Here is a 113,098-nt window from a genome sequence, read left to right as displayed (position 1 = left end):
CTCCAGCCTGGCCACAGCACATGGACCCCTGATGCCGGAAACGCCCTTGTCTCCCGGGATCAGACAGAGGTTGGCTTTCCTGCCCCCAGAGCCCTGGCTCCCCTCTCACCCCACAGCTGCTCCATCCCTGGGGTGCCCCCTTGGGATCTTGTGAGAGAGAAAAGAAGGGCGGCCCCACTGCCGTGAGGACTTTCTCCGGGTTGGCCATCAGTCCTCGCAGGTGTGTGGCTCCAGGAAGCGGCCCTAAAACACTGGAAAGAGAGGAGGCGGCACTGACCCTCCGAAGGTGCCCAGAGCCCTGATGGGCTCCTCAGCTGTCGGGGACAGAGGGGCCCAGAGACCCACACCTGGCATCTCCAATTCCATGAAACACAGTGTTGGGGCCAGCAGGGGTGACGTGTGACCGTGTTCTGTATGTCAGTGTCATGCATCCTGAAAACGGGTGGGTCTGAAAAACTGCTCTGAATCTGTGCCCTGAGGTTACATTGCACTACGTGGACTTGCCTTCTTGGACGGCAACAACAGCCCCAAACTGGCAATTCCATGCGGTTCCCACAGAAAGCAAAACACTCCAAGTATTTTATCCCTCCCCCCCCCCCGCCCAGTTTTTACCGAGAGTAGAGTTTGTTTGTGTGTTTGATCCCCGAGCCCAAGAAGCACCCAGGCTTCACAGCTGGCCGGGCGAAGTGGGAACCCAGTGGGGCTGCATAGACGCTCCCGTCCAGACGGGGTCTCCCTCCGCCCGCTGTCTGCTCGCCCGCTCACAGCACCGTCACCGCTGCAGGGAAGGAGCCCACAGGCCAAGGCTCAGAAGGGCCTTCCAGGCACAGGGCTGGCCCCCTGCTGCCTGGCGTCGGTGCAGAGCTGCTCTCTCTTGGCCTCTCTGTGTGGCTTGAATTTGCTGGAATTGCGGCATAAACAGCCCGGCTGGACTGGGAGCTAATGGCAGAGATTCAGGCTCCGCGGGAAGGGGAGGAGCCTCACAGGACCAGACACAGGCGAGGCGGCCTTCCAGCCTTCCGCCTGGGGCTGTGGCTGCCCGGCCCTGGAGGACCTGGCTTCCTCCAAGGGGGGCTGGCAGAGAACCCGCGTGTCCGGGGACCCCCACGTCGGGAGCTGGGGGTGGGGGTGGAGGAGGGGTCCTGGACTAAGAGCATCATCATCACCCACCTTAGAAATGCAGAGCCCCGGGCCCCGCCCAGTCCCGCCCAGGCAGCCTCAGAGCCAGGTGTCCCTGTGCGTGGAAGGTGGCACAGCCGCGGGTTTGCAAAATGCACTTGCCCTTTGACCGGCTGGTCTTTCCTTTGGAATTTATCCAGAGGAGGTGATGAGAGATGCACACGGGGCAACGTTTGACCTTGGAACACAGCCCTCACCATGGTGCCCTGGGCCAGGCGTGCGGGGCATCCCGTTCATTCCATGTCTTTGAATGCACCCCTGGGAGGGGGCTGGCTGGTGAAGAGGGCGCAGAGATTCACAGACTTTAAGGAGTCCGGGGCCACCCCGCCAGGGCGAGGTCGAGTTAGGGGCTGAGTTCAGGCTGCCCCCCAGCAGCCCCCCAGCCCACCTGAGTGTGTGGCCATCGCGGAGCTGCTTACACGTGAGGGGCGGGTGAGGGCGTCTCCAGCACCGGGGACTGGCCTGGTGGGATGCGGTGAGTCTGTCACTGGGCATCCTGCTCTCTGGTGTGGGGGCAGGGACTCCGCCCTGGTAGGACCCTCGCGTGCACTTGAACCTCAACCCCCAACCAGGCTGAAGCACATGCTTCCCTGCCTCCTTCCTGCCCCTGAGCAAAGTCCCGGAGCCCCAGGGACTGCTCCCCCAGCCGAGGCCCGAGGTCCCGCTCTTGCTGCCGTGGCTGCCCTTGGCGGGTGACGTCTGGTCTGCGAGACTCAGGCTAGCATCGCCTCGGGCAGCCTGGGGCAGCCCTTGTTCTAGAACATGGGGGTGGGGAATTGGGGGCAGAAGAGGACCCCTGCCTGGTGTCCCTGCAGCTCTGGTAGGTCCACAGTAGGTGGGTTCCCAGAAATTCTCTGAGGTGCTGGCAAGTGCCCATGTCCACACAGACGGGCATGATGACTTCTGAACCGTCTGGGGACAGAGTGACGGTGGCACAGAGAGCACTGCTCCATGTACCCCAGACACCTCTCAGTCTGTCTTCAGAGCTCCAAAGAGAAGGAAGCTTGCCCCTCTCCCCTCATTCCCCTGCACTGTCCCCGTCCCCTTTCTGCCCACATTGAGGGCTCTTCAATGCAGTGTGGACTCTGGAGCCAGACTGCCTTGGTTTGATTCCTGCCCCTGCCCCTTTGCAGCTGTGTGACCTTGGGCAAATAGCTTCACCTCTCTGTGCCTCAGCTTCCACCTCTGCACAATGGGTTCATAACGGTGTACTTCGTTCATGCAGCCGTTGTGAATGGTAAATGAGTTAATATATGGAAAGCAGTGAGAGCAGGAGCAGGATGTGTCGCAAAGCTCCAAAGGGAAATAAACCTCAGGCACATAAAACATTCACTCTTATTGACAGCTGTGGACAAACACTAGAAACCATTAAGTTGGGCTGTAGAAGACAGTTTAATGAAATGCAAAAATGTTCATGACATGTGCTAAGTGGGGAGAAAAGTACAAAACAGCCTCTTGAGTCCAATCTTCATCTGTAGAATACGTCTGTGTTAGCTGCACCCGGGAGAAGCCTGGATGCAACCAAATCACCCCCCCCCGCCCCCGTCCTCAGGGCATCTGTCTCTGGGAGGCAAGGCTCCCACACTCTGAGGGCATCAGCAGGGGCAGGTCAAGGAAGCCAGTGTGTTGGCAGAGATCTTAGCAATGACACCAAAAGCATGAGCGACACAGAGAAAGCAGATGCAAAGGACATCACCAAAACGAAAACCTTTCGTGCTGCAAATGATAGAACCACGAGGAAAGTGAGAAGACAGCCCACAGAGTGGAAGAAAGGGTTTGCAGATCCGCTGTCTGATAAGGGATTTGTATCTAGAATACGCCAAGCCCTCCTACAACTCAGTAATAAGAGCACAAATTCGGAAAAAGGCAAAGGGTTTGAATACATATGTCTCCAGAAGCGGGCATACAAACGGCTAAGAAGCACATGAAAAGATTCTCAGCACCCCAGTCACCAGGAAAATGGCGCGGCTGCTCTGACCACCGCCTGGCAGCTCCTCCAGAGGTGAAATTGAGTCACCGTCAGACCTAGCAATTCCACTCCTATGCTTATGCCCAAGAGAAATGAGAACATACTTGCACACAAACACTGAAGACAGATGTTCACAGCTGCCAAAAACGGAAGCAGCCCAAGGGTCCATCAGATCAAATGGGGTCCAAGCCGATAATGGAATATTACTTGGCCATTAAGAAGCCTGAGTACTGACACTACAACCTGGATGAGCCTTGAGGACGTGACGGCGAGAAAAGAAGCCGGTCACCAAAGGGGTCTGTTGCATGGTCGCATTCATACGGGAATATCCAGGACAGGCAAACCCTCGCAGACAGGAAGGAGGTGACTGCTCGCCAGGGCCGGGGGAGGGGAGGCAAAGGAGTGACTGTTAGTGGGAACAGGGCTTCTTCTGGGGACGATGAAAAGGTAAAATTACATGTAGCGACAGTTTGCAATTTTATGATTATACCAAACCCTAAATTCCATACTTTACTTTTTACTTTGCTTTTATTTTATATTGGAATATACCTGACTTACATTGTTGTTAGTTTCAGGTGTACAGCGAAGAGAATCAGTTATGCACACACACATTTCCTAGCCATTCTTTCTTTTTTCTTTTTTGTCTTTTTAGGGCCATACTGGTGGCATATGGAGGTTCCCAGGCCAGGGGTCGAATCAGAGCTGTAGCTGGCGACCTACACCCCAGCCATAGCAACACAGGATCTGAACCACATCTGCGACCTACACAGCTGCTCACAGCAACGCCGGATGCTTAACCCACTGAGCAAGGTCAGGGATCAAACCCATATCCTCATGGTTCCTAGTCGGATTTGTTCACCACTGAGCCACAATGGGAACTCCACACATATCCATTCTTTTCCCACATGGGTTATTACAGAGTAATAGGGTATTTATTTTTATTGATTGATTGATTCTATTATAGTTGATTTACAACGTTCTGTCAATCTCTGCTGTCGAGCAAAGGGACCCAGTCGCACATACAGGGATACCTTCTTGTTCTCCCATTCTCTCCATCCTGCACCGTCACAAGAGGCCAGATCTGTTTCCTTGGGCCACATCCTCCTTATCCACTCCCCCGTTGCTGGATGCCTAGGTGGCTTCCGTGTCGTGGCTATTGTGAATAGTGCTGCTATGAACACTGCAGCGCATGTGTCTTTTCGAATTATATTCTGTTCAGATAAATGCCCAGGAGTGGGATTCCTGGAACACATGGTAGCATTTTCACTCTTTTAAAGAATCTCCATATTGTTCTCCATAATGGTTGTACCAATTTACATTCCCACCCTCGGTGGAGGTTTCTTGAATTATACACTTTTAGGGTGTATGTTACATGGTATGTGAATTACATCGCAATAAAGATGTTTTGTAAACATCCTTTTGCAAATGTCAGAAAACCCTGATGAGCGCTATGTCCACCACAAGGAAATTTCTCCCCTTGTGCCCTTGAGTGAGTGGGCAAGTTCAGGTGCACGTCCGTCTTCGGGTACTGCCTGATTCGGGGGCCAGGTCAGGCGCTCAGCCCCGGGTGAAGGTGTCTAACACGTGGACGGAGAGTCGGGGACGCCCGAGCAGAGCGGAACGGCTGCTGAGCGAGCCCGTGTCCACAGCAGGCTTGAGCTGGTGCAGGACGCAGCCGTGAGAGGAGGGGGAGGCTGCAAGGTTGGGGCAGAGCTGGAGGAGGGAAGGTGTAGTCCCCGGGCCGGGGGGCTCTGAGCTCCCATGTGACCCTGGGCCAGTGCCTGACCACACTCTTCATTCCACACCCCAAACATGCTGAGGGAGCCCCTACTGTGGACGGACGCTGCGCTGCGCTGCAGTAGAACCTGGACACAGCATCCACAGCCCCCGGCCTTAACCATCTGGGGAAGCTGACAGGGAAACAAACCTGGGCCACAGGGTATGCCCAGTGCCACGGTTGGGAGGGTCTGAGGGGCTATGGCAGCACAGACAAGGCCACCCATCTGGCCTGGGGAGGGGTGGGGGCAGGCAGACTTCCTGGGAAAAGGAGTTATTGAGCAGACGTGTGGCGATGCAGCGGGCAGGGGGAACAGAGGATGCAGAACCAGCCCAGGCCTGGAGCCGTGGGAGCAGGAAGTGGAGCGGGGAGGGAGGAGGTGGGAGGGACAGGCTGGCTGTGGTCAGGAAGCCTCATAAGCCATGTTAAGCAGGCTGCGTGTGAGCCCAAGGCCGGTGGGCTCTGACAAAACCCATCACCCGTAGGACAGCTGCTAGCCTGGCCCGCACACCTCATGAAGCTGATCTCACTGGCCTGGGCTCCAACCCACCATTGTGACCTCTGGATTCGTGTCCCCAGCCTGAGCCTTTCTGCCCTGGCTTTGATCCCTCATACACCCACTAACCCAGGGCAGCCCAGGCCCTGCCCCCAGCCCTTCCCCCACCCATTCCAACTTTCCCCTTCCTCTTTGATGAGCCAGCAGATGCTCAAGCCTCTTCGAGCCCTCCCCCCCCTTCACCCCCCCCCCCCGCCCCGGCTCACTAATCACCCACGGGGCTGGACACATCGATACACAGCAGATAAGGGAAAGGCAGGAGGAAACCACTAGCTGCCTCCTTCTAATGAGGTCTAATCACACTCATTAGCCCTGGGAGGCAGAGGAGGAGGAGGGAAGAGAGAAAGCTATCCGGCCAGGAAGCGTTTTTTCTGGACGACTCTCTGCCTCTGACATAACACCTGCTGAGCAGGAAGTGGAATGAGACCTCTGGAATCTGGTGTTCTCAGTGCCACCGCCGCCCGTGACATCAGGCTGAGTCAAACAAGGCCAGATGCAGATCGAAAGCAGCCCCAGCTAACAGCACCCCGGGCTCCGCCATTCACTTATGTGACCAGCTTCGGTTCCACAAATGTTTAGGGAATGCCGACTGTTGGTTCATTTGTTTTTTTTCATTCATCGCTTACTCATAATGCAATGGTTGCATTCCTGGCGTGTGCCAGGCACTGTGCTGGGTGCAGACGGGGGGTGGGGGGAGAAACTGACAGGGTCCCAGCTCACCGCGGGAGTGCAGGAGACCTTGAATCCACAGATAACTCAGTGGCAGTGTGACATGTGCTAACCCAGAGGACACAGGTGCTGACAGAGCTGGGAGAAGAGGCACCTTCCTGGCCGGGGGTCCTGGAGAGGGCTGTGTATGGGGGCCAGGACTGAGTAATTGCTCCTGGTAAGGCAGGTGTGTGCTTGTTCCAGAACACAGAGACCAGAGAGGGAGCGTCATTGTCTTCATTATTTTTTCTTTTTCTTTTTTGCGTTTTAGGGCCACACCTGTGGCGTGTGGCAGTTCCCAGGCTAGGGGTCGAATTGGAGCTACAGCTGCCGGCCTAGATCATAGCCACAGCAACGCCGGATCTGAGCCGCATCTGCAACCTACACCACAGCTCGCGACAACGCCTTATCCTTAACCCACTGAGCAAGGCCAGGGATGGAATCCGCACCCTCATGGATCCTAGTCGATTCATTTCCGTTGCACAACAGGAAATCCCACAGCCATTGTTTTTAATACAACTGGGAACAACGGGCCTGAATGTCTAGTTATAGAAGAACAGTTGAGGAACATTTGAGCTATTCAGACAATGGAATATTATACAGTTAAGAGAATGAATGAGCCCCAGAGATAAAACCATATGAATAAACTTTAGAGTAATGTTGGGAAAAAAGAAAAAAAAAAAACGCATGTGGGAGTTCCCTGGTGGCTCAGCAGGTTAAAGGTTGGGCATTGCCACCACTGTGGCTCAGGATGCTGCTGTGGCATGGGTGCGTTCCCTCGCCTGGGAAGTTCCACATGCCAAGAATGTAGCCAAAAAAAAAAAAAAAGAATGCATATGGTATAATTCTAGTCACATGAAGTTCAGCCACAGGCAAAACTAACCCACAGTGCCCGGGGTATGTGTATGCAGATGGTCAAACTATAAAGAAGGGAAGGTGAGGATCAGTTCAGGTTAGTTGTTCTGTTTGGGAGAAGAGCGGTCATGGCTGGGGAGAGGCACATGGTGGGTTTTGGGTGCAGATCCTATTCGACTCCTTCGCCTGGGTGGCTGTCCATGCCATGTGCTATATACCTGTTCATTAAAACATGTGACTATGTGGCTTGAACACAAACGACTTGGCTTTCCCAGTGAGGAGGCTTAACACACCTGAGACAGAAGCGTGGTCGTTCTAAGCCCGTGCTCTGCCGTTGGCTCCTTGGGCTCCTTTGCGCTCTGGGCAAAAAAGCTGACCTGCGCAAGCCTCAGGTTTCCTCATCTGTAAAATGGGGATAAGAACAGTGCCGGCCTCATAAAGTCTCAGGATTCGGTGTGATAGCAGAGGTCACATCTCCGTCACCACCCTCATCATAATTGTCACCACCCACCACCAGCATCATCACCACCGCCATCGCCATCCCTGCCATCACCGCCATCCCTGTCACCATCACCACCGCCACCACCAGCATCATCACCACCACCATCGCCATCCCTGCCATCGCCGCCATCCCTGTCGTCACCATCCCTGTCGTATCACCATCACTATCATCACCACCATCTCCGTCACCACCCTCATCATAATTGTCGCCACCCACCACCATCAGCATCACCACCGTCACTGTCATCATCGTCACCATCACCACCGCCATCGCTGTCACCACCGCCACCGCCATCCCTGTCACCATGACCACCACCATCACCACCGCCACCACCAGCATCATCACCATCCCTGCCATCATCACCATCACTGTCGCCGTCATCATTATCATCACCGCGGCCCCCACCATCGGCGTCAGCAGCACAGTCACGACAGCCTCCCTCTCTCCTTCTGGCTGACCCATCCAGGTCGCTCCGTCATGATCCTTCTCCTCCTCCTTCGTTCCTCCACTGCTCTCTTCTTCATAACTGTCTTCATCTAGAAACGGAAGGACCCAGGGACCGTGCTCCCCGGGGTTGTAGATCGTCCTGGATCTTGGTAAAATTAAGGAAGGAAAATTACGCCTGCTGGAGCTCCTGACCTGGCTCAGCGGTGATGAATCCGACCAGCACCCACGAGGACGTGGGTGTCATCTCTGGCCTCGCTCAGTGGGTTAAGGATCCGACGCTGCTGTGGCTGTGCTGTAGGCTGGCAGCTGCAGCTCTGATTGGACCCCTAGCCTGGGAACTTGCATATGCCACAGGCACAGCCCTAAAAAGGCCCCCCCCCAAAAATGATGCCTGCTATTTTTCAAAGCTCTTTCATTATCAGTTTCAAATCATCTGTCCCACTGATAGAACACATGTCCCACTTCTTGTCTCAGAACATGCTTCCTCTAACTTGCTCTGGAGACGTCAATCGTGTCTCCTCCCTGCTGTCAAGGCAGGAACCCCACTCCCCGACCAGAGCTGGCTGGTCAGGAGAGGACGCCTGACTCCCGCTGACCCAAGCCACATCTCTCCCAGGAATCGGGCTCCATCGAGTCCAGATTCTTGGCTGCCAGGATGCTGGGCTGAGAGCTGATGGGAAGGGAGACTGCAGAGGCGAAGAGACAGCAAGAGAGACAGTGAGGCCCAGGAGGAGAGGGACTTGGGTTCAGAGGCTCCAGCTCTTGGTTTCTGGGCAGACCCCCATCCGCAGGGTCAGATGGCGCATGCTCTGTTCCCCGAAAGCGCCATGTTCTCATCCCTGCTGGCCGATTATTTCCATAATATCTCCCCCTAAAGGGATCTTTCCCTGTGCGCCCCCTTTTTAAAACCTGGATAGATTTATTTTCAAAGAAAACGTTACACTAGTCATCTAAATAGAAAATCGGTAGCATTTGATATTCTCAGAAGGAAACTGTAAAAATAGACACAGCAGATAGTAGTAAACATCAAAAATAAAAGCTAAATAGAGAAATACAAGGGAAAAAATAACCCCTCTTCATCTACAAATCTGAGAAAGGTGAATTAAAATCACAGTGAGGGACCGCTTACAGAGTCAGGAGCACGGCTCCGATGGAAGAGACGGACATGGCCAAGTGCTGATGAGGGGTGCGTGCAGCTGCTGGGACCCTCACCCTCTGTGGGGGAGGGCGTGCAAATCGATTCAACCATCTGGGGGAATTCTGAAAGTGAATACAGGCGTTCCTGTTGTGACTCAGTGGAAATGGATCCGACTAGGATCCATGAGGGCACAGGTTCCATCCCTGGCCTCGCTCCGTGGGTTGAGGATCTTGCGTTGCCATGAGCTGTGGTGTAGGTTGCAGACCCAGCTCGGATCCTGCGTGGCTGTGGCTGTGGCGTCGGCCGGCAGCTGCGGCTCTGATTCACCTCCTAGCCTGGGAACCTCCATATGCCATGGGTATGGCCCTAAAAAAGCCAGAGTAAAATTTAATACATTTGAGCCTTGAACAATACAGGTTTGAACTGTGTGGGTCCACTTTGAAATATCTGGATTTTTTTTCAGGAGTAAACACCGCAGGTCCACACGGTCTGCCGTTGGTTGCATCTGTGGATGCCTAAACCACAGAGGAGCCAGGGGTACGGAGGGCCAGTTATAAGCTGTACGTGAATTTCTGACTGTACAAAAGGTTGGCGCCCCTAATCCCCTTGTTGTTCAAGGGTCAACTGTTTATTTCTAATCTAGGTCCAGTAAATTCATTCCTGGATGTACCCCCGAAAGAAATGAGTATCCCAGAAGCACCTCTGAGCGATGCTATCAGCTTTCTTCACAATAACCGCCAGTACGAAGCAACACAGCTTCGTATGACCAGGAGCGCAGAGCAGGGGGCGTAAGTTCCTGCAATTAAATAATAATAGCAGGAAAAAGAGCAACCCGCCCTTGGACGTCACAAAACAGGTGAATCTGAGACACGACATGGATGGAAACGGCCGTGCACAGACGCGACTCCATTCGCACGAAGTTCAAGGGCCAGGCAAACTAATTTCTGGCGATGCAGGTCAGAATAGCTGTTCCCTACCGTGATGGGGGGACACGGGGTGGGAGGGGCTCGGGGAAGCGTTCTGCCTCTTGAACCAGGGGGTGCAGTGATGGCTGCTGCTCTTGCTCCCACGAGGCTGGGTACCATGCAGAGCAGAGTGGCTGCCCGGCATCGGGATGCTCTTACTGCTGCTATTGCTGCTGGCTCCCAAGGGCGTCGCCCCGGAGGCTGAATGGGAGAAGGTCCTTTAGGGACGAGGACAGGACGGGTGTGGCAGGAGCGGTAGGGATGACGGGGTGCCCACACATCTACTCTGAATCTAGACTCTGCTGCTGCCCGTGCCTGAGCCTCTCTTCATCTGTGAAGTAGCACCCATCCTAGGGGCTGACGTGGCTTGCGGGAAATGGGGGACTGAGCCTAGCTTGCAGCTAGCACCCACTGGCTGTCCTAACGAGGGATGGTTGAGGATGGGGCTTCCTGGCACTCCTGGTGAAGGGGATAGTTGGAATGAGTCTGAAAACACTTGAACTGGGAGTGTCGAGCTTGGAGAACCGTTTCCTTCAGAATTTACACGCCCGTCCTAGGCACGTCACTTTCTGCTCTGCCTCAGGGCCTCATCGGTAACGTGGGGACACCCACACCCTTAGGACCTATTTATGGAAGTTGTTACGATGAGGTTCTGTCTGCATGAAGCATGCAGTCCATTCTCGTTGCTACTGCTGTGTAACGAATATCCCCCAAATTCAGTGGCATAAAATACGGTGTTATGGACTGAATATGTGTGTCCTCCCACCTTCATATGTTGAAGCTCTCACCTCCAGTGTGGCTGTACTTGGAATAAGGAAGTAATTAAGGTTAACTGAGGCCAGACGGGTGGGGCCTGATCCCTTAGGATTAGCGTCCTTATGAGGAAAGACACAGGAGGGGTTCGGGTTGTGGCTTAGCAGATTAAGAGCCTGACATAGTGTCCACAAGGATGTGGGTTTGATCCCTGGCCTCACTTAGTGGGTGATCTGGCGTTGCCACAAGCTGCGGCATAGGTCGAGGATGAGGCTTGGATCCAGCATTCCTGTGGGCAGCTACAGCTCCAATTCGACCCCTCACTTGGGAAATTCCATGTGCCACAGATGCAGCCATAAGAAAAAAAAGACACAGGAGACTGTCCCCTCTCCTTCCCCCCACCCCAGGGGGAATGTGAGGACATTTAAAGGTGGCTGTCTACCAGCCAGGAGGAGGGCGCTCAGCAGAGCCCCACCATACGCTGGCTCCTGGGTCTAGCACTGCCAGCCTCCAGAAAACAAATTTCCATTGTCTAAGCCACTCAGTCCATGGCATTCTGTTATGGCAGAATGAGCAGACTAATACACAGGGCATGCCGAACCTTCTGTTAGGAAAGAGATGGTAAATATTTTGGGCTTTATGGGCCATGTGGTTTCTGTGGAACCTATTCAACTCTGCCACTGGGTGCGAAAGCAGCTTCAGCCATATGTATGTAAACAGGCAGGGCTGTATTCCAATCCAGCTTTGTTTATAGAACAAGCGGTGGGCCAGATTTGGCCCCTGAGCTGCCACAGACGTGGCCTCTGCCTGGCTTAGTGTAGTGACAATCATTGAGACTTTGTTCTGAAATCGAAATTATCATGGGAACAACCTAAGTGTCCACTGATGGATGAATAGATAAAGAGAATGCGAGAGATACACAGTGGAATATTATTCAGCCCTCAAAAGGAATGAAATCTTGCCATCTGCAGCAACATGGTTGGAACTTAAGGGCATTATGCCTGGTGAAATAAGTCAGACAAAACAAATGTCATTTCATCTTATTTATATGTGGAATCTAAAACAAACAAACAAACAACAATAATAGCAAAAGCCCGTAGATACAGAGAACAGAATGGACTGGTGATTGCTGGGGTCGGGGGAGCAGGTGCAATGAGGAAAGAGGGTCAAAAGGAACAAAGGTGCACTTGTAAAATAAATAAGCCATTGGATATAATGTCCCGTGTGGTGACTTGCGTTAATAATGCTGTCTTGCATATCTGAAAGTTACTAAGAGAAAAAAGTCTTAAATCATAAGGAAAGTAACTCTGAAACTCTCTTGGTGACGGACACCAACTAGCCTTTTTGGGGTGACCATTCTTCAATGTATATAAAGATCAAATCATTATGTGCTACACCTGAAACTAGTATAATGTATGTCAATCACACCTCAAAAAGAGAAAAGAAAAAGAAATGAATTATGACGTGGCATGGTGGGGAAAGCCCCGTGAGTGGGGCCTCTGCTCCACGTGGCATTTCTGGACAGGAGCTGGAGGACCTCCTTGCAATGGTGTGTGTATACAGCCGTCAGCTGGTGCCGGCTGTTGGCTGGGAGTCAGCTGGGCGAGGGCTGGAGGGCTGGTTCTCTGGTGGTACTTCCATCACGCCCTCCAAGGGCTGCTTGGGCTTCCTGACAGCATGGTGAGTCAGTTCCAAGCTCCAGCATCTCGAGAGCATGAGGCAGAAGCCGTGTCACATTTACGCCCTAACCTTCAAAGTCACATTGTGTCACTTCTGCCATACTCACCAGCCAGCGAGGAGGAACGGAAACCTGGACGCAGACGCCTCCCGGTGTAGGGTAAACACGGGCACATTCGAGAAGACAAAAGCGGAAACTGTACATGGCAGCGCGATTCTCTGGAGGAAACACATGAGCTTCCGTGCAGGCAAAAACAGGGCATCCTTTACAGAGAGAAACCAGGAAGCCTTTCTGGAGGCGAAACCGGAAAAGCTCCCATCGCAGGAAGAGGGAGCAGGCAAGGAAAAAGGCAGTGCACAGGCTGGAAGACCAGACAGCTTGAGCTGGAATCCTGCTCAGTCATTATTTTCCCTCTGGCCAGGCACCCACGGAGCGGGCTCCAAGCCAGGGCCTTTATGGAAGAGGAGCTTGTTAGCCCCGGTCACCCGAGGCGTGTCCGTGCGGTCCCTGATGCTTGGTGCACAGGGACGTGAGATGGGCAAGGTGGCCTGGTGTTGTCTCCCTGGTGTGAGTTTTGAAATTGCTGGGTGCTACTATGTTTATAGGCTTGGAGAGTTTCCTCCAAAATGAGATCAACACCCCCAGCCCCGCTTTATGGGAGAATGATTTCCAAATTGCACAAAATGAATGCCTCCAATATCTGCATTTCAGGGAAGAGAGGCTGTCGCTGCAGGAGCTAATCTGACTGAGCTGGGAGAGGAGCGTGGGGGGCAGGGGGATAGGTTGGATGCGCCTGGGGAAAGGGTATGCATTAGCCCAAGTAGCAGGTGCTGACCAGGAATCGCTTGGAACCAATCACTATTTCCCAGTGAGATCTCAGTTGCAATCCATTGCCTGTGTGAGGAAGGCTGCCCAATCAGCCAAAGACGGGTTGGAAATAAAACGGAAGGAAGAAGGCGCAGAGTGTCCAAGAGAAATGGCAATTCCACTTCAGCACTGGGAGGAGCGACAGACCGAAGGGGGTGCTCCAGGTAGGAACCAGTGACCTTCACTGGGGGCTGGCCTGCGAACAGCAGCACCTGCCACTTCTTACGTGCTTACCAGGTATTGGGCTCTCGGCTCCGCTGATGTCTCATGGCAACCTGATGGGAACTGTTACTATGCCCATTTTACAGATGAGAAAACTGAGCCCAGGCACTTCAAGGGACTGCCCTGGAGGCAGGATTTGGATCTGAATCTTTTTTCAGGGCCGCACCTGTGGCATCTGGAAGTTCCCAGGCTAGGGGTCCAACTGGAGCTGCAGCTGCCAGCCAACGCCAGAGCCACAGCAACTCGAGATCCAAGTCGTGTCTGTGACCTTCACCACAGCGCTCGGCAACACCGGATACCTAACGCACGGAGCGAGGCCGCAGATTGAACCTGCGGCCTCATGGATACTCGTTGGGTTCCTAACCTGCCAAGCCACAAGAGGAACTCCTGGATCTGTATCTTGAGGAAAGTCTGCAGCTTTTTCATAGTCATGATTATCTAATCCCCCCCCCCCCGCCTTTTTTTTGTCTGTGCCTATGGGATGTGGAAGTTCCCCTGGCCAGGGATTGAACCTGTGCCACAGCAGTTACAAAGCCGGATTTTTAACCTGCTGAGCCACACTGGAACTTCTCTAATTTCTCATTTACACAAGAGTTCTGAGATAGTATTTCGTATCCATGTGGAGAAACAAAACGAAATAAATGCAGACCTAAAGAGGAAGTCTGGTAACACCATCAGCCAGGAAGTGGCGCGCTGGAAGTGCCCTGCGCTGCAGGGTGAGAAGGAAATTGCTCCAGGTGTTCCGCACAGCCATTGAGCCCAAGGAGCTGGACCCAAGAACTCCAACCCTAGGCACTTAGAAAAACCTTCCAGGGAGCCGCCCCCTAGAAGATGCATTGAGTCACTGTAACTGCAGATCACAAAGCAAAGCTGACACCTCCCTAATTGTCCCTCCACAAGGGCGTGGTAAGTGAGGGGAGGGCAGCCCTGCAGGCTGGTGGCCCTTTTAGGGAGGTTTGGTGGTCTGGCTTTGGTGTTCAGGGCCAGACAAGAAGTTGAGCTTGAACTCTGGGAAACTGAGGTGGGGGGGCAGTTTTCCAGTGAGAGCCTGTTTTGCAAAGGTGGCACAATGCTGGCAGGAGGTGTGAGCAGGGCCCCTGGCTAATCCCAGGCTTCCAAGCGCAGCTCTTGGTGGGGGGGGGGGGGGGTGGAGGGGCTCCTAAATCTCGCTCTGAGGCCAGGCTTGCCATTCCTGGCTCTGCTCTGCCAGTCACCTTCCACACTCCGAGGAGCCCCGACCCTGACACACACACAAACACCCCCGCCCCCAGCACTGGCTGCTGCCTTTTGCCTAACACGTTCCGGGAGAGCTGGGAACTCGGGCTTCTGCCTGCGGATTTATCGTCCAGGAAATGCATTTCAAATGGGTCCCAGGATACTTGGATCCAGGAATCAGGCACCATCTCTGGGGGCGGGGGGGGGGGGGGGGGGAGCGGCGGCGGCGGCGGCGGCTGCGGGTAGGAGTATGTGAGGGGAGAGACCGCTCAGCGCCTGAGTGGCGTGGCGATCCCACTTTGCTCCCCTAAAGCACAACCGATGGGGGTGGGCTACCTGTTGGTCTGGGCGGAACTGGGGCGTCCTTACTCTAAGGCATGTGCCCGTGGCCATACATTCTCTTAATTTCTGGGGCGGGCCAATCGCCAGATACCTGTCTTTTGAGGCCATCATCCGCCTCCCCTGCACGTAGACCCACACTGCCCGCGAGGAAAAGGGATGGATTCTTTGTCGTAGGAGAACCACCTGTGGGCCGCCAAGAGCCTCTTCAGCCAAGTCTGGGCCCGGCCTGGCAGACCGGAGCCAGGCGCGAGGGGCGAGGCGCCGGGTGGGGGAGCCCAGACGCGCGGGGCGCCCTCGGCCCGCCCCGGGCCTGCCATGCAGGGCCTCCCCTCGCGGCTCCCGGGAGGGGGCCGAGAGCGCCCTGGGTGCTGGGCGCCTTCCCGTTACGCAGTTCCTGTCCCTTTAAATCCAAGTCCCGGGAACGGGGGGGGGGGCGGCTGGGGCGCCCCGGTTGGACCCCTAGTTCCCGGCCTGCGGGAGCAAGAGGGGCCGCGGGCCGGGCGGGCGGGCGCGGCGCGGGCGGCGGGGCGGAACAGCGCCCCCTCCCCCCCGGGCCGAAAAAAAAAAAAAAAGGAAAAGGGCTGCGCGCCGGGGGCGGGGGGCAACGGGAGGGCGGTGGGCACGGGACGGGGGGGCGGGGGTCGCGGGCGCGTAGCGGAAGGTCGCGGGGCGGCGGAGTGGACGGGTGGCACGCGCGACTGGTGAGCAGGTAGGGCGGCGGGCTGCGGGCTCGCGCGCGCGCCGCCCACGAGCTGCAGCGAGCCGTGCAGGCCTAGCTGCCGCCGTCCCCCGGGCGCCGCGCGCCGTCCGCGCCGCAGTGCGCTCGGCCGCACGCCCGCCCGAATCTCCCGACGCGCCGCGCGCACGTTTATCGTCGGTTGGGCTGGCGCTGGCGCAGCGGCTCCGAGAACCGCTTGTCTCTCTCCTCCGTTCTGACCCTATTCTGCTTGATCTCCCCTACCTGTCTCCTCTTGCGTATCTGCGTTACCTCTTCTTCTGTCCTTTCCTTTTCTCTTGTTTTCTTTCTTCCTCTCTCCTCCTCCCTCCTCCCTTCCTCTCTCTCCTCTTGCCCCTCTTTCCCCTTGCTTGTTCTCATTCCTCCTCCTTCTCTTCAATTGATCTTTTCCATAGTGTATCCTCCTTTCTACTTGATTCTCTGGTATTTCGTTGGTAAGGGTTAGGCCTATACCTCCTGCGCCTTCTTCGCGGTCCTCTCTCCTCCTCCTTCTCTGTCCTTTCCTCTTCTCGTCTCTCTCCTTCCTCTTTTTTTCTTCCTTTCTCACTGTACTCCTTCCTTCCTCTCCTTCCCCTTTCCTCTCCCTTCCTCTCTCTCTCTCCCTCCCTTCTTTCCTCTCTCCTTCACAACCTTATCCCCAATCCGGTCGGGGCACGTTGCCCCGCTGAGGCTGGACGCCGTCCTTGCAAACCGAGACGTCCTGCTCCTGCCCCCTCCCTCCCCCTCCCCTCCCCTCCCCCGCCCTCCTCCCCTCCGGTCCTGTCTCCAGCGGGAGCGCGAGACGCTGGTCAGGCTCCGCGGCGCAGCTCGAAAATGAATAATCGCCCCCAATTGACTTAAATTCCACCGAAGCCGGCGCCGCGGCTGCCCGCTGCCTGGGATCTGCTTGCGTTCTCCATTCTTCCTTTAAAAAAAAAAAAAAAAAAAAAAAGAGCAAAACAAAACCAGCCAGCCAGCCAACCAAGACTCCGGTTTGTTGATCGCCTTTTTTTTTTTTTTTTTTTCACCGTTTGCGGGATTTGCAAACCGAGTTACATGCATGTCCAGTGGGGGTAGGTTTAATTTTGACGATGGAGGGTCCTACTGTGGAGGCTGGGAGGACGGCAAGGCGCACGGCCATGGCGTCTGCACCGGCCCCAAGGGCCAAGGCGAATACACCGGCTCGTGGAGCCACGGCTTCGAGGTACTGGGCGTCTACACCTGGCCCAGCGGCAACACGTACCAGGGCACTTGGGCGCAGGGCAAGCGCCACGGCATCGGCCTGGAGAGCAAGGGGAAGTGGGTGTACAAGGGCGAGTGGACGCACGGATTTAAGGGGCGCTACGGGGTGCGGGAGTGCACGGGCAACGGGGCCAAGTACGAAGGGACCTGGAGCAACGGGCTGCAGGACGGCTACGGCACGGAGACCTACTCGGATGGAGGTAGGTGCGCCCCGCGCGCTGGCGGTGGGGGTGGGGGGGGCTGGCGGGGGAGGGACCTTCTCCTGCCTCTTCTGTTTATCTGTGGGCAAGTGGAGCTTCTCTCTCCAGAGGGCCCTGGGCACCTGGGGCATTTCCTGGGGCTCCCTGGAGGCCACAGCGGCCTTGGCTACAGGTTGCCCCACTGCCTGGTGGGGGACAGCGACCCTGTGCCAGCTGAAGGGTGTCGGGGGCTTTCCAGGAGCAGTGCCAGGCCCAGGAGCCAGGTAGCTGATCAGAGTGTCAGTGCATCACCCAAGAGCAGGCCAGAGACCTGCCGGAAAGGCCACACTGGGCCCGCGGCCTCCTCTGGGACCCAGCAAGGGCGCAGAGCTGGGAGAGGGCCCCCTCCCCTTGTTGGCAAAGCTCCCTGGGTGTCGGCCGCCTCCGGGAGTCAAGCCCCAGCTCTGCTGCCTGTTTTCCTGCGGTGCGGCCGGGCCTCCCTGAGTCCTGATCAACCCAAGCCAATGGAAAGAGAGTGGCTGGGAGAGCTAGAGGCGGGGGACGCCAACCCAAACCACCACAACAAGGCAATAAACTTCTAGGTGGTTGGACGCGGGCTAGCGCTGTCGGAGCAGGCTGCTGGAGGGAGGGAGGGAGGGAGGCCCATCTGTTTAGCGAGAGCCCAGGAATCTCGCCTTTCAGGGGCTGAATCATTTTCCACATTAGTTTAGGGATGCTCTGTGCCATCGTTCTAAGATGCCACCACATTCCCGGCTGAGCTGGTGCCGGAAGCCAGCGTGCTGCCCGGCCGCGGCTGTTAGATAGGTTCTGTGCAGGGAGGCTTGGCTGGCTTTGCGGCTGTCACTGGTCCCAGGCACTCCAGGGGCCACTCCTCGGTGCACCCGAGGGGCGCGGAGCCCTTTCTGTTCCTGGAAGCCAGACCCCAGACAAGCCTGCTCTCCTGATGCCCCCTCCCCCATCTAGGAGCCCATCCTCAGAAGTGGCTCCGTGCCTTGGGCTTGGCGGCTCGGTCATTTTGGGGACCTGGATGCCTGGTACAGGAGCAGGGCACCACAGGGACCTGAGTGCTTCTGCCGGCATAGAAAGAAATCACGAGCATGCGTGTGGTCTTTGCCTGCCTGCCTGCCGCCTCCAAGTCTCCCGAAGCGAGTGCTAAGCACCTGCTCCCCGGCCACATGCAGGAGTGATGGAGGGCTGGAGAGTAATTATTATTTTGGCTTATGCAACTGAGAAGCAGGGTTCGTTATTCCTCCAAGGGGAGGAGGCGTGGGGGCAGTTAATTATATAACGCTTCTGCCTGTCAAAGCCGTGGCGCCCCGTCCCAGGCGGCCTCTTCTCTGCCGTTGTTGTTTTCCTGGAGTGGGTTGGAGAGCTTCCCTGACCCTGGGGCCAGGCCGAGCAGACGGCCCTCCCTGGGTTCTAGGCCGTGGGCGTGTGTGTGCGTGCGCGCGTCGGCCCAGCAAGGGCCAGCGGCAGATGTGGGTGGCTGAGGTGGGCGGCCGAACAGCCTGGCGCTCCCAGCTGGGCTCTTTGGGAGCCCAGGGGCCGTTGTCACCCGGGGGGGACTCTGGTCAGGCTGCGCTGCAGATCCATCCCCCAGAGGTGCTCCCACCTGTGCCTGAGCCTGGAGAGTGGCTTCTGGGTCCCTGGTGGCCAGTCTCACTAGGGAGCCTGGCAGGTGAGGAGCCAAACCCTGTCTGTGGCACTCGGCTGGGTACCTGAGAGTCAGGTCTGGCACCTAAGCTGGCGCACCTTCCCCAGAAATCTTTGGTGGACCTGGAATCCGGTCCTTTGTCCAGCAAATATCTACTGAGCGCTACTGCGAGCAGGTGCTTGGGGCTCTGGGAAAACAGCAGACAGAGGTCCTGGCCTCACAGAGCTTCCATTTCAGAGGAGGGGAGATGCTTGTGGTTGCTCTGGGGTGAGGGCGTCTGACTCTGGCTGAGGCTGCCGTGAGTGTAGGGTGACTGAGTCTCATGCGTCGGGGCAGGGGCGGGGGGATCATGTCTGTGACCGATGGAGCCCGGGGCGGCCCGGAGCCCCGGTGACAGGCCAGAGCCCCCACCCTTGGGTGGCAGAGTCCAGGGAGCGACTCCCCTGTCTGTTCAGGGTGGAACCCGCCTTTCCTGACATCCGACCACCTGTATGCCGACCAAGGCAGGCACCCTGATGCAGGGCGCCAGGCTGGCTGCAGCCTTTGGGTTGGGGATAGGGCACAATGGGAAGTCGAATTGACCTTTCTAGCCTGGAGTAATCAGGCCCAGACATCTGGGGCCACTGTTCTGGAACCACGGTGCCCGCCTCTCACTGGGAAGGAGGTGGCTGCTGAGAATGTTTGGCCTCGAGCTGTCCGTGGGCCCCGCGGGGCCACCGAGGGTGTCGGGTCTGCCAGGACAGAACAGTGGGTCTCCGTGGCCTCTCCCCTGTCGGCGGGCGGGCGGGCGGGCGGCAAGGGATCCTGCTGGGAGGGGAGCAGAGCCTCCGTGCGGTCATGGTCCAGACTCCAGTTCTGCTCCTTGCTTGTGCGAGGGACGGGGATGTCCGACAGGCGCGAGCACATCTCCCCAACTTCAGCCCCGCTCCCGTGCTGACTCGGGGAAACGGTGATTTTCATGAATAATGCACAGATGGCAGATCTGTTCTGCATTTAGCTGGCATTGGTATGGAATCCATTTCAACTGGGGACACTTCTGCCAGCACCTCCTCCTCCAGCTTCATCCTCCCTCGGGCACAGGGCAGGCGTGGCTCATTCAAGTGCGCCGAGCCGCTTCCAGCCTGTCGGGTGACCCCGCAGAGACGGTGCGCCCTGGAGACATAGGGTGGCAGGAGCCCGTGCTGCGGGGTTGCCAGCCACTAGGCGTGAATCCCAGTTGTGCCTTTGCTCTGTGACCTTGGCAAGTTGCTTAGCTTCTCTGAGCTTCTGTTTCCGAAGCTGTCCACAGGGCTGATGATCCCAACTGCAAAGGAGGTGGGGATTAATTGAGGTGGTGTGCATGGCGGTGCCAGGAACAGAGGAAGCGTTCCTTATTACTTATCACTATTTTATTATTACGGGTCACACGCAACGAATGTCACTTGTAATGATCGTTATTAGACCCCGTAGCCAGGTGTGATAATGATGGTGGTGAGAAGGCTAAGGGCTGGCAGGGCGAAACACTTACTGTGCGCCAGGCATGTGGCGAGCGTCTGCAGCGTCACGGCACGTCATCCCCGTACCTCTCAGGCTCGGTTTTGCCCTTCCTCCCATTGCCCACCCTGGGAAGCATAGGCACAGAGAAGCCAGATGCCGGCCTGATGAGCACTGGGCGGCACCAGGATTCCTGCGCAGGGCAGCTGTCCCAGAGCCCGTGCTTTCGCGTGAAACACGTCCCTCTGAACTCCTTGGTGCAGCAGCACCTCCTCGTTCCATCTCTTCCTCCACGCCCCCTCCTCCCTCCATGGGTGCAGCAGCCTGGAGTGTGGGCATATGCGCCTGGGCACCTCACACCCAGGCCCTCCTCCGGTCCCTGCCAGGCACTGCCTCTTCTCTGCTCTCCGGACTCTGCTCGGCTGCACAGGTAGATGTTTCCCGCTGGGGGCCGTGTACACAAGATCTCTTGGACCGAAAGTTACCCCCGCCCCCCGCAAATAAAACCCTCCCACAGCCCAAAAGATGTGAGTCATCGCACACACCCGGCCGCTCCCCCTCAGATCCAGATTCCGTTCACCAGCCCAGATCCCTCGGCCCACACGAATCACACACGCCCACAGTCAGAATTCAGATCCCCCGGCGCCTGCGTGCACGCAGTACACCTGTCACCCAGAGACCGTTTCCACCCTGTCCCCCAAAACCCAGCCACGCACACCCTCCCGGCTCTGGTGGCTGGCCGGGTGCTCCAGATTCCTCCAGACGCCTGCGCTCCCTGGACCGGAGGGAGCCAGCCACAGAGCGGGGCTCAGATGCAGATGGGGCTGCTGCTTTGTTTCCACTTTAGACACTTGTTCAGGCGGCTCATGCCCCCTTGGAGGGGTAAAAGAGTCAATGACCCTTGGGCATATTTTTGGTGCTTGGCCATGAACCTGTGAAACGTAAACTCCCCTTTTGTAATCCAGATGCTCAGTTTCGGAGGAAGCGGCCCTATATGCCCCAGCAGAAACTCATTTCAGAAACAAAAGGCAGTTGGAGAGAGCAGCGTCTCCTTAGAGAGTCTTTCAACCCCTTTGGGGAGGGAGGAGGCTCCATGAGGTGGAAGGAGAGGAGAAAGCAAATAGCTAGTTCTTTGTTGCCAATAATAGCAGGGAAAGAAGTGTTCTGAGAACTCCCCTCACCCAGCACAGCCCTGGAGCGACTTGACGAGCTTTGTATTAGGAAGCCTGGCCGGGCTGGCGCAGCAGCGAGGACCAGCGCTCTCCGAAAATAGCCTTCCCCCGCGTCGGTGGTGAGTGGTCCTCGCTGCTGCTGCTGCCGGTTAACGCAGCCAACCTGAGGAAAGGGGCCGGGGCCCATCTTTTCTGAGGACGCCTGTGCAGCGAGGAAGACCCGGGGGAGATGGTGGTGGTGACCGTGGGGGAGAGCCAGGGGCCTCTGCCGTTTTTTTTCTTTTTCAAGACTTTTTCTTCCTCATCTTCCGTCAGGCCTCCCCAACTCTGCAGACAGCTAGCTCTCAGCCAAGAGCTGATGATTCTGTACAAAACACCCCTTCTGTCCTTAAATGCTAGCGAGGTATTCTGTGTGTGAGTGCTGGGAGAGAGGGAGGGTGATGCTCGGATTTTCTGCAGAGGTCCGGCCCCTCTTGAATCAGCTGCTCCCCCATCTGTAGTCTCCTGGCTTTGGGAAAGGCCATGTGGTTGATGAAGGGGCCTGCGTGGGGTCCTGGCTTGGCTAAGCAAGCTCTGTGGGCTAGAGCAAGGGGCCGGCTCCCTTGGGTCCCTGGTCACTGGGAGAGGAGCGGTGTCTTCAGCACCTTGGAGAGCGCCCCGCCCGCGCGGCCAGGCCTGCCTGAGCCGCCTAGCTCTAATGTCCCGGTCCCTCTTCCAGCCAGATGGCGGCGGGGTCTCCGGGCCGGGGACCGCCCCGTCCTGACCCTTGCACGTGGCCACCAGAAGTTTGCCTGCGCCCGCTCTGTCAGTGTGTGGGTTCCATACCCCAAGAGCCACCGGTACCGGAGCGTCCGCCTGTTTTCCACGCCGGTCCTGGCGGTCTTTTCGAAAAGCCTTGAGTGCCTTCTCGGTGTCTCCTGTTGAACCAAGTCAGCATTTCCCAGGGAGGTGGGTTCTTTAGTAGGACTCGTGGCAGTAAAACCTGAGGTTTATTTCTGCCGTGGGTCCCCACGGTGTGTTCGGGGGCTCTGTGTGCACCCAGCACAGGTGGCAGCCGAGCTTGGTCTGCAGCCCATCAGAGACTGTTCGGTCTTCGTTTTCTTTACATCGGCATCCGTGGATTCGTCATGGAGACCAACCCTGCCCCATCCACTTGTGGCTATTTAAATTTAAATGAATGACAGCGAAATGCAATTTAGACACTCAGGGCCTCCGTCACGCGTGCCACAGTCCACGTGCTCAGGTGCCGCCTGTGACTCATGGCCACCAGGTTGGCCAGCGCAGGGGCTGATCACCTCCGTCATCAGACGAAGTCCTCCTGGACGGTGCTGGTGTGGACTGTGCGAGTCGTGCAGAAAGGGACGTGTGTCCCGTCGCTACAGTAGGGCCGGCACGCGGGGGTCACTCAGTGAATATTTGTGGCATGGACTGGCGTGCAGATGCGGAGGCGCCTGGGAACTTCATCCACTGTCACCATTGTGCACATTGTCTTGTTGCCCGGGCTTAGGGCTGGACATAGGCAGTGAAAAGGAATTTTGTTCTTTCATTTCTGGCTTCTCTGCCGCCCATGGCGTTCCCAAGCCAGGGATCAGATCTGAGCCGCCGCTGTGACCTATGCCACCACTGCGGCAACACCAGATCCTTGAATCCACTGCGCCAGGCTGGGGATGGAACCCACCGCACCAGGCTGCAGAGATGCCGCCAGTCCTGTTGCATCACAGCGGGAATTCTGAAAGCGGAATCGTCAATCTCTCTAAAGCATCACTTGTGATCCCCCTGCCCGGTTTTGTTTTGTTACTGGCTGTCGTTGCTCAGGAGGGACCCTGTCGTCTTGTTATCAGCTTTCACCTGAGTGAGATGGGTGGTGCTGAACACAGTGGATAACGGAGCGAGATCGTGGTCTAATCTCGAGGCCGCCGCGACCAGGAGATGTTTTGGGAGCGCTGGCTAACGGGCGGTGTTGGTTGTCACGAGCTAGGAAAGAGAAGCAGGGAAGTAAGGACTCTTTTCTCTGCCCACTTTTGAACACTCCCTGTTCCTTGATCCATGCAGTCCTTAAGGAGCATGCTGGAGAAACATGGGAGTTCCTACCTTCGAGTTCCTACTATGCCAGGAAGACGGCAAAGCCCAGGTCCGCTTTCAGTGAATCGACCTGGAAGTGTTCGCTGAGCCGGACTCTGTCTGGGTCCATCCGGCTGCTGTGACAGAGCACCAGAGACGGGGCAGAGCAGGTGGGGAGCCTGCAGACAGCAGCATTCGTTTCTCACAGGTCTGGTGGCTGAGGAGTCCCAGATGAAGGCGCTGGGAGGCGTGGGGTTAGGTGAGGACCTCTGGGTGGCAGACTGCCAGCTTCTCGGTGTCGCCAAAAGGGGGAAGGGACAAAAGAGCTGTGCGGGGTCTGTGTCAGAAGGGCCCTAACCCCTCCTGAGGGCTCCACCCTTGTGACCCCATCACTTCCCAAAGCCTGCATCCCTAATGCCATTGCATTGGGGTTTAGGATTTCTGTGTGTAGTTATTAGGGGCATACACGCCCGCAGTGTCTGGTGCTATGGGTACAGCGTGTAGTTGGCAGTGATGTAGTCTTTGGGGAAAAAAAAAATAAGCAAATAAAACATAACATACAGGAAACCGGATGACATGGTTTTACCCAGAAGACTGTGTCGTCTGGATGCAAGACTAAACTATGCAAAACAGTGCGGGGTTTCTCATGGCAGACTTTGGGTGTCCCTGGTGGAAACACCCCAGCCGGGGGTTCTGAGAAGGGAGGGGAGAGGGCCGTGGGTCCTTGAGGGGCCGCAGAGGCGCGGGGTCCGGGGGAGCCCCTGAGCCGACTCGATCGAGGATGAGCAGCGTGGCAGTTTCTCAGACCGCAGTTGTCTGGCCTTGGTCTTCTCATCTCTGCGATGGAGTCCACAGTTTTTCCTCTCCGTATGTGTCATCTGCCCCCTTCCCATGAATGTCACAGCTGTTTGGAACCCAGGGGGCTCCCTGGTACTTTTGGAGACCCCAGAAAGAAGCGAGGGCCTCTCTCTGTGGTGGTGGAGTGCCCAGTTTGGCCAGGGTGCTGGGCTGCCACTGTCTCTTACTCCAGGCTTCCCGCACCTTCCCGTGTGTGAGCGCCACCTGGGAGGTGTGGCCAACAGATCACTGCTGCCCTGCTGAGGTTCTGGTCTGCGTGAGCTCATTTCCTACACAGTTCAGTGGACGCTGATGCTGCCAGCCCGAGACCCCAGCTTTAGGGGCTGGTGCTTCTTTATCCTGGCTGCGTGCAGGAGAACCGCCAAGGATGGTCTCCAGGAGACTGTTAGGAAGGAAGACTCTCAGGCCCCCCGCAAACCGGCAGGGTCAGGCTCTGTGTGTTTGCAGGATGCTCGGGTGGTTCGCGTACGAGAATCTCTGGGTTAGCTCTGCAAGTCGCTAGTTCACTCGTTCATCCGTTCCCATCTTGGGTGCACACTGGCCCCATCCAGGGGATTTGGAAAATCCCGTGGCCCCCCCCCCCCCGGAGATGTGACACGGGGGTCTGGGTGCGGCCTGGGTGTTGGGATTCTTTTTTAAACTGTCCAGGGGATTCTGGCGGGCAGCTCAGGTTGACAGCCTCTTGTCTGGAGCAGCCTCGGCCACAGGTCAGAATCACCGGGACGGTTTCAGTGGGGGAAACGTCTGGCGTCCATCCCACACCACTCCAGCCGGGACCTCAGATGGTGGCTTCCTGCCTGGGGGTGCGATCAAAGCTGGCAGGGCTGAGTCTCTGCTCTAGACGGAGTTTTTCAACCTCTGGGTCAGGGGCTTGTGAAAATGAAATAGACAGTAGAGTTCCCAGGTGTAACACCTGCTACGCCCAAAGGAGAAGTGCCCTGTCCCCACTGGCCTGTGTGTCTGTCTCTCCCCTTCGTCTCCTGTAAGGACGCCTCTCACTGGGCTCAGGGCCCGGCCAGAAGCCAGAGGGAAGGAGCTTTCACTTCATTGCACCTGCAGACACCCTTTTTCTAAATAAGGACCCATTGCCAGGTGACAGGGACACTTTCCAACTCCAGTGTCTTACCCTCGGAAAGTGCCTCAAGATGCATCCAGGACAACGGGTGGGATCCTAAACCAGGGGACTCCTTTGAAAGGACATTCGCCGTGTTTAACGTCTGCCTGGTTCCGAGCACTGCGCTGTGCCCTTGACCGTAGCTGTTTTCCTCTTAGTTCTGAAATCAGTGCTTCGAGGTGAAGCATGTGCTCCCTTGTGGGAGGCGTGGAGGAAGGTGAAGCTCACGGGCGTCTATGGCTTGACGCGGTCTTGTGGCGAGTGGGCAGGGGGCTTGTCGGGCCCAGAGCCGGCCTTTCACCCCTCCCCTGCTTTACATCTGAGGCGCTGAGGCGCCGAGGGGCCCGCCGTCTCACCGCGAAGCAGGGGCGTGAAGGATCTTATGAATCCGGGCTCTGGTGGGCCTTATCCCAGCCATTTGTAAACTGGGGGCTCTCTTGGACCCCTCTGAGAGCGACTGGAGCCCTGGTCTTCCCCGGGTGGCAGGCACGTCCCTGCACTCGTGCCATTTGGTGGGTCCCCTGGGGGTTCGCCGACTCCTTGAGCCTGATCTGTGGGCCCCGGGAAGGAACACTTCTTTCCTCCACGGATAAGGCGTACTGAGCTCCCACAGCCAGTGGAAATCGGGAGGAGGGTGGAGCCTGCAGATTCCTGCAGGCCTGGTCCAAGGCCAAGGCCAGGAGCGGGCAGCTGGCCTCTCCCTGTCCCTCCTCTGGTGAGGAGGCCTTCTCTCTTCAGCTCTTTCCCTTGCCGGCAGCATCCTGCTCCCCCCAGCTCAGTGTGCCCCGTGTCAGCTGCCCCCGCAGGACCACGGTGTCCCCAGCAGGGGGAGCTCGAGGGCCCATGGTTGAGTGATGGATGAATGACACAGCCGCAGCGAGCTCGAGGCTGTGAGGGGCCAGGGGTGTCCTGTGGACAGTGAGAGAATGAGGGTGCAGGCGGGGAGAAGAGCATGTGCAAAGGCCCGGAGGTGCGGGCTGCAGCAGAGTGAAGGTGGAGGGGAAAGGGGGTCTGAGCACAGCTTCCAGACCCGGGGAACCATGTGGATTTTGTCCAGAGGCCGGGGAAAGTCTCTGAACAGTTTAAGCAGGGCAGCCATGCGATCTGGTGTTTGTGTGTTTGTAATACAAAGTTTTATTTCCCGATAATTGTAGATTCACATGCACTTGTGAGAATAACCCAGGCCATCCCCGAACCGTCCATGGAATTCCCCCCAGTGCTTACATCTTGAAGATTTTAGCACAGTTCCAGCCGGCAGGCCAACATTGATACAGTCAGATACAGAACGTTCCAGCACCACGGGGGCCCTTTTGATGGCCACGCCCACTCCCCTGGGTCTCCTCAGCCCCCTGGCAGCCACGGATCTGCTCTCCATGTCTGTCAGGTCCCATTTCAAGAACATTCTACAAATGCAGCCTTTGGGGATCTGCCTTTGTCTCGCCCTGGGATTTTCTGCACACAGTCGAGGCCGTTGTTCACACCAGCAGTTGGTACCTGGAGTTCCTGCTGTGGCTCGGGGGTTAAGAACCCAGCGAGTATCCATGAGGATGCAGGTTTGATCCCTGGCCTTGATCAGTGGGTTGAGGATCCGGCATTGCCTCACACTGCAGTGTAGGTTGCAGATATAGCTCTGATTAGTGTCACCGTGGCTGTGGCGTGGGCTGTGGCTGCAGCTCCGCCTTGACCCCTAGCCTGGGAACTCCCCTATGCCGCAGGTGCAGCAGTAAGAAAAAAGAAAAAAATATATTGAAAAAAAGAGAGAAAAGCAGTTGGTTCCTTTTACTGCTGCCTGTGCTCCATGGAGCGGATGGAGTACCACCCGATCGCTGTTGAGGGGATCTGGGGTGGCTCCAGCCTGGGGGTGTTATGGATCCGGCTCTGCAGACTTTCCCTTGAATGAAACCTCAGTGGACCTTTGCGTGAACCTGAGTCTTCATTTCTCTGGGACAGGTGCCCAGGGCCACCCTTGCTGGGATAATCACTCTGGCTGCTGGGGTGGGGGGGGCAAAGGGGGGCAGAGAGGAAGCTGGGGACCTCTGGGGGGTGTGTCCAGGGGAGAGGGGGTGTCCAGGTGGGGGCAGGGGGCTTAGAACCAGACCCCCAAAGTTTGGAAGTGGGCCGAGCAGGTGGGCAGAGTCGGCGCCCGGGAACCAGGGCCAAAGGGGCCCTGGGGGAGGAGTGGGTGTGGGATAGAGTTGCGTCTGGAACGCGCTCCAGGCGAGGATGGGGCGGGGGGGTGCCACGGGGGTTGTCTGTCTGGGTCTGAGGGAGGCGTCCGCTGGGAGGTAGTGCTGAAAGTCCAGGGTGAGGCTGTCACTGAAGGGGCCCCATGCCTGAGAGTCGGTGGAGGAGCAGGAGGGCAGCGGGGGAGGAGGAGGGAGACAGGCTGAGGGGGCCGGCGCCTGCGGGGCTGGGTGGGGGAGGACCGCAGGAGCAGAGATGGGAGGGGACCCGACGCTTGCTTGTCCCCGGATACGGCCACCATCTTCATCCGCTAGGTCACCTGATGGGCCCACGTTCCATGAGGCCAGGCCCATGCAGTTAGGGTGCCCATCCTACAGATGAGGAGACGGAGGCCGGGGGCTGGAGTGCCTTGCCCTGGTCATGGGGAAGACTGGGGTTCCAGGAGCCACAGAATCACACAGCCTAGGGCAGGGCTCAGACCCCCCGATCCTTGGTCACGAGCCCGCGTGGGGCCTCCTGAAGGTCGAGGGGAGCCCTGCTGAAGATTTCTGAGCTCACGCCTGGTGCGGTAACAACGAAGTATTATTGCTGCTGCAGTCGTAAACTGCCCAGGGGCTTAGAGACCTGTCCTGTGCGCCCCATTCCTTCACACTGACTCCTCTTCTGTCCCCGAGGTGATTCCTTAGCAAGCCTGCCACCTGAGTGCAGACAAACGGTGTCGTCTTCATTGAGATATAATTTACGTACCATAAAACCCACCCTTTTAAAGTGTACGATCCAGCGATTTTTAGTATGTTCACAAGGTTGTGCCACTGTCACCACAACCGAATTTTAGAACATGTTTATCACCCACCAGAGAAAGCCTGTCCTGCTTGAAGCAGGCGGGTCCCCCAGCCCTCGCCAGCCCCGCCTTTCTGCTCAGTCCCCGCAGATGCGTCCGGGACATTTCATGGAAGCAGGAGCATATAGTGCGTGGCCTCTTGTGTCTGGCTTCTCCCACCGAGCATCCTGTCCTTAAGGTTTGTCTCATGTGTCAGAACTCGACACCCCTTCCTTTCTCGGCTGCCCCGCGACACAGGGAGTTCCTGGGCCAGGGGTCAGATCTGAGCCGAAGTTGCAACCTACGCAGCTGCAGCAGCGCTGGGTCCTTTAACCCACGGCTCTAGGCTGGGGATCGAACCTGCGTCCTGGTGCTGCAGAGACGCCACCAATCCTGTTGGGCCGCAGCGGGAACTCCAGGACCTCATTCCTTTTGAAGATGGAATCACAGTCTATGTGCGGCCCGACCCACCATCCGCGGATGGACCCTGGGCTGGTGCACGTTTGGACTCTTGTGAATATAGCGCTGCTGTATTTTTGTTCAGAAATATGTTTTCCATTCTCTGGGGTAAACACCCATGAGTGAAATTGCCAGATCAGATGCCGACTCTGTGTCACCTTTGGAGGATCAAGCAGACTCTTCCAGAGCCACTGCAGGGCGTCTGTCCCCATCCTGGTCCGAGGCTTCCGGTTTCCCCGCATCCTCTTCAGCACCTGTTATTCTCTGTCTTTCTGCTTCTGGTCCCCCGGGTGGGTGGGAAGTGGCGTCTCACTGGGGTTTGATTTGCATTTTCCTGGTCGCTAATGATATGGAGCCTCTTTTCACGTGCTTATCGGCCGTTTGTATGACTTCAGAGACCTATAGATCCTTGCCCACCTGAAGGTTGAGTAACTGGTCTTTTTATTGTTGAGTTTCTAAAGCTTTTTACATATTGGAGGTACCGCAGTGACTTAAAGGTATTGCCACCTCCAGGATGCTCATTGGCATACTTCCCCCCACCTCCACTGGACAGTGGATTCCTTGAAATAAACCGTGGGTGCCTTGCTTTGGCTCCCAGAGACCTTGCACGGTGCCAGGCACACAGCAGGAGCTCAGTAACTGTGGGGACCCCAGCCCACTGACTAAACCGCTGGGTGGGTCCTGTCCAGTTATCAACAGGGTGGCTCTGATGGGCCGCGTTTAGGGCCTGTTTTACCAGCAGGGAGAGAACGGCTGTGGTACCTGCAGTGAGGCTGGGACCCACATGGGTGTCTTTTGAGCACTGACTGGGTGCTGGGACAGCGCTGGCCCGGGAGGGCAGGGAACCAGTAGCCCCAGGGTGGTGTGCCAGTGAATCTTTGATACTCAATGTTGAGGGGGTGGAGGGAGCTGAGCCCAGGCTGACGGGGTCGGGTGAGGGTTAGAGGCATCGAGAAAACCTTCTGGGGGAGCAGTGTTGCCACGGAGACCTGAGGATGCAGGTGTGAGGCTGGCAGGTGTTGGAGGTGCACCCTGGGAGTGTTTTTAAGCATCAGAGCAGGGGAATCACAAGGAACCAGTGTGCGCTGTGGCCGGACTGGAGCACAGGGGCTGAGTCCGGGGACCAGACTGCCCTGGGGCCATGTGGGTCATGGCCTGCCCCTCTGGGTCTGCACAGAACCAACCCGATTCTCTTGTTGGGAGAAACAAGAGCCAGGAGGTAACACACTAGGACCAAGGTCCCAGCCCACAGCTGGGCTGGAGTCTCCCAGGGCCCTGGCAGCAGTGGGGACCCACGCTCCTTGCATGGGAGCTGAGTGGCCCGGTCCACGGTGCAGGGCCCGGTGTGCAGGAAATTAATTGTGGGTCCCTGAGAAAATGTGGCAGCAATACAGCAGAAATCAGAGTTTCGCTGGGGCTGGAGGCCTCTGTGGTGATAGTGACCCTGGCGTGTTCCCAGGGGCAGTGTCCTGCTAGCTCCAGGCCTGAGCAGCAGGAGGAAGGGCAGGTGTGTTAGCGGAGAGACAGACAGATGCACAGAGAGGGAGGGAGAAGCGGCAGGCCTGGGGGACAAGGCGGAGACTTGGGCTGGGTGTGGGGCGGCGGGGGGTAGAAGGAGCCCTTCCCTGCCATGAGGGGTGCACGCTGTTGTTTCTCATGCCAGCCCTTGTTTTGGAGCCTGTGTGGTAGCACCGCGCCAGCCCCTGCTGGCGAAGTCCCAGCAGCCACCCCCGAGGCAGGTAGCCTCTGGCCCAGAGCAGCCCAGACACCCACCGTCAGCAGGGCAGGGTAGGTGTGGGGTGGGCCTGTTGCGGCGCCGGCCCCCAGGCCCCTGTGCCAGGCCGTCACCTCTGCCTCCATGTCCAGGCCTGCGCCCACCCTTGGGACAGTGAGGGGCGTTAGGCATCTTTGGAGGGTGGGGTCTTGGGGCCGCCCGGCAGCCCAGGCCTGGGGACACCCCTCCGTCTGGGGGTTGCCCCGTGGGATCCTGCAGGAGGAGCCCAGGCCTGGAACCCCAGCCTGGCAAGTCGCAGGTGTGTGTGCGTGTGCATGCGTGTTGGGGCTGACTCTTAGCTGGGGCCCATCAGCCTACAGGGTTAGCCCTGGGGCTTTCTGAGTCCCCTCTGCACCCCTGCCCCTCAGGAAGGCCAGCAGAGCCCTGGGGCCAGGCCTCCCGTCCACCCACAGAAGGAGGGCTTCCTGGGGAAACACCCAGAACGCCCCCAGGGGTGCAGAGGCCAAGCCCCCCAGGACCCCTTGGTGCCTGCAGGTGGACCCTCCCCCAAACCGTGGCGTGAGCCTGCTGCAGGGAGGGTCCCAAGAGGTCCACTCTGGGCTGGGTGCTGTCGGGAAGGGGGCAGCCCTCAGGTAGGGGTCAGACTCGTTTAGAGGAGGGTCGGGGCGGAGGGATGAAGCTGCAGCTGGTGAAGGGTGCTCTGGCCTCCTTGAGGGGGGGTCGGTGCCGTGGGGGTGGCCTGGTGACCTGTCTAACTGTGGTGGCCAGGGACCCTTGTCTGAGGTCCAGCTGACGCCCAACAGGAGGCAACACAGCCTGGCCAGGAGCCAGGCCAGTGCCCAGGTCGGGAACTCCTCCGGCCCTCATGCCATCCACCCACCTCTGGGAGCAGAGGGCAGGCTTCTGGGCATTTCCCCTTGCTCCTTGAGGTTCAAGGACCCTGGGTAGTGGCTGAGGGATGTTTCTGGAAAACCCAACCTCAGGGGCGCGGCCCCTCCTGTCTGTGTCACAGGGACTGTGCAGGGTCTGGAAGGAGGGCTGGGCCCCGGGCGAGTGTGGCTGGGGTGGGTCTGGCCAGGTTCCCTGAGGACCTGGGTGCTCGGCGGGGGGGTGGGGGCAGGCAGAGAGAGTCGGGGTCTCCACCCTTCTAGCCAGCCCATCCGGAGATGCCTAGTGCAGCTCCAGCTCCTTGGGCTGGCCAGGAGTCAGGGAGGGGCTGGGAGAGAGGCTTTAGCAGGGGTCTGCCCCCCTCCCAGACGTTCCGTGGGCTCCACTGGGGGGGAGGGTATGTGTCAAGGCTCCTGGGAAATAAAAGGAATCCTGATGTTCTGGGGTCCCCAGTCCCTTGGGGGTGGGAGGTTGGGAGGGGCTGGGCGGAGGCCCGCTGTGGGCAGGGGGAGCCCCCAGGCCTCTTGGACGTTGAGTCAGCCAAGTGGGGGGAGGTGGACGTCTACTGGCCAGTGCCCCTCTTGCTCCTCCCCCTGCCCTCCGTCGTGTCTGTCCTCGCCCTGGGGCCCTCGGGCACAATGCCAGACCCTCCCCCCCCCGCCCCCAGCCCAGCACAGTTGGGAGCCAGTGTCCACTGGGCCTCAGGGCCCAATGGTGGTGCCAGCATCCTGGGCCCCTTCCCCTTGGAGGCCCCTCTGGCATCCGGCAGGTGGGTATGAGGCCCACCCTGTGCCCTCCAGCCGGCGGGCCTGGGCCCTGCGCTGTCCCAGGGCGTTCGCAGCACCCCCCTTCACTGAACCTGCCCTTTTCTGTCGATGCTGAAGCCGCAGGATTCGCCGGCACCCACTGTGCTTTGCTGCCTGAATCTCAGGCCGTGCCGGTGAAAATGAGGACACACGAAATTTCTTCCCCCATGACCCCGCAACTCCATCCACGGACCCCCCGGGGAGCCTGTAGACCCCGCATTGGGGGCCCTGCACCCACCCCGCCCCTCAGAAGCAAATGTCACGTCTGAAATCTCCAGCTCCGTGTCCTGTGGGGAGTCCTGGCCAGAGCCTTCTCCATCCCGTGGGCCACCAGGGCTTCTGGGCAGATTGGGGGGTGTTCTGAGGAGGTTCGGGCACAGCTTGGAAACACTCCCCAACTGTGGGGTCCCCCCAGCTGCACAGCAGGCTTTCTGGGAAATCCTTGCCTGTCAGGCCCCCCCACCCCCGAGCCTGGACCTTGGGGGACCGGGGAGGGGCGTTACTGGCCTTCGCAGGAAGTGGACGTGTCCCCACGGTGTGGCCAGGGGAGCTGGGACCCCACAGAGCTCTCCCCGGGGCGGGGGCGGGGCGCTCCACACTCCAGCCCATTCCACCATTCCCGGCTTTATTAGCCTGAGGCTTCATTTTCAGTGAGTTGAGATGTAATTCACGAACCATACAATTCACCCGCTACAAGCCTACAGAGCCGTGATTTCTAGCATATTTGCAGAATTGTGCAGCCATCACCAGTCCACTTCAGAACATTTTTACCACCTCAAAAAGAAGCCTTGGACACAGCCAACCCCCCCACCCCCCCCAGCCCCCGGCAGCCACAAATCTGCTCCCTGTCTCGACGGATCTGTCCCTTCTGGACGTTTCGTGTAGCTGGAATCCTGCACGCTGGCGGCGCCTTTCCCTCCCTGTGACGCTTTCCCAGTCCACCCCGTGCCCTAGCGTGAAGACGAGCCCTGTGGATGTGGCTGGGTGAATATCAAGCATTCGGATGGATCCCCGTTGGTTTATCCCGTCATCCGTGCATGGGCTTTTGTGGTCTTTCCACCTTTTGGCTGCTGTGAACGTTCATGTACAAGTGGGGTTTGTTTTGTTTTGGTTTGGTTTTTTTTGTCTTTTTAAGGCCGCGTCTGCAGCCTGTGGAAGTTCCCAAGCTGGGGGTCGAGTCAGTTGCAGCTGCCGGCCTACTCCACAGCCACAGCAATGCAGGAGCTGAGCTGTGCCTGCAGCTGCCAGCACAGCTCACAACAACACTGGCTCCTTAACCTCCTGAGTGAGGCCAGGGATCAAACCTGCGTCCTCATGGATACTAGTCAGGTTCTTAACCCACCGAGCCACAACGGGAACTCCCTGTGTACAAGTGTTGGTGTGACGTGTATTTTCATTTTGTTCTCGGATGTGTAGCTGGGGGTGGAATTGCTGGTCAGACAGGGACCCTAGGTTGAGTGTTGCAGCCGCCAGCGTGTTTTCCAGAGTCTGCACCGTTTGACGTCTCCACTCAGCTTCTTTGTAGAGTCTTCTAGAAGCGGAGAAATCCTTGCAAGTTCCCTCCCTCCCCCTCAAACCTGGGGATCGATTCCTGCCGCAGTGAAGTCTGTGTCTGGAGAAAATCCTGCTCCATGGAGCCCAGCGTCTGTGCTCCGTGTCGCCCCCTGCAGGTGGTCCCGACCACATTCCTGCCCCCGCCTCCAGCCCCGCCCTGGTTTCCTTCCGCGGTTCTGGTAATGTCTCTTCGTCCCCTGAACCTCAGGAGGGTCTTTGTTCTCCGTGCGCTCTCAGCCCCTGGCACTGGTGCCTCATAGGGGTCGGTTAGCGGAGTAGGGGCTGTCCGCCCGGTGGGAGGCCGAGGCTGGCGGGGGCTGGTGGCGAGCGGCCCTGAGGAGCTGAGTGGTGACCAGCAACCCCACTCCCTACATGTGAGGGCGTCGGGGAAGCGACAGTGCTGGACCAGCGGCCCAACTACGCTCTCATTCTCCTCGGGGGTGGACTTGGGGAGCCGTCCATGAGGAGAGACAGAGATCTGGGGGGGGGTCAATCACGAGGAGATGACTGGGAGTGGGGTGTATATCAGGCACCTGGAGGGGGAGCCCCCAAGGGCATATACCAGACACCTGGTGGGGGATTGCCTCCAAGGGGATATGCCAGACACCTGAGGGGAGCTTCCATGGGATACACCAGACACCTGGGAGGGAACCTCCATCGGGATATACCAGGCACCTGGGGGGGAGCTTCCATGGGATACACCAGACACCTGGGGGGGAGCCTCCATGGGGATATACCAGGCACCTGGAAGCCTGTGGGAATAAAAGGGCTTGCAGGCAGCCAGCGCTCACTGCGGTCGGGGCTCCTCCCATTTCCTGTCTTCGCTGCAGCCCAGCAGGTCAGGAGCTGTCATCGGCCCGTTTTCCGGGTGTGGAAGCCGAGGGTAAGAAGCTCGCCTGGCCTCTCAGCGTCGTTGTGGAGCTGCACTTGAAGCCGGGGTCTGGTGGGTGTCGTGCCCACACCTCTTGCTCTCTCTGCCTGTCCCTCTGGAACAGGAGTCCCCACCCCCAGGTCTCAGCCCTCCCTGCTCCACTCTGTGCTCCAGGAACTGAGGTCTGGGGGGTCTCGCAGGGCCCAGGCCATCTGGCGTGGTGTGGAGCCCCTGTGTTCGGTTGTGAGTGTGGGTGTTTTCCTGCGACAGTAGCCTGTAGCTCGTGTCACATTTCAGAGGGCTCCGTGACCTGCCTGGGCCCAGATTTTCCTTCTTACCACAGGGCTCGCCCAGCAGCCTGGCGCGGTCCCCGCGTGTTGAGTCTGTGCGCTCATGTGTCCAGCACCTGCCTCTGAGGACAGTGGACGGAGGCTCCCCGGAGGGTGTGAGGCAGAGGCTGCTTCCTGGGGTGAAGCTGGGAGCTTGACCATTCGTCCCTTTTCAGCAACAAGACCGTTGGTCCGCAAAAAACAACATCAGGGGTTCCCGTCGTGGCTCAGTGGTTAATGAATCCAACTGGGAACCATGAGGTTGCGGGTTTGATCCCTGCCCTTGCTCAGTGGGTTAAGGATCTGGCATTGCCGTGAGCTGTGGTGTAGGTCACAGACGCGGCTCGGATCCTGCATTGCTGTGGCTGTGGTGTAGGCTGGCGGCTACAGCTCCGATTCGACCCCTAGCCTGGGAACCTCCATATGCCGCGGGAGTGGCCCTAGAAAAGGCAAAAAGACAGAAAAAAAAAAATTGAAAAGGAAAGTGATTATTGGTGCTGAAATAAGAATCATCTGTGAGCTTTCAAAACCCTCTGCTGCCCAGGCCTCACCCCCACCCGCGGAATCCGTGTGCTTGGGCGGACTGGGGCTTGATGCAGGTGGTTCTAATGGTAGAACCTGGGTTCTTGATCTCCTTGGCATCTGAGTCCCCTGGAGGGCGTTACAGCCCCGGTCATCTGCCCCCCGCCTGTGTTGCTGCTTCAGTGGGCCTGGGGAGCCTGAGAATCTGCATTTCATCGGGTTCAGGTGGTGCTGGTGCTGCCCGAGAGCCGCGGCACAGAGCAGCCGCATCCGTGGTGGCCCCAGGTCCTCTGCCTGGTCCCGTGCGCCCCTGCGGCCTCTGATGTGAGGTACTGAACCCTGTGCCCAGCACCGTCCCAAGGGGCTTTGCAAACCCGGATCCACTTTTCTCCATAAGCAGCCCGCAGGGTGGATCTTGTCACTGGCCCCTTCACGTGCAAAGTTAGGTGACTTGTGCGAGCTCTGAAGGCTGCTGAGCGTCGGTCTTGCTCCAGCTCCTGGCTCTTGGTCTGTAGCTGTGCCTTGCTCTGTAGTTCCGAGGCACATGGCTCTTCGCCCCATTATGCAGGTGGGGAAATGGAGGCTCAGGTCAGGGCATCTGTGCAGGATCCCAGCTCTGACCTGCCTGACTTCCTCCCGCTCTGGTGAGGGGCCCTCTGCCTCACCTCCTTCTCCCACGCCCCCTGCTGCCCTCACCTCACACGCGTTTCCCACAACCCCTGACTGTAGGAGGGCAGCCCTGTGGCCTCGGGCAGCGGAGCCTGGGCGCCCGCTGAGTGGCCGGGGGCGGAGCATGGATCCCAGATGTGGGGTTGGGAGGGGCACCCTTTGCTGTGTCTTATTCCCGCCTCCCTGTCCAGGCCCAGGGGACAAGGGTGGTCCCTGCTCATGAGGCCCGACAGGACAGGAGGCTGAAACTTGGAAGCCGGTGGGAGGGTGGCTCAGGTGTCTGCAGCTCGCACCTCTAGCCTGTTAACCCTGGAAAGAAGACAGGGCTGGACAACCAGGGGGCAGCAGCCACAGGCTTCCTGAGCAAAACCGAGGGTCCTCCCGATGCCCGGGACCAGCTGCCCAGGCCAGCTCCTCGTGCTGGTGCAGAGATGCTCTCCTGAAGGATACTCATTCAGAACTGCTGTCCTGGGCCAACAGTATGCGGGGTGGGGGAAGCTGCAGGCTGCGTTTTTGGATGCCGGTTTCACCCCCTGTTCTGGGGTTAGCAGTGCAGGAGAATCACCTAGAACGTGGGACTGTGGATCCAGCATGTGGGGTGTGGGTCCTGGCTCTTCTGCTTCTGTCAGGACTTTGGGCACATGACTGAACCTCATCCTGCCTCGGTTTTCCCACCTGTAAAGTGGGTACAATGTCTCTCTCCCAGGCCCTCTGTGAGAACTGGTGGACTTGGACACCCGGCAGGTGGGGAAGGAGGCTCTGCCCTCCCCAGGGAGGCCGGGGTGACAGGCGAGCATGGGATGATGGTGGGGGGGCAGCTCAGAGGGAACCACAGACCAGCCACTTCTCAGACTTGCCCCGGACCTGCACCTGTGAGCCAGTGGGGATGGAAATGAGGGCGGGGGAGTGGGGGCCAGGTCCCTCATCCCTGCAGCTCCTCCTGGCTCTGGGGACAGCTATGTGGGGAGTTCAGATCGTCACCCCTTTCTGCTGTGTGGCCTTGGCCAAGTTGCCTTACCTCTCTGAGCGCCCCTGTTGCCCTGACAGCACCTGGCACTCGAGGGATGCTTGATGTTAGTTGAGTGTCTGGATGCCTGGCTGTGGTTCCTGAACTGTGCCCTGGAGGGTTTTCCAGGTGCCTCAGACTAAGGCAGCCAATACAGGGTGGCTCTCAAGATGAAAATAAAAGTGTTCCTTCTTCTGAGTTCGGACCCATTTTTTTCCTCCTCCGATAGGATTTTTAGGGTGTTGGGACCCCTGTGCAGGGTGCGGTGATGGTGGGTCGTGTCATCACCCTTGTGATGAAATCACGGCGCGGGTGGCAGCGCATGGAATGGGTCAGCACCGGCTTGTTGACTGCGCAAGTGCCCGGGCTCAGGGCAGGACGCCTGTGTGCGGGGGTAGTGAGGGCTGAGTGGGAAGTCGCTGGACTTCGGCTCCATTTGCTGTAAACCAAAACTACTGTCAAGTCCCCTCTTGAAACAAAGAAACGTTAGGAGTTCCCATTGTGGCTCAGGGCGTTAAGACGCCAACGTAGTCTCAGTAAGAATGATGAATTTCAACGAGGAACCGGGAGGTTGCTCGTTTCGCTCCCTGGCCTCGCTCCGTGGGTTAAGGATCTGGCGTTGCCGTGAGCTGTGGTGTAGGTTGCAGATGTGGCTTGGATCCTGCCTTGCCGCGGCTGTGGTGTAGGCCGGGGGCTGCAGCTCCGATTCGACCCCTCGCCTGGTACGCTCCATACTCTGCACGCGCAGCCCTGAAAAGCAAACAAAACCAACCCAAGCCCCACTTTCCTCTTCTCTTCCATCTCCGATCCAGCGTTGCTGCCAGTCTTCATTCAGCCCATGGCCCGTTGTCATCATTACAAGACCCCTCACGCTTTCCTTATTGCCACGACGGCAAAGCACAGAGTCTACACACTGAGATACTGTTCATGCACGTCTTAAGTCAGTAACGCCCCTTTTTTCTTTTGTTTCTTTGTCTTTTTTTGGCTGTGCCCGTGGCACGTGCAAGTTCCCAGGCTGGGGAGGGAACCTGTTCCACCACAGCGACCCAAGCTGCTAAGCCACAACGCCCGATCCTTAACCCGCTCTGCCCCAAGGGAGAGCCCCATTTTTTCAAATGCATAGTTTCTTTGAGTTAATTCCTTCCCCCGCCTTCCCGTGCTCAGTAAAACGCCTCTGAGCGCTGCTTCCACAGGGACAAATCCCCACATTCTCGACGTGGGTCTGTTATATGCGCGTCTTTTCTCATGGGTACGTTTTCCTTAACTGCTTTCCGGAAGATGTATAGAGGTGATCCTTCTTTTTCAAACGTTGGTTCTTTATTTTTTATAAATTTTATTGGAGTCTGGTTGACCTGCACAGTTTTGTTAGTTTCAGGTGTGCAGCAAAGTGAGTCAGTTACACCCCTGGCCGTTCCTTTTCAGGTTCTTTTCCCGCACTGGACTGAGTCTGGTTCCCTGTGCTTTCCAGAAGGTCCTTGATTCCTGTCTATTTCATACCCAGTGGTGTGTGATACCAGCCCCAACCCCCGCATTATCCCTCCAGCCCCACGTTTCCCCTTGGGTAACCCTAATTTTGGTTTCAAAATCTTGGAGTCTACTTCTGTTTTTTAAGTGGTTTTTTGTTTTTGTTTTTGTTTTTTGTCGTTGAGGCAAATTAAGTGTTTATTAACAGAGAAGATGCCTGCAGAGAAGGCCAGCCAGGCTCAGGGGAAGGGAGAGAGAGAAAAGGAGAGTGTTTTTGTTTGATTTTTTTTAATTTTTTTTGTCTTTTTGCCATTTCTTGGGCCGCTCCCACGGCATATGGAGGTTCCCAGGTTAGGGGTCTAATCGGAGCTGTAGCCACCAGCCTATGCCAGAGCCACAGTAACGCGGGATCCGAGCCGCGTCTGCGACCTACACCACAGCTCACGGCAACACCGGATCGTTAACCCACTGAGCAAGGGCAGGGATCGAACCTGCAACCTCATGGTTCCTAGTCAGATTCGTTAACCACTGTGCCACGACGGGAACTCCCTTGTTTGATTTTTGATTAGATTCCACCTATGAGTGATCTCATATGATATTCGTCTTTCTCTGTCTGACTGACTTCACTTAGTATGAGAATTTCTAGGTCCATCCATGTTGCCGTAGACGGCATTATTTCATTCTTTTTTTCCTTTTTTTTTTTTTTTAATGCCTGCACTCATGGCGTATGGAAGTCCCGGGCCAGGTTGCAACTGTGGCACTGCTGGATCCTTCCACACATTGCCCTGGGCCAGGAACTAAACCACAGCTCCACTGCACCTCAGGCCACTGCAGTCGGATTCTTAACCTACTGCACCACAGTAGGAACTCCCATTTCATTCTTTTTTATGGCTGAGTGATATTCCTTTGTATATATGTACCCCATCATCTTTATCCAGTCCTCTGTCGATGGACATTTAGGTGGCTTCCATGTGTTGGCGATTGTAAATAGTCTGCAGTGAACATTGGGGTGCATGTAACTTTTCAATGAAAGTTTTCTCCTGGTGTATGCCGAGGAGTGAGATTGCTGGATTGTGTGGTAGTTCTATTTTTAGTTATTTAAGGAACCTTCATACTGTCCCCCAAGGTCCCTGCACCAGCTTCCATTCCCACCAGCAGTGCTGGAGGGTTCCCTTTTCTCCACACCCTCTCCAGCATTTGTTGTTTGTAGACTTTTTGATGATGGCCTTTCTGACTGGTGTGAGCTGGTGTCTCACTGCATGTCTCTAATGATTGGTGATGCTGAGCTCCTTTCCATGAGCTTTTTATTTTTATTTTTAATTTTTTTTGGCATTTCTTGGGCCGCTCCCGCGGCATATGGAGGTTCCCAGGCTAGGGGTCTAATCGGAGCTGTAGCCACCAGCCCATGCCAGAGGCACAGCAACGCAGGATCCGAGCCGCGTCTGCAACCTACACCAGAGCTCACAGCAACGCTGGATCGTTAACCCACTGAGCAAGGCCAGGGATCGAACCCGCAACCTCATGGTTCCTAGTCGGATTCCTTAACCACTTCGGAACTCCTCCATGTGCTTTTTAGCCATCTGTCTGTCTTTGGAGAATTGTCTGTTTAGATCTTCTGGCCATTTTGTAGCTGGGTTGTTTGTTTTTTAGGATAACACTGTATGAGATATTTTGTATACTTTGGAGATTAACCCCTTGTCAGTCACTTTGTTTGCAAAGATTTCCTCCCATTCTCTGAGTTGTCTTTCTGTTTTGTTTATGGCTTACTTTGCTAGGTGAAAGCTTTTAAGTGTAGTTCGGTCCCGTTTCTTTATTTTTATGTTCATTCCTGTAGGAAGTGGAAACAAAAAGATATTCCTGCAATTTATGTCAGAGAGTGTCTGCCTGTATTTTCCTTTAAAAGTTTTATAGTAGCCAGTCGGGTCCTAATCCATTTTGAGTTTATTTTTGTGTATGGTGTTAGTGTTCTCATTTCATGCCTTTATATGTAGCTGTTCGGTTTTCTCAGCACCACTTATTGAAGAGACTGTATTTTCTCCATTATATATTCATGCCTCCTTTGTCGGAGATTAATTGACATAGGAGTGAGGGTTTGTTTCTGGGCTGTCTGTGCTGTTCCATTGAGCTATATGACTGTTTTTGATGCCAGTACCGTACTGTTTTGATAACTGTAGCCTTGTAGTATGGTCTGTAGTCAGGGAGCCTGGTTCCTTTGGCTCCATGTTTCTTTCTCAGTGTTGCTTTGGCCATTCAGGGTCTTTTTGTGTTTCCATACAAATTAAAAAAATTTTTCATTCTAGTTCTATGAACAATGCCATTGGTAGTTTGATAGGGATTTGCTGAATCAGTAGATTGCCTTGGGGAGCAGAGTGATTTTGACAGTATTCTTCCAATTCCAGAGCAGGGTGTACCTTCCTACCCCCTTGATTTCCTTCTTCAGTGTCTGACAGTTTTCAGAGTACTGGTGTTTTGCCTCTCTAGGTAGGTCTAATCCTGGGTATTTTACTCTTTTGGATGTGATGGTAAATGGGATTGTTTCCTTAATTTCTCGGACTTCCCGTGTGGCTCACAACATAACTGCTTGGTGTTGCTTCTACAGTGGCTGTGGCTCAACCTCTAGCTTAATTTCTCTTATTTAGGTTTTCTTGTTAGTGTTTAGGAATGCAAGAGATTTACATGTATTAACTTTGTCTCTTGCAACTTCACTGAATTCATTGATAAGCTCTAGTAGTTTTCTCATACTATCTTTAGGATTTTCTAGGCATAGTACGTCATCTGAAAGCAGCCACAGTTTTACTTCTTCTTCTCCAGTTTGGATTCCCTTTATTTCTTTTTCTTCTCTGATGCCTGTGGCTAGGACCTCCAAAACGATGTTTAGTGAAAGTGGTGAGAGTGGACATCCTTGTCTTGCTCCTGACCTTAGAAGGAAAGCTTTCAGCTTCCCGCCACTGAGAATGATGTTTGCTGTGGGTTTGTCATACACGGTCTTTATCATGTGGAGGTAGGTTCCCTCTATGCCTAATTTCTGGAGAGTTTTGTCAAAAATGTGTGTTGTATTTTGTCAAAAATAGAGTTGGACCCTTGAAAAACGCGGGGTTAGGGTCTCTGACCCGCCTTGGTGCAAAAATCCATGTATCATTTATAGTCGGCCTCAGTGTGTATAGCTTCACCCATCTGCATTTTTGCGTCTGTGGATTCTTCCATGAGATGCACATGGTTTTTTGGTATACACATGGGTAAAATCTTGCTCACTCCGCTCTGCTTCCTGGGAATTCCCTTCACCGCCCCGTGCTTGTGGGGTCTCTCCATCTCTTTCCTGTTTTGCGGTTGACGCTCTCATTTTGGTGGGGCACACCCTGCAGTAGCTTCCTCAGAAAGGATGCTTGGAAGGTAAATTTTGTGGCATGATGACTTGATAAATCGGTTGTGTAGAGGATTCTAGGTTGAAAGCCATGTTTGTTCGGAGTTTGGGGGGCCGCTTCCAGGTCACGGTGTCAGTGGTAAAGTCTTGTGCCATGCTGAGCCTTGGCCCCTTGCGTGAGGTCTGTTTTTCCTCTCCGAAAGTACCTGGGATTGTTGGTTGCTGTGGCTCTGGGGTTTCCCGAGGCCATGACATGGTTTGGGTCTTTTCTCTGTGTGCGTTGCTATCTGTGATCCCCTCCGCCTGGACGTGTTCATCCTTCATTTCTGGGACACTTTCCCGTTTTATATCTTCAGTAATTTTCCTTCGTTGCTTTCTGGAACTGCTAATATGTAGATGTGGGGCCTTCTGGATGACTCATGGATGACTCCACTTTTCTCCTCACTGTTTCTCACTCCTTTGCCCACCTCTTCTTTTTGTTCTAGTTTCTGAAAGATTTCCTTGACTTCATCTTCAAACTCTCTTACCAAAATTTTCATTTTAGCCATCATACTCTTCATTCCCGGGAGCTCTTTTTCTTTGATTTTTCCTTTTCTGTTATTGCAGTTGATTCTCATTTTGTGGATGCAGCATCTTACCTCTTTGAGGATCTAACTTTTGGCGTCCCTGACTGCCGAGGTCCAGCCCCAGCAGCCAGGGAGTGCCGAAGGAGAGGATGGGCTACAAACGGCGCGGAAAGAATTGGAGCCAACTCCTCAGCTGCATGCTGCAGATGACCCAATTTATTAAATAAAAAGTATCAGTTTTTATACCCTATCACAATCAGGTTTCGTGTAAGATTTGACATTAACATTTGATTTAAAGCCCTTTTGTTCCCTCCACCCGAGATACAAAAAGAAGGTTAGTTAAAACATGTTCCTTTCAACTTCAGATTTTCCTTCAAGATTACAAACTTAAAGTTTCATACTGTATTTTTCTTAAAATATCAACAACAGTAGCTATTCTATTCTATATAAAGAAAACAAAGCTTTAATAAGTAATAAACTATGATACCTAACATTCTTTAACTAAAGTTGTATGTGGTTAACAAAACGCATGAAAGCCTTGGGCTCATGGCATTCTTAAAACCACAATTTATTTGGCGCCAGCAAGCTAAGCGTATAACCCATTGTGCTGATTTACGTAAGTTCCAAACCACCAATTTCAATAGAAAGGAGTATTATAGCCAAAAATTAACAAATGCCTCCATAAGGGATAAAAGTTAACAGGTGACACTGTTATTTGATAAAAAATATATCTATTATAGAAAATAGCAATTTATAGGCCAAACAACATTTTCCCAGCCCCAAACTTCTTTTTAAGCAAAGGGACTGAAATCATAAGTTTCCCCTGTATACTCTCACAAAATAGGTGCCATAAATTGTTACTCCAAAACAAAGGCTTTTTCCATTACATTGTTTAAATAACTTCACTCTGTTTTGGTTCAAGTGTTTTATGTACCCAGGGCAAATCTTTAGCAGTAAGAAAGCTGTGAATAGAGATAGAAAAAGGAGGATAAACACAGAAAAATAGATTAACATATTTTTTAGGGGATATCATTTTTATTTTCCTGGAGCCGATGTCTTTCAAGGGATTGCTCTGCAATCCTTCTTCTTTCTTCAGCTTGTCTGTAGCCCTGCTAACCAGACAAGCCTCCCGCATCCGCAATCCTTCTTCTTTCTTCAGCTTGTCTGTAGCTCTGCTAACCAGACAAGCCTCACGTAGGTGCCAACTGTGGCTTTGCTTTCTTTACTGGAGCAGCCTTATGGCTCCCGACACCTGACGTCTTCCATACTCCGCATTTTTTCATGATTCCCTCCTGTGTTTTCTGCCTTTTTTGTATGTTTTGGCTTCTTTCCTCTTGGTGGCTTTCTCCAAGTGTCTGATGACCCCTGGCCATACACCTAGGCAAGTCTGCATGGTGGCCTTCACGGGTGACCGGATCCACTTTATCCCGAGAAGTTCTCCCTCTCCTGCCTGGGCAGGAATCCTAGCTGCCAGCACCTGAGTGGTCGGGGGTCGGAGGGTGTCGGGGATAAGCGGGCAAGGTCTCAGAATGAGGACTTCTGCTAATAGTCCCGAGTCTGGTCCCATGCCTCCCCCGCACCCTCGTCACCTGCCTGGTATCCCCGGGGGCGTGGTTTTCTGGTTTGTTCTTCCTGTGTCGTGCATGAGGGGAGATGTCTTTTTAATTCATTGTTGATATGTTCTCCCCCCCTGACTTTCTATCTTTTCTCTGGGTTTCTTCTCCCACTTTTAGTTCTTTTTTTTTTTTTTTGACAGCAAAGTAGGATGTATTGGTGAGCATTAAGGAAGGGACAGTGCCGCCAAGGCTCTCATGAGTGCAGGGCCCGCCATTTGTCCAGGGGGCTGCGATTAGGGGTGTATTTGACCCCACAGCCATCCGGGATAAGCCGCTTTTCTGCCACCGTGTTTTCAAATTCATCTGCGTTGAACTGAGGAAATCCCCACTTCTTAGAGCTGTGGGTCTTCTGGCGGCCAGGGAACTTGAACCTGGCCCTGCGCAGGGCCTCAATCACATGCTCCTTGGTCTGCAGCTTGGTGCGGATGGACGTGATGACTTGGCCAGGGTGGACCCGGGCCACCGTGCCCTGGGCGTTCCAAAGGCACCACGCATGCCTGTCTGGAGCCCAGACTGGGGACAGCATGCCAGTCATGAATATCCACTGAAAAGGGCTGTCCCCAAGGTCCCTTAGGGCAACCTATACCGGCAACAGGCTGCATACACTACCGAGGAGGCTGCTGTTTGCAGCCATCGCACACCGGGCCCCCACGGGGAAAAGAGCACGGTCGGCTTAATTGGCTGCAAACCACTTTCAGTTCTTATTTATGGGGTTCGGTCGCCTGGCAAGAGACCTGGCTGAACCCCACTATTCGCTGGCCAGGGTGGCCATGCAGGGTATTGCAGGTGGGGGAGAAGCCAGCAGAGAGCGATGCTCTCGCAGCCCTGGAGGCTCTCTCCTTGGCTTGTGGACGGCTGCCCTCACTGCGTCTGTGTGTGGCTGTCCCTCTGTGAGTCTACCCCGGTGTCACTTCCTGTCACAGAAACAGCAGTTATGTTAGGTTAAGGCCCACCCTAAGGGGCTTATTACTATTATTTTTTTAATGCTTGCACCTGCAGCACATGGAAGTTTCTGGGCCGGGGACTGAACCTGCACCTCCGCAGCTCCCTAAGCTGCTGCAGTCAGGTTCTTAACCCCCTGCACCACAGCGGGAACTCCTCACTTTTTGATTGCAATAAATAAAATGCACAGAACATAAAACTTAGCATCTTAACTATTTTTGAGCACAGAGTTCACTGGTGTTAAATACATTTATTATGTTGTGCAACCACCACCGCCTTCCATCTCCAGAAACTGTTTGATCTTGTAAAATGAAACCTCTCTACACCCATTAAACGATAACCCCCATCCCCCACCCTCTGGCACCACAGCCGTTAGACTTTCTGTCTCTAAGCATCTCATATAAGTAGACTCATGTAGTGTCTGTCTTTTGCTGACTGACTCATCTCACTTAGCCTAATGTCCTCAGGCTTCACCCAGGCTGTAGCAGGTGTTAGAACCTCCTCCCTTTTTGAGGCTGAGTCATGCTCCATTAGCTGGATGGACCACGTTTCGCTACTCTCTTTGTCTGCTGACGGACGCTTGGGCTGCTTCCAGGTCTTGGCTCTGGTGAGCAATGCTGCTGTGAACATGGGTGCACAGGTGTCAACTTGAGACCCTGCTTTCAGATCGTGTGGCTACAGGCCCAGGAGTGGAACTGTGGCATCATGCGCTGGTTCTATGGTCAACGTTGTGAAGAGCCGCCGTGCTGTTGTCCCACAGTGGCCACATGGTTTCACGTTCCCACCAGCACTTGTTCCTCTGTGTGGGAGGTTTTCTGATGTTCATCCGTAGGGGAGCGAGGTGGTACCCAGGGTGGTCTTGAGGTGCGTCTCCTGAGTGATGGGTGTTGAGCATCCTTTCATGTGCCTGTCTCCCAGGGGCCTATTTTAACTTACTCATCTCTTTAAAGACCCTGTGTCCAGGAGTTCCCGTTGTGGCGCAGTGGTTAATGAAGCCGACTAGGAACCATGAGGTTGCGGGTTCGGTCCCTGGCCTTGCTCAGTGGGTTAACGATCCGGCGTTGCCGTGAGCTGTGGGGTAGGTTGCAGACGCGGCTCGGATCCCGCGTAGCTGTGGCTCTGGCGTAGGCTGGTGGCTACAGCTCCAATTGGATCCCTAGCCTGGGAACCTCCATATGCCACAGGAGCAGCCCAAGAAATGGCAAAAAAAACAAAACAAAACAAAAAAAACCAAAACCCTGTGTCCAGATAGGCTTCCATTCTGTAGTATTGGGGGTGAGACCTCAGCCTACGGAGTTGGGGGAACACAGTTCCTTCCGTAGCATTCTGGGAGCTGTACTATAACCACTCGCTGCCCAGTGACAACACTTTTTCTCCCTCTTTTGTGACCACCCCGTGGCATATGGAGTTCCCGGGCCAGGAGTCAGCTCTGAGCCGCAGTCCTGACCTAGAGCGTGGCTGTGGCAACGCCAGGTTCTTAACCCACTGTGCTGGCCAGGGATCAAACCTGTGTCCTAGCACTCCCAAGATGCTGCCGATTCTGTGGCGCCACAGTAGAAACTCCTAATCACTTTTTTTTTTTGGTCTTTTGTCTTTTGTCCTTTTTAGGGTCACATCCATGGCATATGGAGGTTCCCAGGCTAGGGGTCCAATCGGAGCTGCAGCCTCCAGCCTACGCCACAGCCACAGCAGCACAGTAACGCTGGATCCTTATCCCGCTGAGCGAGGCCAGGGATGGAACCCACAACCTCATGGTTCCTAGTCAGATTCGTTTCCACTGCGCCGCGACGGGAGCTCCTCCCAGTCACTTTTGAATGATGCCATCTGACGGCACCGAGGAGGTGGCCACTCTTACATAGTCTTCTCTGAGGACAGTTTATCCAAAGTATCTTGGGAAAATCTTCCTTTTGACCCAGCGGTTTTATTCTAGGAAATGGTCGTAAGTACAACTTCACATGGTGAACAAAGATTAGCTATAAAAAAAATGAGGACTCAAAAAGAGAAAAAAAAAAGAGTTCCCATCATGGCTCAGTGGAAACGAATTGCCGTGAGCTGTGGTGTAGGTCGCAGCTGCAGCTTGGATCCTATGTTGGTGTGGCTGGGGCGCAGGCCGGCAGCTGCCGCTCCGATTCGACCCCTAGCCTGGGAACCTCCGTATGCCGCAGGCGCAGCCCTAAGAAGACAGAAAAAAAAATGAGGACTGGTTATTCTTTTGTTTCTGTGGAAACTTCATTGCGTTGCGATGGTTGCAGCCATTATTAGTGATGGAGAAAGAGGTGCAGGCTACCTTGTGAGGGAAGGTTCTAGAACATACCTCTGCCCCCTGTGCTGGGATGCTGCCGCCCTGGCTCTGCTGCTCGTGGGCTGGGTGACTTTGGACTCGTTCCTTCACCTCCTGGTCTTCTTCCCCACGTCCCTGACACCTGGGCACGCCGACAGGAAGAGCCACCTGAGGGCTGTGACACGTACACCTCATCTGGCGCTCTCGCTGTCCTGACCCTGAAGGTCAGAGCTGGGTCCCAGGAATGTGGTTTCTTCTTTGTGTACGTGTGCACGTGCGTGTGCTTGCACGCACACACACACACGCACATGCATACACGCGTGCACACAGGCATGCAGACGCACACACACACACGCACATGCATACACGCGTGCACACAGGCATGCAGACGCACACACACACACGCACATGCATACACGCATGCACACAGGCATGCAGACGCACACACACGCATGCACATGCACACGCACACACACACACACACACAGGCATGCATGTGCACACAGAGCAGGTGACCCACTTGTCATCTTTGGGCACGTTTTGGCCGCACCTGCTTCCTCCCTGGCTGTTTCAGAGTCCCGCGCAGCTTGGGGATTCTGGGGCCATGTCCTGTGTTGTGAAGTTGCATTTAACTCTGGATGAAGTGTGCATGTGGCCATGTGTTTGCCGAAATGCTGGGTAAAGCCACTTCCTGGTTAAATCTTGAAGCGAGAGGAGTGGGGCATGGCTTGGTGCCCTCACTCTGGTCACATGGCCGCAGGGATGGGGGCCCTCTGTGTGTCACCCCCTCCCATGCCAGGTATGAAGGCTGCTGCAGGTGAGGCAGGAAGGCAGGGCCGGGGCTTCTGTCCACTTGTGCGAAAGAGCCTGGAGCCTTGCTGGTGCCGCCTGTGGGGAGACTTTGCCACGGGCTCTCATGCGAGGTCTGCCCGGCACCAGCACCCAGATGCTGCAAGGCGCCTGGGTGTTCAAGAGACAGGGCCCCGAGGACAGGGGACTGCTCTGGGGCATCGGGTGAAACCTGCTCAGAGCAGTCAGGTGACTAGTAGGTGTAAGAAGGCAGGAGAGGCTTTCGGGAGCCAGGCACCCGGGAGTGGCCCCTGGTCCTTACTCGGAGGGAAGAGGCCCAGCCACTTCTCTCAGCAGCTCCTGCTGGTTTCCTTCCGTGTCTTCAGCAGGCAGTGGTCGTGTGAGTGCCACTCCCTCTTGCTGGGAGGCCACCATGTCACCTTGTTAGGGTCCCACCGGGTGAGATGGTGCTGGACCAGGGGAGGGTCTCACCAGGGTCCCGTCAGCTGTGCCCACAGGAGGGGATGGGCCCAGGAGGCAGGCCAGGTGACGTCAGCCCAGCAGGTGGCAGGTTTCTGGACAGGAAAGCAGGCTTGACACCTGGGCACCGGGTGGTGCCTATTGGGGGAAGGGGGCCAGCTCAGTTGCCTCTAGACCTGAGACCCTGCACGCAGGCTAGGGAGTCCACCCAGGCCCTTGTCCGTGAAGCCCAGCAGGCCCCCTGGTGGGACCCTTTCCTGCCACTCCTGTCACGTGCCATGGATGAGGGTACCTCCCAGGGTAGGGCTGTGGCTGAGCCGTGTCTGCGCTGGGCTCCGTGCCACTCAGGGGGGAGCTGCCCCCCTCCCATCCCATCCAGGGCTGATTCTCGGTGTCCTTGGAGGCTGTCCCCTCTGGCTGGCCTGACCTGGTCGTCTGCTGGGCATGTGGGAAAGGCTGGTCCCCTGGGCTCTGTGATGAACACTCTGGAAGGTCGGCAGCGGGTGGGGGCTTCAGAGGAGGAAAATAAAAGACTGGGAGACACGCGGGGCCCTAGGAAGCAGGTGTCACTTGGCGAGAGCAGTGTCCACATCGCCCGAGCTGCCAGCAGCGGGGTTGAGGCCAGGTGGGGCTGGCTTAGCGGTGTGGGTCGGCGTCAGCTTTCCGAGGTGGACTGTGCCTGCGCCTGGAGCAGTGGTCTCGGGACCTCAGAGCGGGTCCCCAAGCACAGGGTTGGCCTCGCCTGGAGCCCGTTAGGAAAATGGAGGCTCGGGCCACGCGCACCTGGCTGGGGCAGGAGCTCGGGGTGCCAACGTGCCCTGTGACAGGGCCACCGCCGCTGCCTGAGCATGTGGCCCGCTGCCGGCTCCACCTCCTCGCACATCTTCCCTGCGAGCCCGGGTCTCTCCAGTTGGCGTCTCAGAGCCGCATCAGGGAGGTGTGTTTCCTCACCTGAGGTCCTGTCGGTCGCCTGGACTGAGTTCTGGGGAGTGGGGACAGAGGGACTGTCTCTCACCTTCATTGCAGTGGGCAGGAAAGGTGGCGGAGTCCAGGGGAGGGTCCTCTGGGGGCGACCCTGCCCTCTTGAGGTTAGGAAGAAGCAGGGGGGAGTTCCCGTCGTGGCGCAGCCGAAATGAATCCAACAAGGAACCATGGGGTCGCGGGTTTGATCCCTGGCCCCGCTCAGTGGGTTAAGGATCCAGCGTTGCCATGAGCTGTGGTGTAGGTCACAGATGCGGCTCGGTTCTGGTGTTGCTGTGGCTGTGGTGTAGGCCGGCAGCTACAGCTCCGATTCGACCCCTAGCCTGGGAATCTCCACATGCTTCAGATGCCGCCCTAAAAAGCAAAAAAAAAAAAAAAAAAAAAAAAGCAGGTGTGCTCCCTCCATTATCCACCTGCATCGGGGTGTCTCCCTGTGAGGGGCAGCCCCAGCTGCGGGCCCGGGTCTGGGTGCAGGTGTAGACAGGAAGTTACCCCTGTCCCTGGGGGCTGCACAGCAAGGCGGCACCTCTTGGGGCCCCGCGTGGTCTGCCCTTTGCTGGGCTGGCTTCTCTCTTCCCACAAATAAGCTGCTTGGGGTGTAAAACAAAATACTGCATTTAGGGTTTTGCAAATAACCAGCCAGATTCAATTGAATGGCCGTGGAGAATCAGGGCCTTGAATTCAACCCTTTGCTGCCTCCAAACAAGAAGGAAAGGGAGGGTGAAGAAGGAACGGTGGCCCAGTGAAGGCTGGCCCGGAGCCTCCCTTTGGGAACGGCCGTCTCCCCGCCAAGGGCCCGCCTTCCTTCTCTTGATCTGTACCAGCCCTTTGCTGTCGAGCGATGGGTCCAGCCACCCAGGCAGAGCCGACTTGGGGATTGATTCCGTAATAGCGAAATGCACCTTCTCGACCTCAGCTGTAAAATCAGAGGTGTGTTCTGACGGGGAGCAGAAGTGCAAATGCCGTAAAACTGAAAGCTGCCAGTGAGGAGGGCTCCGCCGCCCCGGGGTGCCTGGTGCAGGAGGTCCCCTCCCCTGCCCTGTGTGCCCGAGGGTGGTCGGTTCCCACCCCTTTCACAGGTGAGTAATCCGGGATCTGAGGGGCAGGTGCATCCCCAGGTCGTGGGCAAGCGCAAAGGCCTGACTGTGCACGTGGGGCATCTGACGCTGAGGCTCCAGCACCGCCGGGCAGGCTGGCCCAGCAGGGCCCCGCCGGCCGCAGGAGGTGGCTTTAAAGCCACGTGCCCCTCACTCTCCAGCTGCCTAGAACGCAACCTCCTCTTCCGTCTCGCCCTGGGAGTTTGAAATAAATTTCTCCCTGTGCTTCCATTCACTTCCCTGCCACCAGTCATTGCTGTCTTGTTATGTATTTATTTTTGTTTTTTTTTTTTTCAGGGCTGTACCCGCGGCATATGAAGGTTCCCAGGCTAGGGGTCTAATCAGTGCTGTAGCTGCCGGTCTACACTACAGCCACAGCAACACCAGATCCGAGCCGCATCTGTGAACTACACCACGAGGCCAGCGATCGAACCTGCATCCTCATGGATACTAGTCGGGTTCATTACTGTTGAGCCACAACAGGAACTCCTGAATCGTTCACTTTGAAAGGGTGAGTTTTATGTTACATGGATTTCAGGTCACTTTAAAAAAATAAAAGGGGGAGTTTCCGTTGTGGCGCAGCGGAAATGAATCTGACTAGGAGCCATGAGGATGTGGGTTGGATCCCTGGCTGCACTCAGTGGGTTAAGGATCTGACATTGCTGGGGCTGTGTTGTAGGTTCAGATGCGGCTCAGGTCTGGCATTGCCGTGGCTGTGGTGTGAGCTGGCAACTGCAGCTCCAATTAGACCCCTAACCTGGAAACTTCCATATGCCGCAAGTGCAGCCCTAAGTAGACAAAAGATTTTTAAAAACGGGAGTTCCCACTGTGGCTCAGAGGGTTAGGAACCTGATTAGTGTTTATGAGGATGCAGGTTTCATCCCTGCCCATGCTCAGTGGGTTAAGGATGCGGCGTTGCCGTGCGCTGCAGTTAGGTTGCAGGTGCGGTTTAGCTTCTGTGTTGCTGTGGCTGTGGTGTAGGCCGGCAGCTGGAGCTCCAGTTCCTACCCCTGAGAACTTCCGTGTGCTGCAGGTGCGGCCCTAAACAAACAAACCTAATGGGTGTATCAGTGGGACGGCACACATCCACGGTGCAGCCCGGCTGCCACCTCTCTCTACCTCCGGGCAGTCTTCATCACCCCATAGGAAGCCCGAGCCCCTCAGCCAGCACTCCATTCCCTCCCCCGACCCTGGGCAACCGTCCACCTGCTGTCTGTCTCCGTGGGTCTGTCCGTCGAGTCCACCTGCTGTCTGTCTCCGTGGGTCTGTCCATCGAGTCCACCTGCTGTCTGTCTCCGTGGCTTTGTCCGTCGAGTCCACCTGCTCTGTCTCCGTGGGTCTGTCCGTCGAGTCCACCTGCTCTGTCTACGTGGCTCTGTCCGTCGAGTCCACTTGCTGTCTGTCTCCGTGGCTCTGTCCGTCGAGTCCACTTGCTGTCTGTCTCCGTGGCTCTGTCCGTCGAGTCCACTTGCTGTCTGTCTCCGTGGGTCTGTCCGTCGAGTCCACCTGCTCTGTCTCCGAGGCTCTGTCCGTCGAGTCCACCTGCTCTGTCTCCGAGGCTCTGTCCGTCGAGTCCACCTGCTCTGTCTCCGAGGCTCTGTCCGTCGAGTCCACCTGCTCTGTCTCCGTGGGTCTGTCCGTCGAGTCCACCTGCTCTGTCTCCGTGGGTCTGTCCGTCGAGTCCACCTGCTCTGTCTCCGTGGGTCTGTCCGTCGAGTCCACCTGCTCTGTCTCCGTGGGTCTGTCCGTCGAGTCCACCTGCTCTGTCTCCGTGGCTCTGTCCGTCGAGGACATAGAACAACGTGTTGTAAAGTGAAGCCTGGGTGTGTAGCCCCTTCCCTTTACCTTGTCTGGACGCAGCCTGAGAGCAGCTGGGACCCTCTCCGGCCTCGGGCAGCCCATCCAGGGACCTGGGGTCATGGGATTGCGGGATCACGTGCAGGGTGTTGCCTCTCTCCACTGATGTGGAAGCAGCCTCGGGGGTGTCCGTCGTCCTGGTCGCTCGGCTCTGCAGGGGCATGGTTGTGTGGCTTGGGGAAGGCCAGGGTTTGGAAGCTCAGAGGGCAGGCAGGAGGGTGAGGGCACCCCTGGGCCCTTGCTCTGCCTGCTCCACTGCTCAAAAAACTCTGTTTTTGTCTCTGTTTGTATGTTTATGCGACAGTGTCTGTTCTGGAAGGTGGGACTAGCCCTCCAGCCTGTAGGTCTGCTTCCGACACCTCGCCTTGGTCTGGGGAGCTGGTTTCTGCAGGGCAGCCCGCCCTCTCAGGTGCCAGGTGTGGCTCCCAGCCTGGCCACACCGGGTTGCCCGGGGGCACAGAATCACCACCACCTTTCCCCTGTCACTCTGTGACTGAACCCCGCCGGCAGCCAGGCTGGCTGCCTCTGGGAGGGGGTGCCCGGGGCACAAGGCGTGTAGCCTCCTGCAGGGGTGGTGCTCGCCGCCCAGCATGGACAGCTGCGGCCTGAGGCGTGGAAAGCTCTGGTTGGGTGGCCCTTCCGCCACCGTGCTGAGTGTCATTTAAACTGCACAACCCCCTACGGCGGGAGAAACTTAGAGGCGTTTTACTAAAGTTGCACAGACAGTACGTAGAGCAAGCATACAAGCCCAGTTCCGGTGATTTTTTCTTTTTTTTAAGGTTTTTTATGGTACAATACACAGAGAAAATAAAACTTGCCCTTCTAACTACTTGTAAGTTGATTGGCATTGGTCACCTTCGCAGTGTCATACAGCCGTCACCTCTGTTGTCAAGGCTCTTCTGTCACCCAGACGGAAAGCCTGTGTGTGAGGCCGACGTTGCTGCTTCCCCTCCCGAGCCCCTCGCTCTGCCCTCCTCTAGGTCTCCGAGTCTGACTCGAGCGGTGCCTGGGTGTTTTTGTGACTGGTATGTTGCACTTAGCCTGCTCCTCGAGGTTCATCCATGTTGCAACACCTTGCGGGATTTCCTTCCCCCTGGAAGCTGAACGGTGAATGAATGACTGCTGGGCACATGCGCGTATCAGCCTCTGTGTGAGCTCCCACTTTTGATCCTTTAGGAGATAATAGGACTTTAATGCCTTAAGGTGTCCCTGCCGAGAGGCCTTCTCTACTCTTCTTGGATGCCTCCAGCGATGGGGAACTCAGTACCTTCCAAGGCAGCCTCATCAGTATCCAGTTTGTAGCCTGGATCTGGGTCCCTATAGCTGCTCCTCGAGGGCCCCATGATCCCCTGGTAGCACCCAGGGTGTGTTTCCTCCTTGCCCACGCCCCTCCCTGTCTCCCAGGGCTGGGCCTTCTGCTTGGGGACCCCTCCCCTCCCCCTCCCCCACCTCTAAAGGAGAAAACAGGTCTCGGCCTCAGGAAGCAGGAGGGGAGGGTCTGAAAAAAGGACATCAGTGATAGAAATCCTGAACCCCCCGCCGTCTGACGATGGGTTTGGCTCCGCGTGCACCTCGCTGCATCACCCAGGACGGGGCGCACCGTGGCTCACCCTCTGCTCTGTCTCTGCAGGCACCTACCAGGGCCAGTGGGTCGGCGGCATGCGCCAGGGCTACGGCGTTCGGCAGAGTGTCCCCTACGGCATGGCGGCGGTTATCCGCTCGCCCCTGAGGACCTCCATCAACTCCCTGCGCAGCGAGCACACCAACGGCGCTGCGCTGCACCCTGACGCCGCCCCGGCCGTGGCGGGCAGCCCGGCGGTGTCGCGGGGGGGCTTCGTGCTTGTGGCGCACAGCGACTCCGAGATCCTCAAGAGCAAGAAGAAGGGGCTGTTCCGGCGCTCGCTGCTGAGCGGGCTGAAGCTGCGCAAGTCCGAGTCCAAGAGCAGCCTGGCGAGCCAGCGCAGCAAGCAGAGCTCCTTCCGCAGCGAGGCGGGCATGAGCACGGTCAGCTCCACGGCCAGCGACATCCACTCCACCATCAGCCTGGGCGAGGGCGAGGCCGAGCTGTCCGTCATCGAGGACGACATCGACGCCACCACCACCGAGACCTACGTGGGAGAGTGGAAGAGTGACAAGCGCTCGGGCTTCGGCGTCAGCCAGCGCTCCGACGGGCTCAAGTACGAGGGGGAGTGGGCCGGCAACCGGCGGCACGGCTACGGCTGCATGACCTTCCCCGACGGCACCAAGGAGGAGGGCAAGTACAAGCAGAACATCCTCGTGAGCGGCAAGCGCAAGAACCTCATCCCGCTGCGCGCCAGCAAGATCCGCGAGAAGGTGGACCGGGCCGTGGAGGCGGCCGAGCGGGCGGCCACCATCGCCAAGCAGAAGGCGGAGATCGCGGCCTCCAGGTAGGAAGGTGGCGGGGTGGCGGGGTGGTCCTGGGCTCACGGGGCCTGGCCTGGTTGGTCGTGCTGCCCCGTATGAGGCTTACACTGGTGTTTCGCAAACTGTGCCCTGCGGAACCCCAGGGTTCCTCCAAGGTTCTGCCATGGAGCAAGAAAGTGATGGATCTGGAGTTTCTGGGTCTTGTAACTTCCCTTCCTCTTTTTTTTTTGTCTGTTTTATATGCTGGTGTTTAACATAAAACATTGCTGTCCGAAGACGGTGGGCCATTCTGCTCGTAAGATGCATGGGACAGCTGCCGGCTATGAGACCGCTGTGCTGCCCCCGTGGCCGCAGGTCCAGGTGGTGTGGGCTGCAGAGATGTGGGGGACAGTGGAAGCTGTCCCGACCACCCCAGCCTGAGGCCCAGGTTCTCCATGGGCCCTGGAGAGGGTAGGACAGACCGGCTGGAGTGCTGGCTCAGGGCTCGCTCGTGACTTGGTGCTGTCGGCCAGCAGTCGTCCTGATGGCACGAGGCTTACTGCGTTGGGAGCTCAGCGGGGCCACTGGGCCCTAAGCAGTGGGTCCAGAGTGGACCGCTGGTGGGCACCATGTTGGGTTTTGAGGTGTCTTTGGTGTTGGTGCCGAGGTCGGGGCTTCAGAACTGGAGGAGGGAGCCCAGGCTCTGGCACCCTGGGAACCCAGGTCTGTCCCGCGAGGCTCTGGGCAGCAGGAAGCGCCTGCTGCAGATTGGAGGAAGTTGCTCTGTTGAAAGCCAGAGCCCTGGCTCTGCCCTGGGAGGTGTGGGGCCTGGGGCGGGAGGTGAGGCTGCCTCATCCGCCTCAGGCTGCTCAGGTAGGGTGTGTCCGGGAGGACAGATCCTGAGCCTTTCTGGATGGTTCTGTGTGCCGGCAGGGGCAGGCCTGGAGTTACTCTTCAGTTAATGGCTCAGGCCGTCCCAGTCTTGTTGCCAGTAAAACTTCAGCCCACTTGGTTCTGGTTCTGGTGGCCTTTGATGCACACTGAGAGCGAAAAAGTGGCTCTGGTTTGTTGGCAGCGTCGGCCCCTCATGTCTGGGGTCTTGGGGGGAGAGAAGCCCATTCCAAGAAGCTGCGCCAGAAGCTGCCTCGTGCGTGGGGTCCCGCCCTGCTCTGTTCACCCTGGAGGGTTCGGGTCCAGCCCTGCTCTGTTCACCCCGAGGGGTTCGGGACCCTGGAACGGGAAGGCAGGCGGCAGCATTGGGGCCGGTCTCGCGTCCGCCAGTGACCCGGTCTGGCCTTGGGCGCGGTTCCTTCCTTCCTGTGGCTCATCTGTTACCTTTCGTGTGGTTTGGTTTTCTCTCTGTCCTCCGTGGACAGGAAGCGGTTGACACGGCAGGAGGACGGTGTCCTCAGAGATGAGGCTGCTGGCGAGGCAGAAGCACGGGGATTTTGTGGGCGGCCGTCCCTGGAGTTGCCGTCGCCATCAAGTCTGATAACCGGGCGAGCTCCCTGGTCCTGGGATATGGGACACCGGGCAGTTTTGTGACACATCCCCGGAAACGGGGGTGCCGGTCTCCATGAAGGAGGTGGGGTGGGTGGGGCCCCACCTGGGGCAGGTGTCCGGGCTGTCACCTGTGAGTCAGGAGCCGTGGCGCCTGCCTCTCTGCCGAGAAGCCTGGGAGCTTCAGTGACCTTGGCTCCGTGTGCTGAGGGCTGGCTCACTGAGATGTCTGGCTTGGCTCTGTCGGTGCTGAGCAGCCCAGGGAAGCTGCCCACCCTCTCTGGGCCAGGTTCCCTGTGGAAGGAGGGGATGGAGCTGGGATGGAGCGGCATACAAGGCCCTCAGCTTGTTGGAGCCTGATGTGAGCCTGTCCCCCTCCCCGGCGTCCCCTGAGCCTGGCCGCCCCTCCGCTCCCCGCTGGCCTGGCAGGGGGTGGGTATGCGCGCGCGCGTCCGCGTGGTCCCAGCCTCGCCACTTCCTGGTGCCCGGGGATGAGGACAAGCCTTCCTTCCGCTTCTGCCTTTTCTCAATGGGCTTAGAATTGGAAGAAGGCGGAGGAGCAGAGGCGGCCGTCCTGGAGAGCAAAGCCAGCAGATGAAGGCAGGTCAGCGTCCCGGGAGCCCCGAGGCCCACCCTCCACTGGAGCGTGAAAGTGGCTGCGGCAGCCACGTGGAGCTGTGGGTGCCTGGCCCCGGGCGGGCTCCGTCACTGTCATAGCCAAGACCCGCCGGGCCTCACGGCACCCCGGACCCTCCCTTGGGGGGTTGGCTGCTGTGAGGAGAGGGACATGGGCTCTCCTGTGGTCACCTCCGTTTTGGGGTCACCTCTCAGGGCTGGGGCCTGACGACACCGCTCGTTGGGATCATGTCGGGGCAGGTGCATTGGGCAGCCCACCCCAGAGAAGCTGAGTCCCTGGCCGGGGTCACCACCTGGCCTCAGAGCCCTTAAAAGCTCTCCAGGTGGTGCTCAGGTGCCCTCAGCACCCTTGGGAGGTGTGGAGGATGCAGGTGGCTGGGGCCCACCCTGGAGCTTCTGTCTCTGGGGGTCTGGGTGGGGCCTGAGAACCTGCCTTCCTGGGGAGCCTGCGCTCTGGTGCCTCACAGGTCCCCAGGGAAAAGGAGATGAGTGCAGACGAGCCTGAGCTCAAGGTGAAGGTGGTGGAGGTTCCCACCCCATCAGGGTCAAAAGCGGGGGCCGAGGGTCAGGGGAAGGTGGGCCAGGGAGGGCAGCCCAGGGCCGACGGAGCTCAGAGGCACTGCTGTCCTTCCCCCGCGACCTGGTCTTGCTGGGTCTGCTTACCCCACTGTGAGTACCTGTCACTAATGGGCTGCCATGGACCCCGTCCTGCCCTGTCACCCAGCAGCTGTCAGCCACAACCGAGTAGGAGGCATGGGGGCTCTTGGTGAACCTGTTTAAGCAGCCTGTGTTCTGACGGCCGTGGACGGCGGTGGAGACATCCTGCCTTCACACGCTCGGACTCTGTGAAGCAGCCTTTCCCAGGGCGGTTCTCCCCGCCTGCTGCTTCTCCATCCCCGTCGCCCTCTCCCGTGGCAGACACGTCCAGTCCATCCCTGTGCTTCCTGCAGCCAGCTGGCCTGGAAGGTGGAGCCTGACGGCTGGGATCTGCCAGTCACCAGAGGTCCTGGTTTTTCCAAGGACCAGCCTGCAGTCTGGTTGGGAATCAGAATATACACCTGTCACCTGCTAGAGATGAGAGGCACAGAGCATGTAGCCCAGAGGTTGTCACGCCTCTGTGTTGAGCCGCAGAGCCCCTCTGACACTCTCGTATCCCCCAGCCCTAAACCAGATAGAGGCAAGGAGGCCCTGGAGGAAGGCAGGCTGGGGCAGGACGAGGCTGGCTGTCCCCACTCCAAGGTGGCCCAGCACCCTGGCGTCGACAGGCCCTGTCTGCAGACGGCAGGGGTGGGAAGGGCTCTGGCCTGTGGGGACCCGGAATTCCCAGGACTCTTGCTCTGATGAGCTACGTGGGAGGCTGGTGGTGGTCCTGTGGCTGGGACCCCTCTCCTCCCCCGTGATGTGCCTCAAGGTAACGTTACTGTGAGCAGAGGTCAAGGGTTGCAAGGTGGTCACGTGAGCGGAGGGGGCTGTTGGACCGTCACGTCCACCTGGCGGGTTTAACGTGTTGTGCTCACGGCTGAGTCCCGCCCCGTCTCAGCGTCGACACGTCTGCGCAGCAGCTGCTTTTGAATGAGTGAGCGAATCAATGACCCCTTAGACCCCATCTCCTTTTGTCGTGGGGGGTGGCGCCCAGGCCTTCCTTTGGTTCTGGGACCCCAGGGGCTGGGGGGGGGGGGGGGTGGTCACTGGGCCAGGCTCGCGAGGGCCAGGGGTGGTGCAACTCTGTTGTCCTTTTCCGGGAAGACCTCCAGTCCCCGCTTGCTCCTGGTGCCCGCGGGTTCTCAAGGGCACTAGGCGGAACCCCTGGGGCCCAGCAAGGCCGTGTCTTCTTGCAAAGTTCATGGGGAAGAAATTGCAGTTGCTGTGGGTTTGGGCTGTCTCGGGGCTGGGCCCATCCTCCCGGACGTGGGCCAGTCCTGATCCCAGCTGCTGTGTGGCCTCGGGGGTCCGCGGGCTCCATGGGGTGGTGGGGGTGGGCGGGGGGAGGTAAACCCTCTGGGTCCTGCGTGGGGCTGACACCAGAAGCGTCGGTGGCACCCGCACAGCCCCCACACTGAGACCCAGCAGGGGACCGGTTCGCTCCTGAACCTGCCCCCACAGAGGGGGAGGGGCTAGAGAGTGGAGCAGGTGCCTGTGTCCCCACCCCCACTTCTTGGCCTGGCTCCCCTCTGGCCTTGAACCTGCAACCCAGAACTCGGAACCAACTGTGCTTCCTGGCAGTTGGTGAGCGGGGGGAGGGGGGAGGGGCAGGCGGGGGGCTGTGCTGTTCTGGGTCTCTCGCCCCCACCTGGGGAGCCCTGGGTGGGCAGGGGGTTGTGGGGGGCGTGGATGGGGCGCCATGGCAGAGCTTTGAGGCCACTGGGTTGTCATGGCGGTGGGCAGGGCTGTAGCCATAGGCCCACGTGCGGGCTGTCAGCTGACGCCCCCATCTTGTGATGCTTTGCTGAGTGAGCAGAACCGCGGCAGGTGGAGCCGGGAGGGACCTAGGCTGGCATTTAGGGGGAAGATGACAAGTTCTGGGCACGTGGGCAGCCGCTCCTTCCCCCCGCACCCACGATGGACCAGCTAACTGATGGTGCCCACAGATCCTCCTGCCAGGCAGACCGGCCCTTCTGAAGGACAGGGTCCCCCCCCGCCAGCCCGGTGGGAAGTAGGCACCACAGGCAGCAGGGCTGTGAACCAGGTCCCCTGTGCCAAGAGGGCAGCGCCCGGGTCTCAGAGCCACACAGGGCCAGACATCACATTGGGGTGCTGCCCTCCGCTCTGCTCCTGCTCTCAGCCCATTCAGACCTGGACAAGGTTCTAGGGGCCCCAGTTGTGAATATGGGGGTGCTGGTAGGCTTTCTCAGAGCCTCTCCTAATACAGCCTTGCCCAGGTCAGGAAGGATTCTGGGCTTCCAAATCCCCAGGCACCTTTCTTTTTTTGGTCCCGCCCACAGCATGCAGGAGTTCCCAGGGCCGGGGATCTGCCCTGTGCCACAGCAGTGAAAACACTGCATCCTTAGCCACCAGGCCACCAGGGAACTCCCCCCACTCACTTGTTAATGCCCTGCCCTGAGTGGGCATCTGCCTGGGCCCCAGGGCGACCTGTTTCCCTTGTGTTTCCTGCTCTGTCTCCTCTGTTCCCGTGAGTTAAGGACCTACACCAGGTCGCCCCTGAGGTGCAGGGGGACAGAGCGCAAGCCCTTGAGTGGGCCCAGACTCGGAGGGTAGCTTGTCTGCCAGGAAAGCGCGTGGGACTCTCGGACTGGGGCATCTTTCCATCTTAAAGGAGTCAGATGTTTAAGGATCTGAAAGTGGGGGCAGTAGTGTATTATACACATCATTCCTTGTTGAAATGTGAAAGGAACCTATCCTTGTGAAAATATGAAGTAGTAAGGCAGCCAGTATAAGGTAACCACTAACCATGTCCCACGGTAGGCTGGCTCTCTCTTGGAGGGAATTAGTTTTGTTTTTAAAATATTTCTTGGAGTTCCCGTCGTGGCGCAGTGGTTAACGAATCCGACTAGGAACCATGAGGTTTCGGATTCGGTCCCTGGCCTTGCTCAGTGGGTTAATGATCCGGCGTTGCCATGAGCTGTGGTGTAGGTTGCAGACGCGGCTCGGATCCCGCGTTGCTGTGGCTCTGGCGTAGGCCAGTGGCTACAGCTCCGATTCAACCCCTGGCCTGGGAACCTCCATATGCCACAGGGGCGGCCCAAAAAATAGCAAAAAGACAAAAAAAAAAATAATAATAATAAATAAAAAATAAAACAAAATGTTTCTCATTGTGGTTGGTTCGCAGTGTTCTGTCAGTGTCTGCTGTGCAGCAGAGCAACCCAGCTAGACGTTCTTGGCCTCACATTCTCCTCCATCATGTTTCATCGCAAGTGATTGGGTATAATTCCCGGTGCTTATATCCTCATTGCTTATCCCCTCCAAATGCAATAGTTTGCATGTACTAACCCCAGACTCCCAGTCCATCCCACTGTGTTCCCCTCCTCGTTGGCAACCCCAGGTCTGTCCTCCAAGTCCATGAGTTTGTTTCTTTCCTGTGGAAAGGTTCGTTTGTGCCATATGTTAGACTCCACATATAAGTGATATCATATGGTATTTGTCTTTATCCTTCTGACTGACTTCCCTTAGTATGAGAGTCTCTAGTTCCATCCATGTGGCTGCAAATGGCATTATTTGGCTCTTTTTGATGGCTGAGTAGTATTCCATTGTGCATATATACCACATCTTCCTAATCCATTCATCTGTCATTGGACATTTGGGTTGTTTCCATGTCTTGGCTATTGTGAACAGTGCTGCCATGAACATACGGGTACATGTGTCTTTTTCAAGGAAAGTCTTGTGCAGATATGTGCCCAGGGGCGGGAATGCTGGATCATGGAGTAGTTCTATATTTGTTTTCTGAGGTACCTCCATACTGTTCTCCATAGTGGCTGTACCAGTTTACATTCTCACCTGCAGTGTAGGAGGGTTCCCTTTTCTCCACACCCTCTCCAGCATTTGTTCTTCGTTGACTTAGTAATGACAGCAGTTCTGACTGGTGTGAGGTGGTACCTCATAGTAGTTTGGTTTCGCATTTCTCTATTAATTAGTGGTGTTGAGCATTTTTTCATGTGCCTGTTGGCCATTTGCATGTCTTCTTTGGCGAGATGTCTGTTTAGGTTTTCTGCCCATTTTTTGATTGGGTTGTTTTTCGCTGTTGATTTGTGTGAGTTGTTTGTATATTTTGGAGATTGAGCCCTTGTCGGTTGCATCATTTGAAACTATTTTCCCCCATTCCATAGCTTATCTTTTTTTTTTTTTTTTAATGGTTTCCTTCACTGTGCAAAAGTGTGTCAGTTTGATTAAGTCCCAGGGGTCTATTTTTGCTTTTATTTCTGTTGCCTTGGGAGACGGACCTGAGAAAACCTTTGTGCGGTTGGTGTCAGCGAATGTTTGGCCGATGCTCTCTTCTAGGAGTTGGATGGTGTCTTGTCTTAACGTTAAGTGTTTAAGCCGTTTTGAGTTTATTTTTTGTGCGTGGTGTGAGGGTGTGTTCCAGTTTCAGTGATTTACATGCAGCTGTCGAGTTTTTCCAGCACCACTTGATGAAGAGATTGGCTTTTTCTCGTTTTGTATTCTTGCCTCCTCTGTCGAAGATGAATTGGCCACAGGTGTCTGGGTTTATTTCTGGGTTCTCTCTTGTGTTCCATTGGTCTGTCTGTCTGTTTTGGTACCAGTACCACACTGTCTTGATGACTGTGGCTTTGTAATATTGTCTAAAGTCTGGGGAAGAATTAGTTTTTCCATCACATGTGCAGGTCAGTGGATCACGTGGCTTCTGGGGACAGTGATGGAGTTGAGCTGTGCCTTTGTTTTGTTCTTGTTTTTCTGTTCCCTTCATTTGTATCAAGGGCCTCTTTCCATTCAGGGTGTTATCTGTGTAGCTGCATCATACTCTGTGACAAGGATGCGCCACTGTGGTTCGACTCTCGCTCTATGAAGGAAAGCTTCCCATCTTTCATCTTACGAATGAGGCTGCAAAGACTGTCCCCCCCCCCCCTCCGCCCCCGATGGCACAGGTCTCTGTCGCCACCATCTTTGGGGCAGACGTGGCTGAGTGACATGTGCATTTCAAGTGTGAAACAGCTGCTGCCCTGTTGTCAGGCAGAACCAGGTCCCCTTGGCTGGGGGGATGCGGGTTGCAGGAGGAGGTGGTGGGGTGGCCTCGAGTAGCTGCTGTGTCATCGAGGGCTTTCTCCGGGAGGCAGGCTGGTAACCGCCCCCAGAGCCATCCAGAACCTCATAATCCCTGGAACCTGTGGCTATGTGACCTTCCGTGGAGAAAGGGCCTTTGCAGATGTGACTGAGGTCAGGCTGTTGAGATGAGGGGATTACGCGGGATTGTCTGGGTGGGGGCGTCAGGAACACACAGGGTCCTGTTAGAGCAGGACGGGCGGTCACAGGAGGGGCTGTGATGATGGAAGCGGAGGTCGGGGTGATGTGGCCATGAGCCAAGGAATGCGGTGCCTCCAGACGCTGGAAAGGGGGAGAAACAGACTCGGGAGCCTCTGGAAGGAACCAGCCCTGCGACGCCTTGACTTCAGCCCGGTCGGCAGACTCCTCCTGGACTCTGACCCCCAGAGCTTTAAGACACTGATGTGTGGTGTTTGAAGCCGCTGACACGTGGTGCCTTTGCTGCAGTGGGGTAGGACCGTATGCACCCCCGGTTCTGGCAGAGGGTGGCCTGTGTCACCTGGTGCCCCTCTAGTGCGGGCGTGCCTATCCCCTTCTGTTCCCCACCAGGCCGTCTGCCCTGCAGCCAGGCTTCCAGGCCCTGCGGAGTTGGGCTCCGTGCAGGGTACATGTGGCTTCCTGCCTCCGGGGGAGGGCCGGCCACATGCCAGGCAAGGCCTTCTGGTGGGTGACAGCCATCTGGCCCGGCTCTGGCCTCCTAACATTAAAAAGCAAAGGAGCGGGAGGGGCTGGGGGCTGGGGGCTGGGTCCTGGGAAATGTCTGGCTTGGGGACCAGCCCGAGGGTCACTGGGGGTGAGAGGCTGCTGCCTCTGGGGACACACCTGCACAAATGCGGGCTCCATCCTGGGAGTCCAGGAACTCGTGACCTTGGGCCTATGTCTGGCATCTCTAAGGTGCTTCTGGGGCCTGGCAGGTGTCTGCCTGGGGTGCCAGCTCCTGCCCACTCCTCTGTCAGCCCCGGTCCTCGCTCAGGGTCAGGGATTCGGCTGTCAGATGAGATTGGGATCCGCTCGCCTTGCTCTGTGCCACTTGTCAGACGGAACGCGTGGGGCCTCTGACTCACCCACGGGCAGCTTTCCCACCTGGCAGCAGAAAGGCGCCTTGGGCCACGCGGTCCCCGAGCCGGCTGCATCCAGGAGAGCCCGGCCCTGGGCTGTGGGGGTGTTGAACCTGCTTCGTGCTTGAACTCGCCCCTCCACGAGTAGCTGTCACCTTTTACAGGGCCCTGGAGAAGGGGACTCGAGTGGGGCTTTGCTGAGCTGTCCCCAGGCTTGGTGACTGTAGGAATTTTTCCTCTAAATCTAAACCCAAACCATCCTGCTGCAGCTGGTGTTTCTTTTCCATCTTGGAGAGAAATGGAAAGCAATGCTTCTCTTGGTAGTGCTGTGGCCTCAGGCAAGGGGCATAAACTCTTCCTGGGCCTTGGTTTTCAACTCTTTAAAATGGGTTGAGACACTGGGAACTATGTCTGGTCACTTATGATGGAGCGTGATAATGTGTGAAAAAAACAATGTATACATGTATGTGTGCCTGGGTCACCATGCTGTACAGGAGAAAATGGGCAGAATACTGTCAACCAGCTATCATGGAAAAAATAAAAATCTTTATATAAAAAAATAAAAATAAAAATACAAAGCAGAATTTCACTTTCCAAAAAAAAAAAAAAGGTTAGCAAGGGAATCCTGATTGATTTTCCTCTTACAGTTGCAACTTCATGGTGTTCTTATAAAATCCTCCAAACTATTACCTAAGAGGACTTTGCGTGTGGCTCACAGCATCACAGCATCACCACTCGGCATTGCTCCTGCAGTGGCTGTGGCTTGACCCCTGGACAAGAAACTTCTTTATGCCGCAGGTGCAGCCACTTGTTTTAAAGAGAAAAAACCGTCAAACAAACAATTACCTAAGACGCACTCATTGAGTCATAAAATGTTCTGTGCTTTCTTTTTGCTCATGTGTTTAAGTGCTATATCACTAAGTAAATGACAGCTTATTTTAAAATAAAATAAAAAGGGTTGAGAGCATATGCTTAGTGGGGTTGTTGGGAAGCGTAACACGTCACAAGGAAAGACGGGGCGCCCGGCTGTTTTTCCCATGACACCTGTGAGAGCAGGTGTGTGTGTGTGGGGGGGGCAGCGCAGGGGGAGGCCTCTGCTGCCCTTGGTCCCTGGGCAGTCACTGAGCCTGCCTCCCCACCTGAGGGAAGCGGAGCGGTAGCTGTGGGGACCACCGCTCCACACTGTCAGGCAAGAGAAGTTATTTCCTTGAAGCTCGATCCAGCCCACCCTGGACCCACAAGCACACGTGCCAGATCCCATGCTCCTTCCTCGTCATCCACACCCCCAATGTCCTTGGCCGCGTGACCTTGATCTCTCCCACTAGAGGCTCAGGCGTGGCTTCCTCTGGTCCGTGGGACGGCTGGAGGGATGGTGAGGCCCGGGGAGGCTTGGCATGTTTCTGCTTCCTCTCTATGCTGGCACCCGCGCCGCGACAACACGCCCTGGGGTCCCATCCCTGATGGCGAGAGCCCCTTGGGAAGACATGGATACAGGGGCTGAATCAATGAGTATTTTAAGCCATCAACTTTCTGGGGGGCGGGAACCCTGTGACATAGTGTTGTGTTGTCGCTGACAGGTAAGCCTTCAACGGGCCATGACAGAAGGGAGGAGCAGGGTGACACTTCTTCCAATAGTTCTAGGAGAGGGTCCCTCCTGCCCCCTCCAGCTCCTGGGGGCTCCCAGCATCCCTGGCTGGTGACTCTGTCCCTCTGATCCCTGCCTGTGTGTCTGTGTCCTGTCTTCTCATAAGGACACACTCTCGTCCAGTGTGACCTGGCTTTAATTGCATTTGCACTGACCCTATGCCAAGTAAGGTCACACCCTGAGGTGCCGAGGGGACATGAGTCAGGGGTCTGGGCTCTGGGGTCCATGGTGCATCCTTCCTGCTCCCTCACCTCTTGTAGATCAGGCCTGCCCTCAGGGCTGGGAGCAGAACATACTAATTCTCCTGGGGAACCACCCCCCCAACAAAGCATCTTTGTGTCTTGCGTGCTCGTGGGTCATGCCCCAAGGTCAGGGGGCACTGCTTCAGCTTCCCTGCCTTTTTCTGACCATGAACTGTTTTCCATGAGAAACTGCCTTATCCTTATCTTGTGTGCGTGTGCACGTGTGTGTGTGTATGTGTGGACTTTGCAGATAGGTTGGTGGGATGGAAGGAGTTCCCTTGGTCACTGCTCGCTGACCACACTCCTCTCACAGTGCCCAGCCTCTGCTCCCACTTGAGCTTCAGGCTTCATCTGCTGTCAGGCCCCCAGACTCTGCCCTGGACCTCCCTTTGCCTCTCCTAAGACTCACTGATGGGCTCTGCCTGGCAGGCATCATCTCCCAGCCTGTCTGGTACCCAGAGAAGTCACACTATGTGAGTGTTAAAGTTATGGATTCGAAGGAGTTCCCTGGTGGCTCAGCAGGTTAAGGCTCTGGCGTTGTCATTGCCATGGTGTGGGTTTGATCCCTGACCCAGGAATTTCTGCATGCTGCAAGCACAGCCAAAAAAAAAAAAAAAAAAAACCAAGCAAACAGAGTTAAGGATTTGACCCGGAACAAGACTGGAAATGAGAATGTCTCGTGCACAAGCACCTCTCTGAACTTGGTTTTCATTGTTTAAAGAGCAATATATTTTGCGTAAGAGAACCCATAAATGTATAGCTATACTTTAGGGGATTTAAAAGAGTGATTTTGACCACTGGGGCTTTTCTCCAAACCTAAAGTCTAATATAAGATGTGACTTGGCTCTATTCATCAGGACTCTTACAAACAACAGAATCATAGTTCAGATTAACTTAAGCAAAAAGGGACTGTGTCAGCTGCTATTCCCTGGGTTGGCTTCAGGCATGGCTGGATCCAGGGATTCAGATGTTGTCAGGGCTGTCCTGCCCTCCCTTTCTCCGTTCTGCTTTCCTCTGTGTTTATTTCGCTCTCCAGGGGGTTTTCTGCACGTGGTGGGAAAGACCACCGAGTCTGCTTTCATGCGATCCTCAGAGTTCTCCACCCCGGCAGGAAGGACAGATTGTTCTCGCCCAGCCCCCAGCTAGTGATGATCTAGGAAGGCTCGGGCCAGCTCTGCTGGAATCACCTGCTCACTTACCGCCCATGATAGACGTTTCAGGGATGGAATTTCCTGATTGGCCAAGCTGGGTCATGTGCCCACCTCACATGTGAGGTGGGTGGTCAGAGGACGGACACCCTGACACCCCATTAGGACATGGAGTTGGGGGGGATGGTCCTTCACGGGGGCTGGGCAAACTCTGTGCGACTTCAGAAGGCAGCGCTATCGAGTCACTGTGGAAAGTGCAGTGCCTCAGACACTTTTCTTTGGAGATGCAGTCACATACTGTAAAAATTGCCCTTTGAAAGCGCCCAATCCAGTGGTTCCGAGTGAACTTGAAGTTGTGTAGCCGTCACCACTGTCTGCTTCCAGGACATTTCCATGGCCCCCCAAAGACACCTGAACCCATGCACGGCCTGCCCAGGCCCTGGCAGCCACCAAGCTGCATGGTGCCCATGGGTTCGCCTCTTCTGGAATCTTCCATGAATCATGCAACACGTGGTCCTCTGTGTCTGGCTTCTTTGATTCAGTGCCGTGTTGTCAAGATTCGTTGCTGTTGAAGCTTGCGTCAGAGCCTCATTCCTTTATGCGGGCGAGTAGTATTCCCTGAGTGGCCCTGTTTTGTGTTTGGTGGGTCTAGCCATGGGTCGATGGATGTTCGGCTTGTCCCTCTTTGGTCTGTGAGGGGTAGTGCTGCCGGGAACATTCCCGTAAACGGAAGGAGAGCATTTTCGCTCTCCTTTTATTGGAACGGAGTTGCTTTACACTGTTAGTTTCAGGTGTACAGCAAAGTGATTCAGTTGTACGTGTACCCATTCTTTTTCAGCTGCTTTTCGCCTGTAAATTATTGCAGAGTATTGCGTGGAACCCCCTGTGCTGCTCAGCGGGTCCTTGTTGGGGTGTCTGTTAATCCCAAACCCTTCCCCCCACGGTTCCCCTTTGGTGACCATGTATTTCTTTTCAAAATCTGTGACTCTATGTCTGTTCTGTAAATAGGTTCATGTGTATCATTTTAAAATTAGCATCCAGACATAAATGCTGTCAGGGTATTTGTCTTTCTCTGGCTTCCTTCACTTAGTATAATAATCTCTAGGTCCATCCACATTGCAGCAAATGGCATTGTCTTGCTGTTGCGGCTGAACACTATTCGCGTGTGTGGGTGTGGGTGTGGGTGTACCTATGTGCCTCATTGTCTTTACCCATTTCTCTGTCCAGGGATGTTTAGGCTGCTCCCGCGTCTTTGCTGTCGTGTGAGTGCTGCAGTGAACACTGGGGCGCATGCATCTTTTCAGGTTATGGTGTTCTCTGGATGCATGCCCAGCAGCGGGATTGCTGGATCATATGGCAGCTCTATTTTTAGATGTTTAAGGAAGCTCCATACTGTTTTCCATAGTGGCTGCACCAGTGTGCAGTCCCCCCAGCAGTGGAGGAGGCTTCCCTTTCTCCGCACCCTCTCCGGCGTTTGTCGTTGGTAGACTTTTGGATGTTGGCCATCCTGACAGGTGTGCGGTGGTACCTCACGGCAATTTGGACTTGCGTGTCTCTCGTGATGAGCTGAGCATCTTTCATGTGCTTTCTGGCCGTGTGTATTCGTGTAGACATTTTTGTGGAGGTGTCTGTTCCCGGGTCTCTTGGGCGGAACCTCAGAGAGAAACGGCTGGCTCACAAGGCAGTTCTAGGTTGTTCTGAGGAGCTGCCCCACCATTTTCCTCGTCTGCTCCTATTGATGTTCCCGTCAGCACTGCTCTAGGCGCCAGTGTCTCCGCATCCTCCGACCCTCGTGACCCCCGAGTCCCTTTGACTCTAGCGGCCCCGGTCAGTGTGGAGCGGGTCTCCCTGTGGATTTGCCTGGCACGGCCCTGGCGCTGCTGCCCTGGCCATCAGGGCATCTCCTTGGGAGAACTCCTGGCAGTTTGGGATGTTAATCCTTGGGTCCTGTTGGCTGCTGTCATTGTCAGCTGGAGGCTCCTGCCCGGTGAGACTCGCAGGGGTGGTGCCGGCACCGAGGGAGGGGCCCCTTCCCCGAGCGGGGCTGTGCTGTGCGGCTGCTGTGCGCTGACCCGGCTGACGCGGAGGCCTCCGCCCTGGTGCTGCGCTGGGGACAGACCTGGCTCCTCTGCACTTGTCGCCAGGGAGACCTGGTCCCTCCTGCCCCAAGGCGGTGTGACTTCATCCCCTCGAGGAGTTACTGCAAAGCCCACCCCAGCTTGGGTCCCTGGGGGACCCTGACCCCTCCCTGAACCTGTTAGGTGCCCCCAAGCTCCAGGGACTAAGAGGAGTGGCAGAGACGCAGGAGGGAGTTTGCCCTCCCTCCCTCGCCCTCTCCCTTGAGCCCCCGCCCTGGCCCTGGGCTCCTGAGGTGGGGGAGGGTGGGAGGAGGGTCCCACCTTGGTCTCAGGCCTCAGCACCCTGCCCCCACATACATGGATAAGAATACTTTCCCTGGGGCCATGAAGGGCTGCACACACGCGTGCCTGCACACACGTGTGTGTGTGTTTGTGTGTGTGTGTGTGGAGGGTGTAGCCTAGTGCCCATCCTGGGGGGCCCTCAGGGGCACAAACAGCGACCCCCCCCCAAATTCATGTCCACCCGGAACCTCCAATGGGAGCTTGTCTGGGCAAAGGGTCTTGGCAGGTGTAGTTGAAGAGGAGCTCACACGGGCTGAGGCTGGGCCCTGAGTCCAGGGACACATGTCCTCAGAAGAGGCCGTGTGAGGCCGGACACAGAGATGGAGGGAGGCAGCCACACGCCAGGGGCCCCCAGGAGCTGGAGGCCCAGGGAGGACCCTGCCCCAGAGCCAGGAGGCAGCCTGGCCTTGTGACCCCTGGGTTCCAGCCTCCAGAGCTCGAGTCCTGTTTTAACCCACACGGTCCCCGGCTGCACATGGGGGCCTGGCCGGTGCCTTCATTACTGTAAAGACTGAGGGTGTGACAAGAGGGAGTGACGCGAGGGAGCTGTGACACCCTCTTGGGGACCCAGGGGCCGCCCAGCAGCCCCTCCTTTTTAACTTGGGCACACGCAGCACTTGCTTTGTTTGGAAAACTGCCTTGAGTAGGATTTTCCTGGGAAACCAGCAAACTTAAAGAAAACAAGCCTTGGTTCCCTCCCGGCCCTGCTCATGCTCAGCCAGGGCACCCGTGCAGGGCTGGCTCTCGGCCCAGCGGCCTGTCCCCTCCTTCCCAGGCCAGTGCTAAGCTGGGGGCATCTGTGGGTGCCTGCAATGAGGGTGGCCACAGGCAGGCAGCCCCCAGGGGAGCGGGTGCCAACGACCTCTGCTCTGGGCGCGTTCAGCTTCACCACGGTGTGGCCCTGGGGGCTGGCACTGACCTGAACGCTGACCTTCTGCTGCGGCATGTGTGTGTGTGGTGGGGGTGGGATTCCTGGCTCCCTGCCCTGCCCAGGCCACTGGCTGGACCCAGGGCACCAGGCGGCGAGGGCACGTCCCTGTGCGGCTCATCTCCAGGCGAACCAGACTCCTGGTCCCTCTGCATTGCTGTGCTGTTGGGATGGGAGCAGGGCCGAGCCGGCCTGCATCTGCCTGCCCTGAGCTGGGCAGTGACCTAGCGAGCTGAAGGGGGAGGTGGCACCCCTGGCCCAAGACTCTGAATCCAGAGTCCCCTCCCTGGCAGGGAGGGGCCTTCTCTCACTCTGCCCTCGGCTGCTCCTGATGGAGCTTTCTTCCTCTTTCGACTAAATTAAAGAGTCAGATCAGGAGTTCCCTGGCGGCCTAGTGGCTAAAGGATCCGGCATTGTCACTGCTGCGGCGTGGGTTCAATCCCGGGCCTGGGAATGTCCATATGCCACACAGGCATGGCCAAAAAAAAAAAAAAAGTCAGATCCAAACGCAGCCTCCAGAGTTCCCATTGTGGCTCAGCAGGTTAAGAATGTGACATGGCATCCATGAGGATGTAGGCCTCGCTCAGGGGTTGGGGATCCAGGATTGCCGTGGCTGTGGCGTGCGCCTGCGTCCGCAGCATCGCCAGGCCCCGTCCCCCGCAGGGGCCAGTGTCACAGTGGGGAGCCTCCACCCCGGGCTTCTTGCCTGAAGTACCGTGTGCGTGTGTGTGTGCAGAAGGCTGTATCGTGCTGCCCCGTCACCCCCAGAGCCTTTGGGGGCATTTCTTTGTGAGACAAGGGCCGGCTGGACGGGCGCCTTCCCCAGGGCGAAGCTGCCTCCTAGGCTGTGCCCGATGTGAGACGGAGGAACGATTAGGGCCTTGACAGGCACGTGCGGAATAGGAGCCTATCTTTGCAAAGAAAAAGAAGATGAAAAGCATGTATTTGTGAATATTTAGGAGCTTGGGTTTTGGCCCGTGGCTTGCTGTACCCATAACTTTGCCGAACCCCTTCCCTCGGCTGTGACTCCCCTGAGATGGGGGCCCTGATTCCTGCCCGGTTGACGGCTCAGAGCAGGTGGACTCGAGCAGAGGCAGGGTCTCTGCAGCCGGGGTCACCTCCCTGACCCTCCCAGCACAGCTGGGACCCAGGAGGCTCCCAGGGAGGGCTCAGGTCTGCAGCCTCGAGCCCCTTGAGTGGGCTCCCTTCCCCTTCCTGGGACCCCAAGGCTGTGATCCCTGGCACCAGCCCCTAGGGAGGCTTTGCGGTGGGGTGTGGGGGGCCTGTCCTTGTCACAGGAGCGGCGCTGGCTGCTGGCGCTGGGGAAATAAGGGAACTCTCGGGAGCAGGGCGGTCTGCAGTCGGGTCCAGCCCCCGTGGCTTCTCTGTAACCTCTAGGCTTGCTTGTCAGCCAGGCCTCCTGAGGCCCACGCAGGCCCAGCACCAGCCACAGGACGAGTTGCGGGGGACCAGGTGTGGTGGCAGGTCTCACCTGTACAGGGGTGTGGGGCCTGCGTGGAGATGGACCCAGCTCTGTGGAAGGTCGCCTGCCCCGCAGCCTGCCCCTCCGTGAGCGCACACAATGGCCCCACCTTGGTGGCTCGTGCCAGGTCATCTCTGCGCTGGACAGACTGGCACATCAGCAGCTGTGGCATCTGCGATCTGCTCTCTCTGTCCCAGGGCTTCCGGGCCTCAGAATAAAGTCCAGGTCCCCAGCTGGATGACAGCCCTCCTGGCATTCTGGCCCTTGTCCCACCGCCCTGGCCGCAGGCCTACCCTGCCACCCCCCCCACCCCCCCTGTGGGCAGCCTTCCTCTTTGCACATGCTGTTCCTTCTGCTTGGAATGCCTCGGCTCCAGCAGGCCAACTGCTATGCATCCCTCAAGACCCGGTTCCGACACACCTCTGTGAACGCCTCACTGGCTCTGAGAGGGTCAGCCACTCCCTTTCTGTAAGTTCAAAGCCCTGTCTCTTCTCTGTATTGGCATCTAGCTTGTCATGCAGGAGTTGTTACCTGTCGGGTAGAATTGTGAGTTCCCTGATGTTACGAAGGTTCCTTCCCCATGTCCAGGAGGTGGAGGAGCCGGAGGAGCTGGGACAGGAAGGAGGAGTCTCTAATAAAGAGGAACAGCCTGGGCAGTGCGCGCTGTGGGCTGGAGGGTCAGGTCTGCTCTGGGTGTCTGACCTCGCCCGCGCCTCACTCTCAGCCCCAGTTCCCTGTCTGTGTGTCCGCCGCGGTGTCAGACCCACGTCTGGGGCAGCTGGGATGGACGGGGCGGACGCCTGTGGAATGGTCAGCCCGCTCCTGCTCCCAGGAGGCCCTCGGGAATTGTGTTTCCACCTGGGGAACCTCAGAGGGGTGGGAATTCACCGCAAGCTCACCAAACACTGACTCAGGAACCGGAGGGACTGACCCCCTGGGCTCTGGTCCCCTCCCTGTGCATGGACGCCGTTCCTTGGGCTCTGGTCACCACGCGCCCTCTCCTTGTGGAGGGAGACTGCCCGCGTGCCCTGGTCCCCTGGCCTCTCCCAGCAAGGACTCCAGATGAATCCCAGCCCTGGTTCAGCTCCATGAAAACATTGCCTCTGCCGCCAAGCTGCTCTTTGTTGCCAGGCAGCCAGAGGGCGTGGCTCAGCCAGTGGCTGTCCCCGCTGGACGAGGACCGTGTGCCACCACTCTGTCTCGGGGCCCAGAGGGCTGGCGCGTTGGGGCGAGAAAGGGCTTGTGGCCTCGTGTCTCCAGCCTCCTTGGGGTCCTGCTCTTCAGACGCGCTCTCACGCGCACGGCAGGCGGTGGGGACCCCCGCCAGCGACAGCCGGGCTCTCAGCGGTTTCTCGGCCCCCGGCACCAAAGCACACAATCCTGTACACAGAGGTGCCCCCCCGCCGGCCACCTTGGCCACGTTGCCTCGTCTCCCAGAGCCAGGCTCCCAGCTCTAGGACAGGAATCCTTTTCTATTTCTGTCTTGGCATTTCCTGTTTCCCCTAAACACTCCCAGCTATTCCCGGGGGTGAAAGTCGCCGTACCTAACAGCCAGTACAGCCCGGCCCCAGCCAGCCTCCTGACACCTGTGTGGGGAACCGGCCACCTGTCCCCGGTCCCCGTCCTGCTGGGCCTGCCCGCTCGGAGCTCCAGGTTAATGAAGCGCCAGCAGAGCACACATGGCGCCGGCCCACGTGCACCTGCAAGTCTCAGGGGCCACGCCGAGGCCACCATCGCCACCCCCGGTGTATTCCCTTCCACCCCTGCCCAGTCGACCCACGCGCGGACCTGGGTGAAGGCCGCCGGGGACGAGGTGCTGCCCGTGACGGTGGACCTGGATGGGGGTCTCCCCGGCGTTGCTGGCAATCCCGAGACTTAACCTGCCGGGGTGCCCTGACCATGACCTTCCTCCCCGAGCCAGTCAGCTGCGTGCGATGGGGCCAGGCGCCCTGGGGTCCCCTCAGGGCCACGTGGGGGCCGTGTGCCTGTTCCACAGCTGGGGAAACGTCGTCTGGGGTTCGTGCCCCTCTGCTGACTCCTGGCATCTTCGTCTTCCTCTCTGTCTGGTGTCCTAGCTCGGGACGTGTGACAGTCTCACAGAGCCAGGGCTTAAACGAGACGCGGTCCCCCCCAGTTCTGGAGGCTGCAGGGTCCGAGGTCAAGGTGCCGTGGGTTGGCTCTCGGCCTCTCCCCTTGGTCTCGCTGTGCCTGCACGAGGTCTGCCCCTTCTTCGGAGGACACTGGTCCCGTTGGATCGGGGCCCCACGCTTCTGACGTCACGTAACCTTGAGCCCTTCCCGAATGTCTTCTTTCCAAGAACAGTCACATTTGGGGGTTAGGGCTTCACGCAGCAATTTCAGGGAGCACAGAGTGGGTCCCTAGCACCTGCCGAGTCAGGAAGGAGGCCAGACGGCCACGGCTCAGCATGGCGGTGGCGCAGGGTCTGACACAGGCACAGTGTGGATGAGGCCTGAGGTCGCGGTGCTGAGGGACAGCAGCCACACGCAAAGGACAAAGCCCGTTTTGGCTCCATTTGTGCAAAATGCCTGGAAGAGGCAAATTCCTGGTGACCGAAGGCAGAGGAGAGGGCTTCCTGGGGCCACGCAGGGCACGGGCAGCGACTGCCCATTTCTGGGTGTGGGGTTTCTGATTGGGGGGTGAAAAGGACTGCGACACAGGCGCAGGGGCCCCGCGCGGCAAATGGACCCTCTGCCACCGCGTTGCAGGCTCCGGAAGGGCTAACGTGGCAAGTGTTACCTGACGTGCAGTGTGTGGTTTATAAACAAGCTAATAGGGAGCTCCCGTCGTGGTGCAGTGGAAACGAATCCAACTAGTATCCATGGTTGCGGGTTCGATCCCTGGCCTCGCTCAGGGGGTTAAGGATCCGGCGTTGCCGTGAGCTGTGGTGTGTGTCACAGATGCGACTTGGATCTGGTGTGGCTGTGGCTGTGGCTGTGGCGTAGGCTGGCAGCTGTACCTCCGACTTGACCCCTAGGCTGGGACCTTCCGTATGTCATAGCTGCGGCCCTGAGGGAGAGGCTTATTTCTTGCTTGTAACACCCACGCTGTCCCCTCCAAGGTCCGCTTGGCACTGTGCTCACACCCCAGTGGCCAGAACGTAGTCCTACAGCCACCCAGCTGCAAAGGAGGTGGAAAAATGTAACCCTGGTTCTGGGAGGCCACGCCTCACCCTTCTTGCCACACTTGGCCATGGACCAGTCTTGTTTTTTAGGGCCGCACTCGAGGCATAGGGAGGTCCCCAGGCTAAGGGTCTAATCAGAGCTATAGCCGCTGGCCTCCACCACAGCCACAGAAACACCAGATCTGAGCCACCTCTGCGACCTACACCACAGCTCACGGCAACACCAGATCCTTAACCCCCTGAGCGAGACCAGGGATCAAACCTGCAACCTCCTGGTTGCTAGTTGGATTCATTCCCACTATACCATGATGGGAACTCCTGGAGCAGTGATTTTTAAGGACCCAGGTGTCCCCTCTGCAGCCCTCCCTGAGCCCCTGGGGCTGGGGGTCCCACGCGGCCTGTGCCGCCCTGTCTCAGGGCAGTGGGACCAGGCTTTCTCCAGCCCTCTCTCTTTGGGCGTAAGGTGCTGCTTCTTTGTAAACTGGTATCTCCAGGGCCAGCCGAGACCCTGGCACCCAGGAGACGCTCAGCAAATACTTTACGAATGATGAGAGCAAGCGAGACTCATCCCTGGGGTCGTAGCTGGTGAACGACAGAGCCAGGGTTTGAACCCCAAGCCCGGCGTCTGGATGGAGACGTGTGTGTTTGTCTCTTGGGAAAAGCATTAGGACAGGGATTCCATCTGCCTCCCCCACCCCTGGCTCTCTGTGTGTCTGTCTCACCCTCCCCACCTGGACTGTGACCCAGACCCAGGGCACGAGGGTCGGGGGAGGGCAGGGAGGAGGGCGGGCTTGCAGGTGACCTGTGCGGGGGCGGGGGGGGGTCAGCTGGACAAGCAGCCTGGCTTCCTGACGGTCTTCCCCTGCAGCCACACGCGTGGGGCCTGCTGGCGGGGTTCCCTGCAAGTCTGAACCCCAGTCTGGTGGGCGGGCAGGCGGGCGGCTCGGGGCGGGTTGGCTGCGGGCCTGGAGCGGCAGCGTCTGCCCCCTGCAGCCCGGCTCCTGCCCTTTCCGACTGAATGCGCCTTGTTAGCCGTTTCCCCGCCAGGCGGCTTGACGGGCAGGGTGATTACGTGGAGTGGCTGAACCAGGGCGTGACCACCGGCAGGGCGCCACCATGGCTGTGACCTCAGTCGTCGCTGGCTCTGAGCAAGGCGCCTGGCCAGCCGGGGCCCGGCCGAGGCCGAGACAGAGCCCTGGGGTGAATGCCCCCCCGTCCCCCACCATCGCTGCCTGATGGGCAGCGGCTGCCTTGGGCCCTGGGTTGAGGACGACTCTGAGGCCGAGTGGCAGGGCCTCGTCGGATGGGTGCTCTCTGCCGTGGGTGCGGGGGGGCCACCGGCAGGGGCTGGGGGCACAGACGGGGCTCCTGCTTGCTGACATGCAGCTCTCCAGAGCCAGCTCCAGTTTCTCTGCCCCCAGAGCCTGTAGCAATTTGGTGTTTTCAAATGAAAGTACTTGTAAAATTGCAGTTCCCGTGGTGGCTCAGCAGGTTAAGAACCCAACTAGTATCCACAAGGATGCAGGTTCGATCCCTGGCCTCGCTCTGTGGGTTAAGGATCTGGCGTGGCCGTGAGCTGTGATGCAGGTCGCAGATGGCGGCTCGGGTCCCATGTGGCTGTGGCTGTGATGGAGGCCGGCAGCTACAGCTCCGATTGGACCCCTGGCCTGGGAACCTCCATGTGCCGCGGGTATGGCTCTAAAAAGGAAAAACAATTGTAAAATACACATAACATAAATGGGACCTTTCAGTGCCTTGTTCCTCAGTGCGGCACGTTTTCCGGCTTTTGTGCAGCCGCTTTATCTTGAAAAGCAGGAACTCTGTGTCCATGAAGCACTAAGTTGCCATCCCCCCACCAGCCCCTGGCCGCCACCATTCTACCCTCTGGGGGGAACCTGATGATGCTGGGAGCCTGCCGTCGGTGTGGTCAGAACCCCTTTCTGAAGGCCAATGATCTCCCCCGTCTGTGCGTTTATCTGTCGGTGGGACGTGGGTCGCTTCCGTGCTTTAGCCACTGTCGATATGCTCGTGTGAATATGGGTGTGCAAATACCCTTCTGGGACCCTGTTTTCGGTTCTTTGGGGTTTGTACCCAGGAGTGGGATGACTGGGTCATAAGGTAGTTTTGTGTTTAATTTTTTGAGGAACTGCCAGACTGGTTTCCACGGCAGCTGCGCCAGTTGGCGCTCCCACCAGGAGCGCACAGGGTTCTAGTGTGTCCACACACCCCGCGTGTGCTGTGAGCGCCATCCTTGTGGCTGTGCGCCTGTCGCATTTTGTACATGCTTCGGTTAAGTGTAGGTTTTGCATGTCGGGAGAAGCCACTGCTGTTCACCACACCTGTCTGGACAGGCCTGAATCCTGGGCCCATTCTGGACCCAAGCCTCCCCCACAGCCAGTTGCTGATCAAGCCCTTTAGTTCCTGGGGATTCTGCCTCTGGGCCCCACCTTCCTCCCCCAGCTCTGGGGCCAAAATTTCAGCTGCCTCTGTGCGCGGATGGCGGATAGGAAGGCGGAGACAGAGTTGAAGAAATGGAAAAAGTAGCTTTGATGGCCAGGCAAAGGGGGAGCATGGCGGGCTCGTGCCTCAGGGACTGTGCCCCCTGGGGGGGTGGGTGAGGAGCCTTTTTTTTTTCAGGGCCACACCCTGAAGGGTTCCCAGGCTAGGGGTTGAACTGGAGCTACAGCTGCTGGCCTACGCCACAGCCACAGCAACGCCAGATCTGAGCCGTGTCTGCCACCTACACCACAGCTCACGGCAATGCCAGATCCTTAACCCACTGAGTCTGGCCAGGGATCAAACCTGCGTCCTCATGGATACGAGTCAGATTCATTTCCACTAGAGCCACAATGGGAACTCCAGTGAGGAGGCTTCCGGTGTCCGGGGAGCAGGGCGTGCTCAGCTCGTGGACGTTTCCCGATGGGTGGGTGGTGAGGTCCCTGGGCGTCGGCGTCATCAGCCTTCTGGTTCCAGCCAGTCTGGGCTCCACCTGCTGGTGGGCAGCATCCAGTGGGCTTCTTCCACCTGCTGGGGCTTCGGCGCCTGCAAAACGGCTCCTAGGACACGGCTCCGGATATCATCTGCCGTCTTGCGGGAGGACCTGAAGGTCCTGGGCTTCGCCGAACGGCTGGACTGTCGTTACTCCATCTTCCTTGATGTTTTCCTTTTTCCCGCTTCTCTGACTAAATGGGTTCTTTGACTGCAGGTTTTCTGTAGATTAAAGGCAGGTGGAGGACGTGAGGGGGGGTCTGCTCTGGGAGACCTCAGGGTCTGCTTGGTTTCAGCACCCCCGTCCCCCAGGTCCTGTCCCAAAGGTTGCAGCTGTGTCCAGCCCCCCCAATCCCCCCACCCTCCAGCAGCCAGAGTCCGCTCGGAGGGCAGAGCTCACTGCTTCTGAGCCTAAAGCCTCCAGCCCTTCCCACCACCAAGAGCGGGGGTCCCAGAGCCCTGTGATGTCCACGGCCCTTCCCCAGCCCCTCCCTGGTTCCTGCAGCCTCGCCCCTGGCTCTGTGCCTCCACCTGGAGGCCCCGCCTGCTGTCCTTACCTGAGCCCAGGCACCCTCCCCAGGGGCCTCTTAGGCTTCTGCAGGGCGAATGAGGTGCCCTCCTCAGAGTGGCCACTGCCCGACCTCCTGGTCCGTGAGTGGCCTGAAAGGCAGAATCGGGTCTTGGGTCACTCTGGGTCCCTCCTGCTCTGCGCCGTGGGTGTCGGCGGGTTGGCTAGGTGAGAGGTCACAGGGTGGTCATGGCTCCTGCGCCGGAGAGGCCCTCACCAGGCCCCCAGGGGCAGGCAGGGTGCCCAGGCCTCCGTCCCCGTTCACCACTCTGGGACCCAGGGCCAGTCTCCGCACAGCCCCCGCCCCACAGCCTCACTTCCCCATCCCCAGGCTGCAGCAGAGATGGCGCTGGCCGGTCCTGAGCCCCCGGGAGGTGGTCGCTATGTTGTCTTTCCGGGCAGAACTTCGTAGACCCATGGCCTCCCTCCTAGAGAAGCTTGCTGCGGAGCCTGGCCCAGGGGACTGGGTGCTGGGTGGATGGAGATGTGCAGGGGTGCGGTTAGGTGGCCCCAGGGAGTCATTACAAGGCTCTGCTCCCAGGCGGTCCATGATCCCATCCCCCCTCCGCAAAGGCTCAGTGACTCTCCGCTCACCCAGTCCCCAAGTCCCCAGCAGGACCGGGCACCTCCTGCCCCACTGCCGGCCTCAGCGTCCCTGAGTCCTGGAGAGGAGGCTGCACCCCCCCAGCTCCAGGAGGGTCTCCCCCCACCCCCGCAGCTGCCTCTTTGTAGATACCACGGTCACCTCTCTGAGCCTTGCTGTCCTCGTTCATAGGATGGGAGAGCAAGACCCACCTCCCAGGGCGTCCTGGCCAGTGGCCAGTCCGCACAGAGAGGGAAATGTTTGCAGTCAGCTGGCTGGACGTCGGAGTTGGCAGGACCCCTTGTTCTCATGGACACAGCTGAGGGATCTCCTGGAATCCGGCAGATCTCTGAGCCTCAGTTTTCCCACCTGTCAAATGGGATAATAGCAGTACCTGCCTCTGAGCTTTAGAACAGTGCCCGACGCCGAGCAGATGCTCGGAAATGCTCCCCCACCCTTCTCACCCGCACGCCAGCAGCACGGCGGCTCAGTTTCCTCTTCCCGTGGAACAGAGGGTTGTGGACTCAGTGGCTTAAAACAGCACACTTACCATGTCCCAGCCCTGGAGGCCAGAAGCCTGCATCAAGGTGTCCCAGGGTCGCTCCTGCTGGAGGCTCCGGGGACCCGTTCTTGGTCTTTTCCAGCTTCTAGAGGCGCCTTCATCTCTCGGCTCAGGGACCGTCCCTCCACCTTCAGCGCCAGAGCCAGAGCGCAGCCACATGCTCAGTGTCACCTCTGCTTCTGTCGTCACACCTGTCACTGCCCTCTTGCCTCCCTCTCACGAGACACCAGGCCCTGGAGGACCCAGAATCACCTGCCTTCTCGTGGTCCTCAGCTGACTCCCACCTGCCAAGTCCTTCTGCTGAAGGAGGCGCGTTCACATGTCCCAGGGACCAGGACGCGGGTGTCTTTGGGGGCTGCTCGCCCGCTGGCCATGCCCTTTCTGGACCCACCTTTGCCCTTGGGGACAGCAGTGGATTTCGGAGACTCGGCGTCCGAATTGACTGGACTTCGGGGGTCAGGCTGGGGGTGGTTCTGTCCCCGGAGGCTGGTGGTGGAGAGCTGGGTGTCTGAGACCCCCTCACTCCTGAGGCAGGCACGCAGGGTGCCTGCAGGGGCCCCCAGGGCACGGGGAGAACCCCACCTACCAGCACTCAGAGCGGGGGTCAGCGCCCCGGGGGCAGGGAGGGGGGCTTGAGTGGTCAACCTCACGCCTGCGCAGTGCCGGCCTCCAGGCGAGATGGACGTGGGTCTGGCCTCTACTGCCAGCGGGAGGCTCCGACGATGCATCCCGTGTGGCAGCTTCAGATGGCTCAGTTATGGTAGTTCTAGACCTCGGTGTGCTGTGTGTTCAAGGGTCACGGCAGCACGGGTGACTGTCCCAGACACGACCGTGGATGATGTCACATCTCAAAACAATCCGTTTCCCTTGCAATCGCGTGTCTTATTTTCTGTGCTTAAAACCATCCTGAAGTGGTTTAAACCATCCCGCCCTGCCCACTGCTGGCCCAGAGGAGACCCGCGTCCAGCCGGCCACCCTGTGTCTCTGGGAGGTGCCGCGGGTGCATGAAGCGCCTGGCCATAAGGTGCTCCATGCACGGTGGGGGACCCCAGGGACCCTGCTTTCTGTTGGCAGTACTCTGCCTCCCTGAGAAACAGGAGCGAGGGAATAGCCAGGTCTTTGCCCCGCTGCCTGACTTTGCCAGGCCCGTGTCTGATTTCCCGAGACTGTCGGCTGACAGGCCTGGCTTAATTTCACAGCTGTTGGTGGTGGAATCGGGCACTGGGCATCTTTGGGGTGGGATTTGGGTCAAGGTCCCGTGGGGCTGGCACAGCAGGAGCTGGGGGCCGCGGCCCTGCTGCCCCCATAGCCTCTCCATGTGTGGTCCGTGGTCCAGCCCTGGCCGCGCCGAGCCCGCGAGGCTCGTCTGCACGTCAAGCCAGCGTCTACACGCAGCCCCGCTCCGTGCTTGCGGGGGAGACGGGAAACGGCTCCACACGACCGTGAGGTTAGGGAGCGGTGTGGCCAGAAGATAAATCGCCGGCTTTCTCCTGTATGATTTCATCTGCTGGGAGCTCTGGGGAACGCGGACACCCCCAGCCCCCGGGACCCCCGGGTGTGGAGCCCGCCCCGCCCCCCTCGTCCCCTCCTAACCCCGCCTTTGTCGGGCACAGGGTCCCTCTCTCGGCCATGTGTGCACCCACTGAACACAGGAGTCGGTGCTGCTGGCCCTGGGCTCCCATCTTCACGGGTCCCTGACGGCATTTTGAGGGCTGGGCCCCCAACCCCGTCGTCCCCGCGCGTTTTGTGGTTTTACTGAATGATTTTCGTCCAGTGATTTTCACGGACACGTTTGCTGGAGCAAAGCAAATTTTACGTGCCGGCGTCAGGGGCGGTCCTTGTGCTCAGCAGGTTTTACTGAAGTGCTCAGAGCTCAAGACGGCCCTACCAAGGCCTGAGCCCCGTCCCCTCCTCTCCGCTGAGGGTGTCTCGGGGTGCCGTGGGGGGTGCAGAGCCAGGCCCGTGTCGCCCAGGAGAGCGGACAGCATTGTGGGGCCTCCCAGGTGGCCGGTGAGGACCCCAAGCCCAGGACAGGCCCCCAGAGTCCACTCCCCGGGCTGAGCAGCCTGGGTGGAGACCCCCCCCACCTCCTGGCCCCTTCGAGGAGGGATCGTGCCGAGCAGGACTTTGCTGACGGTGCTTCTGGCGCCAGACTCGGCGCTTGCACCTGATGCCTGTCCATCCGTTGCAACGCGACGTTTTTACAAGTATTTGAACCGGCCTTTGCCCTGAGAGTCTGTCCACCCATTCTTGGTGTACGGTCCAGCTTTGCGACGATGACAGCAGGAACGGAGACCCCTGCCCAGCCAGGCCCCCTACTGGCTCCACGTACACCCCGTGTCCCACCCGTGGTGCCTGCTGGCGCCTGCCCCCGCAATCCTCGCCCTGCAGCCCTGGACGTCTGTGTGGGGTTGGCTCGGTCTTGCCCAGCCCAGCTGTGTCCCAGGTGCTTGTCTGTGACTCACTCAGCCCATGATTGTCCCACAGCACAGACAAGCAGGCCGTGCCCTTGGTGGCCGGAGGCCAGGCCTGCGTCTTGCTCACCGTTTGTCCCCAGCTGCCTGTCTCAGTGCCGCCACCTGAAGGCACAACAGCCCGAGGGCCTGGCAGGGGTGGAGACAGGTCCCTGGACCCAGTGGTTTAGAGACGTGGGCGCAGCAGCCCTGCCCTGAGCAGCTGGATGGTGGCTGTCGCTGAGCAAGTGACTTCGGTGGAGGCTGGTGGCGGGCAGGGAGGAACGCCAGACTCAGTCCCTCAGAGTGCAGGCCACTCGTCCTTACCGTCCTCGGACGCCTTGCTGAGGGGGCTGTCACGGGCTGTGCTTCATCTGTGGGACACTGAGGCCCCAAGGTCCTGTGACCTGTCCAGGGTCCCAGCTCATAGCCGACAGAGCTGAATGGCGCCCAGGCACCTGCGTGAGGCCAGGGTGGTGACAAGGTCAGGCTCAGCCCTGCTCAGACTCAGAGTGTCTCATGAGCAGGAAGTCACCTTTGGCCCACCTGGCCCACCTTGCTCACTCCTGCAAATAGTCGGCATGCAGTGGTTGCTTCTTGCCTCGTGAGCCCGGGTGGGCACAGGGAGGTGCTGACGGGCCTTGCCTTGTGAGGAGGCAGCGGGTTCAGTGCGACGGCTGGACTAGAACCTTCTTGCCAGTGGGGGCACTCAGGGACCCTGCCGGCAGCCGCCTGAGCTCTCCTGTGTCGCGGGGGCAGGTCCAGCAGGACTTGGTCAGGGCTGGCGTGGCCCTGGTCTCTCCCCCTGCGGGTCTCAAGTGAAGACCCGTTTCTCGAGTGGCCCTTCTGGGAGGTTGTGTCTGTGGTAACGACCAGGGGACAGTCCCACATTGTCCCCTGTGCGGACGGCCTCCCCGAGCCTGTGACAGGGAGCCGTCGCCACGCCTTCCCCTGTGGCTTCACGGGGTCGGGGTGGGAGCGTGCTGGGAATTAGGGGTGGGGAGGCCAACCCCGACGGGACGCAGGGCCCTGACCTCTGGAGCTGTCCCCGTCCCCTACCCGCCCACCTGAGCCGACCTCTGCGCATGTTCCGCCCAGCCCAGCTTGCACCGACCGTCCAGCCCACGTTTCCCCCTGCGATGAGGTCATTTAGACAAAGCACCTTGTCTGTTCTCTAGAATGTTCCGTCCCCCACGGGCACGTAGGTTGCGTGGGCTCCGTCCTTGGCTTTGAAGTTGGATCTGATGGTTGACCCTGACCCCAGGCAGCTGGGCGAGCCCCTGGCCTCCTCCAGCCTGAGCGCACACCCACCAGGAGCCGAACCGCTGCTGTGCGGTTTCACCCTTGATCCATATTCAGCAACTACAAACCCAGATGCCTGATAGATTTGAATTTCAGACAACCGGTAATTGCTCATGTCTGTGTGCCCTATGGTGGCCCTGACCTGTCACAGCCACCTGGTGGGGGCGGAGGGGGGGACACGTGGTCACCCCTTTTCTGCAGATGGGCACGCTGACGCAGGAGTGGAGTGACCTGGCCCTGCCCCTGGCGAGGCCCGGCGCCTGCACGCTCCCGACAGCTGTGTCTGCGTCCTCGTGTTCACGGGCAGCTGTCACCAAAGCCACAGAAACCTGTTCCCTGCAGTCCTGGGGGTCAGGATCTGAAGTCAGGGTGTCACAGGGCTGTGTTCCTTCCGGAGGCTCTGGGGGAGGGTCCTTCCTGCCTCCGGCTCCTGTGGCCCAGATGTCCCTCGCTGTGTGGCTTGGTCCTGCCAACCTCTGCCTCCCTCTTCGCGTGGCCTCTGTGCGTCTGTGTCCCTTTGTCTCCTCAGGACGTTCCTATGGCGTTTAGGGCCACCCTGCCCAGGCAGATCGCATCTTGAGATTCATGACTTAGTCACATCTGCAAAGACCCTCTTTCCCATTTTTTTTTTTTCTTTTTGGCCATGGCATGCAGTGGCTTGATGTCGGATCTCAGTTCCTAGACAAGGGGTCGAACCTCGGCAGCAGTGGCGAAAGTGCCAAATCCTAACCACTCGCCCACCAGGGAGCTCCCTTGGCAAAAATCTTAAATTCTTGAAGCGTATGTGTACGTGTGTGTGGTTTTCAATTGTACGTGGTAAATTCAAAGGGCTCAGTCTTAGACTGAAGTTCAGGAAGTACATTTCTGCTCCCTGTGATGCTCTTACACAGGGTGGAAGCCGTTCGTATGGAAGACTCTGTCTTCTGTCTTAAGGGGAGTCTTCCAGTTATCTGGAGAGTAACATTATATAGGCAAATATGTAGGTGTAGGTATTTTTTTTCCCAGTGATACACTTTTCCCCTTGTGGTCAAATATAAATCTTGCCCAAGAAGCCTACTGCCACCGTCCCAGGAAACCAGAGGCAGTGACGTGACACTGATGGCTCCTGTTTCTCCGGGACAGTGTCCCCGAACCGACTTCTGCTGTGAACAGAGCTGTCAAAAACTGAGGATGGCTATGTGTTTAAAGCTAAAATTCATTTGTAATAAAGACCTGGCCCAAGAAAAGCAGCTTATAGATAGTGTATCATGCTCATATCACGCAGAATTTCAGTATCATCCATAATTTGATACAGTAACTGAGAAAGCAAGGAGAAAGCTAGGGGTGAAAATAGTGTAAATCTGACATATTTCTAAGGGTTCTAGGAGCACAGACTGGCCAGGATTCACCTACGGTTCAGGGGCCTTCTCCGAAGCGCGCCAGAGCAGGAGTGCATTCGATAGTGGCTGCCGGGAATGCCACCCAGCTGAACCCTCATGAAGAGAATCGTCCTTGGCTGTTATCACAGACACCCCAGTTGCCTCCGTCTGTGTTTGAAAAATTCTTTCGGAAAAGTTAAGGCAGTGAATTATACCTTATTAATTTCCTCAAAAGCGAAAAAAAGGTACATTCCGCACACACAAGTTCCACATGAAAAGTGCACATGTATAAAGAAGTGCATATCTACTTAGTGGGCCCACTCATTAAATTTACATTTGGTGGAGTTCCCGTCGTGGCGCAGTGGTTCACGAGTCCGACTAGGAACCATGAGGTTGCGGGTTCGGTCCCTGCCCTTGCTCAGTGGGTTAACGATCCGGCGTTGCCGTGAGCTGTGGTGTAGGTTGCAGACGCGGCTCGGATCCCGCGTTGCTGTGGCTCTGGCGTAGGCTACAGCTCCGATTGCACCCCTAGCCTGGGAACCTCCATATGCCGTGAGAGCGGCCCAAAGAAATAGCAAAAAAAAAAAAAAAAAAATTTACATTTGGTCGTCCCTACTTTCAGCACGTACAGAACTCTTCACATAAATGTATGTCGCTACAAATTTAAAAGAAATTAATTCAGCATAAAACATGCTTTCTTCTTACGGAAATCAGTTCTCAGTCATTGTAAACTCAGATAAACGCTCAAAGAAACACAAGCAGCCTTTGTTCTGCTTCTCTTAGTAGCTGGACAGTGACATTTACAGACATCACAGATTTTACTAAAACTTTGGGCCAACTCATTGCATATTTGCCCCCTGAGATGAAAAATAGAAAGTTAGAATTGAAGCACTGTAGTGCCATAACTTACCTTGAAGCTAAGCAGGTTCTCCTGTATTTATAGAACTTGGACCAGAGACATTCATCTCCAATACAAGTGCTTTTATAAGGAGAACCTAGCTTTAAACTTTGAGATAGCATAGGACAAACCCTAAAAAAATGAATTCGCCTTTCTCAAACCGATGGAAGAGCCTTTGGAAACTTAGCATCTCTGGTTATGGGTATTACGGCATCGTGGAGCTCGTGCCGCCCTGCATAGCCTTGGTCGCAATGACCAAGCACAATAAAAAAAAAATGACAGTATTATGTACGCAAGAGAAGTCATTGAAGACCATCGAAGGCCTTGAAGGGAATGAGAGTATAATCAGTCTCCGTTAAAGCTGAAGAAGAAACCACAAATCATCCACCTGAAACGCAAGCAGTCTGCATTTGCAGCTTCTGTTCTGCGGACAAGACGGCAGAAACAACTCTTGCCTGTGGTTTGTGTGTTAGCATCCTTCCGGGCCCGGACGAGTAAAAGCCGATTGCGTTTTTAAGCAGTTGTGCACAGAGGCTAAAGCAGGCAAAGTGTCCTACACTGGGGCCATCAATACCCTCAGTTTTTGTCGAGAGGAAGAGGGTGGAGTTTGAAAAAGTTCAGCATTCTCATCCAGCCCTCGGGACGGAATGGAGGGGTCCTGGGGTTCCATCCAGAGGGTTCCATGGTGAAAGTGAAGACTGCTTCTCCTCACAGTTGCTTTTGGTCGGCTGACCCTATTTCCAAATAGTCACATCTGGGTTCTGGGGGTTCCCACTGGGACAAAGCTTTTGGGGTCACCGTTCAACCCCTGCAATGATGCGCCCCCCCCAAGTGAGCTGTCTCTGAGACGACAGATTAAAAATCACATCTGACCCGAAAAGGCCACCCTCCCCTGGTCCTGCCAGCCTCCTCTCCTCCCGCCACCTCCCCCAGCCCCCAGCAAAGGAGGCAGGAGCTGGCAGAACCCTCGTCTGGTCTCTGGGACAGCGTCGCAGGCAGGGCTGGGGGTTGGGGACTGGGCCTTAGTCCTTGATGCTGACAGCTGGGGGTCGAGGGCAGTGTACCCCACCTCAGGGCCTCAGAGATAAAAGGGGGTGGGACTTTGACCCTCAAATTTCCCCTAGACCAGGAGTTCCCATCGTGGCACAGCTGAAACAAATCCGACCAGGAACCAAGAGGTTGTGGGTTGGATCCCTGGCCTTGCTCAGTGGGTTAAGGATACGGTGTTGCCAGGAGTTGTGGTGTAGGTCGCAGGATCCTGCGTTGCTGTGGCTGTGGTGGAGGCCGGCAGCTGTAGCTCTGATTAGACCCCTCGCCTGGGGACCTCCATGTGCCGCGAATGCGGCCCTAAAAAGCCAAAAAAAAAAAAGTTCCCCTAGATCAGCATCAACACGCTTTTTCTATAAAGAACAAGACAGTAAATATTGTAGTTTGCCGGCCCTAAATTCTCAGTCATACAATCTTCCCTTTGTTCTAAACGCCTTAAACATTCAAAGCCCACTCTCAGCTCCAGGTGTGGCCACATTTGGCAGGTGGGCTGTCGTGGGCAACCCCTCCCCTGGGCACCCCACCTGCACGGGCAGTGCTCTCGGGCTCTGTCCTTCTTGCTTTGGGGCTTCTCTTCCTTGGCCCTGCCTTGGTGAGCGGAGCAGGCTGCCCCCCCACCGCCCCCCGTTTCCTCCGACGTTTGTTCCTCGCCCTCCCGCTGGCTGTGGCCCCAGGCCTCTCTGCCTTCAGCCGCACTTCCCCCAGGAACACCCTTTCCAGGTCCTTCTCGAACCCTGGTGCCGCCCACGGATGGGTCGGTGAGCACGGCTGAGCCCTGCCCCGCTCCGTCACATAGAGGGGGTGACGCATCTTCTGTCCGTCGTGCGAGGGTCGGGGACCTTCACTCCATGCAGAGTGGCCTGTCCCCTCGCTCCCCAACTGTGACGGGTAATCCTTCTCGAATCCTGGTGCCGCCCACGGACGGGTCGGTGAGCACGACTGAGCCCTGCCCCGCTCCGTCACATAGAGGGGGTGACGCATCTTCTGTCCGTCGCGTGAGGGTCGGGAACCTTCACTCCATGCAGAGTGGCCTTTGCCCTCGCTCCCCGACTGTGACGGATACGCAGTCGCTAAAGTGGTCCTTCGGCGGCTGGTGCCAAGCCCCGCGTGTCCCACCATTACTGACTGAGGGCAGGAGCCTGGTGCCACCTCCCTGCCGGGAACACCTCCCTGGGACCGGGGCCGCCGTGGCCACCGCATTGGGCAGAGTCCCTGCAGCCGTCTCCTGGCTCGCGTCTACATCTGGTCTCCAGGGAGCTCCCGACACGTTACAAACATCTCATTAATCCTCTCTGAGGTCCCGCGAGGTTCAGCTCGTGCAGCTCTACCTTCGGAGAGCTGAAAATGAGTAAGGAACTCTCTCCCAGCTTCCCCAGATGGACGCAGGAGCGTTGAGATGCTGCCGGCATCTGCCGTCTCGTGCCAAGTGGGACAAGGGACATGTGTAGTCCTGGGGGTGGGGGGGTGAGGTCTGCCCCAGGCCCTCACAGCGGTGGCATCATCTGCAGTGGGAGGTGCAGGGGTGGCGTTGGCTGAAAGCCCCTGGTCCCCTCCCCGCCAACACACACACACACAGCTGTAGGAAGCCCGGTCAGGTCGGTGGTAAAGGATTCCCCATCTGGGCTGTACACCTGCAGCGTGGGGCTGGGCCCGGAGCAGGCCTGTCTCCTTGGACCTGACTTGGGAGAGGCTGAAAAAAGGAGACTGGACCCCTTGGGGCTAAAGCCTGTGCCTGGACTGGTGCCTTTTCAGAGCAAAAGAGCAGGCATCTGGGCCAGACGTGCAGGACCTCCGGCCCCAGCCGCCGCCTGTCCCTGGGGCAGGGAGATGAACCTCCCCTGTGCCTCTGTGTCCTCTTCTGTTAAGTGGGTGGTCCTGGCACCAGGCCCTGGGACGGATGCTACATGGGGTGTCCAGGGCCTTGGGGTTCCAGGCCCGCTCCCCGTGGTGCCTAGGGCCCAAGTGGTAGGGGAGGCCGAGCTGGATCAGGCAGAGGAGAACGGAGGTCCAGCGGCAGACCCGGGGCCCGGCCGAGCCGGAGGGCTGCGTGGGCTCACTCTCCAGACCCTCCTCTTATGTGTGGGGCTGAGAGGCTCAGAGCGGCTGGAGTCACAGGCCAGCATCACACAGCAAGTGTCCAGCTGCATGTGGAAGCCAGCCACGTGTCCGCTGGCCCAGTGCCGTGTCCAGAGGCTGTAGGACCTGTCCCTGTCCCTTTAGCTCTGCCTTGAGCACGTCTCAGCCCCTTCCTAGATGGAGATGCGGCGGGGGGTGGGGGGCACACTTGCCCTTCCTGTCCCCAGAGGCCGGTTCCTGGAAGCCCTTGGCCCAGACTGAGCTCGCTCGTTCTCTGCAGGAACAGAAGGGGTGATGAGATCATGGGGGGGGGGGGTCCTGAACAGGCACGGGTGGGGGGGCGGCTATACCGATGCTGGCCTTGCGGGGTCTGCCTGAAAGACCCGGCTCTGCATGGCCTTTGCCTGCACCCGTGCTGTAACTGAGATCGGGGTCACGCCCTCGGGCTCAGCAGTGGAAGCCCCACATGTGTGCTAGGGCCCAGTCCGGCCTCCTGTTGTTTGTTCTGCCAACAAGCACCTGTTGATTCAGCCGTGTGAACAGCACTGGGCTGGGTGCTGGGCTCCGGGGTCTGTCCCCGAGGCCGGGGCCTGTCCCCCGGCCTGATCCTCCCTGCCCTCCTCCGGCGCCTTTGCTGATGCGCTTCCGTCCTCCTTGCCACCTGCTCACTCTTGAGACCGGTGTGTCCTGAGAGCAGCCTCTGTCCCCAGAGGAGGAGAGGATGTCACAGCCTGTTCTCCGGGGGCTGAGAGCCGGGACGGGGTGAGGGGACCGGTGTCCTGTTGGGGGGGGTTGTCCTGCTCCAGCCACTGTCTTGGGTTTGACACTAAGTTCCTGCTCACCGAGCCTTCGTGGGACAGCAGGAACATGGACTCAGAGGAGTATCTGGGACCCTGAGCGCTGCTGAGGGGACAGGGTGTGGGGGGCGGGCGGGAAGGACGTCCCAGGAGCAGTGACCTTGGTCTGAGAGGAAGGGGCCAGTGGGAGTGGGTCCCGCACCTCCCGGAGTCGGGCAGCGTCGCCACCACCAGAGGGGCGGTGGGGTTGGGGCAGGTGGAGTTGTCACCTGGGCCCTCGCCCCAAAAGGGCCACAATGCCCTGTGTCACCATCTTGAGATTCCCGATCCTTCAGATGTGCTGAGTAAGTGAGGCCCAGTGGCACGAGGAGCGGGGTCTTGGCCTTGGCTCACGAGGGGCAGGTTCGCAGCTGCCCCCCTGCCCTCTCCTGGCCCCGCCTCCCTTCGCGGTCCTACCACGTGTCCGGTCTTGCTGGCGAGGGAGCCCACGTCCCGCCCCTGCCCCTGCCCCTGGGCCCTGGAGGGTTGGGCCAGGTGCACGGGGCCGCTGTGAGTGGCCAGGTCACAGGAGTGTGGTGGCCACAGGGGAGGCCGCGTCGATGTTCTGGGCGGCCGTGGAGGCTGGCCGTCCTGGGCCCTGTGCAGAGGTCCTGGACAGACTGCTGCCTTGTAAACTGAATGCAGCTGAGTTATTTCAAAGTGCGGGTCTCGGGCAGGGCATGAAGTAGCCAAATCAAAGAGGACAGGGAGGAGGTCCTATCATGGCTCAGTGGTTAACGAATCTGATGCGCATCCACGAGGACGCAGGTTTGATCCTGGCCCCACTCAGTGGGTTAAGCATCCGGCGTTGCTGTGAGCTGCGGGGTAGGTCGCAGACACGACTCATATCCTGCATTGCTGTGGCCGGGGTGTAGGCCGGCTGCTATAGCTCTGATTTGACCGATATTCTAGAAACCTCCGGCCCTGAAAGAAAGAGGACAGGGACAAGCTTCTAAGTAAACATAGATTCCACCGGCGAGGCCTTTTATGCTGGAGAGAGACAGCCCCCCCAGTCCCCCCCCCGCCAGCCCGGCCCCCACGGCGTCTGGGTGCACAGACAACCCCAGGCAGACACAGTGCTGGCACTGCTGCCTTCCCACTCGCTCAGTGGGTAGGTAGGCTACTCACAGGGCGGCAGCTCGCCTGCTATTCCTGGTGTGCGGGGGCTCGGGGTGTGGGGTGAGGGAGGAGAAGAGGGGGCGCTCGGTCTAAACATAGCCTGCAGCGGGTGGGGGGGTGCGAGAACGAGGGACACATGAAGGTGGGAAATCAACCCTTTAGGGGGCTGGTGTTTCGTGGACGGGCACCTGCGGGTTGCCACGGCAACCGGGATGTGCCCCCATCCCCATGAACAAGGCCAGAGCCTAACAGGGCCTGGTCTGTGGGCTTGCCCGGCTCAGACTGCGGCTGGGCTTCTGGCTGGAACTGGAAAACGTGCCCGCTCTGCCCCCAGCAGGGCTCCACCCGCAGAGGCCTCCGTGTTCTCACCTGGGAAATGGGGTGGGGGGCAGCCTCAGAGTTTCTTTGTGAACGTTCCTGCAAATCAACGAGGAAAAAAACCCACAACCTCTTAACAGTCAAGGGCAAGTTAAAACTGCAAGGGTCTAATACTGTTTCACCTGGAAGGAAAAAATATGAATTGCCACTGAATTGGAAATGTGGGGACAGAGGCAGCCACGCTTCTGAAAACATGCATGGAGGCTGGATTTGTGTGTGAAACACCAAATGCACGAGGATGTCACCCGACCGTGATTTGTAAAAGCAGAAAATGGAGAAGAGCCTGCATGTTCATCAGCAAAGCAGCCGCAGGGTATTTGGACACGAAACCCATTAAAAAGAACAAGCAAGCCCTGTGTTTGCTGGTGTGGAACAATCTCTAAGATGCGGGATTAGGATAAAACAACAGCAGCAAAGGCAAGAGGCAGAACCGCGTGGGGCGAGCTGACATCTGTGTCCAGGGCTGGGTGCGTGTGCCGGCCGGCGACACTCACGCCGTGCAGGGTCCCGCAGGCACGGCAGACCGTATGAAACACTGCTGAGAACTCCTAAGCAGAGATGTTGGTGATGCGTTAAAGGCAAAAACAAATCATAGGAAAACGTATGTTGGGTACGACCCGTTGGTGCCTCAAAAATAAGACAAGCGCGCTCATACGTACAGATTTCTCTGGCTCCGCCGAAAGCAGAGCGTTCTCATGAAGCCTTCCCTGAGCCAGAAGGGTGGAAAGTAAAGAAGCAATTACCCGAGGACACATCTTGCTGTCAGATGCACAAAAAAAGTCCAGATAAAGCCCAGATACTGGCACGGTTCAAAGCTCTGGCGGCTCGATGCTGAGAGGCTGAATGTGGTTCCCTGGCAAGGAGCTTGGCGGGGCCCCTCTCTCTGCAAAACGGTGAATGCTGCTTATTTTCTCCTTTTCTCAAAAAATGAAAATCCTCTTTCCGTTACAGAAAACAGGATGAACGGGGGTCTTCTGTAAAAGCAACGTGGCATAAAGCGAACTTTGGAAAATCGAGGCATCCATGAGTGTAGAAAGAGCTGGAAGGACAGCAGCCAGAATTAGGAGGCGTTATTGCGGGGCGTGGAGGAGATGGGCCAGGCTGGGAAGAGGGAGTTTACATTCATTCTTGCCCGTGCTGATTGAAACTTTTTAAAAAGAACCCATTTTTCTTATATGTGTAAGTATTTTTTCTTTTGTATATTTTTTAAACAGAAAAGATCCAGCCACATTAGCCAGACAGTGGAAGGTGGAGGGTTTGGAACCCACATCTTCAGGATTATTTCCACCGCCTCATTGCCTCCCCGTGAGGACGATGTCCCCGTGCCCCGGGCCTCGTCCAGGTTCCCTAGCAGGTTGCTCGCTCCCCTGCCCCTGGGCCGTTGCATTTGCTGCCTCTTCATCCTGGGACTCTTCGCCTGGCCAGCTCCTCGCCTTTCAGGCCTCGAGGAAGCTGAGTCCACCCCAGAGCATGGGCAGTGCTCCGGTTGTGTCCAGACCAGCCTTCCCATCAGACTGTTGCTTCAGGGCAGGACCCGCTGTGTGCTTTGAGCCCCTGGTGTCCGCAGTTGTCCGGCAGGTGGTCGCACCTGGTCAGTGCACGCGGAGCGGGTGGCAGTGTGAGCCCAGCAGACCTGCTCTCCCGGCAGGTGGCTGGTGGCTGGCGGTGACTGAGCCCTGCTTGGGAGGATGTTTCTGTGTCGAGGCTGAGTTTCCTACCTGCCCCTCGGTTGTTCTCTGTTGTGTTCCAGGAGGCAGGTTTTCTAGAATGTTGTGTATTTTCACTTCACAGCAAAGGGGTTCTTTTAACTCAGAAAGGAACCACAGAACAAAGGGATTTTGGAGGTGGCTCGGGCACCGGCCCTGTGGGAGAGCAGGGAGGAGGCTACAGCGTGGCCCTGCTACCGTGTCACCTGCCCCACCTTTCCACGCACCCCCTGCCCGTCCTCCTCCAGCTGCCCCTTCCAGCGCGGCTGCTCTGGCCTCTGCCCTGCCGCCCTGCATTCCTCCCCGAGAGAAACACTCCAACAAAACAGCAAAAACTGAAAGCAGACTGGCCACCGCCCGGAGGTGGGGAGAGGAGTGGCTGCTAACGGGTACGAGGTTTCTCCGAAGGGGGATGAAAATGTTACAAGATTAGGTTGTGGTGATGTTTGCATGAGTCTAAATGCACTAGAAACCATTGCACTGCAGCCTTAAGTAGGGGAATGTTAGAGGGTGTCCATCAGACCTCGGTAAAGCCGCTTTTTTAAGGAACCTCATCTACACAATATCCACGACCAGGGAAAACTGGGCTGGGTCCTGTCTAGCCCTATCTCAGCAATGCGCACGGGGTTCCTACAGGGTATTCCTCGACCTTCTGGCATTGAGGAAAATAAGGCTCAGAGAGGCATAACCTGTCCTGGCTGAAGCGGCTGGCGGGCGGGGCCTGGGTGCCAACCCTCAGTCCCGTCTCTGCTTCCTGGGTGGTGCCGCCCCGCCTAGGAAGCCCAGAAAGCTCGTCGGAGTCGGCGGGGTGGGGGCGGGCAGGACTGCTGCCTGGGGCGACATCTGGCCTGGGATCGAAGATCCCAGAGAGATGAGGTGTGAATACCTGCAGGAGGTTAAATGCTGGACCCCAGAGAGCTGTCCGGCCGGAACTTCAAACCTTGCCCTTACGTGGAATAAGGTTCTTGGCAGATGGAGTTAAGGTAGGAGCTCAACATGAGGCCGCCCTAACCTAAATCCAGTGAGACTGTCCTTGCAAGAGACAGAAAGACACTGAGACACAGGAAGAGGCCACGGGAGACGGAGGCAGAGATCAGAGCGACGCCGCCCCAGTGGGGACGCAGCGCGGCTGGCCACCCCGAGGGGCGACAGGCTGGGATGGGACCTTCCCAGGGCCCTCGGGGTGGGGGCTCCAGAGCTGGAAGAGGGTAGCTTTCTGTTTTAAGCCTCCCGTTTGGGGTGATTTGTTACTGCAGCCCTGGGACCCTCCCAGACCGCACGGCTGCCCGGGCAGGGTCTCCGTGTTGGGCAAAGGCGCCTCCTGAGAGACCCTCCCCCAGGCCCCAGGCAGCCAGGGCCGTTGCTCATCCCGGCTGGGCTGTGGCGCACTGGCGGCCAGAGGTCCCTTGGTGGCCGGATGTCCCCTGGCGACGGCGTCCTGGTCGCCATCTGTTTCTGTGCTTTGTGAGTCAGCCTCACCTCCCCTTGGCCGGGCCGTTTCCTTCATTCCTTTGACTTTTTCTTCTCTTTCTTTGAAGATTTTTTTAATGGGAGAGAAAATGGGAGGTGGGGAAGATGTGATAGGCACAGAGGCCAGCCGTCATGGTTTGTTCCAGAATGTTCTCCAGCCTCCTGGGCTGCTCCAGTCTTTGAGTTCAGACTGTGTCCGACCAGTTGAAATACCCTTTGCAGGGTGACTGAGGCCCGCCGTACACCCCCATTCCCTGGCTCTGGTTGGAAACCCTGTCACACACCTGCAGCAACGGCTTGACTCGCTTCACACAGTTGGGCTGTGGGTGCAGAGCCTGGGGCCTGGCGCCAGCCCTCTTTGGTGCCCCAGAGCCGCGCAGGAATATTCCGACAGCTAAGGGGTTTGGCAGTCCCGGCTGGACAGAGCCCCTGGGAGGAACGCCGGGACCGGGTGGGCCCTTGGGACAGGCTCTGGCCTTGGGTCACCATGGCCGCTTCCTGGGGAAGGAGGGGCTGCCGGGGAGGATTGCGTTTTAAGCCAGCGGGACTCAGTCTGCCGCAGAATTAAACTCACTTGATGGCTCCCCCGGACCCTCAGCTGTAGGTGCCAGCCCTGCGTGCCGGAGTCGCCCCCCAGGCTGGACCTCCCTCCTCACACTCCGGCCCCTCCCGTGTCCCCGGCCGTAGCCTCATCAGGCTGAGGTGCAGCACCACTGGACACAGGTCCATGTGTGTTAGGTCCCCAGAGGGCTGGTGCAGACTCTGCCCTCCCAACTCAGCAGGCCAGGGTGGGCCTGAGACTCCGTGCCACCTCCTGCCACGGGGTGCTGAGGCTGCAGGTCCGGGGACGTTCTGTGGGTGGCCCACAGGAGCCCTTGACCTCCTCGGCAGGTGCGTCCCCCCCCCCCCCCGTTGGGGTCGGGGTCAGGCCCAGGTGGACCCCCTGTATGGGTCCAGCCCCAGCTTATTTATGAGCGTCAGACCTCGGGCGTGAGCAGCAACCTGTCCAGGAAGCACCCAGCTCGCAGCTTGTCAGCCGATGCTGATGGGCTGGCCCAGAGGCCAGACGCAGAGGGCATCCCGGGCTGTGGCCCCACGCCCTGGGAAGACGGGGAGGGTTGATGACGGAAGTCTCCAGGGCCCCCGAATTTTCCTCTCGTCCTTGCTGTCAGATTCCCGAGGTGCAGCAGCCCCAGGCTGTGCAGAAGGGCTGTGCCCCGATTTGCCAGCAGGGACAGCACTGATGCCTGCTGTGGGCGGAGCCTTTGGCTGTGGGCGGAGCCTTTGGCTGCTGGGCTGGGGAACCCCGAGTCCAGAGGGGACCATCAGGCCCCGGGCGGTGGGTGTGTGAGGCCGGGCGGCAGGTCGGAGCACACGGGGGCGATGCTGGCTCTGTGAAGCGGGCGGTGTGGAATTTGACCCCTGCAGGTGCGCGCCACAGCTCCGCCTCCGTCCTGCGTGGTCAGCGTCCCCAGTGGTCGATGACTCTGGTTGGTGCCTCTCCTGCCGATGATACAGCACAGCTGCCCGTTTCCTGCCCCGTCTCCGCTTTCCTCCGTGGCCGGAAGGTGTGGACAGGAGAGGTGACACGGGGGTGGGGGCGAGGTCCTGGACCGGCAGCGCAGGCAGACAGGGTGACTGAGGCCCTGGTGCTGCCTCTGTTCAACGATGCCAGGAACCTGTGCCTCCCCGACCTGCCCTGCACACCCTGGGCTCTGCCACCGCCCCCCTGGCCCCTGGCTGGTCGCTCCACCCCTCGGGCCCCATTCGTCTGGCCTGCGAGGCAGGGCTTCGCCGAGGCACACAGGGCCTATGGGCGGGGCTCGGGCAGGGCTGAGCGGCTCGCCTGTGGCCCCATCATCCTGGGGGAGCCGCCGTGACAGTGACGGGGGCCGAGTTTCCCTTTATGGACTGTTTATTGGGAGGTGCCATCCGCTGCTGGAAAACAGCCCTTAGCGAGCATCTAGCGACGTGAAGGCCAAGGGTTAATGCACCAGCCCTGCCATGAGAGGAGCCCTGTGCAATGCCCGCCCCTTGCAGCCCCTGACCCGCAAGTCAGGGTCCGATCCATGAGCCTTTGTTCCAGGGAACCGCAGCTCTTGATTCCGCCCTGAAGACGTCCGTCCTTCCCAGGCCCCATGGGGGACGGGGACAGAAACAGGTCTGGCATCGCCTTCCTGCAAGCAGGATGTAGCCTCGCAAACAACAGCAGAAGGGGAGGATTCTGCAGCCAGGGCAGGGGGGCACAGGGCCAGGGCTGCACCAGGGGCTGGGGGGTGGGGGGGGGTGCTGCCCCTGCATCCTGGACAGCATGGCACCTCCCCCAAGTGGGCTGAACAGTGGCCCCAAGAGACACGTCTAACTGGATACTGAATGCAGCCGTACTTGGGAAAACAGTCTTTGCGGATGGCGGTGAGCGAGGGGCCTGGGGTGCAGCCGCCCGGATGGTGGTGGCCTGAGTCCCAGGCAGAGGCCAGGGGACGGGCTGCTGTCCCGCAAAGGCGGCCACGTGAAGACAAGGTTCTAGAGCCACGCGGACGGATCTCAGGCCGTCGTAACGTCCTCCCTCTGTTTTTGAGGTCCAGATGCCATCTGCAGCGTGACCTGCTGGGAAGATGGTGTAAGCTTGAGAGCAGGGGCTTGTCCAGGGCTGTGGGGACAAGTGGGGACGTGGAGCCAGGTCACAGCCCTGGGCATGGGTGGGGCACAGGCTTCTTCCCCGAGCATCCCGGGTGCTCAGCAGGTATTGAATTGAGCCAAGTGAGTGGGCCCCTCCTTGGAGAACCCAGGCTTGTTTTAGCCCTTGGGTCACCAGCACTGGTGACAGCTGGTGCCCAGTGGTTGCGTCCCGTGGGGACCCAGGATGGGACAGCACAGATCTGTCTGGAGGAGTCGGCTCGGTCGGGGAGAAACAAGGAACAGGGCCCAGGGGCGAGGACCAGGGTCTGGGCTGTATGGGGGAGTGTGGGCAAGGCTGGCAGCTGCAAGTCAGGGCCACATGCCCACCTTCTGGGCAGATAGGGAGAGTGGGGGGCGCCTGGGGCAGGCACGCTCGAGTGGGCTGGGCTCCCTGTGTTGTCCCCGAGTGCAGAGGGGGTGATGGCTGGCTCAGAGCAGCAGCAGCCGCAGCGAGGGGGCAGGCTGTGGATGGGGCAGACAGAGGCCCCCCACTTTCCTGCACCCTTTCTCAGAGTGGGGCCCCCAGACACCCCACAGCTTCACCCAGGGGTGCTAGGAGTACAGGTTCCCAGGCCCTGCCCCAGATCGGAGTCAGACACTGGGAGGGGCCACATCATCGGGGTTTTCTCGCTCATGTTCCCCAGTAAAGTCACATTCCCAGGTTCCCAGAGGGACACTCAGTGGAATTGGGGGCACACAGGCAGGTTGGCATCTGCCCCGCCCATCCATCCATCTGTCCACCCGTCTCAGGTGTCTGTGGCCCTGTCTCCGGCAGCCCTGTGGCCATGTGGCTGTGCCCTGCGATGTGAGAGGTGGCGTCCTGGGTCAGGGGAGGCCCTGCCCGCCTTGTCCCCCAGTTGGCGGGAAACGCTGGGTGGCTGAGCTGGTCTGGGAGCTGGGGGTGCACGTCCGACTGACATGCTGTGTGGGGTGGGGGTGAACATGCTGCCGGGCACCCAGGCGGAGCTGCCAGGACCTGGGGGCCCAGAGCTCACCTGCCAGCGGCGCCCTCCGGTGTCCCCAGAGGGGCGGGGCCCCCAGGCGTGTTACCTGGCTGCCGGCCGAGCCCTGCGAGCCGAGCCTCACTTGGCGGAACCTCACGATGCCTTGGGAGGTTTCGTGTCTATTAAATGCAGTTGCCTTGATCTAATTTTATCTTAGGGTAGCTGCAGTGTGTTCTTTTTATATACGTGTGAATGTATATGTGTAAATATACGTATGATGTTGGTGAATTAACGTCCGTGTGTTTTGACTAAGCGAAGCTGGGGAACTAGATCATGGCCCCCTCCAGGGGTGTCTCCGCTGGATCCCTCTGCCGTGTGGATGTTGGGGGGCGGGGGTCCGAGCAGGAACAGCAGCTCCTCCTCTCGGGGAGCCTGCCGTCTAGGGGTGGTCGCAGAAGTTGCTGGATCTGGGGGCGGAGGCTTGGCCGCACCTGTTGGCTTTGAGCTCAAGTCAAGGTCAGGTGTCCGCACCACCAACGGAGGGTGGGGACCCAACTCTCGGCACCCCCAGGGCTCAGGCGCTGCCCTGAAGACACTGCATCCAGCGGGCCCCTGGGAGCAGCTCGACCTCCCCTGGAGAGGCCGGCAGGATGGGCGCGGGTGCTTTTGGTTTTATTTCTGTGGGTTCAGGACAAAGGGGGAGGTGTGTGCTGAGAAAGCTGGGCCTCCATCAGCCTGTGGACAAGTCCCTCGGGGGGCGGGGGCAGGGAGGCGCTGGGGCCTAAGCCGCGTGTCCATCGTGTTACACGCGTGCCATTGGGATGTGTGTGCACAAGTGTGTTGAAATGACGCTGGTTAGCCTGCCCCCTGGGGGATTTAAGTGGAGTTCTAGGGGGTGCTTCCGCGGTAAGTGGTCAGATCACTGCTCTAGACGAGAGGCCATCTGAGCTTCGGTTGCTGCAGCACCCCTGACGGTCCCGCCAGCCTGTCCCGTCGCCCTGCTGCCCGGCCCCTCTGCCCCTGGGTTCCTGCCGCCACATCCCCATGGGGACCGGTCCCACCTCTTTGCCCAGAGCCCCGTCTGGGCTCCGTGACTGCTGAGCTCAGAACAGTAAGTGTCAGGAGTGTGGGGGACCTGCACTGGCAGACGTCAGGGTGTCACGCTCCCCCGGGGGGCGGCAGGGGTGTCAGCCTGAGCCACCCATATCCCCGGACCCGCCCTGGGCGCCCCCAGACTGAAGTGCTGGTCTCTGGGTCATTCCAGCCTCTGCCGTTCGGCCCTGCACTCGCTGTGGCCCCACGTCCTGCCTTGAGGGTTTACGGGAAGCCCCCCATGAAACCTGGAAGCCGGGACACTTGCTCCAGGCCCAGAACCTGGCCAGGCCATCCCTACTCAGCCAAGGGTTTGCCCCTGACCGGCATTAGCTGTCCCCTGCTGGCCGTGGCCCGGGGGAGCCCCCATCCTGGCGCCCGCTCCCCCGCCCCATCCCTCGTGAGCTGAATTGACATGCGGCCCCTTACAGAGACAGCCACTGCCAAGACAGGTGCCGGAGGGGACCGGGAGCCGTGTCCTCAGGCTCGGCCTCCCCAGACCTTCCGTTCGCACAGGCTCCTGGCGTCCACCACTTGGCACAGAGCCCTGACCCGCGTTGACTTCTCGGGGTTTTGTCGTCAGTGACGGGCGCACTGGAGCCCGAGGCCTGGGCCGGGCATCCAAGGGCCTGGAAGGGCCTCAGCGTGGACGTCACCCGCTTTGGGGACACTCCTTCTGGTGACCCATGGTGCTCATTTGCCCGCTGACGACTCCGGGTCCCCAGGAACAGGGGCAGCGCAGTGGGTGGGGCCGGGTGTGTGGGGCACTCGGCTCGGAACCCAGGGGCAGCCCGGGACCGGCCCTGCCGCTCGGCTTGGGGAAGGGCCTGGGTCGTCACGCAGGGGACAAGCGCGGGACAGGCCGCGGCGCTGGGAGGGCCTCGTCGGTGCTGAGGTGTGAGTCAGACCCCCGGGGCTGGGCGCGCAGTGGGAGTGACTGCCCTGGGGACGGGGCTCTGGTGGGGAGGGTGGAAAGGCCCCGGAACTGGACGGATGTGGTGAGCGCACAGCCTGTGACGTGCTGGACACCGCCGAGCCAGGACCTTCCGAGTGGTGGCCCAGGGATGTGCTTCTCCCCGCAGCCAGCTCGGTCGTGCACAAAACGTCCCCAAGAGGCAACTCTGTTGATTGTCTGGGGCTCGGGAGGGGGGCTTTGTTGGGGGAGGGGGGGGGCTCATACAGGGAAAGGGGTCTTTTGGGGTCACGGGAAGCCCTGAAACCGATTGCGGTGACGGCCGTACAGCTCCGTGCAGCGACTAAAACCAATGAATTGCAGGCTTTGGAGGGGCGGGGCGGCTGCTCCGAGCTCGAGTTCAGTAAACTGTCAGCACCAGAACCAGCCCACGGGCCGCGGGAGCAGCCTCGCCACGCAGCTCAGGCCCACGAGCTGGCGCTGGGGAGCTGGGCCCGTGCCGTCGGCAGAGCGCCTCTGGGCTGCTGGCCGTGGCTGGCCCGCGTGTCCGACGACAGCGGCGGACCTGGCCGGGGGAGAAGCGTGCAGAGCACCGAGGACGTGCCTCAGGGCTGCCCTGCGTCCCCGCGCCAGCTGTCTGTGCCAAGCACACCCTGCTGGGGTTGCTCGCCAGGGTCCCAGCCCTGCCGAACGGGCACGGGGTGGGGAGAGGTGCGGGGCGGACTTACCCACTGGACCACACGCAGCCGGATGACCCACCCTCCGTCCTCCCCATCGCCAGCGATGGCCTCCCACTGGCCGGCCCGGGTCTGACTCACTCCCTCGTGTCTGATAGGACGCGGCTGGCCTCCCACTGGGGCCTGGACAGGGAAGTCCATTTCCCGCAGGCTCCCGGCTGTGCCCTCAGGTGGGGAAGCCCCTGGGGAGCCCGGGGACTGCAGCCCTGACGGCAGCTGCTAGAAGGTAGGCAGGAGCCGCGCTGTGTGACCGGCTTGGCCCATGGGGTCCCCGCCTCTCCTCTGCCGTGATTACAGCCGCGGCTCCCAGGGAGTCTCCTAGAAGGGACGCAGCTGCAGCCACACTGAGTCCTTCCCCACTTCCTTCTTTTAAAGACATTTTCTAGAAGTTCCTGTCGTGGCTCAGTGGTTAACGAATCCGACTAGGAACCATGAGGTTCCAGGTTTGATCCCTGGCCTCGCTTGGTGGGCTAAGGATCCAGCGTGGCTGTGGCTGTGGCGTTGGGCGGCGGCCACGGCTCCGATTCTACCCCTGGCCGGGGAACCTCCATATGCTGCAGATGCAGCCCTCAGAAGACAAAAACAAATAAGATACAAGATAAAAACATTTTTTATTATACTTGATTTACAACATTGCGTCAATTTCTGCCGTGCAGCATGGTGACTAGTCATGAATGTGCGTTACGCACACACACGTTCCCTTTCCGTATTTTCCGTCATGTTCTGTCACAAGAGACTGGACAGGGTTCCCTGTGTTGTACGGCAGGACCTCATGGCTTGTGCATCCTGGACGTCAGCTTCATCTCCTGCCCCAACTCCCCGTCCACCCACTCCCTCCCCTGGGCAGCCACGTCTGCCATCTGTTTGTCTTGTGAACAGGTCCATTTGTGCCGAATGTTAGATTCCACCTGGAGGCGACAGCATGTGGTATCTCTCTTTCGGACGGACTTCGCTCAGTACGGGGACCTCTGGGTCCGTCCATGGTGCTGCAACGGCATCGTTTCATTCTCTTTAACGAGAAAGAAATCACATGTGTCCCATGGTGCATGTGTGCCCGTCTTCCGAATCCGGTCCTCTGTTGGTGGACGTGTAGACTGTTTCCATGGTTACTGTGAAGCGTGCTGCAGGGAACGCAGGCGCATGTATCTTTGTGAGTTGTAGTTTTGTCTGGATATATACGCAGGAGTGGGTTTGCTGGATCATGGGGTTAGTACTATTTTTTTGCCTTTTTTGTAGTTTTAGGGCTGCACCTGCAGCATCTGGCAGTTCCCAGGCCAGGGGTCCAACTGGAGCTGCAGCTGCCAGCCTGCACCACAGCCACAGCCACGCAGGATCCCCGCTGTGTCTGTGGCCTGCAGCACAGCTCAGGGCAACGCTGGTCCTTACCCCACTGAGCAAGGCCAGGGACCGAACCCACAGCTCGTGGATGCTAGTCAGGTCCATGAGCCCTGCGCCACCGCGGGAACACCAGGGGTTCCTGTGGGGGACGCAGCTCTGGCAGCAATGCCCTGAACACAGGTTTCTCCTGCCACCGGGGCCTGCTTGCAGGCGATGCTGCGGGTAGAGGAGGCCTGGAGGCCACAAGCGGCTCCCCTTCCTAGCCCCATGTTTGCGGGGGGACGTCTGTGTGGTGTGTGCGCTACCGGTGCATCTCCTTGTAAACACTTCCGGATCAGCACAGGTCCCGGCCGTAGCAAGAACCAGATCCTGGGAGACGCTCTTCAGACTGAGAACACACACGTTCCAGGGAGGTTAAGGGGGGGGGGGGCGCCCGGTCGCCCACGGGGCGGGAGGGTCTCCAGTGGAGCCGTGGCGTGGGAGGGGCACGGGCACAGGGCAGGATGCCCTCCTCTCCGGAGGGTGGCGGTTGTGCCTGGCTTTCCTGGAGGGAGGGCTCCAGGAGGGAGGATGGCAGAGGACCCAGAACCCGCGCTGTCTCGCTTCAGGTGCCCAACGCAGCTGGGGGAGGGGGCCTCGGGCGGGGATGGGAGTTGCTGGACATGGGCGGGAAGGTGGTAACGTGGGTTCGGATTTGGGGGCCCCTCACCCCCCGTAAGTTCTCAGGAAGCCGGCGGGCCGTCTCTGGCGTCTGCCTCCTCCATGCCCTGCGGCTGGGATCGTGCTGGGCAGTGGGACAGGGCCTGGGGAGGAGGGGCCTGGTGGGGCGGCTAGGCTGGGGCCGAACCTAAGTCCCCAGGGCTCCCCGGTGCTGGGAAGGTGGCTTCGCCTCGCAGCTGCTCCTGAGGGCCGGCTCCCCCGCCGCCAAGCCCCCCTTCCTGCTCGGGAGCCACCTCTCACCCTGCTGCTTGGGGGGTGGCCTGCTGCCCCCACGACTGTCATCTCCAGTCAGGCCCACGTGGACTGCGCACCTCTGCCCATCCCGGAGGCTCAGCGGCCCGGCAGCGGCGGGTCTTGGACGGGATGCTCCTCACGGCAGGACCCGCTGCGCCAGGACCTGTGGCCAGAGCAGCTGCCGGGTGCCCAGGCCTGGGGGTCCCAGGGCTCCCGCACCCGCCCCGGCCCCCGTCTTCAGCCTGCCTGTCTCTCCCTCCCAGGACCTCCCACTCCCGGGCCAAGGCTGAGGCAGCCCTCACGGCGGCGCAGAAGGCCCAGGAGGAGGCACGCATCGCCAGGATCACTGCCAGAGAGTTCTCCCCTTCCTTCCAGCACCGGGAAAACGGTGAGTCCACACGGCAGGGCGCCTCCCACGGTGCCCGCCCTCGTGCCCCCCGCCCGAGTCTGTGTGTCACCCTCCTGCTCCCTGGTGAATGTCCAGGAGTCCGTGTGTACTCCTTTGCCCAGGGTTATGCTGGAACTTTCTGTAACTGCTTTGTCCAATGAGGGGGCTGCCTACCACCCAGGAACCACGGCCCGTGGGGCTGGAGCGCCCAGGTGTTGAGTTAGGGTCCCACCAAATCTGGATTTGCCATTAGCACACGCAGGTGTGGTACCCGGAGGGAGGCAGGTGGGGGACAGGAGTGAGCTAGAAGCTCAGGAACGCTGCCCAGATTCAAGACCCTGTCCCTCCTTGAGGGGCAGGCCTGATGGCGGCGGTGGGCTGGAGCAAGGGTTACTGGTCCCCTCCTCGCGTCTGGCCCACTCCCCCAGACCCAGACTCCACAGAGTGAGTGGAAGCCTCTCCAGGTGCTGGAGCCATGGCTCTCAGCCTTGCTGGTAGGGGCCCTGGCCTTTGGGCCAGCCTTGAGTACCCCAGGACCCAAGACAAGGGACAGAGGCACGCGGACTCAGCTGCCAATGTTCCCTCCTCTGCATTTTCAGCCCCTGCTTCCGGGAGCCTCACGTGCTCAGGATCTAATTTTAGCTGATAAACCGCTCCTGTGGGGAGTGCTGGCAGTCAGGGGGCCAGAGCTGAGCCGAAGCGCACCCGTCCCCTTCTGGGGTGTGGCATCCAAGGGCCACTTGGGGCTGACCTCTGGGCTGGCAGGGGACAGATGGCCTCCTGGGAAGGCCTGGGCCCCCCCGCCCCCCAGCAAGCCTCAGCACCCCTAGGGTACAGGAGTCGGGCCCAGAGGACGCCCCACTCTCAGCCAGCAAAGGGGAATGGAGTTGGGGGCCTGGGGTCAGGCCAGACTCCCCGCCAGGGAGGCCAACAGCCCTGCCCCCGGTCCCAGCTGCTGAGCGAGCGCTGGACTCACCCAGCTACACCCTCCAAGGGGCTGGTCCCTCTGCCTGGCACTCGGGGTCTCTCATTTCCGCTGGGGACCCCGTGGGGCTCACCCTGGGTCCTGCCTGTCCTATGGAACAGCTGTGGTGACTGTCCAGAGGGGGCTGCCTCACCCCTCTGTCCAGCTCTGCCCAGCAGGGGGCCTTGGGTTCCCCCATGGGTGCTGCCAACAGCACGGTAGCTCTCTCCTCCTAAAGGGAAGGGCTGGCCCCATACCACGGATGACATGGTCCCCCCCATGGCCAGAGACTAGAGAATAGAGTGGGGCATGAGACCCCCAGAGCAGGGGACCTGACCACCTGCGCTGCCTTTGTCGTTAGGAGGGGCCTGTGGGACTGGAGACCGGCACACTCGGGCCTGGGGTCTGTCCTGCAGCGGGGCCTGCACCGGGGCCGCCGTCCACCCCGTGCATCGTAATCTGGTCATCCTCCACGTGCCCGGGGGGGGGGGGGGGGGGTTGGGGGTCTAGGGAAGGGCGTTAGGGGACAGTGCCCTCCCACTTCCCCGGCCAAGGGTAGCAAGCGCCCCCGTTCCCTGCTGCTCTTGGCTGAGCGTCTGCGTAACCAGCCGCTGTGCCCCCATCTCCTCCCCCGCGAAGGGCTCGAGTACCAGCGGCCGAAGCATCAGCTCTCCAGCGACGACATGGAGGTGACCTCCACCGGGACACCCCTGCAGCAGGAGAGCCCTGAGCTGTACCGCAAGGGCACCACCCCCTCGGACCTGACCCCCGACGACAGCCCCCTGCAGAGCTTCCCCGCCAGCCCCACGGCCACCCCACCACCGGCCCCCGCCGTGCGGAACAAGGTGGCCCACTTCTCCCGGCAGGTCTCGGTGGACGAGGAGCGAGGCGGGGACATCCAGATGCTCCTGGAGGGCCGGGGCGGGGACTGCACCCGCAACAGCTGGGGCGAGGAGAAGGCCGGGAGCTCCAGGGGCGTCCGCAGCAGCGCCCTCCGCAGCGGTCCGCCCGGCGATGACTTCCGCACCCGGGGCTCGGGCCCCAAGCAGCCCGGCAACCCCAAGCCCCGGGAGCGGCGGACGGAGTCCCCCCCCTCGTTCTCCTGGACTTCCCACCACAGGGTGGGCAACCCGGGCCCCGGGGGCACCAAGCTGCTGGAGCTGGACGAGGAGAAGCTGAGCAACTACGAGATGGAGATGAAGCCCCTGCTGAGGATGGACTCATACGCGCAGGAGGCGCACCCCCCGAAGCGACGCTACAGCAAGGGGGGCGCCGGCCGGGGCCCGGGCCCGGGGGAGGACCACCGCGCCGAGGACCGGGGCTTCGGGGCCCAGAGACTGCGGTCCAAGCCCCAGAACAAGGAGCACGCCAGGCCGGCCTTGTGCGGGGAGCCCGCGGTGCAGCGGCTGGGCAGCCTGCGGCGGGGGGACGGGGCCGAGCCCCGGCTGCTGCGCTGGGACTTGACCTTCTCGCCGCCCCAGAGGTCCTCGCCCGCGGCGCTGGAGTCCGACGAGGAGAACGGGGACGAGCTCAAGGCCAGCACGGTGAGTGGGCGCCGGGGTCCCGGGAGCGTCCCCCCCCCCCCCAGCCCTGGCGCCTCCGCAGTAGGAAGCAGTGCCGACAGGGCTCTGACGGGTCCACGCGCAGGCTACACCAGGGGCCGTCCTTCCAGCCCAAGCCCAGGGGGCGAGTGGGGAAGCTCCCCAAAGCACCTGGCAGCATGACCCCAACCCTGGTCAGACCTCCCAGGAGGACTCTACCCTGCCTGCCTCTCTTGGGGTCCTGCTCCCTTCGAGGCGACATGGGCAGAGTTCCAGAGTTCCACCCCAGGGCCTCGCTCCGTCTGGGGACACACTGCAGGGCAGCTTCTGGGCACCAGACCCCCCAGGTCAGCGCTGGGGGTGGGCCTGACTCGTGCTCACCAGGCCCCATGGGGACATTGGCTAGTGCTCAGGTGGGCAGGCCTCGTCTCCAGGGAGACTCGCCTGTGCTCCCCCTCGGAGGGCAGGTGCTCCTGGGGGAAGAGTGAGGGGCTCTTGCACCCTGGAGAGGCCTCCGGGGACCCTTGCCCAGCAGCTCCCTCCACCCAGTGGCAGCAGGAAGGGCCCAGAAAACACCTTCTCAGACGCATAGCCCCTGGGTGAGGCCCATGCCTTCCAGCCTGCCCTGCAGGTGTCCCCCTCGGGCCCTCTGGGGCCTAGCGCCTGCTAGGGGAGAGGCTTCTTGCTGGGTCTCCCTTGCTGTGGGCTGGCTCCTGACGTGCAGCTGCGCTCTCTGAACCCAGGGGCCCAGGGAGCAGCCCTGCCTGCACCTGCTGGGACCTGGGTACCAGCTCCATCCCAGAAGCCTGCGTGCACGCCTGTGTGTGCATGTGCTTATTTCAGGAGGCTGAGTGGTGGGCAGGGCGGGAGACGCAGGAAGGGTTCTATATTTAGCCCACTGAGCCAGGGTGGCGCTTGCTCTGAAACAAAGCTGCTGCAGGCAGTGGCGCGCGTGTGCGGCCGGCTCGAGCTCCTGCAGCAGCCACCCCTCATCTTTGTCCAGCACAGGGGCCTGGCCCCAGCACCGCAGAGAGTTCAGGGGCAGCCGGTGGAGGGTGGGCTTCGTGGCCCCAGGGGGGGGGCAGGGCTGGGCCACTCCCCACAGGCGGCAGGAGCCAGAGCAGCACGGCTGTGGGAAGGCACTCCCGACACCAGGTCTGGGGCCTCAGGCAGGACTGGGGGCCATGCTGGCTGGCCCACGTCTTTCGGCCCCGTTGTGCAGGGCTGAGCCAGAAATGCGGGGGGCGGGGGGGGCGGCACTGAGGTTTTCAGCGCCCCTGGCCTCCAGGCGCAGCTCCGGGGCCTCTTCCTCAGCGCGCCAGAGTTGGACTCGGGGTTCAGGCCCTGCCCCGCGCCCCGCCCCCGCCCCGGGAGCCCCGCGGTGGCCGCCGGCTCAGCGGCGCGCCGTGGCTCTGTTGCAGGGCTCCGCGCCTATCCTGGTCGCCATGGTGATCCTGCTCAACATCGGAGTCGCCATCCTGTTCATTAACTTCTTCATCTGACGGGACTGCCGCGTGAGCAGCACGCCGGTGTACAGGGACGCTCGAAGCAGGAGGACGCAGCCACGCCCGAGGCTCGGACGGCCCGACGACGACGACTCCGGGTCTTTCCACAGGACCACACGGAGGGGTGTTACTCACAGTTTGCCTTTTTTTCTGGGTCATGTTTTCGGATTTTAGCCAGAACTCTCTGCTTGGGTAACGCTCTGCTGTGTGGCACGGCAGGAGGAGGCCCGCACGCCGACCCTCCAGCTTGCCGCGGAGAGAAAAGGATCCCAGCAAACCACCGGCACCAAGTCCTCACGGTGGTCAGCGTCCCCCCCCCCCCCCCGGGACGTGGATGAGGAGGAGCCGGGGCAGAGCCCTGGGGGTCCCCGCTGCGCCAGGCGCAGGCGCGGCCTTTCCTCGGCTCCGGAGGCGCGGTGCCAGGCCCGGGTGAGGCGGGAGGGCCCCCTCCCCAGCTGGCCGCGGCCTGGGCCCTCTTCTGTCCCTGTCTGTGCTGTGTCCCTCGGGAAGCAGAGCCCTGCTGTCTCTCCTCCCGGGACGGGGTCACAGCCCTGCCCTCTCACTGCCCCACAGCTTTCCTCACTGAGTCCTAAAGTCAGGTCCTCACTGTCCCCACTGTCTCCCCCTCCCCTCAGACCCCCGGGGGCCCCGGGAGCGCCCTCACCTGCACAGGCTGGTGAGGGGCTGGGCCCCAGCACGTGGCCTCCTGCACGTAGGATGCAGGAGGCGCCCAGGCTCCCGTGACCCTGTCGGACGCCTGAGGCAGCAGTGGCCCCTGTGACGTCCCCTTCTGTCACTGAGCCATGGGTTTGCACTCTTTCGTCCTGTGCCTGCCTCGACCTCCGACTCCTCCCAGAGGCCTCATCCATTCAGACTCCGGAGCTGGCCTGGTCCCAGGACAGGCATGCGGTGGAGACCCGGTGGCTTGAAAACTCCCGAGCAGTCACGACACGCCCCTCTCCCCCCAGATATGCAACGTACCTAGGTTCAGTCGGCAGAACCAGGCTTCCGGGGTCTGTGCTCTGCTGGCGCGGTTCCGCCCACCAGACGAAAGACGAGGTCCTCGACGGTGGGGCGGCCAGGGTCCCGGCGCGTGGCTGGGCAGCAGCGCACGGGCCGCACGCAGGCCTGGGACGGTCCTGGCCGCCACCGGGGACTCTGCCTTGCTTTGCTTCCGTTCAGCTGTCTCTCTGCTGCCTTTCAAGCAGCCTTCTTTACTACACTGCACTGGATTGCTATATTTTTAACCAGAAATAAACGAAAGATTAGAGCATGTTCCAGTTAAACTCCGTTTTATTGTTTCCATCATCCATCCAGTGTGGTTTCGTCGGGGGTTCTTGGGGGGCGGGGGGACACGGGCGCGGGAGGCGGGTCTGCGGGGAGGTCCCCGTCTGATGATGTCACTCCCGGGAGGACGCCGCCTCTTTCCAGACCTCTTCCCTTCTGCTCCCCTTTTCCAACGCCTCGTCACTGGAGCCCAGAGGGAACCAGTTGTGCCCCGCTGGACATGGCGTCTGCACCCGGCTGGGGCTCACGATTCTACATCCAGCTCCTCGTCACGATCAGCGCGACCTCTGTGCACCCAGTAGCTGCCTGACCAAACGTGGGACCTGCCAACGCAGCTACGTATTTACGTGCAAACCCCACGAGGCACGCAGCTCTGCGGCGAAGCCAGCACCCAGAGCAGGGTGTCGCTGGAGGCAGGACTGCTTTCGTGGCAGGCGGCTCACAGGGGGCTGCCAACGGCCCCTCTTCCGTCCAGCTGCCAGTGACAACTGTGAAAACCAGACTCACGCCCGCCCTGTGCCACTTCCCTGCGCCTGGAGAAGTCTGGGTGCGCTCCTCAATGTAAGGGGTCTGAGGGCCCTGGAAGCCCATTTTTTTCATTGGTTTCCAGATGATTCAAGACTGGGTCGCCCTACAGGCCAGCTGAAGGCCTTCGCTCAGCCGGGCCAGCCTTTCCTACCTACCAGGGCCTCAGGTTTCACTGACAGGTGTGCCCGCGCGCTCCCTCTGGGGCTGGGTCGGCTGAGCTGCAGGGGAGGGGGAGAGATGCTGTCACCATGCCCCAGGGGTGCGTGGCGCCGGCAAGTTTTAATTAATCCCAGAGCAACCTCGTGAGAGTCATCTTCTCCCCTGACAGCGGCTTCCGAGCTCGAGCTGTGAAACACGGCGGCAGAGAAGAGAAACGGTTCCCTCGGCCGCTGGGCCCAGCCGTGGGAGGTGGGCAGGCCGCTCCCGCCGCACGGGGCACCTTACCTGGGGGAGCTGGAGAGGACGCTGCGCCAGGGCTGCTGACACGAAAGATGGTGTCCGTGTGGAAAAGCTCACTGGGGCCACAAGTGATGCCGCTGGCTGATACCACTCAAGCGGCACACGTGCCGTGACCACGTCTAACAGCTCATTCCCGGCCCCAAGTCCTCCGTGGGGGCGTGAGCATGACGTGCGCCACGTTCCAAGACCCCATGCAGCCTGGAGAAGGCGGGTCGGGCCCCACAGACCCCAGGCCCGAGCGTGGCACAGGTACACGTCTGAGGTCCCAGCCTGGCCGGAGACGTGCTCCCATCTAGGAGTCCCGGCTTGGACAGAGATCCTGGCGCGGCCCGACTCAGAAACCGAAGGTGGACGCCGAGCCCAGTGGAGACGGTGGGCACCAAGCCGAGGTGCTCTGACCTGGTGAAGCAGGCGAACGCTCGGGGAGAGAAAGGGGTTCTGAGTTTTGACTATCCTTCCAAGACCCGCGAGGATCCGTCCTTCTGGGGCGTGCGCCCACGTGCGGTCAGACACTCGAGGACAGAAGCCGAGAGCTGGCTCTGCTGGACGCGGCTCCCCCTGGCGGGGCGGGGCGGGGCTCCCCAGCTCCCTGCTTCCATCTCCGGGCTCCACGGCAAGGTGCCTCGCAGACGCCACCGCCTCTCTCCCCAAAGCCGCATGGGCCGCCCGGCCCACAGTCAACCAACAGCATCCAGCTGGCAGACGCCCCACTGTCGTGACATCGAGGACACTCACGGCAGGGCCACCCTTAATCATGCTGGGGCAGGGCCTGCTGCCGGTCAGCTCAGCGAGGATCCAGAGTCCCGAGGAGGCCCGGGTCTGGGCCAGCTCCAGGAGCGGGTCAGCAGATCTCCTGCCGTCACCGTGTCGGGAGACCGCTGGGAGGCCCAGACTGAGCGCATCTGCCCCAGATGCCGAGAAGCGTCACCGTCTCAGCCTTAAGGGAGGCACAGCTGCCTCTGCGTCAAAACACTTGGGTAGTGCGACCTCGGGGACGCGGACTGTGGCAGCGATGGGGGTGCGGAGATGTCGGGGTCAGTGCTCCCAGGCAAGCGGGGGTGCCTGGCACCATGGGCGCTGCCGGAGGGAGATAGCCACGCAGGGCGGAGCCCAGACAGATGGTCGCCCCCGTTCTCATTGAAGCCGACAAGGACAGTGCCGTGAAGGCGGTTAAACGTTCCTGGGACAGATGAGTCGGCTTCGGTCTGAAGCCCCAGTGTGGAAGCGCCCGGGGGAAAAATGGGCCACACGGTTTCTCCAGGTTATTCCCAAACCTCAGAAAAGAGGGCAGCCCGGAGCGGGTCAAAGTGTGGCCAAGAGCCTGCCCCGAGGGAGTCAGGCATGGCCCTGGGGCCCACTCACCTCCTGCCCCGCCCGCCCTTGCGCTGTGTACCATGCACGCCAGACCCCTCGCTGTGCACCAGGACCCACACCCTCCTGCCATGGGCGCGGGTCTCCAGCTGCACTGCTGCTGCTTGGTCACATGCTGACAGCACCGCAAACCCACAAGGGGCAGGAGCCCCCCAGGGAGTGACTGCTGCTTCCCGCGCACCCCTGGCGGTGCCTCTTTGGGGTCACTTCTTCAGCCCATCTCAGTCACTTGTGCCACACCTGCCAGTAGAGTCAGAGAGGAACGAGGCTCCTCCCGCAAGGCCAGCACTCCACGCTCTCAGGGCCAGAGCACTCAGGTCCTAGCACCACCCACGTTGGCCGGGGAGCAGGCCAGGCGGTTGCCCATCAGGTACTGTGTCCAGTGGTAGCCACCAGGTGTGCCCAGCCTGAGGGTCGCTCCCCTCCCTAAACGTGACCCACTCCCAAAGGAGCAGGTACGTCACACAGCTGAGCGGTGTCCACTGACCGAGGCCCACCCCTCGCCAGGCCCACCAAGGGCAGAGACCAGTCTGCAGGGCCATTCTCCAGGGACCCAGCAGGGCTTCCATACTTGGGGACCAGGCACAGAGAACAAAGGTGAGGGCAGCTCTGTGGCCAGCACACCTCCCCTCCCCCTGGCGCTGCTCCTGCACCCCTGGGACCTCCAGCTCTTCCCCCTGGGCCTGAGGGAGCCCTGCTCCCCTGGCAGCAGCGTGGCTGGCTCAGTGCCGGACCTGCTGCATGGTGCTCAGGCCTGCACTGTACACCCACAACTGTGGCTCAGGCGTGACCCTCACCTGGAGCCCCCTGGACAGAGCGAAACCCACGAGACCCTCCAGTGCGACCTGCTTGTGGGCACCATCCACGCTCCGATGGCCCGGGTAAGCCCTCACTCCAGGAGGAGCCTGCCTCCGGCCGCTCTGACACCGATCCCCTGGGGTTCACAGGCGTGTGGGGCTCGGCCTGCCCTTCCCTGCCTCCTCCCTGTCCTGGGGCGGGAGCTGCTGATACAGACGCCTTGTGCACTGATGACAAGAGAACACCAACCACATCTGATTTTTCGTATTGATAAAACCACTAAAACCTGACCTCAGCCTTTTTTCTTCTCTTTTAGCTGGAAAAATACCTTGGTTACATACAAAATGAAAATAAAAGATAGTTTTAACAACCCTGACTGTTTAAATCTCACCATTACTAAATATTTCACGATCTGAAAGCAAGAGACACTGCCAAGACCAAAGAAAAACGTTGCTCCTCTTAGGATCAAACAGCATTTGAAGCTTGGGTGACTCGCATCAGCTCATTATAAATCAGTGCCTTCCCCTGCAAATTCCCTCTGCTGCCAAAACCCTGAGATGGGCACGGACGTGTTCCTTCTCGCGGAGCCACGCGGCCTTCCCCTCGGTGTCCCTCTGTCACACCTGGGGCTCTCACGGGCCCTGCAGCAGGAAAGCTCCGTGAGCACCCTGGAGTCGGACACGCGCCCCCTGCCTACCCCACCCCTCTCCTCACCGGAACCTGGGAGCCCGGCCCAGTGCGAACGGAGGACGCCGAGGTGACTCGCGAGGGCAGGCTCTGCCCGAGTGACCTCACAGGCTGGTCTCCCAGGCTTGTTTTCACTTCTTCCACGTCAGCGTCTGTGTTGCTCAGGAGGCAGCTACCCTCTCTGCTTGGAGTTCTCCAACTTCAGGGGCTGGGCTGGCGCTGGCAGCGTCCACGCAGCTCCTGGGCCCCTGATGGCTCGCAGGCGAGCGGCCAGGCAGGCGAGAGCCCCGGTGGCCTTGTTCCCACCCTTGGGCTGCAGGGGCTGGTGACG

The 113,098-nt window shown here is 58.7% G+C and overlaps 1 protein-coding gene and 1 non-coding gene across 2 annotated transcripts; one reads left to right on the top strand and one right to left on the bottom strand.

The window, feature by feature from the left end:
• Nucleotides 1-16,657: 16,657 nt before the first annotated feature.
• JPH3 (junctophilin 3) lies at nucleotides 16,658-108,912 on the top strand. Its single transcript, XM_047792706.1, has 5 exons — nucleotides 16,658-17,330; nucleotides 54,570-55,347; nucleotides 103,503-103,627; nucleotides 105,231-106,135; nucleotides 107,554-108,912. Exons 1-5 carry the CDS (start codon nucleotides 16,949-16,951, stop codon nucleotides 107,632-107,634), a joined length of 2,271 nt encoding a protein of 756 aa, XP_047648662.1. The 5' UTR covers nucleotides 16,658-16,948; the 3' UTR covers nucleotides 107,635-108,912.
• On the bottom strand, nucleotides 45,065-45,199 carry LOC125134778 (small nucleolar RNA SNORA70). Its single transcript, XR_007136779.1, has one exon. It is a non-coding gene; the product is annotated as a small nucleolar RNA SNORA70 (small nucleolar RNA).
• Nucleotides 108,913-113,098: the final 4,186 nt, after the last annotated feature.

The sequence above is a fragment of the Phacochoerus africanus genome, chromosome 8 (genome assembly GCF_016906955.1).
Source record: "Phacochoerus africanus isolate WHEZ1 chromosome 8, ROS_Pafr_v1, whole genome shotgun sequence".
Taxonomy (NCBI): domain Eukaryota; kingdom Metazoa; phylum Chordata; class Mammalia; order Artiodactyla; family Suidae; genus Phacochoerus; species Phacochoerus africanus.
The sequence above is the reverse complement of the archived record's forward strand: the minus strand, read 5'-3'. Positions and strand labels throughout refer to the sequence as shown.

What these genes read in the sequence shown, in the direction of transcription:
- JPH3 (XM_047792706.1), top strand. Translation starts at nt 16,949, where the DNA reads ATGTCCAGTGGGGGTAGGTTTAATTTTGACGATGGAGGGTCCTACTGT. An exon ending in GGAGACCTACTCGGATGGAG is followed by an intron (nt 17,331 to 54,569) that starts GTAGGTGCGCCC and finishes CTGTCTCTGCAG; the next exon opens with GCACCTACCAGGGCCAGTGG. An exon ending in GCGGAGATCGCGGCCTCCAG is followed by an intron (nt 55,348 to 103,502) that starts GTAGGAAGGTGG and finishes TCTCCCTCCCAG; the next exon opens with GACCTCCCACTCCCGGGCCA.